General features: G+C 43.4%; 1 protein-coding gene and 1 pseudogene across 1 annotated transcript; both read left to right on the top strand.

Moving 5' to 3' along the window:
* The first annotated feature begins 46,676 nt into the window (after window positions 1–46,676).
* Window positions 46,677–98,127, top strand: CHIC2 (cysteine rich hydrophobic domain 2). Its single transcript, XM_073608440.1, has 6 exons — window positions 46,677–46,968; window positions 79,684–79,738; window positions 79,821–79,976; window positions 94,919–94,975; window positions 95,142–95,201; window positions 96,639–98,127. The coding sequence occupies exons 1-6, from the start codon at window positions 46,847–46,849 to the stop codon at window positions 96,687–96,689; spliced, it is 501 nt and encodes a 166-aa protein (XP_073464541.1). The 5' UTR covers window positions 46,677–46,846; the 3' UTR covers window positions 96,690–98,127.
* A 15,607-nt stretch (window positions 98,128–113,734) lies between these two features.
* Window positions 113,735–113,852, top strand: LOC141124894 (5S ribosomal RNA; annotated as a pseudogene).
* The last annotated feature ends 30,327 nt before the right edge of the window (window positions 113,853–144,179 follow it).

Genomic DNA, 144,179 nt, shown 5'->3' on the forward strand with positions numbered 1-144,179 from the left:
AGCTCACTGTTGCATACAAAAAGCTTAGCAAGCTGAAAAAAATTATGAGAAAAACAAATACCGAAATGCTAGCAAACTGCAGGCTTAGAGCAAATGACTCTGGAATCACGTTTATTTCATTAGAGAGTTGCAGTTTTAAGAGCATTAGCCTCTGGAGTAAAGGTCTTTTCTTACAAGTGAAAGAGGCACAATTACCCTCATTGAGAAGTCGGTTTGTTCTCTGGCTGGTATTTTATTCTTTATGTAAGCCTTTGCATTTCAGAATGAATAAAAGCACATGCCAAGTATTTCAGGTCAGTTTCAGCTTAGAATCATGTGCAGGTGGCGGTGAAGCCCTCTTAGTTGCCTATTGTTGGTATAAAGACAGTTCATTTCTGAAAAGTAATTTACTCTGAATTATTTATCAATGAACAGAATAGAAAGAAGCTAAGGCTGTAAAAATGTTATTCCTTTTATTATTACAATTCAGTCTTGATTGTCTTATATACATATACAATCCTTTTAATGTAATGAGTACATAGTGTAAATCAATTACATGGTCCCGATGGTCCCATACACTTTCCCACTGACCATCCAGTCTTTAAAAAGAAATCTACCTGTGGCAGTCCATTGTAGAGTGTAATTTGCTTCTCAGGTTGTACGTTGTTATTTAACCTTACACTTGAAGTATCTTGCCATTAAAGAATTCTCAAATACCCACTAAAGAAACATCAAACAAACCAATCAACAACTTGCTAGCCTATTTTCTAGGAAATGGTCTCTTACCAAGAATGCAAATTATATTGCAATTACAAATATAATCACGTTTGATTATCTCTAGAGCAGTTGCAGATAAAGGTAGCTTGGATCCACTTTTGATGCTCATCCATGTTATTCCACACATTTAGATGACTTCTAGTGCCCCCTTATCCCAGACTGGGATCTTACAAGTAGGCTGTACCACAATTTCTTTGAAGCTGCATACGGATAACATGCCTCTTACCAAATACTATCACTCACTTCTCCACTTGGTCCATTTACGGAATTGCTGGCAAAACCAGCTAGTTGCACCACTGACATTACATTCTATGTAGTTGCCAACACCAATAAATACATGGCAGAGGAAAAGCCTTTCAAGCTATTTAGAATACTGTCCGCATCATGGCCCCTGAAAAAAGCACCATGAAGACGAGTAGTAGAAAGGGGGACCTCTCATCTCTTGGTTCTTGTGTAGCGACAACCAATCTTCTAGGTTAAAGTGGTATTAAACCCAAAACCAAAAATTTAATACATTGCAGCTTACTGATCATTAGATGTGGTGATTGCACTGTTTTTCTTTTTTTAGGCTTTTCCCCCTCTGTTTTCACCTGGTGATTTGGCCAGTAACACACCTCCTGTTTTAGAGTGCCTCCACTCTGGATGAAGGAGCACGGGGGGCACCTTTTTAACAGTAGCATTGTTAATCTGGGGAGAGGGGAGTGTTAGGTGTATTAGCAGATGATTGTATTAAGATACACTAACAAATTGAAGTTGAACGCCCAGCTAACACTTATTAAGGAGTTACAGCAAACATTTTTTTTCCTTTTGGGATAAAGGATTTACATAAATAAAATAAAGCTGATCATTGTAAGTATCCATGTCAGTAGTACCCTGTAACTGCTACATCTGCAGAACAGCTTGTTCTGTTGGAAAACAACAGACTTACTAGCCAGATAACCAGGTGAAAATAAAGGAAAGAAAGCCTAAAAAAGAAAACAGTGCAGCCATAACATCAAAAAATTGGTAAGCTTCATTATTAAAATGTCTGCTTTTGGGTTTAAGACCGCTTTAACCATCATCCTATACTGTAACCAACCAACTAGCATTGTTATTCTACAGTGTAGGTATCTAATGATGTATTTGTATAATGTATGATGACCTAAATCCTGAAGTGGTATAGCATGCAAATTTCTACAATTTTTGGTAGCATCGAGAGCTCATCCACCCTATTCTACCTCCTGCATATTTCTATTGGCCCAGTAACTTTAATGGGCACCCTAACTAGAGGTCGACCGATATATCGGCCGGTCGATATATCGGCCGATATTTGGCGTTTTTTACTTAATCGGCATCGGCCGATTGTGCTGATAAAAAAGGCCGATTATAACTTCAGCCATGACTTGCAAATGACTTCTGTAATAGAAGTTAATGCAAGTTTCCCTAAGTTATCTGTGGAGAGGATTCTCCCCTCCTCTGGGCAGCCTGCCAAGTCTGATAAGAAGATACATTTGTATCTCTTTCAGGTTCTTTTTATCAATAGACTGAACTCCGTGTGTAGAAGTTTTCAGTTTAACCATTTAAAGACTAAATCTTTTCTGACACTTGTTGCTTACAAGTAAAAATCCTGTATTTTCTGCTAGAAAATCACTTAGAACCCCCAAACATTATATATATATTTTAGCAGAGACCCTAGGGAATAAAATGGTGATTGTTGCAATATTTTATGTCACACGGTATTTGCGCAGCGGTCTTTCAAACGCAATTTAAAAAAAAAAAATACAGTAATGAATTAAAAAAAAAAAATAAGCAGTAAAGTTAGCCCATTTTTTTTCGTCCAAAAGTTTTGATTACCTGTTTTTGTGTATTTATTATTTTAAGATAGTTTTTTTTTTTTTTTTTAGGTTTTTTTTCTAAATTATACATACAAGTGAACTGATTGAAGGTTTGTTTTGTTTAATGTTTAAATGAAAAAAAATTTCTGTATTACTTAAGGCTGCTTTCACACTGGAGCGGGCAGGCGTTGATGGTAAAACGCTGCTAGTTTTAGCGGCGCTTTACCGTCATTTTAGAGGCGCTATTCGGCTGCTAGCGGGGCGCTTATAACCCAGCTAGCGGCCGAGGAAGGGGTTAAATGCGCCCCTGAAGCGCCGCTGCCAAAACGCTTTGCAGGCGCTTCGGCAGCGGTGCGCATTCATTTCAATGGGCAGGAGTGGTGGAGGAGTGGTATACACCGCTCCAAAGATGCCGTTTGCAGGACTTTTTTTTACATCCTGCCAGCGCATCGCCTCAGTGTGAAAGCACTCGGGATCTCACACTGAGACTGCAGGGGAGCCGTTTTACAGGCACTTTACAGGTGCTATTTTTAGCCCAAAAGCGCCTGAAAAACGCCCCAGTGTGAAAGGGGTCTAACTGTTAGATTTTATGAGATGAAGGGAAAAAAGAAAGGAAAAAAAAAATCGGCCAAATATATCGGCCCAAAAAAATCGGCATCACATATCGGCCATCGGCCACCGCGATTTCTAAATATCGGCATCGGCATCGGCCAGAGAAAAACCCATATCGGTCGACCTCTAACCCTAACTGCACCAAATGATTCTGTGGGAGGCAGAAAGTAGTTGATTGGATATTTACACAAACAAAGTGTCAAAATGTACATGTAACATTGTCTTAGAATTTGAGGCTCCCAGGAAGTTGGAAAGAGCATTTAAATGCAAGCACCGCCAAGTATCTCCATTTTAGTACTACTGCCTATTCAATGCTTCTATGGTACTGAGAGATTTAACTTAAAGTGGATTTGTTTTGAAATGTATTCAAACTGCTTTGTGTTTTAATGATTGTGTCTTATTGATTTTGTAATTAACGTGTATAGTTGGCATGAAATTATTGTGCTTTCAGCTTTACCAAAAATGTAATTCCTGCTTTATATTAATAAATAAATAAATCACTCATTAAATAAAGAAATAATTTGTTGATTGCCTTATTTGGTTTATTTGTTTTTTTCGCTGTATAGGTTGCTTTCAATTAAATGGTTTAATTTCTGCTTTATTTCATTACATCTAGTTAATTTTATGTTATTATTCATGCTGTGATTATAATAAAATGGTTGTTTAATTGCAAATCTGTGTCTTGTCTGTGACTGTTGCATAATAGGACTGAAATTGTTAAGAAGTGTAATGAATTAACAATTCATTTTGCAGCACCTGCCCTCCTAAGCTCTGGATAGTCACGTAAGAGACTCTGGAAGGTCTCATGGCCACCAGTTGATTATCACACCACCATGAGGTTGAATAACAAAAGTTAATGTTACAAAATACATAAATGTATTTAGACAAAAAGCAAGCAAAATAGAATTTTATAGGCTGATTGAGAATGTTATAGTCAACTGTCTAAACCATTGATACTCTAACTGCACATGCAGTATACAATAATTAACAAAATTTAAAGAAACATAAATATAATCTTTTATTTACTTATTTATTTTTACGCTTTATGCTTTTCTGATAGTTTTCCATTCTTGGGCTGTTTCAATGTGTCCTGCTGCTCCAGTTAATAGCAAGTGTGCAGCTGAGGGAGGCCAATCTCAATGGATGAATTACTATGTGAATGAAGACAATAGAATGTCATTCTCCAATTGACTTGGCTTTGTAGTTCTGTATAGTTGTGAACTTGGATCAAAATCTCAGTAACACAAATGTATCCAACAGCATATCCTCCACTGTTCTCTAATCGGGGATTACTTAACTATTATCCTCAGTCTACCTATTTGCAGTTTTAAGAAGGAAACCAAAGGTTTAATGTTTTATGCAAATTGCTCAAATAACTAAATTGCAATAAAATAATTAAATGGTAAGGTCGTGGATCTGTATAAACTTAACAATATTTTAATTAAAATCTGTAGATAATTAACCTTAGACCTCCACATAGCTCATATATATTTATAGAATATTCTCTGAACTTATTTTATTGTGTACTATGTGTTCTCACGTGTTATAGTTTTTTAAAATCAGGTTAAATCTTCCCTTGAACAGGAGGTGAGATTTTGCATTAAGCTCAAGAATAAATGCTATACTGTATCTGACCCTCAGTATAACTAGCTGTGGGCATAGGCTACCCAAGGAGAGAGGTCTAAGCAGTGTTTGGGATTTGTAAGGGACCTCACAAGCAGGTTCAGGTTTCAATGCATGACAATATCAGGTCATGGACCTTGGATTTGGCACAGTAGTGACAGCTGATGAGCTGACCTGCAACCACTGTGATGTAGCAAATGCTCAAGCAAAAGTGAAGGCTGTTAATGGACAGAGATTAATGCATGAGGCACTTGGGAAGACTCCTAACACAGGAAGAAGGCTGAGGCAGGTGGTGCACAGATGAACAACTGGAATCAGAAATGGGATAACGTTGTAACCACAAAGTCAGGATTTACAGACCAGGATACCAAAACACTTACAAGTCCCAACTAGAACACTAGAGGTGTATCTCTATGTCTTTCGACGTCACAGAATTACTCAAATGTACCTGTGCTGCATTTCCATATTTCAGCAAGCAGGCGATAAGGAAGTGCACTAGTAACAGTGTACCTGAATCTAAGAAGAAGACACAAGTATGGGAGAAAGCCACATAGACTGTGGACAATGAGCTTCCCATATGGGCAATGAGTGGAGGCCACAGATTCCTTACAGTGTGGCTCTATAAAAAAACCTCTTACTGTCTTGTTTTACACACTCGAGGAAAGCAGGGAGGGACTGGGGGTCAAACACAACTGACTGGCCCTTTTTATGGCTGTAACAGTTTCCTGTGTCCTAAAAAAAGGGCACCACACAAAGTGTGCTGTGGCGATTGGTGGTTACGGTGAAAAGTGGTGTTGCCTTAAAGAGTTAGCTCACCTTTAAAACAAAAACTGCATATGCTGGTAAGAGGCGCCTGTAGATAAAAACAAAATGTGCAGGTCTGACTAAAGTTGGATAATCCCCTTGCTATAGGTGTAGGCCATTTATGTACCTCTTAACCTGAGAAAAATTCCAGAGAAGGCTTCCACCATCCTGTCTTGTTGCTAGGGCATTGCAAAGAAACTCCCAGTCATCACTGCCCACCTCCACCATCATAGTATCGAGCTCTCCCACATATGCATGGTTCACTATCTTCCCTGTTGGAGCATCAATGAGCTCAGAGCTACTGTGACAAAGGAGAGGACAGTATGCAAGGGGGTTTGAGCTGGAGAAAGAGTTAATTCCTGTGATGGTGGACATGAGCAGTAATGGCTGGGAACATCTTAGCAAAGTCCTAGCAACAAGGCAGGACAAGGATATCATCTCTGGGAGTTTTTTCCACAAGGTTTTGGGAGGTATGTTAATGGCCTACACCTACAGCAGGGGCAATATTTAACTTTGGTCAAAGCTGTAGTTTGTTTTTATCTACAGGCACCTCTTACCTGCATAGGCAGTTGTTTCTGTAAAGGTGAACTAACCCCTTAAAGCGGTGTTCCACCCGCAATTTTTTTTTTTTTTTTAAGTCAGCGGCTACAAACACTGTAGCTGCTGACTTTTAATAAAGACACTTACCTGTCCAGGGAGCCCGCGATGTCGGCCCCCTGAGGCCGATCCATCCATCGGATTGGGTACAGGCGCTGCCATTCTAAGGGAAACTGGCAGTGGAGCCTTGCGGCTTCACTGCACGTTTTCCTACTGCGCATGCATGAGTCGCGTGGTGCTTTGTGAATGGCCAGCTATCTTCTGGGACACACACAGGTCCCAGAAGACAGCAGGGGGGGGGTCGCCGCACAAAAAGGATATGACGTCCTGCGCCACGGACCGGATGGATCGGAAGTACACTATGTACTTCATAAAAAAAAAATATTTTTAATATCCAAAAACGATGGGTGGAGAGGTGGTCTTTCGTTTAAGACCTTCTCTCAAAAGTGGGTGGAACTTCGCTTTAACCACTTACGGACCGACCGCCGTCATTTTACGTCGCTACTTTGAAGAGGAGAATCGTTGTTATGGCAGCAGCTAGCTGCCATAACCCCGCTATCCTCTTCTTCAGCGGGCAGTTCGCTTTCAGATAAAAGTGGTCTCTGCAGCGGATTCGCTGATTCGCGGATTCCCTGCACCGCTGACCGGAGCCATCCTCTTGCTGGCTTGGTATGGAGACGAGTGAGGGGAAGATGGAACCCACCCGTCTCCATATCATTGCAGGACGGAAGCGACGTAAAAACGTCGCTTCCGCCCAATAGCTCTTAAAGGGACATTTTTTTTTTTTATTTATTGCATTTTAGTGTAAATATGAGATTTGAAGTCTTTTTGACCCCAGATCTCATATTTAAGAGGTCCTGTCATGCTTTTTTTCTATTACAAGGGATGTTTACATTCCTTGTAATAGGAATAAAAGTGACACAATTTTTTTTTAAAAGAACAGTATAAAAATAAAAGGTAAAATAAATAAGAAAAAATTTTTTTTTAAATGCGCCCCATCCCGCTGAGCTTGCATGCAGAAGCAAACGCATACATAAGTAATGCCACATATGAAACCGGTGTTCAAACTACACATGTGAGGTATCCCTGTAATCGGTAGAGCGAGAGCAATAATTCTAGCCCTAGACCTCCTCTGTGACTCAAAACATGCAAACCCGAAAAATTTTCTATCAAATACTTACCGTAATTTTACTTTCCTGATGGACTCCATAGCAGCATACGCATGGTTAACCCCACCTCCACTCCTCCCCTATAGGACCCCACCTCCATAAATCTTAGCTCTGAGCCAGAGGCCACGTTCCGTAACTAGCCTACTCAAGACACTGGGAGGGAACTCCTGCTGCCATGGAGTCCATCAGAAAAGGAAAACAATGGTAAGTGTTTGATAGAAATGTTTCCTTTTCCTGACAGACTCCATGGCAGCATACGTATGGGAACTAACTAGCCATACACCCTATGGGCAGGCAATGCTGAACCGAAGGCTTTAATTTGTACCGTCAACAGACAGGACCGGCAAAGCAAAATAAATAGAGAGAGGCAGGCTCTACACAATAATGAGCCATAAATGTATTGATTGAGGACCACAAGGCCACCCTACAGATTACATTGGGAACCACATGCTGCAAAGCTGCCCAAGATGTAGACCCACTCCTTGGTGAGTGAGCAGTCACTGCCTCCAAAGGAGCCAAGCCCTGTCGGATGGTCTAGACAATCCATGCCACAATCGTCCTAGATGAGGACCTTTCCTTTCCTTTCCGACAAAAAGAATGAACAGGTGTTCTGAAGACTGAAGGAAGCTGTAGCTTGTAGATATAACTTCACAATATCTGAGATTCCTAGAACTGAAGGAGAGTCAACTCAGGATTCCCTGTTTACTAGACAGGGATTGGCCAGTCCGCACAAGAGAGGTGGGGAGGGGAAGCTGCATGTGGAGGAGCCATCAGCAGTGGGTTTCCACCCCTCTCGTGCGTGGCTAAGGATGGAATAAAAAGGCCAATCAGGCATGATGTTAACGGGGCCCCTCCCCGGCAATGGGAGTATATAGTAGCCTTGAGGCAGCTGGTGGTTCATTTGCTTGATTCAATCACAAGGAAGAACATCTTGATCCCACACACAGGCTATCCTCTTTGCTGGGAGATCAGCCATCCTCCCTTGGTATGTTTTTTGTTTTGTTTTTTCTCCCCTTCTTTGTGTTTTATTTCACATACACCCCCTCATGTAGTCCCCTTGCGGGAACACATAGACATTTTTGCCCCATTACCTCTACACTTTTACACATTTAACTAATCCCCTTTTTGACACATTTTTTCTAGGAACACCATGCACTTTTGGTATACACTTAGTCTATTGGATCATGCTGTGACCACCATGTTGGGCTCCGGGCGCTGTTCCCCATCCTTGGAGGGTTCCCCCTTTTCAACCCCGGGGGAGACATCATGCCTCTTACCCCTGTCTTCCTTGGCTGATACCGGACTTGGCCTTGAGGCTGTTAGTAAGTATCCCAATCCATCTCCACCTCGTTGGGACATAATTCCCTTGTCCTCCCTTATTCTAAGGGCATTATCATTAACCCCTGTTCTTTCTTTCTCAGTATACTACTTCATAACACTCCTGATGAATGGCTGTAATGCCAGGAAACGCGTAGAGTGCCACTAGATGCCAAAAGTTAATTGTTTTTATTACATTTGTCTTTCAATCGATTTATTATACCATGTATATTTGCCATGTCTACTTTTTTGTATTGCATGCTATGAGCAGCATATTTAGTGTAAGTCTGGTGACTACCTATCTATTTGATACAAAATACCTGTTATGTATTCTAGACTGTAATAAATAAACCATATACTGTAATTTCATTTTTATGTTGTCATTTTCTCTCAACATGGCATACCCTTATTTAAAGGGGTTAACACTAGGGGCGATCAAGGGGTTAACTGTTTTCCCTGGGTGTGCTCTAACTGTGTGGGGGCTGGGCTGCCTGGGGCAGCAAAGAGATCGCTGTTCCTGATCACTAGGAACAGCAGATCTTAGAGTTGTCCCCTGACCGAATGTGGATTCGCCTTATTTACATCGAGTCCTGGCTCCTGACACGCTCCAATGGCTCCTGGTGCCCCAGCAAAGCCAGTGAGACCCAGAAGTGAGGGGAGAGAAGTACTGAAGACATGCATGGCGCTGGATCGAATGAGGGCTCAGGTAAGTAAAAGGGGGGGGTGAGGGAGGATGCTGACTTCTCTCGTTTAATGTCTTTAGCCAAAAGGAATTATGACATTGGGAATAAACAGTTGCTGGCAATTAAGGAAGTCTTTTCTGAATGGAGGAATCTGCTGGATGGGGTTAATCATCCTGTAACTGTTTTTGTAAGACATAAGTACTTTTGTCCCGTACTTTTCGGTTGCCTGGTTACAAGAAAGCTATGTAGCCTTGTGCCTGATCTGTGCACGCAATAAGATACCCCAAGCTTCTCCTTTGGGGCTGCTCCAGCCACTCCCTGTTCCATCAAGAACGTAGAGGTCAATTTCTATGGACTTTGTGGTCGAGTTACCTCCCTCAAAAGAAATGACCACTATCTCGGTAGTCATCGACCATCTCACTAAGATGGCTCATTTTATACCAGTTAGCAGGGTACCTTCTGTTGAACAAACTGAGGAGTTGATGGTTCGAGAAGTCTTTAAATTACATGGAATTCCTGATGATGTGGTATATGACATAGGAGTACAGTTTACTTCAAAATTTTGGAAAAGCTTTTGATCACCTTTAGATGTAACAATAAAAGTGTTACTAAAGCCAGGACCCTGCATTCATATCTGGTCTCTCACAGTACACAGAACATGGAAATGTAATTATTTTAGTAAATATAAACTGCTATTAAATATAACTTTTCTCATCATCAGTATATAGCAGTCTTGTGACTTCTATCAGTGCCTGGTTAAAGCTTGTAGGAGGAATTTTTATACTGCCCTGGCTGTCCTATCAGTATGCAGGACCCTGACTCTGTGTCTGGACAGTGCTGCATGACCCTGTGCTGATCACATGCACTCTCCCAAGAAAAAAAGCTCTCTAGCAATACACACCAAACTGAGCATGTGCAGCCTGACTCCAGTAACTCTGTCTTATCCGGACATGTTATGGGGACAATGCAAGAAGAGGAGGATCTGTGCATACAGGATCAAACAGCCTTTTTACACAATGCAGAGGATTAACACCTTAGGTTCCCACGGTGAGTATAACACGCATGCTTTACTGCATATACAAACGGATTTTACTGTTGTGGGTTTAGTAACACTTTATCTGTCCTCTGCTTTTCCTCCCCAGTCTAATAGTCAGACCGAGAGGACCAACCAAATTGGAGCAGTACATTTGATTTTTTTTCAGTTATCTTCAGGGTGACTGGGTGGATTATCTTCCTATGGCAGAGTTAGCTGGTAACAATTTTAAACATAGCTCCACTTATCAAAGTCCTTTTACTTAAACACCGGGTATTATCCAGTTTTTATTCCTGATCTCCTATCTTAACTCCAATTTCTGCTGTTACCATTAGACTAACATTGCAGGAGATTCAGGAAAAAAATATTGATACTCTGAAGGAGGCTCAGGACTGTTACAAGACATCACAGGTAACTTCCTACATTTCATGTGGGTGACAAAGTTTGGTTATCTACCAGAAATTTGACTGAACTAGCTAAACTGTGACAGTATGAAGATTCACACTGTTTTTCACTTTTTACTACTTATTTTACTTTTTCTGTAAGAATTCTTCCACCTTCTCCACCTTTTGAGGTTCAGGATGAAGAAGAATTTGTACCACTTGTTACTGACCCTTGGCTTGTTCCTCGACTACGGTTCATCCCAACCTTCAACTACTTGTTACTGACTATGCTTCTAATTGATCCTTACCTGTTACATTGGCTATTGGACCCCAGCTTGCTCACCTCCTGGTGAGGCGATCCTGAGGACCGCTACCTGTTACTAACACGCAGCTAAACTCATCTCCACCATCAGTAGCTCTGGTGAAATACGGTTAGTACTTAGACTCTGAACCTAAGGTGAGCCTGGGTTATTGCCAGGGTGACCTGCTTGTGTACCAGTCCTGCTAATCGGTGGGAGTCCCCCTACTGCTGTAGCTATTGGTCTCTGAGCCTGACCCCAGACTGTGACAGAATAATCTGGTCCAAACTGTAGCAAATGCTGTGGCCCCTTTTAGGCAGCAAATTGCAAAGCTTCAAGAGTTTGGTGTTACCTACCAAGAAAAATTTTCCAATCTGGAAAGTGTGTTAAAAGGGCAACAGAAGGAAATCCATGCTCTGCAGAGACAGTTGCTAGACTAAAGCGGAACTTCAGCCATTTTTTTCATCTTTACATCTATTAAATCCTCTGCCCTTGTTGTTTTAACTTTGGAAAGTAAAACATTTTTTTACTACCAGTATATACCTTATACAGCCCACTTCATGTTTCTTGCCTGGTAAAAAGCCTAGGCTTATAACATCATGTACAGCTACGGGGGGGGGGATGAGTCATAAGAGGGCCAATGAGTAGGGATGAGCCGAACACCCCCCGGTTCGGTTCGCACCAGAACCCGCGAACGGACCGAAAGTTCGCACGAACGTTAGAACCCCATTGACGTCTATGGGACTCGAACGTTCGAAATCAAAAGTGCTCATTTTAAAGGCTAATTTGCATGGTATTGTCCTAAAAAGGGTTTGGGGACCCGGGTCCTACCCCAGGGGACATGTATCAATGCAAAAAAAACTTTTAAAAACGGCCGTTTTTTCGGGAGCAGTGATTTTAATGATGCTTAAAGTAAAAAAAAAAAAGTGAAATATTCCTTTAAATATCGTACCTGGGGGGTGTCTATAGTATGCCTGTAAAGTGACGCGTGTTTCCCATGTTTAGAACAGTCCCTGCACCAAATGTCATTTTTAAAGGAAAAAATCTCATTTAAAACTGCTTGCGGGTTTAATGTCATGTCGGGTCATGGCAATATGGATGAAAATCAGTGAGACAAACGGCATGGGTACCCCCCAGTCCATTACCAGTCCCTTTGGGTCTTGTATGGATATTAAGGGGAACCCCGCACCCAAATTAAAATAAGGAAAGGTGTGGGGCCACCAGGCCCTATATACTCTGAACAGCAGTATACAGGTGGTGCAAACAAGACAGGGACTGTAGGTTTGTTGTTAAGTAGAATCTGTTTGTAATTTTGAACATTTTTAACGTGTTTAGCTCCAGCCAAAAAATCTTTTCTAAGCTTTTTGGAAAACATAGGGAAGGGTTATCACCCCTGTGACATTTGTTTTGCTGTCTTTCCTCCTCTTCAGAAGATTTCACCTCACTTTTTTGTCCCAATGAAAAATGTTTTTTGAAAATTTGGGTTTTTTTGTGGAACAAGGATTGGAAAGCATCAGTGGAAAGGAGAACTTGTTTTCCCATATTAACTCTTACAGGAGAGAATTTCCCTTCCTAGGGGTAGATTTCATCTCACTTCCTGTTGTCTCCTTCCGTTTGCAAGTAGGAGTCGTTTGTAAGTTAGATGTTTGAAAGTAGGGTCCTGCCCTATATACTCAGCAGAAATTTGGGCCTTAGGTGTTGCTGTGGCCACAACACTGTAAGCCCTCACAGGGCCCTGCTGTGAAATATTAGATCAAGAATTGTAATTACATGCCCCTGTTGAACAGGAGCTGAAAAATTAGGCCTTAGGCACTGGTGCTGGTGCCACAACACTGCAACCCCTCACAGACACTCTAGTTGGAACGCAGGAACGAGCCCTGCTGCAAAGTATTGCATCAAAAATTGTAATTACACGCCCCTGTTAGACAGGGGCAGAAAAATTGGGCCTTAGGCACTGGTGCTGGTGCCACAACACTGCAACCCCTCACAGACACTCTAGTTGGAACGCAGGAACGAGCCCTGCTGCAAAGTATTGCATCAAAAATTGTAATTACACGCCCCTGTTAGACAGGGGCAGAAAAATTGGGCCCTAGGCACTGGTGCTGGTGCCACAACACTGCAACCCCTCACAGACACTCTAGTTGGAATGCAGGAACGAGCCCTGCTGCAAAGTATTACATCAAAAATTGTAATTACACGCCCCTGTTAAACAGGGGCTGAAAAATTGTGCCTTAGGCACTGGTGGTGGCGCCCAGAACCAAAAATGTTCTTACAAGCTATCAGCGTGATGATTGAGGAGGAAGAGGATAATTACTCAGGGATAGTCACTCAGCATCAGCATAGGCAGTCTTTGAAGGGATCTGAGATTTCAAAAAAAATTATTCGGTTACATCAGCATCAGGTGCTTGGTAGCTGGTGGTGATCCAAGACTCATTCATTTTTATGAAGGTCAGCCGATCGACCGAGTCGGTGGACAGACGCACCCTGTGATCGGTTACCACGCCTCCAGCAGCACTGAATGTGCGTTCCGAAAGAACGCTGGATGCAGGACAGGCCAGTAGCTCAATTGCATACTGTGCAAGCTCTGGCCAGTGATCCATCCTCAAGACCCAGTAACCCAGAGGATTTTCGGTGGGAAAGGTGTCCAAGTCTGATCTTGCCCCTAGGTATTCCTGCACCATGTAAAACAGACGCTGGCGATGGTTGCTGGAACCGATCATACCTTGGGGCTGCGGACCAAAAAATTGTCTGAACGCATCGGTCAGACGGCCACCTTCTCCACCGCTCCTTCTTTGACTGACCGAAGCCTCAGCAACACGTTGTCCAGAAACAGGAGTTTGTAACCTCCCAGTCTCTGGGAACGCGTTGCACAGACCTTTCTGCAAGGCCTCCCGAAGATGTTTCATCCTCTGCTCCCTCTGCGATGGCAAGATAAGGTCCGCAACCTTACCCTTGTAACGTGGATCAAGGAGGGTTGCCAGCCAGTATTGGTCCTTCTCCTTGATACCACGAATACGAGGATCCTTACGCAGGCTTTGCAGGATCAGGGAGGCCATGCAGCGTAGGTTTGCTGAGGCATTCGGTCCGGAGTCCTCTGGGTCACTAAGAACGACATGGTCCGCAGCCACCTCCTCCCAGCCACGTACAAGTCCATGTGTTTCTTGGGACTGATCCCTTAAAGACTGCTGCTGATGCTGAGTGCCAGGCTCCACCTCCATACTGACACAATCTTCCTCCTCCTCCTCTTCCTCCTCGTCCTCTTCCTGTGTGATCGGCGGGCACGCAGGAACACTGTCTGGATAAAGGGGGCCTTGAGAGCTAAGGAAGTCCTCCTCTTCCTGCCTCTGTTCTGCCTCAAGTGCCCTGTCCATTATTCCACGCAGCGTGTGCTCCAACAGGTGGACAAGGGGGACAGTGTCACTGATGCATGCACTGTCACTGCTCACCATCCTCGTGGCCTCCTCGAATGGTGACAGGACAGTGCATGCATCCCTGATCATGGCCCACTGGCGTGGGGAAAAAAAACCAAGCTCCCCTGACCCTGTCCTGGTGCCATAGTCGCACAGGTACTCATTGATGGCCCTCTGCTGCGTGTGCAGCCGCTGCAGCATGGCCAACGTTGAGTTCCACCTGGTGGGCATGTCACAGATTAGGCGGTTCTTGGGCAGGTTAAACTCCTTTTGGAGGTCCGTCAGCCGAGCACTGGCATTATATGACCGGCGGAAATGCACACAGACTTTCCTGGCCTGCCTCAGGACATCCTGTAAGCCCGGGTACCTGCCCAAGAACCGCTGCACCACCAAGTTAAGGACGTGAGCCAAACAGGGCACATGGGTCATTTGTCCCTGTCGGAGGGCAGAGAGGAGGTTGGTGCCATTGTCGCAAACCACCATTCCTGCCTTAAGTTGGCGTGGCGTCAACCACCTCTGAACCTGCCCCTGCAGAGCTGACAGAACCTCTGCCCCAGTGTGGCTCCTGTCCCCCAAGCACACCAGCTCAAGCACCGCATGGCATCTTTTGGCCTGCGTACTTGCGTAGCCCCTTGAACGCCTACGGAGCACCGCTGGTTCCGAGGAAGAGGCCATGGAGGAAGAAGAAGAGGAGGGGGTGGAGGAGAGAGGTGTGTCACAATCAGCATTTTGGAGGCGTGGTGGCGGAACAACCTCCAACACTACTGCACCTTGTCCTGCATCCTTCCCAGCTGCCAGCAGAGTCACCCAATGCGCCGTGAAACTTAGGTAACGTCCCTGTCCATGCCTGCTGGACCATGAGTCAGCGGTAATATGCACCTTACCGCTGACCGCCCTGTCCAGCGAGGCATGGACATTGCCTTCCACATGCCGGTAGAGAGCCGGAATCGCCTTCCGTGAGAAAAAGTGGCGTTTGGGTACCTGCCACTGAGGAACCGCACATTCCACAAACTCACGGAAGGGGGCAGAGTCTACCAACTGAAAAGGCAGCAGTTGAAGTGCTAGCAATTTTGCCAAGCTAGCATTCAACCGCTGGGCATGTGGATGGCTGGGAGCAAACTTCTTTCGGCGGTGCAGCAGCTGGGGCAGGGAAATTTGCCTGGTACAATCTGACGTCGGTGTACCAAAAGCAGATTGCCCACAAGTACTTGGCTGTGACACACCTAATTCTACACCTTCATTCCTCTCACTGCAGGTCTCAGAGAGGACTGAAGGTCTAGTGGGGTTGGAAATCTCAGCTGATGAGGAGCAAGGAGAGATCCTCTTTGTTCTTTGGTGTGGGTCTTTTAGATACGCTTGCCAACGAACTGCATGGCAGGTCAACATATGTCTGGTCAAGCATGTGGTACCCAAGCGGGAGATATTTTGGCCACGCGAGATACGCTTGAGACATATGTTGCAAATAGCAGCGGTGCGATCTGATGCACTCGTCTCAAAAAAGGCCCACACCAAAGAACTTTTTGAATAACGCGCAGAGACTGCAGCGCCCTGCACATGTGGAGCTTTGGGGTGTGATGCAGTCAATGTGCTGCCCTTAGGCTGGCCCCTGGAGGGCATCCTGCCTCGTTGGTGATGTGCTGCCGCCTCCTCCTCCTCCTCCTCCTCCTCCTCCTCTCTCCTATCAGGCACCCACGTTGAGTCAGTGACCTCATCATCCCCTCCCTCCTCATCACTGGAGCAAACCTGGCAGTATGCTGCAGCAGGGGGAGCATGACTGCCAGATTGCTGTCCTTCTTGGGCACCCCCTCTGTCCGCGCTCATGTTACTGCCTTCATCGAGCTCAGTATCGTCATCAGAGCCTTCCAAACGCTGGGCATCCTCCTGGAGCATGTACCCAACACTGTGGTCAAACAGTTCGAGGGAATCCTCATGAGGACATGGTGGAGCTAGGGAAGGAGTCACTGATGACATTGAGCTGAGGGAAGAGGCCGCTGCTTTGCCAGACAAAGCACCCTGGGCATGGGTGAGAGAGGATGAGGAGGATGAGGACGGCTTGGTCATCCACTCGACCAAGTCTTCCGCATGTTGCGGCTCAACATGGCCAGCTGCCGAAAAAAAGGCCAAGCGTGTCCCATGGCCACGTGCTGATGAGGATGCACCGTCTCCACGACCAGCACTAGACACAGAGCCTGCTTGCCCTCTCTTATTGGCTTGTGACTGTCTGCCTCTCCTTCTTGGCCTTCCAGACATACTAATGGCCTGTAGCTGCACTAAGCTGGGATAGAACACCTGTAATTTTCTTCAAGTAGCTTTATATACTGTAACCAGACAAGCCTGCCTGTCAGTAGGAAGATAACAGGAACGGATCTAGCTGAACACTGTGAGCAGGACGCACTGTACTAAATGTAAATAGTCTAGCTGCCTGACCGTGGTACTAATAGGATCAAACAGAACACCTGTAATTTTCTTCAGGTAGCTTTATATACTGTAACCAGACAAGCCTGCCTGTCAGTAGGAAGATAACAGGAACGGATCTAGCTGAACACTGTGAGCAGGACGCACTGCACTAAATGTAAATAGTCTAGAAGATAACAGGAACGGATCTAGCTGAACACTGTGAGCAGGACGCACTGCACTAAATGTAAATAGTCTAGAAGATAACAGGAACGGATCTAGCTGAACACTGTGAGCAGGACGCACTGCACTAAATGTAAATAGTCTAGAAGATAACAGGAACGGATCTAGCTGAACACTGTGAGCAGGACGCACTGCACTAAATGTAAATAGTCTAGAAGATAACAGGAACGGATCTAGCTGAACACTGTGAGCAGGACGCACTGCACTAAATGTAAATAGTCTAGAAGATAACAGGAACGGATCTAGCTGAACACTGTGAGCAGGACGCACTGCACTAAATGTAAATAGCAGGAACGGATCTAGCTGAACACTGTGAGCAGGACGCACTGCACTAAATGTAAATAGTCTAGAAGATAACAGGAACGGATCTAGCTGAACACTGTGAGCAGGACGCACTGCACTAAATGTAAATAGCAGGAACGGCTCTAGCTGAACACTGTGCGCAGGACGCACTGCACTAAATGTAAATAGCAGGAATGGATCTAGCTGAACACTGTGAGCAGGACGCACTGCACTAAATGTAAATAGCAGGAACGGATCTAGCTGAACACTGTGAGCAGGACGCACTGCACTAAATGTAAATAGCAGGAACGGATCTAGCTGAACACTGTGAGCAGGACGCACTGCACTAAATGTAAATAGCAGGAACGGATCTAGCTGAACACTGTGAGCAGGACGCACTGCACTAAATGTAAATTGCAGGAACGGATCTAGCTGAACACTGTGAGCAGGACGCACTGCACTAAATGTAAATAGTCTAGAAGATAACAGGAACGGATCTAGCTGAACACTGTGAGCAAGACGCACTGCACTAAATGTAAATAGCAGGAACGGATCTAGCTGAACACTGTGAGCAGGACGCACTGCACTAAATGTAAATAGCAGGAACGGATCTAGCTGAACACTGTGAGCAGGACGCACTGCACTAAATGTAAATAGTCTAGAAGATAACAGGAACGGATCTAGCTGAACACTGTGAGCAGGACGCACTGCACTAAATGTAAATAGCAGGAACGGATCTAGCTGAACACTGTGAGCAGGACGCACTGCATTAAATGTAAATAGTCTAGATAGAAGATAACAGGAACGGATCTAGCTAAACTGAATACAGTGTATATATATATATGCAACACCTGGGATGCATATATATACACAATACACTGTAAGTGCAGCTAACTGACTGACTGTTCTGCCTAATCTATCTAACTCAAATCAAATGACACTGTCTCTCTCTCTCTCTATCTCTCAGCACACCGGAACACACACTACACAGGGCCGCCGTGCAGGCGGCCTTATATAGTGTGGGGTGTGTACTAAATCCCCTGAGCCATAATTGGCCAAAGCCACCCTGGCTTTGGCCAATTACAGCTCTCTCTACTGACAGCGCTGTGATTGGCCAAGCATGCGGGTCATAGTGCATGCTTGGCCAATCATCAGCCAGCAATGCACTGCGATGCCGCAGTGAATTATGGGCCGTGACGCGCCACACGAATTTAGCGCGAACGGCCCATAACGTTCGCAATTCGGCGAACGATCGAACAGCCGATGTTCGAGTCGAACATGGGTTCGACTCGAACACGAAGCTCATCCCTACCAATGAGAGCTGCAGAGCTGGAGGTGTGCCTTTGTGTGTCTGTGTAAATCCAGGAAGAGAACAGGCAGCAGCTTCAGCTGCCCACAGGTAAAATGGATGCAGCCAGACTCAGTGGAGGGAGATTTCTGCAGCATATTTGGCAAGTACAGAATAACAATATATAAAATAATATTCAAAGTGGTTGAAGGGAAGCTTTAGAATGGCAAATATGTTTTTATTACAAATTATGTGAGCAGACTGCAGTTCCTCTTTAAGTTCCTGAGATGATGCTAACGCACGTATGCCTCTACCATTCAATTTCAATGGAGAACACTGCCATTACAGAGGTTTCCTTAATCAATGTCGCATTTATTTCCAAATGCAACCTGCTGCATTTTCATCTAAGAAAAGGAAGGAAATGTTTGTTATCAAATTCCTGACTGAGGAAGCTCTAGCTTTGGCCTACCCGTATATAGAACAAGACAGTGCCACTCTGAAAAATTTTGAGACTTTTGTGACTGTAATGAACCAGGTTTTTGACAATCCCAACTGCTATACTACTGCTAAAGCAAAGTTTCATAGTTTGCGACAGGGTAGGCACTCTGTTGCTGAGTACACAGCAGTATTCAGACGTTGGATCGCAGATACCACCTGGAACCCAGCAGCACAAAAGAGTCAGTTCCGCTTCAGCTTGATCCCAACCTGCAACTACTTAACGTCTTTTGGCTTGTTTACTGACTATGTTTCTATTTTATCCCTGCTATATCCGCTATTGGACCCTAGCTTGCTCACCTCCTAGTTAGGCGATCCTGAGGACTGCCTGAGGAACCCATCTCCACCATCAGGTGCTCTGGTGAAAACCCATTAGTACTTAGATTCTGCACCTCAGGTGAGCCTGGGTTATTACCAGGGTGACCTGCTTATATACCAATCCTGCTGGTCGGTCTATATTGTATATAAATCTACTAGTACATCTAATAGGGCGTACACACGGTCGGACTTTGTTCGGACATTCCGACAACAAAATCCATGGATTTTTTCAGACGGATGTTGGCTCAAACTTGTCTTGCATACACACGGTCACACAAAGTTGTCGGAAAATCCGATCGTTCTGAACGCGGTGACGTAAAACACGTACGTCGGGACTATAAACAGGGCAGTAGCCAATAGCTTTCATCTCTTTATTTATTCTGAGCATGCGTGGCACTTTGCCCGTCGGATTTGTGTACACACGATCGGAAATTCCGACAACGGATTTTGTTGTCGGAAAACTTTATCTCCTGCTCTCCAACTTTGTGTGTCGGAAAATCCGATGGAAAATGTCCGATGGAGCCCACACACGGTCGGAATTTCCGACAACATGCTCCGATCGGACATTTTCCATCGGAAAATCCGACCGTGTGTACGGGGCATTAGTGTAAACGTTTGCTTCAGGCCAAAGTTAGCAAAGAAAGGTGACTGACCAGTAGCAGAATGAACAGAATTGTTATAGGCAAATTCTGCCAATGGAAAAAAGGGAGAATCAATTGTTTGCAGATAATATGCTTAGGATATGCTGAGGAAAAACTGGACCTCTTGATCTGAAATAATGTTGCTTGGAATTCCATGCAGTCTTATTACTTCTTTCACAAAGACTGTTTCGGCTGCTGATAGAGTCCCCTTCATAAGAAAAAAGTGTGCCATTTAGAAAGGCGATCTACAAACACAAAGATTGCTAAAAAACCTTTAGACAAAGCAAGACCAACAACAAAGTCCATTGAGTTCATGTCCCTAGGCCTCTCGGAGATGGGAAGTGACTTTAATAGCCCCAAAGCTTTATTCCTACCCTTGTTTTGTATGCAAGTAATACAGGCGTTAAAGCGGAGTTCCACCCTAAAGTGGAAGCTCCGCTTATCAGACTCTTCAACCCCTCCAATTTTAGCACCTGTCCCCACTTACAGTAGATCTCGCCATGATCACCCAGAAGTTCGGCCCCCCTCCTCCTTCCTCTGCCCCTGGGCCATTCAGAAAGCGCAGGGTTCACTGCTGGGTTCCCTTACTATGAATGGCGGGGGCAGCACCCGAAAGCCGATGAAAACATTGGCTGGGGTGCCGACATCACTGGATTCCAGGACAGGTAAGTGTTCTAATATTAAAAGTCAGCAGCTACAATATGTGTAGCTGATGACTTTTAATTTTTTTCTGGGGGGGGGGGGGCAGAACTCCTCTTTAACATACATCTTACAGTCCTCAGCCATTTTTGGCCACCAAAAGAGCAGTTGAACCAAGTACAAAAGTCTTATATCCCTCAAAGTGTCCATCTAGAGTAGGGATCTCCAAACTACAGCCCTCCAGCTGTTGCGGAACTACATGTCCCATGAGGCATTATAAAATATGAGGATATTCACGGCATACCTTCAAGATGGCTGTATGAAGGTCTGGTGGTATGAAGATTTTATCTTCATGGCAGTAAAGACCATCCCTCTCTTGCAGATTCGTGCTCTGTGGCAAAGGATCTTTCAGCGATGGTTGCAGAATCTTAGACATGAGGTCAGGTTACATCAACAGAAAGTATCCAGCTTGCAGAATGGAATCTAGCTGTGCTGGGTTTTCAGACTCAGAAAACATGCGGAAAAGAGCGTCAGGTTTACCATTCTTAGAACTGGGCCAGTATGTGATATAAAAATTAAAACGGGAGAAAAAGAGTGCCCATCTTGCCTTCAAGGCCTGAGATGTTTTGCAGCCCTGAGGTATTCTAAGTTCTTGTTGTGTGTAAAAATTTTAATTGGGTGTGCTGCTCCCTCCAGTAGGTAGCACCATTCTTCCGACGCTTATTTAATCACCAGCAGTTCTCGATCGCCAACATCATCGTTTTTCTCTGCTGTACTTAGCTTTCTACAAAAGAATGCCACTGGGTACATCAGAGATCCCTGACGTTGTGATAGGATAGCTTACAGCATTTTCTGATGCATCTACCTCCACAGTATATGGAAGGGTAGGGTCTGCGTGTTTCAGGATAAGTGCAGTTGTAAAAAGACCCTTTAACTTGTGAAATGCAGATTGCCCTTCTGCAGTCCATCAGAATCGGTCATGTTTCTTGGTCAGTTGGGTAATTGGTGCGATAATGTCCGAAAAACCCTGATGAACTCAGTTGAAGTTTGCAAAGCCAATGAAGCGTTGCACTCCTTTCTTATCAGATGGTGGTGGCCAATCCAAAATAGCTGAAAGTTTTTGAGGATCTATCACCGCCCCACTAGTGGAGATAATCAGACCCAGAAACTGGATGGTCTGGCACTGGAACATGGATTTCCTGGCATACAGACCATTTTGTCTTAGTCGGACAATCACTAATTTTACATGAATACGTAGTTGTTCCAAGGAGACTGAAAAGATTAAGATATCGTCTAAATAGACAATCATAAATACATCTAAAAACTCTGCGAAAATATAATTAACAAAATGTTAAAATGTGGCTGGGGCATTACAGAGTCCGACTGGCATGACAAGATATTCAAAGTGGTTAGTGCAGGTTTGAAAGACAGTTTTCCATTCATCACCTTCTGGGATCCTGACAAGATTGTACGCATCCCACAGATTATGTTTGGTAAAGATTTTTGCAGAGTGAAGTCGTTGAAGAAGTTTTGGAATCAGCGAAAGGGGATAACAGTTTTAAATGATAACTCTATTTAAATCCCTGTAATCCACACAGGGCCAAAGGGAGTGGTCTTTCTTTTCCATAATGAATATTCCAGCTCCGGATGACAAAGTGGGTGGACAAATTAACCTTTTTTGAGGTTCTACTCAATGTACTTTTTCAATGTGGTAAGTTCAGGCTCCAATAATGGAAAAATTCTGCCAAATGGGATTTGAGTAGTAGTTCAATGGGGCAGTCATAAGTCAGGTGGGGTTGCAGAATGTCCGCCTTCTGTTTGCCAAAGACATCTAGGAATTTGCGGTAAACTAGTGGAACCAGCTTTCGTACCTCTGATTCAAGGCTCATGCAGCAGCGATATGAAGAAGTAACTTGAAGAAGTGAGGCAATTCTGTAGGCAGTATTAAAAAAAAAGTGCAGTGCAACACCCCTAATAAAAATTATTAGATAGAAATATAAATGTCAATCATATAATATAAAACCGCACAGAAAAAAAATTCATAGATATGTGATCATAGCTCTCATAATACATAAACACAATTCATCATAATCAAAAAACAACACCGATAATAATAAAAAAAAGATATATACAGTAAACTCAATGAGTAAATAAATATGATGAAGTCCACACTAATTATAAATGAAATGTTCTGCGTGAGAAATGCATGCATGCTCCAAATTCTAACAGGCAGAAACAAAAAAAAACCTGCTCCAAAAACTTTTGAGCCAAAAAGACAACATAAACGTAGATGTGCTCCACCGCTATGCAACCACCGCCAGTTTCAGCTGCCTTTTCCATGGCCAACGTACACATTGGTAAGGTCAAATAAAGCTGTCCCAGACACCTGGGTATATAGTGCTGCAGCGAACCTCCAAATGGTGGGTAAACCTCTCACTCCAAACAATGCCTCAGGACATATCCCACGCAGCAGAAAAAATAAAACAGAACAAAAAGAGATGAAAAAGTACTCACAAGCAAGGTGCACTGTAAAGTCAAGTGCACAAGATGCTATTGCTATCAGGGCTGGGCTCAGCCCTTCCTTCTTAAAGCTCATCTCTGGTTCCCTGATGTTTGGGCTTGTCTGACTATACTCCGGCTATGTTTTGACTACGTTGACTCTGTTTACCTTTTTATTATTATTATTAAACAAGTGTGATTTAACTGTACTTCTGTTTCAGTCAGATCCATGGTTTCTCAAAATTGCCTACATGAAATAAATGTACATTGCCCCCGTAAGCATGGACATCTGCAGAGGATATGTCAAGATGGCCGCTCCACTACTTCCAGGCATAATGACATCACATGGCTGTGCCCTAAAGTGTTTTGTCACACGGTGATTTCCTCATAGGAAAAATATGCTGACTGGAAGATAACGTTACCTGTAGTACAGTTAATTTGTGGATTGTAGGCCAACAAACAGGGTATACCCAGAATGACCGGAAACAGATGAGAGGAAATTACATGAAGACACTGCAGCTCTTGGTGTCCGGGATAAAAAATGGCAGACAAAGATTGGGTCTGATGTGTAACTGGTCCACACTTAATATCAGACCCATCGGCTAATTGAACAGAAAGTCTGTGTGGTTGGCATTTCAAGGGGATATGGTGTTGCTGTGCGAAAGGTATGATCAACAAAGCAGCTGCAGGCTCAGGAATCAATTATGGCCTGAAACGAAAATAGCCCTTCTGTAAGCTGTAGGGAGACAAGAAGAGCAATATGAACTGACTTGGTTATGGTTAGAGGTGGAGGGTCATGCACAGATGAACACGTCTTAATGTTTTTGTTAGGGCATATTCGTGCATAATGGCCGAGCCCTCCACAATACAGGCAAAGGTAATTTTTGCGTTGATGCAGCGACTTTTCAGGCAAGAGAGGCAAAAGCAGACGTCCCAGTGGCATGGGTTCAGTAACTTCAGGTAAGGCAGAAGGAAGTGATGAAGAAGGAGCAGCTACTGCTGGAAGGCCGCAGGTAACATAAGACTGACTCATCCACTCAGAGCTGTGCTCTCACAGGTGGCAGTCAATTTGAATGGAGACCTTAATTAGCCCCTCCATTGAACTGGGTACTTCGATTCAGGCTAGTTCGTCCTTTAGCTCTTCAGAGTCCAAGATAATTCTGATACTGGAGAGCAGCATCATAGCATCATTCCACTCTGTGTCAGAGCTCCATTGTCTGAATTCTGCCACTTAATCCTCAACTGGCTTTAGACCTTGCTAAAGGGCATGAAGTATGGACTGAAGCAGGGCTTTTTTTCAGCAGGAACGCGGGGGAACTCCAGCACTGACTGTAATGGTAAGGGGTGCTGGGGTGTGCTGCATGGTCTATTGATGCTGGTTGCTGGGGGATCTATTCTAGATGAAGGGGATCTATTTTTGCAGGGGGGTCTATTTTCCTGGCGGGGACCTATTGTTTCGGGTGGTCCATTGTTTTTTTTTGGGGGGGGGGGTCTATTGTTGCTGGAGAGGTCTCTATTGTTATCTATTAGCTCTATTGTTACTGGCTACAGTGAATATATTTTATTGCTTTTTCTGTTATCATTAACACATTCCAGCACAAAATACTTGGTTCTCTATTCTCTAAAAGGGCAGTATGGGAGGTGGGTAGAGGGTGGAACCAAGAAACGTTGCTCGGAGGTGGGTAGGGGTGGAGTAAAGGAGGAGTTCCTGCACATTTTCTCTGAGAAAAAAAGCCCTGGACTGAAGTATGTGCTAAAGGAAGCTGTAGTGTCCAGAAGTGGGCTGTTCTGTTCCCATAATCAATTAGCCCAAGTCTGTGATAATCCCTGAAGCATGGAGATAATGAATCCCACCTTGTTGGTTTCTATTGCAAAAGTCCATGGTTGCAGTGTAAAGAAAAGCTGGCAGGTGTTCCGGAAAGCGAAGAACTTTCTGCAATCTCCAGTGAATCTTTCCAGTGTCAGAACTAGAGGCTCAGGTGATGGAACCACTACCATGGGTGCAGAGGCAGTAGTTTTTGAAGTGGAAGTCGCTGGAGGCGGAGGCAACTGAGGAGTGGATGAAACAGCAAGTCCTAGCCCGATGGCTTGTACCATGTTCCTGACATCCAGACTGACAATGCTGCTGTCCAATGTGCTCCCTGTGCTCCTTTTCTTCCTGCACATCTGTCTCACCTCTGTACCCTCCACAGTGGGAGGAACGACATCCATCCCTCTCACTGTGTCCCAGAAACCGAATGCTACTGCTTGCATCTTAAAGGTAGTGCGGGGACCCCCTTCCATTGCCAGTAAAAGTAATTCAGGGGCTTTTTGGGCACTAGGATTACTTTGACTTTGTGCAGAATCACTGGGGTTAAAAAATGATATCTCGGTCATTGCTACAGTGATGACAGAGTGATATCACCCTTCCAATCCGGCGATGTACTGGTACGTCGCTGGACAGAAAGTGGTTAAAGGGGTTTGTTTTGGGGGGGGGGTAAATGCTGCTCCACTGCACATGTTTACTGCTCCCCCAACTGAATTGTAAAGTAGCAGCTCATCAGCATTACAATCATCACAGACAGCACAGTGGGGATGAGCTTCGAGTCGAAGTCGAACCCATGTTCAACTCGAACATCGCATGTTCAACCGTTCATCGAATTACGAACGATATGGGCTGTTCGGGCCAAATTTGAGTGGCGCGTCATGGCCCATAATTCACTGCGGCAACGCAGTGCATTGCTGGCTGATGAATGGCCAAGCATGCACTATGACCCTCATGCTTGGCCAATCACAGTGCCGTCTGTACAGAGAGCCGTAATTGGCCAAAGCCAGGGTGGCTTTGGCCAATTATGGCTCAGGGAGTTTAGTACATGCCCCACGCCATATAAGGCCACCTGCACATCGGCCCTGTGTAGTGTGTTCCGGCGTTGAGAGAGAGATAGAGAGACAGTGTCATTTGATTTAAGTTAGATAGATTAGGCAGGCGAGTCAGATAGCTGCACTTACAGTGTATTGTGTATATATATGCATCCTAGGTGTTATATATATATATATATACTGTATTCAGTTTAGCTAGATCCGTTCCTGTTATTCTCTACCTCCTGACAGGCAGGCAGGTGTTTTTACAGTATTTACAGCTACCTGAAGAAAATTGCTGGTGTTCTTCTGATCCTATTAGTCCTATTAGCTACAGTATTTACAGTTAGTGTAGTGCGTCCTCTGCACAGTGTGCACCTAAAGCTACCTGAAGAAAATTGGTGGTGTTCTTCTGATCCTGTTAGTACCGCAGGCAGCTGCAGTATTTACAAGCTAGTGTAGTGCGTCCTCTGCACAGTGTGCACCTAAAGCTACCTGAAGACAATTGCTGTTGTTCTTCTGATTCTATTAGTACCGCAGGCAGCTGCAGCATTTACAAGTTAGTGTAGTGCGTCCTCTGCATAGTGTGCACCTAAAGCTACCTGAAGAAAATTGGTGGTGTTCTTCTGATCCTATTAGTACCACAGGCAGCTGAAATATTTACAAGTTAGTGTAGTGCGTTCTCTGCACAATGTGCACCTAAAGCTACCTGAAGAAAATTGGTGGTGTTCTTCTGATCCTATTAGTACCGCAGGCAGCTGCAGTATTTACAAGCTAGTGTAGTGCGTCCTCTGCACAGTGTGCACCTAAAGCTACCTGAAGACAATTGCTGTTGTTCTTCTGATCCTAATAGTACCGCAGGCAGCTGCAGCATTTACAAGTTAGTGTAGTGCGTCCTCTGCACAGTGTGCACCTAAAGCTACCTGAAGAAAATTGGTGGTGTTCTTCTGATCCTATTAGTATCACAGGCAGCTGCAGTATTTACAAGTTAGTGTACTGCATCCTCTGCACAGTGTGCACCTAAAGCTACCTGAAGAAAATTGGTGGTGTTCTTCTGATCCTATTAGTACCACAGGCAGCTGCAATATTTACAAGTTAGTGTAGTGCGTCCTCTGCACAGTGTGCACCTAAAGCTACCTGAAGAAAATTGGTGGTGTTCTTCTGATCCTATTAATACCACAGGCAGGCAGCTACAGAATTTACAGTTAGTGTACTGTGTCCTCTGCACAGTGTGCACCTAAAGCTACCTGAATAAAATTGGTGGTGTTCTTCTGATCCTATTAATACCAGAGGCAAGCAGCTACAGTATTTACAGTTATTGTACTGCACCCTCTGCACAGTGTGCACCTAAAGCTACCTGAAGACAATTTCTGTTGTTCTGCTCCTATTAATACCACAGGCAGGCAGCTACAGTATTTACAGTTAGTGTACTGCATCCTCTGCACAGTTGATTCTGCTAGCTGCAGTTTCAGTATATGTATACATCCCAGCTTTGTGCAGCTACATCTCACTGCAGGCCATTAGTATGTCTGGAAGGCCCACAAGGAGAAGCAAACAGTCACAAGCCAATAAAAGAGGGCAAGCAGGCTCTGAGTCTAGAAGCAACAGTGCTGGTCGTGGAGACGGTGCATCCTCATCAGCACGTGGCCGTGGGACACGCTTGTCCTTTTTTTCGGCAGCTGGCCGCGTTGAGCCATAACATGCGGAAGACTTGGTAGAGTGGATGACCAAGCCGTCCTCATCCTCCTCATCCTCTCTCACCCAGGTTCAGGGTACTTTGTCTGTCAAAGCAGCTGCCAACGTGGCCTCTTCCCTCGGCTCAATGGCATCAGTTACTCCTTCCCTAGCCCCACCATGTCCTCCTGAGGAGTCCCCTGAACTGTTTGACCACAGTGTTGGGTACATGCTCTAGGAGGATGCCCAGCATTTTGAAGGCTCCGATGATGGTACCCAGCTAGAGGAAGGCAGTAACGTGAGCCCAGAGAGAGGGAGTGCCCAAGAAGAACAGCAATCTGGCAGTCATGTTCCCCCAGCTGCAGCATACTGCCAGTTTTGCTCCAGTGATGAGGAGGGAGGGGATGATGAGGTCACTGACTCCACGTGGGTGCCTGATAGGAGAGAGGAGGAGGAGGCACATCACCAACAAGGCAGGATGCCCTCCAGGGGCAAGGGTAGCACACCGACTGGATCACACCACAGAGCTCCGCATGTGCAGTGCGCTGCTGTCTCTGCGCGTTATTCCAAAAGTTCTTTGGCGTGGGCCTTTTTTGAGACGAGTGCATCAGATCCCACCGCTGCTATTTGCAACATATATCTCAAGCGTATCTCGCGTGGCCAAAACATCCCCTGCTTGGGCACCACATGACCAGACATATGTCGACCTGCCATGCAGTTCGTTGGCAAGCGTACCTAAAAGACCCACACCAAAGAACAAAGAGGACCTCTCCTTGCTCCTCATCAGCTGAGATCTCCAAACCCACTATACCTTCAGTCCTCTCTGAGACCTGCACTGAGAGGAATGAAGGTGTAGAATTAGGTATGTCACAGCCAAGTACTTGGGGGCAATCTGCTATCGGTACACCAATGTCAGATTGTACCAGGCAAATTTCCCTGCCCCAGCTGCTGCACCGCCGAAAGAAGTTCGCTCCCAGCCATCCACATGCCCAGCGGTTGAATGCTAGCTTGGCTAAATTGCTAGCACTACAACTGCTGCCTTTCAGTTGGTAGACTCGGCCCCCTTCCGTGAGTTTGTGGAATGTGCGGTTCCTCGGTGGCAGGTTCCCACTTTTTCTCACGGAAAGCGATTCCAGCTCTCTACAGGCATGTGGAAGGCAATGTCCTGGCCTTGCTGGACAGGACGGTCAGCGGTAATGTGCATATTACCACTGACTCACGGTACAGCAGCCATGGACAGGGACGTTACCTATCTTTCACCGCGTACTGGGTGACTCTTCTGGCAGGATGCAAGACAGGGTGCAGTAGTGTTGGAGGTTGTTCCGCCACCATGCCTCCAAAATTCTACTAGTGGTGATTCTGCCACATCTCTCTCCTCCACACCCTCCTCTTCTTCTTCCTCCATGGCCTCTTCCTGTGCTGATTTATCCTCGGAACCAGCGGTGCTCCGTAGGCGTTCAAGGGGCTACGCAAGCATGCAGGCAAAAAGATGTCATGCGGTGCTTGAGCTGGTGCGCTTGGGGGACAGGAGCCACACTGGGGCAGAGATGCTGTCAGCTCTGCAGGGGCATGTTCAGAGGTGGTTGACGCCACGCCAACTTAAGGCAGGTATGGTGGTTTGCGACAATGGCACCAACCTCCTCTCTGCCCGACAGGCAGATCTTCAAAGGATCATTTACAGTCCCAAGAAACCCATGTACGTGGCTGGGAGGAGGTGGCTGTGGATCATGTCGTCCTTAGTGACCCAGAGGACTCCAGACCGAATGCCTCAGCAAACCTACGCTGCATAGCCTCCTTGATCATGCAAAGCCTGCTGAAGGATCCTCATATTCGTGGTATCAAGGAGAGGGATCAATACTGGCTAGCAACCCTCCTTGATCCACGTTACAAGGGTAAGGTTGCGGACCTTATCTTGCCATCGCAGAGGGAACAGAGGATGAAACATCTTCGGGAGGCCTTGCAGAAAGGTCTGTGCAATGCGTTCCCAGAGACTGGAAGGTTACAAACTCCTGTTCCTGGACAACGTGTTGCTGAGGCTTCGGTCAAAGAAGAAACGATGGAGAAGGTGGCCGTCTGACCGATGTGTTCAGACAATTTTTTAGTCCGTAGCCCCAAGGTATGATCGGTTCCAGCAAAAATAGCCAGCGTCTGTTTTACATGGTGCGGGAATACCTAGGGGCAAGATCTGACTTGGACACCTTTCCCACCGAAAATCCTCTGGGTTACTGGGTTTTGAGGATGGATCACTGGCCAGAGCTTCCACAGTATGCAATTGAACTACTGGCCTGTCCTGCATTCAGCGTTCTTTCGGAACACGCATTCAGTGCTGCTGGAGGCTTTGTAACCGATCACAGGGTGCGCCTGTCCACCGACTCGGTTGATCGACTGACCTTCATAAAAATGAATCAGTCTTGGATCACCACCAGCTACCAGGCACTTGATGCTGATGTAACCGAATTTTTTTTTTTAGATGTCTGATCCCTTCAAGACTGCCTATGCTGATGCTGAGTGACTATCCTATTATGCTGAGTGATTATCCCCTTCTCCTCAATGATCATGCTGATAGCTTGTAAGAACATTTTTGGTTCTGGGAGCCGCCACCAGTGGCTAAGGCCCAATTTTTCAGCCCCTGTTTAACAGGGGCCTGTAATTACAATTTTTGATGCAATATTTTGCAGGAGGGTTCGTTGCTGCGCTCAACTAGAGTATCTGTGAGGGGTTGCAGTGTTGTAGCACCAGCACCAGTGCCTAACACCCAATTTTTCAGCCCCTGTTTAACAGGGGTGTGTAATTACAATTTTTGATGCAATACTTTGCAGCAGGGCTCATTCCTGCACTCCAACTAGAGTATCTGTGAGGGGTTGCAGTGTCGTGGCACCAGCACCAGTGCCCAAGGCCCAATTTTTCTGCCCCTTTTCAACAGGGACATGTCATTACAATTCTTGATCTAATATTTCACAGCAGGGCCCATTCCTGCGCCCACCAAGAGTACCTGTGAGGGCTTACAGTGTTGTGGCAACACCACCACCACCACCACCACCAAAGGCCCAATTTTTGAAATTAAATTGGCATGTAATTACAATTCTTGATATAAAAATCCCTGGACGTGTCTGTTCCATGATACGGAGAGAGAGATTTCCCAATACACCAAGTCAGTAATCCCATCCCTTCTAAACGCGGCTAAAGCATTGATCCCGTGTCATTGGAAGGGGGTGGAAGTCCCAAGGATGAAGGAATGGATAATAAGGGTAGAATGGGTTAGAGGAATGGAAGAAGCAAGACACTCGATGGAAGGCCGGCGAGATAAATACACTATGACTTGGGCTAGATGGCATGAGTATAGGAACACAGAGAGGTACATGACAATTATGGATGCTTGAGGACCGTAGAGGGGGGAGAGAGAGGGAGGATGGTGGGGATCTTTTTTTTTTTTTTTTTTTTTCGTTCCCGTGGGGGTGGGGGGAAGGGGGGAGAAAAATAGATAAGTAAATATTTGTACCTTCAGTTGATAAAAGGGAAAAGGAAAACCTATTAAAAGTTTTGTATTAAAGAGATTACAATTTTTCTTATGCCACAATGATGCGAAAAAGAGAGGGGGCGCAGCGTAAATGACGCAGCTGACTCAAAATCTCTCTAAAAGCTTGCTGATGTGGAAGAAAAAGAAAAGAAAGGGAAAGAAGGAAAAGGAAAAAAAAAGGAAGGGAGAAGAAAGAAAAAAAAAAAAGTAATTACAATTCTTGATCTAATATTTCACAGCAGGGCCCGTTCCGGCGCCCAAGAGTAACTGTGAAGGCTTACAGTGTTGTGGCAGTGTTGTGGCAACACCAACACCTAAGGCCCCAATTTCTGCAGAGTATATAGGGCAGGCCCCTACTTTCAAACATCCAACTTACAAACGACTCCTACTTGCAAACGGAAGGAGACAACAGGAAGTGAGATGAAATCTACCCCTAGGAAGGGAAATTCTCTCCTGTAAGAGTTAATATGGGAAAAACGTGTCTTCTCTCCACTGATGCTTTATCACCAATCCTTGTTTCACTAAAAACCCTACATTTTCAAAAAACATTTGTCATTGGGACAGAAAGTGAGGTGAAATCTTCTGAAGAGGTGCACAGACAGCAAAACAAATGTTACAGGGGTGATGTTTTCCAAAAAGCTTAAAAATAGATTTTTTGGCTGGAGCTACACTTTAAAAATGTACCAGTTCAAAATTACAAAACAGATTCTACTTAACAACAAACCTACAGTCCCTGTCTTGTTTGCACCGCCTGTATACTGCTGTTCAGAGTATATAGGGCCTGGGCCTTTCCTTTTTTGTAATTTGGGTGTGGGGTTCCCCTTAATATCCATACAAGACCCAAAGGGCCTGGTAATGGACTGGGGGGTGGGAGGTACCCATGCCGTTTGTCTGACTGATTTTCATCCATATTGCCAGGACCCAACATTACATTAAAGCCGCAAGCAGTTTTAAATTACTTTTATTCCTTTAAAAATGTCATTTTGTGCAGGGACTGTTCTAAGCATGGGAAACACGCGCCACTTTACAGGTATACTATAGACACCCCCCATGTACGATATTTAAAGGAATATTTCACTTTTTTTTCACTTTAAGCATCATTAAAATCACTGCTCCCGAAAAAACGTCAGTTTTTAAAACTTTTTTTTGCATTGATACATGTCTCCTGGGGCAGGACCTGGGTCCCCAAACCCTTTTTAGGACAATACCATGCATATTAACCTTTAAAATTAGCACTTTTGATTTCAACCGTTCGACTCCCATAGACTTTAATGGGGTTCTAAAGTTTGCGCAAATTTCGGTCCGTTCGCAGGTTCTGGTGCGAATCGAACCGGGGGGTGTTCGGCTCATCCCTACAGCACAGTAAACAGGGGCTCTATCATGGCTGTATCTCACATGGCTGTTTGCTGACTTTGTTAACTTATGGCTGCACTGTATAAAACAGACTGTAACACAGCACTGCCATAAAAAAGTCAGCAACTGTGAGGTACCTGGTAGTGAGCCTGACTGGTAGAAGGAGACCTCTCTTAAGCGCTGGTTCAGGAGCCGCTGGAAGTGGGAACAGTGGTCTCCTGAGCACAGTGGGTAGGAGGGCCTGATGCAGGTTCCAGCAGAAGCAGACACCGGAGCTGGGAGGATGTTCCGCAGGGATGGCTGAGCTGTGGATGTAGGTAACTGGTGCAGGCTGGTAGGTTGGCTGGCAGCCGGATATGAAGACTGTAGCTGGAAGCAAACAGGCAGGCTGGAAGCAGCGTTAAAGGCACAGGCAAGCAAGGTCAGACAGTCCGTATTTGGCAGGAGATCAGGCAGGGTATAAACAGGAGGGATGATCCAAGAATGGTCAGACAGGCAGGAGTTCGGCAACAGGTATCAGAGTAAACAAGGTCAGACAAGCCGGGTCGGATGGGAGACAGGAGAGTAGTCAAACGTAGCCGGGTCAAAAGTAGTAACAAGCAGGCAGATACTGGAACTTTCAGGTGCAGAGCTGCAGACGAACAGCAGCTAACATGAGCACCTGTCACCTTCTTAAAGGCCCCTTGGCGCCAAACGGCGCTAGCGCGAACGGGCGCGCGCACGGGCGCGCGCGCGCACCCGCGAACGCGCGAACAGGCATCCGCGGGAGCGCACCGGCGCCCCCTGGTGGGGATTTTGGCTGAATTCGCTGGAAAGCACTCCTTGTGGACCTACGTGCACGCAGGTTCACCCGACGACTGCTGACATGCCCCTGACATTGCCCCCCCCCAACGGGCAGCCTCCGGATGCCCAGATACACCTTTTTTTCAGGATGGGTAGAAAAGTATGCATGAATTAAACGTTTGGCATGAATATTACAGTCAGGTTCCCACGAGTTATTTTCCGGACCATACCCTTTCCACTTAATTAAAAACTGTACCTGCCCAGACCTCTTTCTGCAGTCGAGGATGGATTCCACTTCATACTCTTCATTGCCGTCCACCAGAACTGGTTCGGGGATCCTGGTACCCCTATCAGGAAAGGGATCATCTACAGCCGGCTTTAAGAGTGAAACGTGAAATACAGGGTGTATCTTAAGTGAATCAGGTAAGCATAATTCATACGATACTTCATTAATTTTCCTTTTCACAGGGAAAGGTCCAATAAATTTTGGAGCAAGCTTCTTGGAAGGACATGACAATCTGATATTATTAGTAGACAGCCATACCTTGTCGCCAAGCTGAAGGTTTAAATCTCCCCTTCTTTTCTCATCAAAGAACCGCTTATTATCCGCCTGCGCTTTGGATATCGCTTCCTGCAAGATCCGGTTATTATGACTGAAGAACTGTACAGTGTCCTGGACTGCTGGAACCGAAGATTCTGAAAGAAAATCTGGTAAAAAAGATGCATGAAACCCATAATTAGCAAAGAAAGGGGATTGACCTGTGGCAGAATGACTGGCATTATTGTACGCAAACTCTGCAAGTGGCAGCAAGGATACCCAATCATCTTGTACAAAAGATGTAAAACATCTAATGTACTGCTCCAAAGTTTGATTTGTCCGTTCAGTTTGCCCATTAGTTTGGGGATGGTATGCTGAGGACAGAGCTAGTTCAATCTTCAAATTTTCACAAAGGGCTCTCCAGAAGCGTGAGGTAAACTGCACCCCCCTATCAGACACAATATTTGCGGGAATCCCATGTAACCTAACGATTTCCTTAATAAACACACGGGCCGTCTCAACAGCAGAGGGTGTTCCTTTTAGGGGCACAAAGTGGGCCATTTTGGATAGCCGGTCGACGACCACAAAGATCGCCGAACACCCCTCAGAATATGGCAGTTCGACTATAAAGTCCATAGCTATCATCCTCCAGGGCCTATCTGGTATGGGCAATGGTCTTAGTAGTCCCCACGCTCTGTTCCTGGGGGTTTTGTTCTGGATGCAGACAGAGCAGGAGTTGACATATTTCTTGCAAAATTCCTTTAAGTTAGGCCACCAAAACGTGCGCTGCACCAGCTCAAGGGTCTTACGGACCCCGAAATGTCCTGCAAGTGGATGGTCATGCAAAAGTGTCAGCACCTTGACTCTGACGTTTTCTGGTACGAAGATTTGACTTCCCCTCCATAATAGTCCATCTCGAGATGTTAAGGAAGACTCCTGGAGACTTGAAGGTTCTGGGGATGCTTCTCTAATCATGGATAGCAAATCTGTCTGAAGGAGAAGAAAACTGTTTGCCGGCAAAATAGTGTCAGGGACGGAAGAGTCCTTGGGATTATCAAACATGCGTGACAGTGCGTCTGGTTTTATATTCTTGGAACCCGGCCGGTAGGTGATGTGGAAGCAAAACCGTGTAAAGAATAGAGCCCAACGGGCTTGTCTGGGTCTCAGTCTTCTAGCAGATCTTAGATACTCCAGATTTTTGTGGTCTGTATAAATCAGTACTGGGTGGACTGCACCTTCAAGCAAGTATCTCCATTCTTCCAAGGCCGTCTTGATGGCAAGTAACTCCCGATCCCCCACATCGTAGTTCCGCTCAGCCGGCGAAAGTTTCCTAGAGAAGAACCCAACAGGATGCATCAGGTCTTTGTTGCCCTGACGTTGGGAAATGATAGCACCCACAGCTACTTCGGAAGCATCAACCTCTAGAATAAATGGCAAAGATGGGTCTGGATGGCTGAGAATCGGAGCTGACGTGAAACGCCTCTTTAATTCCTCAAAGGCCTCCTGGGCTTCCTGGTTCCAGTGGAAACGGATATTCTGCTTGGTTAGCTGTGTAATGGGGGAGATGATGGCAGAGAACCCCCTGATAAACTTTCTGTAAAAGTTCGCAAATCCAACGAAGCGTTGAATGCCTTTCTTGTCCATGGGTGCTGGCCATTCTAACACAGCAGACACTTTCCGAGGATCCATTTTAATACCGGTCGGGGAGATGACTAGCCCCAGAAACTGAATCTCTTCTTGTTCAAATTCGCACTTCTCCGCTTTGGCGTACAATCTGTGCAAGCGGAGTCGGGCTAAAACTTTACGGACATGTTCCCTGTGTTGTTCAAGGGAACTGGAGAAGATAAGGATATCGTCCAAGTAGACAATTAAAAAGATGTCCAGGAAATCTTTAAACACATCGTTGACCAGATGTTGAAATGTGGCAGGAGCATTGCAAAGGCCAAAGGGCATGACCAAATATTCGTAGTGCCCGAAACGGGTCCGGAAAGCCGTCTTCCACTCATCCCCGGCCCGAATGCGGACCAGATTGTAGGCCCCTCTCAGATCCAATTTGGTAAAGATAATGGCGGTCCGTAATTTTTGAAACAGTTCTGGTATTAGGGGCAACGGATAGCGGTTCTTGACCGTAATCTTGTTCAATTCCCGGTAGTCCACACAAGGGCGGAGCGTAAGGTCTTTCTTAGAGACAAAAAATATTCCCGCCCCAGCTGGTGAAGTGGACTGTCGAATGAAGCCTTTTTCAAGATTTTCATTGATGTAAACCTTAAGCGCCTCTTGTTCCTTCTCGGATAGTGGAAAGATGCGCCCAAAAGGGATCTCAGCTCCAGGAAGCAATTCAATTGGACAGTCATAGGGGCGATGGGGTGGCAGAGAATCTGCTCCCTTCTTGCTGAATACATCTGCAAAGTCTTGGTAGACCTCTGGTACGTTTTGAAGCAGATCTGGGTCAGAGTCCATACATAGTAGGGTGGTAGCAGGATTAACAGGTTCAGGTAGGCAATGTCTTTGACAATAGGGTGACTGGAACTTGATCTCGCCCGTGGTCCAATTGACAAGAGGATTGTGGGCCTGTAGCCAGGGCATACCCAAAATGATTGGGAAAAGAGGTGATGAGATAACGTCCAAGATTAAGATCTCTCGATGCTGGGATGAACAGATAGCAGACAGAGGAAGGGTCTCTTGAGAAACTAGCCCGGATTTTATATGGGACCCATCGGCCAGAAAGATTGAAAGTCTATGTGTTTTATCTTTTAAAGGAAGATCTTGCTGGGTAGCAAAAGTGGAGTCAACGAAACAGCTACATGCCCCGGAATCAACAATGGCGTTGACTTGAATTGTTCTTCCCTGAAGCTGTAATGAGAGAGGGAGAACAAGTTGAGTGGCATTGGCTGTTAAAGCAGACAAACTGGTTGGAGCTGAAGAAAAACACTTACGGATCTTCACTGGGCAGTTGTTCACGTAGTGGCCCGTTCCGCCACAATAGAGGCAAAGGTTCAGTTGGCGCCTGCGTGCCCGTTCTTCAGGGGTCAGAGTAGTACGCATAAGTCCAAGCTGCATGGGTTCAGAGGCGTCAGTTGCTTGATTGGCTGGGTTTGGCCCGGCAGAAGGTGGATACCGGGAGGCAGGCAGCGGGGCTCTGGCAGTCATCCACATAGGCCGATTTTGTTGGGCAGATCGTTCAGACCGGCGCTCACGAAGGCGTCGGTCAATTTGGATAGTGATGGCAATGAGCTCTTCTAAGGTGTCAGGCATTCCTACTCGGGCAAGCTCGTCCTTAAGACCCTCCGATAACCCCATGCGGAACTGGTGGCGTAGGGCTGCGTTATTCCACTGAGTATCCGCGCTCCAGCGTCGAAAGTCCATGACATAGTCCTCGGCCGGTCTACGGCCTTGCTGGAGCGCGATCAAGGCTGCCTCAGCGGTGGCAGCCCGCTGAGGATCCTCATAGAGCTGGGCCATGGCTTCAAAAAAGGCAGGTAGGGTCTGGACCTGTATGGCGTTGGATTCAAGTAAGCGATGAGCCCAGGTCTGGGGTTCCCCCTGTAGAAGGGATACCACAAACCCCACTTTGGTGGCTTCCAAAGAAAAAGTCCGTGGCTGTAATCCAAAGTAAAGTTGACAAGCGCTGCGGAAGGCCACAAACTTAGTTCGGTCACCGGAAAACTTGTCAGGAACAGGTACTCTTGGTTCTGGTGGAAGCATGACCACTGAGGGTGGTGCTGCGGCCTGTACTGGAACAGCTGCGGGTGCAGAGGCCACACCACCGGAACCACTGAGGTTTAACACTTGCCCTTCCAGTCTGTTATAACTGTCTTGTAGAGTCTTTACTGCTTGGGTGAGGGCCGCCAAGTGTGTACAGATCTCCTGAATAGGAGAGGTCTCTCCTGCAGGCTCAGTCATGGCTGTTCGTACTGTGAGGTACCTGGTAGTGAGCCTGACTGGTAGAAGGAGACCTCTCTTAAGCGCTGGTTCAGGAGCCGCTGGAAGTGGGAACAGTGGTCTCCTGAGCACAGTGGGTAGGAGGGCCTGATGCAGGTTCCAGCAGAAGCAGACACCGGAGCTGGGAGGATGTTCCGCAGGGATGGCTGAGCTGTGGATGTAGGTAACTGGTGCAGGCTGGTAGGTTGGCTGGCAGCCGGATATGAAGACTGTAGCTGGAAGCAAACAGGCAGGCTGGAAGCAGCGTTAAAGGCACAGGCAAGCAAGGTCAGACAGTCCGTATTTGGCAGGAGATCAGGCAGGGTATAAACAGGAGGGATGATCCAAGAATGGTCAGACAGGCAGGAGTTCGGCAACAGGTATCAGAGTAAACAAGGTCAGACAAGCCGGGTCGGATGGGAGACAGGAGAGTAGTCAAACGTAGCCGGGTCAAAAGTAGTAACAAGCAGGCAGATACTGGAACTTTCAGGTGCAGAGCTGCAGACGAACAGCAGCTAACATGAGCACCTGTCACCTTCTTAAAGGCCCCTTGGCGCCAAACGGCGCTAGCGCGAACGGGCGCGCGCACGGGCGCGCGCGCGCACCCGCGAACGCGCGAACGCGCGTACAGGCATCCGCGGGAGCGCACCGGCGCCCCCTGGTGGGGATTTTGGCTGAATTCGCTGGAAAGCACTCCTTGTGGACCTACGTGCACGCAGGTTCACCCGACGACTGCTGACATGCCCCTGACAGCAACCATGAGACACAGAGCCATGCTGCCTGTGAAGACTATTGTAATGCTAATGATAACCTGCTGTGTTGGGAGTTATATTATAAAAAAAGACACAGTGAGGATTCTATGCTTTATTCTTCACTCACTGTGTCCATTGCAGCACGCTCTCCTTCCTGTCCGGTAGGCTCCTCGCATCTCAGCACCTGAGAATGCCGGGCGGAAAATCAAAGTATCTCTCCGCCGGCCGGGACTAATTGAGTAGCGGTCAGAATGATATACATCTGCTCCCGAAAATGAAGAAATACTCCTTCCTCTGTGCACACCTGGGCCCCTCTGTTGACCTGATGGGGCCCAGGAAAAATGGTATAACCCTGCTCCATAAAACAAGTAGGAGTGGGGGAGAAGTTTACCAAGCTCGATTTAAAAAAAAAAATTGAATGCAGCAATGAGCTGTAATGCTGGCCAGGCCCCTCTATGCAGCCTATAGGGCCGGGCCCGGTACAACAGGGCCGGTTGTACTGCCCTATCAGCGGCCCTGCTTCCCACACAACAAGAAATGCCACTTTATGTGTAAGGTCAGAAAAGGGAATACCCCTGAGTTGTTCAAAGAGTGACTGCAGAGTGGAGAAAACCAGACTGAGAAGGCCTGCAGGTCCTTGGACCTGGCAACAAACCTGTTCCATTTATTGAATCTGGAAGCCAAAAGATCCATGTATGGCGTCCCCTATGTGCGGTAAAGGGGCTGGAAAAACTTCTGAATAGAGGACCAATTCCCTGATAAATGAGAAGGTCCACCTTCCAATTTTCAATGTGAAAGATGTCAAGGGTGGACAGGGCCAGCACATGAAGTTCTGCCTAAGAGAGGTTCAAGGTTACTTCTTTTAGAGCCACTCAACTCTTGGTGCCTCCTTGATGATTGATGTTGGTTATGGCTATGGGATTGTCTGACTGGATACTCGTCCCTGGGATTCAGAATTTTTTTTATCGGGAAGGCCAATTTAATTCAATGCCCATGCCCCCTGCAACTAGACAGTGTCCAAGACTGCACCCCAGCCCGAGAGGCTGGCATCCATTGTGAGAACCTTCAACGATTGGGGTTAATAAGGGCTACCCTAACTCCAGCGCTGGGTTAAAAAACAGTCCCACAACAAAGTCTGTTTGTCTTTGATTGCCAGAAAGTTGAGTTGCAATGGTCTTGAGTAAAAATTGAGTGTACTCTACGGTCGGATTGCTTATCTACTGGGCTTTTAAACACAGGATTATCATAGACGGGGTCTATGAGGATCTTGTTAAAGCAGTAGTAAACTTGTACCTACAAGTAAGCTTACAATATGTAGGTTGCGCTGTTGGTTCCAGACAATGACGTCACTGCATGTACAGTACACTCTGTATTCGAATGTTAATTTTAATGTCAAATTTCGATTTCGTTTTAGTCATAGTTTTTTTACTAAAATGCCATTTTAGTTTTAGTCGTATTTTAGTCATCTGAATTGTTTTAGTCTTATTTTAGTCAACTACAATCTCCAATACATTTTAGTTGACTAAAATTTAGCGAGCTTAGTTAAATTGTACTGCATTATTTAATAATTTCCCTAGAATTGCCAAACTCATTATATACTCCTGGAGTAAAAACCTAATAACATGTTATTATTTATGGTATTAAGGTATGAACATGCACTACAGACACAGATGTAGCTGCTGTGATATATACAGGTGATACTCGAAAAATTAGAATATCGTGCAAAAGTTAATTTATTTCACTAATGCAACTTAAAAGGTAATATATGAGATAGACTCATTACATGCAAAGCAAGATAGTTCAAGCCGTGATTTGTCATAATTGTGATGATTATGGCTTACAGCTCATGAAAACCCCAAATCCACAATATCAGAAAATGTGAATATTACATGCAATCAATAAAACAAGGATTGTACATAGAACAATATCGGACCTCTGAAAAGTATAAGCATGCATATGTACTCAGTACTTGGTTTGGGCCCCTTTTGCAGCAATTACTGCCTCAATGGGGCGTGGCATGGAAGCTATCAGCCTGTGGCACTGCTGAGGTGTTATGGAAGACCAGGATGCTTCAATAGCAGCCTTCAGCTCTTCTGCATTGTTCGGTCCCATGTCTCTTTCTCTAAGCAATGCCCCATAGATTCTCTATGGGGTTCAGGTCAGGCGAGTTTGCTGGCCAATCAAGCACAGTAATCCCATGGTCATTGAACCAGGTTTTGGTGCTTTTGGCAGTGTGCGCAGGTACCAAGTCCTGCTGGAAAATTAAGTCAGCATCCCCATAGAACTCTTCTGCGGAAGGAAGCATGAAGTGCTCCAAAATCTCCTGGTAGACGGCTACGTTGACCCTGGACTTAATGAAGCACAGTGGACCATCACCAGCAGACGATATGGCTCCCCAAATCAACACAGACTGTGGAAACTTCACAGTGGACTTCAAGCATCTTGCAGTGTGTGCCTCTTCATTCTTCCTCCATACTCTGGATCCTTCGTTTTCAACTGTGCAACAGACCAGGTCTGGTTTTCTTTAGCCCAGGTAAGACGCTTCTGACGTTATTTGTTGTTTAGGAGTGGCTTGACAAGAGGAATACGAAATTTGAAGCCCATGACCAGGATCTGTCTGTGTGTGGTGGCTCTTGATGCACTGACTCCAGCTTCAGTCTACTCCTTGTGAAAGTCCCCAACACTTTTGAATGGCCTTTTCCTGACAATCCTCTCTAGGCTGCGGTCATCCCTGCTGCTTGTGCACCTTTTTCTTCCACACTTTTCCCTTCCACATAACTTTCTATTAATGTGCTTTGATACAGCACTTTGGGAACATCCAACTTCTTTTGCAATTACCTTTTGAGGCTTTCCCTCCTTATGGAGGGTGTCAATGATGGTTTTCTGCACTGTCAGGTCAGCAGTCTTTCCCATGATTGTGATTCCTACTGAACCAGACTGAGAGACCATTTAAAGGCTCAGGAACCCTTTGCAGGTGTTATGGCTTAATTAGCTAATTAGAGTGGGACACTTTGAGCCTAAGACCCCATTCACACAGGGGCAACACGACTTGCAGGTCGCCTCAGCGAGGCGACCTGCAAACGAATGCCCGGGCGACTTGCAAAACGACTTCTGCATAGAAGTCTATGCAAGTCGCCCCAAGTCGCCCCCGAAGTCGTACAGGAACCTTTTTCTAAGTCGGAGCGACTTGCGTCGCTCCCCTTAGAACGGCTCCATAGTACAGAACGGGAGGCGACTTGTCAGGCGACTAGGTCGCCTGACAAGTCGTCCCTGTGTGAATGGGGTCTAAATATTGCACCTTTTCACAAAATTCTAATTTTCTGAGATTGTGGACTAGTTTTTTCATGAGCTGTAAGCCATAATCATCACAATTATGAAAAATCACGGCTTGAACTATCTTGCTTTGCATGTAATGAGTCTATCTCATATATTAGTTTCACCTTTTAAGTTGCATTAGTGCAATAAATGAACTTTTGCACGATATTCTAATTTTTCGAGTATCACCTGTATAACGTCTTTAGATATAAAGCCAAGTTTCATAAACAAACAAAAATATTGCTTTTTGACAAACAAAAGTGCAACTTTAACCACTTCCCGCCTGCCATATAGCAATATGATGTGTGCAAAGTGGTTGCATTATCCTGACTGAACGTCATATGATGTCCAGCAGGATAAGCCACTAGTGTACGCCCGTACGCAGCGCGGTGATCAGTGGTGTGGTGTGTCAGTCTGACACACCGTATCTCTGATCCCGGTAAAGAGCCTCTGACAAAGGCTCTTTACCATGTGATCAACTGTGTCCAATCACACCGCATCACAGTGTAAACAGGAAGAGCCGTATATCGGCTTTTCCTCCACTCGCGCTGACAGGTGCGAGTAGAGGAGAGCTGATTGGCTGTTCTCCTGACAGGGGGGTCTGCACTGATTGATTATCAGTGCAGCCCCCCCCCCCCGAGGATGTCCAGCCAGGACCACCAGGGATGCCCACCCATGACCACCAGGTATGCCAATCAATGCCCAATAGGGATGGCACTGTTCCCATCAGTGATGCCTGCCAGTGCCCCCTTATCAGTGCTGCTTACCAGTGCCACCCCTCAGTGCCCATCAGTGCTGCATATCAGTGCCTGTCAGTGCTGCTTATCAGTGCCGCCTATCAGTGCCCATCAGTGCTGCATATTAGTGCCTCATCATCAGTGCCACCTCATTAGTGCCAATCAATACTGCCTTTGTCAGTGCCCGTCAGTGCAGCCTCATCAGTAACCATCGATGAAGGAGAAAACGAACTTATTTACAAAGTTTTATAACAGAAACAAAGCGCAAAAAATAAAAACCTCAGTGGTGATAAAATACCACCAAAAGAATGATCTATTTGTGGGGAAAAAAATGATAAAAATTGTTTGGGTACAGCGTCGCATGACCATGTAATTGTCATTCAAAATGTGATAGCACTGAAAGCTGAAAATTGGTCTGGGCAGGAAGGTGTACAAGTGCCCTGTATTGAAGTGGTTAAAATATAAAAAAACAAAAAACTGTAAACTTGTTTGGCTGTAATGCCATTGCACATATTACCTAAAAACACTATATTACCAAAAGTATTGGGACACCTGCTTTTACACGCACATGAAATTTAATGCCATCCCAGTCTTAGTCCATGGGGTTCAATACTGATTTGGCCCATCCTTTGCAGCTATAACAGATTCAACTCTTCTGGGAAGGCTGTCCACAAGGTTTAGGAGTGTGTCTATGGGAATGCTTGACCATTCTTCCACATGCACATTTGTGAGGTCAGGCATCGATGTGGACAAGAAGGCCTGGCTCGCAGCCTCCGATTTAATTCATCCCAATGGTGCTCTATCGGGTTGAGGTCAGGACTCTGTGCAGGCCAGTCAAGTTCCTCTACGCCAAACTCACTCATCCACTCGGTTCTGAAAACACAGCAAAAACAGGTGCGGGAAATCGCATGTTGCAAAAGTAACATGCAATTTCCCTGTGGCTGCAATTTGAAAAAGGTGTAGGGTCCTTTTTCCTGCATTTCCGACAGGTATGGCAGCCCAGTCAAATGAATGGGCCACTGTGCTGTGCAAACGTGGCATGTAGAAACTGAACATATGTGAACCTAGCTTCCACTTTAACCACTTCCTGTCTTTAGGTCATTTATAAACAGCTTAAAGAGCAGTTCCACCCCCCCCCCCCCCCCGCCATTTTTTTTTTAAATCAGCAGCTACAAATAGTGTACTGTAGCTGCTGACTTTTTCTATTAGGGTACTTACCAGGCATCCAGTGGTGTCCTGAATTGGCTCTCAGGGTCTGCCATCTCCATCTTGGCTAAGGGAAACCGTCAGTGAAACCTTGTGGCTTCACTGCCGGTTTCCTACAGTGCATACGAGAATTGCACTGTGCTTTCTCAATGGGCCGGCTATGGGGGTGAAGGAGGAGGGGGTGAACTTCTGACTCAATTTGTCATGGAAAACTGACCCAGAAGTGGGAGCGGTAACATGTCAAAACCAGGTACCCCCCCCCCCCAAAAGGTTCCAAATGTGGTAGCGGAGGGGTATCATTTTTTGCAGCTTGCAATTCTCTTTCTATACAGCCACTGGCTTACTTTTAATGAGGGCGGAAGCCCCCCTCCCCCCTGCTGCCTTTACTGGGCTCTCCTTTCCAATCGGGGACTAGCGACTAGCTGCATCCATTTCCAGGCACATAGTGAGAGGAACTGATGTTGTTCCCCCCACTGGGTGACATCAGAAGCTGGAAGCGACAAGGATTTTATCACTGTCAGCCTCATGTCCCATTAATGGCTCCAACAGCATAGAAAGCCAAAAATGCAGGTTATCCTATGGGCATAGTTCACACCATTGCAGTGCAATGCAGTGCTATAAAAAAAGTACAGCCAGCTGCATTTTTCCACACTGCAAATGCACAGCAATGCACTGCAGTGCACATAAAAGCCCAAAGAAAGAAAGAGGGAATGACCTCACAGGACAAACGTGGACGGAAAAAAGCACATCAACTGCATGTATACACCTCCCAACCTTCCCGGATTCGGCGGGACTGTCCTGGGATTTGATATAAGTCCCGGCGAGTCAAGGCTAAGTTCCGGAGTGGAGGCCAGTGCTGGAACAAGTTCCAGCACTTGGTTCCTGGGACTTGTCCAGCGGGGGCGGGCTCGCATGTGCACTGGTTGCCTCTGCCCAGCAGCTTGTGCATGGTGTATGGGGTACTACACACTGTGACCCAGGCTCTGTATTGCAGCTGACATCTCCCCACCAGCTGCCTGTCACAGTAAGTTACTCTGACAGACAGCTGGTGGGGAGATGTCGGCTGCAATACAGAGACTGTACCGTGGTGTCTGCTATCACCAGGGCTGGAACTAGGCGGTGTGGGAGTGTCGGTTATCACTAGCACGGAGCATTTGCCCAGGTCTCCTGCAAGGTGTCCCTGGGGTCTCCAGCACAGTGATCGCCGACACTGCAGCAGCCGGTATCTCTCCCAGCTGGCTGCATGTTTACAGCAGCAATAGTGGCAGAGCACCAAGGGACGTTTCCCATAGGTTCCTCCTCAGCTCTGAAGGAGCTCTCCCGGCGCTGAGGAATTGTGAGGAACGGAAATCTGTGCTTGGGGCAGGAAGAAAAGGAATTGAGGGATTGAGGATTTTTGTGCTGCAAGGGAAAATTTGGAGGTGAGTGCATTTTATTGGGGGGGGGGGGGGGGGGTTGTGCTTGTAGGGGAGGTTTTGTGGGGAGGGGTTAAATAAGAGATTTTTGCTAAGGAGGAATTGGGGGGCAGGGGCTAAGAATGTGTGTAAGAAGAGAGGTTTGGAGGGGATTTATACTGGAAGGGATATATGGGAGGTAAGGCTTTGTACTCAGAGGTGAGATTTGGGGGGGGGGGGTAAGATAATTTGTGTAAGAAGGAGGGGTTTGGGGAAGATATGGGGGGATCTGTGCTGAGAGTGGGGAGGGTGTGGGGGATGATTTGTGCCGAGAGGGAGGTATCTGTGCTGAGAGGGGGGAGGGTGAGGGGGATGATTTGTGCCGAGAGGGAGGTATCGGTGCGAGGAGGGGGGAGATGTGGGGGATGATTTGTGCTGAGAGGGGGATTTGGGGGGGGGGTAAGAGAATTTGGATAAGAATAAGGGATTTGGGGAATGTATGCTGTAAGGAGGGATATGGGGGGCATTTTGTGCTGAGAGGGGGGATTCGAGCTATAAGGGGATATAGGAGGGTGACGATTTAGGCTGAGAGGAGGATTTTTGCAGGGAGGGGAGATTGGGGGAAGGTTTGTGCTGAGAGGGGGTTTGTGTTGGAAGGGGGTATGTGGAGCTGAGGATTATTGCTGAGAGGGGGAGGGATTTGTGCTGTGAGGGGGCTAAGATGATTTGTTCTAGAAGGAGGATTTTGAGGGGGAAGAGAATTTATACTGGAAGGGGAGATTGGGGGAGGGATTTGTGCTGGGAGGGGGGATTTAGGAGGGGGATAGAAGAAGTTTTGACAGGAGTGATTGGGAGGTATTTGTGCTGTAGCCTGTAGGGATGATTTTGGGGGGAGAGAGGAATTTATACCAGAAGCTGTATTTGTGTGTGGTGGGGGGTGAGTAAAAGAATTTATGCTGGGGGGATTGGGATGGAGAAGATGATGAGAAGGGGGATTTGTGAGGATGACTGAGCAGATTAGTGCTGGATTTCGCATATTTTTGCTGGAAAGGTAAACTGGGGAAGAGTATTGCTTGCACTATCACAGGTCCTCTCCCCTCCCAAAGCACCATTCACCCACTATATATCTGTCCCCAACTCTACCCCACATTCTACAGACATGCTTGTAAAATAAAAACATGCTGCTTTTTCTCTCTACACACTGTTTGGTGAGAATGTATTGAGGTAAAGACAATGGTTTCTCTGTCCACAAACATTCCCTACGTCCTGAAATCAACCGCATGCAGAAATACAAGCTCGGTGTAAGTGGAACAATAAAGTTTAGAAAGCAAACAAAAAATAGCCTATTGCGGCACCAGTAGCGCCCGGATTTGTGACGTACGGTACGTCGTGACGTCAGGGCGCAGCGGCCGGGTATGGCGGCCTCAGCTTCCTGGTGATTGCAGCAGCCGGGAAGAGGAGGGGGGGAAAGTGGCTGCAACGCTTCCTGGTGTGCGCCCGGCGGAGGAGAGGAGCGAGAATGGCGGACTTTGATGAGATTTATGAAGAGGAGGAAGAGGATGAAGAGCGGGCCCTGGAGGAGCAGCTTCTCAAGTATTCTCCTGACCCGGTGGTGGTCCGAGGATGCGGGCACGTCACAGTGTAAGGCGGCCGGGAAGAAAAGAGGGGGTGTCTGATAACAGGAGGGGGGTATAGTCTGGCTGTGTTTGTGTGTACATTGTATAGAAAGGGGGGGGGGGGGGGGCAGCTGTGCCTGGCAACCAATCGGCTTTTACCTTCAGCTTATTCAGCTAACCTTTGAAAATGAAAGAGAGAAGCTGATTGGTTGCCGTGCAGCAGATTCAGAGTAAGTTGCCCCTCTGAGTTGTCTGATACTTCCTAGTGACTCTTGGCAGCAATGTGATCGAAGAGCTTTCATCGCACATTTCTAAATATTAAAGTGGAACTTTGGTTCTTCCCCGTGCCGCTGTTATTGTGAGTGTGCCCATGGGCCAAGCTCAGCCTGCGAGTCCTGGCAGAGCCCATTGGTGCATCCGCACATGTGCAGTGGGGGTTTCTGTGCATGCCCCAAGCCAGGGAGGGTTTTGTAATCGATTGATGCCAGTCTGCACATATGTGGGGAACCTCATGCATGCACAGGTGGCCAGGAAGCCATCGCATGCACAGATGTGGCACAGGGCTCTCTGCTCTCTCAGGACCTGAGCCGTGCAGCACATCTTCACACATGCAGGGGGTGAGGGAAACGTCTGGCCTAGGTGAGAAAAGTGGAAGGGCTGCATATATAACTTTTTTTTTTATAACATACTTTGGCCATGGAGGGAGGCAGAGCAGCACAAGATGTCATTTAGGCCCCATTCACAATTTTGCATACTAGGAACAAGTGTTCCCACTAGGGATGCACCAATACCTGTTTTTTTAACAGCGAGTACTGAAACTTGTGCTTCACGACTCGCTGGCACCGGTTACCAATGCCGTGCGATTTGTGGCCATACAAAATGAATGGACCTGAATCGCATGTGATTTGAACAGTTAGCTGGTGGGGTTCCAGTCCAAATAACTTGCGGTTTCCTGCACTGCATCCATGTGAACCCAGGCTGAAGTAACTATGACAAGCCTGGGTTCACACAGGATAATGGGAGTTATTATCACACAAGGAGAGCAGCCCCTGAAACAGTCCTAAAAAGTCTAATAAAAATAACAGTAGTCCATAAAGTTCATCCCCCGGGGGCTGCTATGCCCATAGGGTGAAGCCAGCTTTATAATGAAGCAGTATAGAAAGACGGGGAAGCGCCATCCAAGTTCGGCAATGGGCAAACCGTTTATTAAAAAAAACAACTTGCATGTTAAAAGTACATATCAAATCCAAATCTGCTCTGTCATAGTGTCCCCATCCTGTGGGACCCACCATGATGGAAAATGGCAGCCGATTGTCATGCTCACAGGGCTGGAGGAGATGTATAGATCTGTAGAAGGAGCTTGCAAGCTCTGAGCGCGTAGCCTCTTACTGCAGCGGTCCGCCCGCAAGCTGATGTCACTTCTGCCCTATACCCACGTGTGCGCTGCAAGCTGGTTTACAGGGGTCCTGGAACTTCCTACAGCTCTGTGAGCAATGCAAGCAGTTGTGGTTTACCCGCCATTGGCGGGTCCTGCTGGATGGGCACTATGATTCGGATTTGACATGCAAGATATGTACTTATGAAATGTGAGTTCTTATAACCATTTTTAAAATGGTTTGCTTATTGCTGCACTTAGATGGAACTTCCCTGTCTTTCTATACTGGGTTCACACAGGAACGGTGTGGGAAACCACATGAGATTTGGATAGGGAAAGCACTGCATTCATCGGTTCATAGTAGGTGAGGTTGAAAAAAGACACAAGTGCAACCTGTGTGTGTGATTATATGTCAGTATTACATTGTAAATCCCTGTATGTTGCGGTCGTTCAGGTGCTTATCTAATAGTTTTTTTAAACTATTGATGCCCCCCGCTGAGACCACCACCTTTGGAAGGGAATTCTACATCCTTGTCGCTCTTACAATAAAGAACCCTCTACACAGTTTAAGGTTAAACTTCTTTTCTTCTAATTTTAATGGCCACGAGTCTTATTAAACTCCCTTCCACAGAAAAGTTTTATCCCTATTGTGCGGTCACCAGTACGATATTTTGTAAATTAAAATCATATCCCCTCTCAAGCGTCTCTTCTCCAGAGAATAAGTTCTGTGCTCACAACCTTTCCTCATAACTAAGATCCTCCAGACCCTTTATTAGCTTTGTTGCCCTTCTCTGTACTCACTCCATTTCCAGTGCATCCTTCCTGAGGACTGGTGCCCAGAACTGGACAGCATACTCTAGGTGCGGCCGGACCAGAGTCTTGTAGAGCGGGAGAATTCTAGTTTATAGATTGCATTCATATTTTTGCCACCCAAATGCATTATTTTACATTTCCTACATTAAACCTCATTTGCCATCTAGTTGCCCACCCCATTAATTTGTTCAGATCTACTTGCAAGGTTTTCACATCCTGCGGAGAAGTTATTGCCCTGCTTAGCTTAGTATCGTCAGCAAATACAGAGATTGAACTGTTTACTCCATCCTCCAGGTCCACAAATTAAATTCGATTGGTCCCAGCACAGAACCCTGGGGGGCCCCACTTTCCACCCCACCCATTCCGAGTGCTCCCCATTTATCATCACCCTTTGAACTCGCCCTTGTAGCCAGTTTTCAATTCATGTACTCACCCCATGGTCCATGTCAACTGACCTTACTTTGTACAGTAAACGTTTATGGGGAACTATGTCAAATGCTTTTACAAAATCCTGATACACCACATCTAGGGGCCTTCCTTTAGCTAGATGGCAACTCGCCTCCTCATAGAAGGTTAATAGATTGGTTTGGCAAGAACGATTCTTCATAAATCCATGCTGATTACTGCTAATGATACCGTTTTCATGACTAAAATCTTGTCTATAGTCCCTTATCATCCCCTCCAAGAGCTTACATACTATTGATGTTAGGCTAATTGGTCTGTAAATCCCAGGGATGTATTTTGGGCCCTTTTTAAATATTGGTGCTACATTGGCTTTTCTCCAATCAGCTGGTACCCTTCCAGTCAGTAGACTATCCGTAAAAATTAGGAACAATGGTCTGGCAATTACTTTGACTGAGTTCCCTAAGTACCCTCGGGTGCAAGCCATCTGGTCCCAGTGATTTATTAATGCTAAGTTTTTCAAGTCTATTTCTAATTCTATCCTCTGTTAGCCATGAGGGTGCTTCCTGTGATGTGTCAGGTGGACAAACACTGCAGTTTTGGTTACTGAAGCCCCCCCGATTCCCTCGTGAAGACTGAGAAGAAGAATAAATTCAATACCTTCGCCATCTTCCCATTCTTTGTAACCAGGTTTCCTTACTCATTCTTTATGGGGCCAATATGGTCTGTCCTCCCTAATTGCACCCTTACATTTCTTGTTGCATTTATTGTAAAGTCTGAATGCTGATGATGATCCCTCTGCCTTGTATTTTTTGAAGGCCTTCTCCTTTGCTTTTATATGCATTTTTACATTGGAGTTAAGCCATCCAGTACTTTTTGTTTGCGCTTTTAAAGTTATTTCCCAATGGGATGCATTGGCTAATGCCCTTATTTAATTTGCTCTTAAAGCAAACCCATTTCTCCTCTGTGTTCTTTGTTCATAATATTTTATCCCAATTTATATCTTTTAACAAGGTTTGTAGTTTAGGGAAGTTTGCTCTTTTGAAATTCAATGTCTTTGTATTCCTTTTAGAATTGCATGCGATTCTTTGCAGTGCAATTTGAGCCGTTCATTTTGCATGGGCTCAAATCACACCGCACAGGTATTCGTTTTAGGTATCAGAGCATTTACACGAGTACAAGTAGCAAATGCCTAATGTCGGCACTGATAACTGTGCAGCTCTAGTTCCCACTCGCAATTTTTTTAGCCATTTGCATGTGATTTTGTGTGTCGCTTGATTGGGCCGCTCTAGGCAGGTTTGTCACCTGAAAAGAAGCTCCTGCTCCTTTTCGGGCGATAAGCTTCACAGAATTTTGAAAAACGCATTTGCCGTACAACAATTGCAGTGGAATTGCATCTTTGGGGTACTGTTAAGGGATTATGGTATCTACATGCACATTGTGCAGCAGTCGCAGCGTTTCTGCTCACAATCCCAATTCGTGAGATGTGAACAGGGCCATTAGGGTGAAGGTTCAAATAAAGTGGATCCAGGCACTTGTTCACGTTTGCAGTATACCCCTTATCGTGTTTAGCAGGCAGTAGCACCGCCGAACACGACCGTTTCAAGAGAATGGGGCTGCATGGCAACTGCATGTAATGCAAGCAGTTTTGGTGTGGGCTTTTCAGGGGCAATGACGAGGTGAGGTATCACTTCCTAGCTGCCTGTCAACTGCACTCTGAAACATAATCCACTGCTGGTTGGTTTTCAGAGGGGAGGCATAGGCTGCTACAAGTGTCAGTGAAATCTGTAATGTGCACAAGCATGTCTTCTCACGATTACCGTACTCCTGACGCTGCCTTCGGCTTACTTTATCCCCAGAAGGATGGATTCATCTGTGTTTTGGTGTCATTCATAGCTGGCGTCTTCTTCCTGGACTGAAATGACAGCCCTAAAAATTCTGGCGGATTTGCTCACAAATGTCTGACGTGGATCAACCCCCTGCTGCAGCCTCTTGGGCTCCGTTCAGATCTGTGTTCTTCATGTAAGCAGCACATTAATTACAATCCCTACCTACAGAAATGCAGGGAAAGAAGTCCGTGACCTTTTTTTTTTTTTTTTTTTTTTTTTTTTTTTTTTGCAGTTTGGTGCGCATGAAAATGTGCCGCACTTGCTGATGCAAAGAGTTAATGGCACCCCCCGTACGTCTGTTAAATAGCTGCTTATTTACCTGCAGATCGGTAGCAAGTTCCCAACCTGCAATAATGTGAACCTAGCCTTATGTTGTGACTAGAGGTCGACCGATATGGGTTTTTCTCTGGCCGATGCCGATATTTACAAATCGCGGTGGCCGATGGCCGATATGTGATGCCGATATATTAGGCCGATTTTTTTTTTTTTTTTTTTTTTTTTCTTTTTTTTTTACCTTCTTCTCATAAAATCTAACAGTTAGACCCCTTTCACAATGGGGCGTTTTCAGGTGCTTTTGGGCTAAAAATAGCACCTGTAAAGTGCCTGTCAAACGGCTCCCCTGCAGTCTCAGTGTGATATCCTGAGTGCTTTCACACTGAGGTGATGCGCTGGCAGGATGTTAAAAAAAAAAAAAGTCCTGCAAGCAGCATCTTTGGAGCGGTGTATACCACCACTCCTGCCCATTGAAATGAATGCGCACCGCTGCTGAAGTGCCTGCAAAGCGATTCGGCAGCGGCGCTTCAGGGGCGCATTTAACCCCTTCCTCGGCCGCTAGCTGGGTTATAAGCGCCCTGCTAGCAGCCGAATAGCGCTGCTAAAATGATGGTAAAGAGCCGCTAAAACTAGCAGCGTTTTACCGTCAACGTATGCCCGCTCCAGTGTGTAAGCAACCTTTCGTGATACGGAAATTTTTTTACATTTAAACATTTATTAAACAAAACAAACCTCCAATCAGTTCACTTGTATGTAGAATTTAGATAAAAAAAAATATAAAAAACCTCTCTTAAATATTAAATACACAAAAACAGGTAATCAAAACTTCTGGATGAAAAAAAATGGGCTAACTTTACTGCTTAGTTTTTTTTTTAATTTATTAGTGTATTTTCTTTTAAAAAATTGCATTTGAAAGACCGCTGCGCAAATACCGTGTGACATAAAATATTGCAACAACCGCTATTTTATTCCCTAGGGTCTCTGCTAAAAAAAATATATATAATGTTTGGGGGTTCTAAGTGATTTTCTAGCAGAAAATACAGGATTTTTACTTGTAAGAAACAAGTGTCAGAAAAGATTTAGTCTTTAAATGGTTAAACTGAGAACTTCTACACACGGAATTTAGTTCATTCATAAGTGTAAACATTGTATCCTTCAGGTTCTTTTTATCAGATTTGGCAGGCTGCCCAGAGAGGGGAAGAAGTCGCTTCACACAGGCAACTTGCACTGACTTCTATTACAGAAGTCTTTTGCAAGTCGCGCTGAAGCTATATCGGCTTTTTTTATCAGCACAATCGGCCGATGCCGATTAAGTAAAAAACACCAAATATCGGCCGATATATCGGTCGACCTCTAGTTGTGACTTCCTAAAAGAAAGTTACAATGTAGCAGTGTGATTACTGAGAGAGAGTAAACGAATGGTTCATACACACTATAAGAAAATCCGGCAAGCATTTTCGTCCAAAGAACTTGCGTACAATTTTTTCGTATAGTGTATACACAACTTTTGTGAGCCGATCCCAACTTTTTGTATGAAAATTCCCAAAGGGACAGACTCCAAAATTTTTCCTCGTACGGGAACAGAACGAACGATTTTCGTTTTAATGTGTACAATTTTCGTATAAGAAAAATCAGAAAAAAAGAGACTGCGCTTGATCAGAAACGATAAACAACAAAAAACAAGCCTTTGTCGTATGAGAATTTTCGTTCATTGGTTCTGGTTTGCGGTGAAAGGAGGAAAATCGGATAATCGTTCGCCCGATTTTCTTATAGTGTGTAACAACCCACATTAGGCGCCACCATGTATGTTAGCAGCTCCCAAACTTGAGTTTAGAAGCTTTTGGTGTTTTTTTGCCTAAACTCAACTTCATGTACACATGCTTTTAGGATCGTTTAGGTGCTGCTGCGATTAGGGGAGGTTCCCTCTCTTCATGAACGCGGAAGAATCGCGTTCAGGATAGGAACCTTTTGACCGCAAAATGCAGTAAAATTGCTGTGCGATTTTTGTTTTGTGTTTTTCCTGCAGCCATTGGTCAAAGTGTTTCAAGTGTACATGAAGCTTTAATGAGAAGAACTCGTTCACACCATAAAGGTCCATCCGAACGTGTGCGTTTTTGCGTGTTTTGAACAGCCTGGTAATTTCAAAGGATTGCCACAAGTACAGGAACACGCAAAGAGTGCTGCAGGTGGGATTTTTTAAATTGCGCCGCACCAGACTGCATTATACTGCGTTTGGTGTCTGCGAATGTACCCACGTTTGCTAGATGGACGAGGTTGCCTTTAAGAATTGATGGCACCCGTACACATCGGCAGATGGCAGATTTGTGTTTGTATGGTACAGGAAAATGCGTGCACACGCACCACAAGTGATGTGAACCACAGCCCTAAGGGCCATTGACACAATGTAGTGACTGCTTTTATTTATTTATTTTTTTCTGCGCCTGGTCAATGCAAGGGCATAGTGAAATCAGTTGTGCTCATCTCACCCCAACACTGGTGTGATGTAAAGTGTGGAAAAATGCAGACATGCTGCATCGAATGGCACTGCAGTGCGGAATTTTGAATGGAGTGTAACATTGTACACTTCAATAAATGGGAAAAAAAATACACACTATGAAGTGCTACTGCCTGTTAAAGCTGGCTCTGGCTTGCATGATAAAATGGTGTGTTAACGTGGCTAGTGTGAACAGGCTCTGAGGAAACGCCTTCTCCTGCCTGCAGCAGACTAATGACCTTACCTTAGCCCAGGCAAAGTCAACTGATTGGAAGTCTGTCAGATGTTGCCACTCTAACTTGGATATTAGTTTAAAAAAAAGTTCTAATGCAATGCTGGCAGACTCTGGGCTTTCTACCTGCAGTATAAGTTGTCAGAATTTCTGGCACCTGAGTATAAGTTGGAGAGCATGGTAGGCAAGTAGGAGTGTCCATTATGGTACATACATTGTCGGGATGAAAAAAGATACTAGTTCGTCTAGTTCAACCAAAAAAACAGGCAAAAAAACAGAATGAACCATGATCCAGTTTGCATCAGTGGGGGAAAAAATTCTTCCTGATTCCCCCAGGAGGCAATTAGATATTCTCTGGATAAACTACCCCTGTCATTATTACCTCCTAAATATTGAGAGGTGTGTGGGTTTTTTTTTTTTACCTTGGTGGATGCAGCATCGGTCCCACGCCGGCTCAAAGACTGCTGATCACTCGGTTCTCAGAGCACCATGAGCAGAGAGCTGATGACTGTCACTGTTGTGACATGCCAAGTGGCCCATTGAATCGCCCTTATTTGGGGGGGGGGGGGTTTCCTGAGTGTATAGGGCTCCTAAGGCGAGTACCACTGGATATCATTTTAGCATCATCCAGCCACAGTGTATCAGTAAACCATAAACTTTGACAGGCTGCGTAGCAGGATACTGTACCTGTGCCGCCCGACCCACTGTTTACTCTTGTGCTTGGGGACAGTAAAATGCATGGTTACGTCCTTGTTTTTACCACCTCCAACTGTTCTCTCTTAAGCTGCACAGGCAGCATCTTATCTACGAACTAGTAAATCTCAATAGAGTTGATATCGGATGGAGCTGCTGGTGCCAGAATAGCTGGCAGTGGAGATTCCTCCAATCACACTGCTCAGTATAGATGGAGCGGTTTATGGCTAGCTTAACCACTTCAGTACCCGCCTATAGTAAAATTACGTCCTCTACTTTTAGGGGGCATATCTGAATGATGCCTGTAGCTAGATGCATCATTCAGATATCATTCTTTTCAGCTGGCGATTCTGTGCACGATAAGAAGGATCATAGCGGCAGTTCCGCCGCTTGATCGTTCTTATAGGCGATGGGAGGAGATGTACCCCCCGCCGCCATCCGGTGCTTCTCCGTGCTCTCCCGTGCCATTGGGAGCCCGGAGAACGAATCGGCCAGCGCCGGATGTTGACGATAGAAATGACTGGTGACCAGATGGTCACCAGTCATCTCTATGACCGTCGGAGGCCCGGGCGCGACGTTATGACGTCACGCCCGGGATCCCGGAAATAAAGGAAGCCACGATCGCGGCTGTCAGCATGAGATCGGTGAATTTTTTTTTTTACGATCTCATGCTTTCCAGCCTAGAGGAGAGATGTGGGGTCTTATTGATCCCACATCTCTCCATAAAGAGGACCTGTCACATAGATTCCTATTACAAGGGATGTTTAGATTCCTTGTAATAGGAATAAAAAAAAAAAAAATGTTAAAAAAAGTGTAAAAATAAAAAAATTAAGTAAAAAATAAAATAATAATAAAAAAAAAATCTAAAACGCCCCTGTAGCTCGCGCTCACAAGTGAACGCTCACGTAAGTCCCGCCCACATATGTAAACGCTGCTCAAACCACACATGAGGTATCGACGCGTGCGTTAGGGCGTGTGCAACAGTTCTAGCACTAGACCTCCTCTGTAACTCTAAACTGGTAACCTGTAAATAATTTTAAAGCGTTGCCTATGGAGATTTTTAAGTAATGAAGTTTGGCGCCATTCCATGATTGTGCGCAATTATAAAGCGTGACATGTTTGGTATCTATTTACTCGGCGTAACATCATCTTTCACATTATACAAAAAAATTGGGCTAACTTTACTGTTTTGTTATTTTTTAATTCATGAAACCGTTCTTTCTACAAAAAAAGGCGTTTGAAAAATTATTGCGCAAATACAGTGTGAGATAAAAAGTTGCAATGACTGCCATTTTATTCCCTAGGGTGTCTGCTAAAAAACATATATAATGTTTGGGGGTTCTGAGTAGAGCTGCACAATTAATCGTTAAAAAATCGTGATCTCGATTCACCTCCCCTGACGATCTCTCCTGCTGAGTTTGACGATTCTTTCATATAAACAAGTGGAGAGATTATCTGCTCACTCAGCTGTCAAAAGAAAACATCCAGGCATTCTGCCAAGTTTAGAACTTGAAACCTTGTATCTAACTTCCTTCTTAGATCAAAGGGATAGAACTTCTCTGTGTAAACAAATAACCTGGGCAATCTGCCAAGCTTTAAACAACTGTAAATGCAGGAAGTTTAACCACTTAAAGTCTAAATCTTTTTCTGACACTTCTTAAGTTAAAATCAATATTTTTTGCTAAAAAAATTACTTGGAACCCCCAAACATTAGAGATAATAAATATATATATATTTATTTATTATAATATTTTATAATATGGAATAAAATGGCAATTGCTGCAATATTTTATGTCGCACTGTATTTGCCCAGCAGTCTTTCAAATGCAATTTTTTGGGAAAAAATACACTTCAATAAATTAAAAAAAAAGAAACAGTAAAGTTAGCGCAATTTTTTTTTTTGTTTTAATGTGAAAGATGATGTTACGCCGCGAGAATCGTGAGAGAATCGTGATCTATCCTCTAAGCAAAAAAATCGTGATTCTCATTTTAGCCAGAATCGTGCAGCTCTAGTTCTGAGTAATTTTCTAGCAAAAAAAGATGATTTTTACATGTAGGAGAGAAGTGCCAGAATAGGCCCTGTATTGAAGTGGTTAAACCGCACATATATTGCATGCCCTTTTGTGAAAAACATTTTAAAAAGCTTATGTTTAGTGTAAATGTTACTTCCCTCTTGGCATATTGTGCAGAATCAGATGTACATTGGCCATCTTATTGGTAAAAGCAGGCCCGGAATTACCAAAGTAGTTTAACTTTCCTGAAAACGAAGCCTTCCAGTGACGTGCTGTCACCGCTGAAGGTGCTTCCATCTTCACCCAGCCTTCCTTCCAGGTTCGTAGACAACGGCTGTGTGAGTGACCAGAGCTGCAATGGCTTCACTCCCGTGCATGCACACAGGAGCCGCCATTTATGCACAGGGCTTGGAAGGAATGGCACGGATAGGCAGTTCCTTCAGAGTGCATGCGCCAGTGACGTTACCGGCTGCATGTACCGTAAATATCTCCTAAACAGTGCACACTTAGGTCATATTTACATTACCTATAGGTAAGCTTTATCATAGGCTTACCTCCCACTTTAAAGCCCAACTCCAGGAAACCTAAAAACCCTCCCCTGCAGTGGGACTGCACCTGCTTGGAAAAGGGCTTCACCAAGCCCCCTAGACATAAACTAGCAGTTGCCTCTTGCAGTGTGTGTGCGCAGATCCACTGCAAAGAAGGGATTTTAGGCTTCCTGGATTTAAAATGGAAGGCAAGTCAAAACCTAACCAAGCGTAAATCTTTTCCAACCCCCATTCTAAGTCTATTGTATCTACCACATAAAAGAAAAGATGCCCATAGTTACCAATCAAGTACAAAGTAATGCCCTTTTCCATCCCCTCCTCCTTGCTATCCTGTATCTCAAATGGTCACTTATCCTGCTGGTGGCTGAACCAGACTCTGAAGTCTGTGACCAGGCAAAGTGAGGTCTGCACTGGTTGCTCAGCTTGCATTCTAAAGGTTTATACCAGTGGGTTTATAAAAAGAATTATTACCAAAATGTCAGCAAAGACAAATAACAATGACTTATTGGCCACTTACACACATAGTGGGCTCCGTTGGAGTTCGTCTGCTGAGTAGGGAATCTCCCCACTGAGCAGGCGGATGGCTAGTCCTTGTCTGCTTATGCAGAATGGACACAGACACAGTCCTCTATGGGCGAATGGATGTAAACGGGCCGCCTGTCCTTTTACATCTGACTGCCATCTGATCTGCTAATGGAATGGGGAATGGATCCCCATCCGTCTGTTTTTAGTGGACAGGATCGGTTGTTGGTGGGTGTCAATGAACACGTCCTTTGACACCCGCCACTCCATAGAGAAGACTGGAGAGTCCCATCAGGTCCATCTGCAAAACTGACAGGCGGACCCGATCAGTCTGCCCATGTGTAAGGGCCCTTAGATGCACACTGCAGACACTTTTCTGTAAGCTTTAGTAAATAGATTTGGTATTCAATTTTCTTTTTACATCTTGAACTAGTGCCAGAGTCACTTCAGCTCCCAACCTTGTCTAATTCCATCTTCCCCCACCTTGCATGTGTTCTGGTTCACCATACATGTCTGTGCTGTCAATCATTGGTTTGTTTCACATTATTTGAGAGGGGTGGTAGTAGTCTCGGCAGGAATATTGATTGTTTTCATCCCGACATTATTTATAGGCTATGTCTCTGATCTGATAGTATGCATATTTTGACACATAAAATGTGTTATTTGCTATTGATTTTTCTCTTGGAGAAATTGACCTAAATTTACTTCAGACACATGACAACCTGTTATGAAGATGTCCGCCACCTAGGTTGGCTCACAATCCTTTGTTTAAAACGGAGTTCCAGGCTTTTTTCAGTTTATTAAAAGTCAGCAGCTACAAAAAGTGTAGCTGCTGACTTTTAATAAACACACACTCATCTGTCCCATGGTCCAGCGATGCAGCCGCCCGAAGCCTCGCTCCTCTCCGTGGCGCCGCCATAGAAAATGTGGGCACCCAGCTGTAACAGCTTGCGTGACGTGTCCCAGAAGGTTGCCAAGAGGGAGGGACTGCTTAGGGGGAGAGGAAGAGTTGGCTAGGTGGCCTGAAATCAGAAACAGGAAGTGGGACAGGAAGTCCCTCTCGAAACTAGTCACCCCCCCCCCCCCCCCAAAAAAAAAAAGTGGCATGTAAGGGGGCAAGGAGTGCTTAAAGCGGAAGCTCCACTTTTGGGTGGAACTCTGCTTTAAAAAAACATTGATAAAACTATTTGAAAATGAATGGATGAGTATCTGTAGTGCTTGCTCATCAAATTGTGATTATGATTCATCACAAGGGCATCCAAAAAGCAGACAGGAGCTTGCTTGTTTTATTATTTGTTACCAGAGATTTGCTGGCTGATAGGAGCTCCCAGGTGGAATGTGCATTGCTGGAAGTTGCTATCTCTGTAGTACTTAAATTAAGCGAGTCACTGCAAATAGATTGAAATTACTGCAGTTTTCATTGATGAGGGAATGTTGCATGAAAATGTTGATGCTGGTGTTCAGACACAGCCATTAAAAACTCAGCTAAGCACTACTTTCATCTGAACTGCTATATAACATAATCCCGATGAAGTTTCAGAAAAAAAATGGTGTGTGTTCCAATAAAATCTTTTTACAGAAACTGGGTCCCCACACAAGGACCCTGTGTAATTATTCCTTCTCTTCAGGATGTTCTCGCAGAGGGGAACTGAATTGGGGGCTACATTAACCACTTGACTTCCAGAGGATTTGTTTTATCCCCTTCACGACCAGGGCATTTTTTTGCTATTCAGCACTGTGCTCCTTTAACTGCCATTTGCTCGGTCCTGCAACACTGTCCCCAAATTAAATTAATATCATTTGTTTTATTTTTTGCTACTAAACCACTTGACCTCTAGAAGATTTACCCCCCCCCCTTTTTTTTTTTTTTTTCATGAACAGGACATTTTTTGCAATATGGCACTGCATTATTATAACTGACAATTGTGCGGTAATGCAAAGCTGTACCCAAATGAAATTTGTGAATTTTTTTTCCCCACAAATAGAGCTTTTTGTGGTATATTGATTGGTCTGGGCAAAAGTTATAGCTTTTTACAAACTATGGGATATATACTGGAACTTTTTTTTATTTTTTTATTCTGGTAACTGTTATCAGCGGCTCGAACACTAACTGACACTGTGGGAACCAGTGACCCTAATACAGTGATCAGTGTTAAAGATATGCACGGTCACTGTACTGACAACACTGGGAAAGATTTAACATTTAGGGCGATCAAAGGGTTAAATGTGTGCCTAATCAATGTTTCTGCGTACTATGTGTGGTGTTTTTACCAAGGGATGTGATGGATTTTCTTTCCCTGCTTTGCATAGGCAGAGCTCTGTCCTATGTCTTTCCTCGCCAATCAGAGGGTGATGGCGGACATCCATTGGCTGGCATCTGCTGCGACTAGTCACAGCAGAAGCAGCAAGTGCCCACGCCCCCTAGGCGGAAGAATGGCCACTCTTGCAGTAAATCTCCTATGGGGTGGCCGGGAAGTGGATAAACGAAAAAAGACAAAGTTTTGAAATTTAATCTGTGTGAAAGTTAGTCTACAAGCTATGGTGTTTTTATATTTGAAAAGTGATCAATCCAGGCGGCGCACCAGTGCACATGTGCTCAGCGACATACAAGTATGTTGCTGAGCCTGCAGCCACCACTCTCTAGCAGTAAATCGACTGTTAGCGGGTGGCAAGTGGTAAAGTGATTGTAAGGCTATGGTATGTTATTTTAATAATTAAAAAAAAAACATATTATACTTGCCTGCTCTGTGCAATGGTTTTGCACAGAGCAGCCCTGATCCACCTCTTCTTGGGTACCCTGTCGGCGCTCCTGGCTCTACCCTACCGCCCCCATAGCAAGCCACTTGTCCTGGGTAGTTTACTAAAACTGAAGTGTGCAAATTCTGGCTCAGCCCTTAAGGCCCCTTTCACACTGGGGCGGTGGGGGCGTCCGCGGTACAACAGCGTTTTTTTTTAGCGCTGCTGTACCGTCGTTCTTGCAGCTGTATTCGGCCGTTAGCGGTGCGGTTTTAACCCCCGCTGGCAGCCGAAAAAGGGTTAAAATCCCTCGTACAGCGCGGCTATAGCCGCGGTATAGCCGCGCTGTCCCATTGATTTCAATGGGCAGGAGCGGTGAATACACCGCTCCAAAGAAGCAGTTTGCAGGACTTTTTTCACCGTCCTGCCAGCGCACCGCTTCAGTGTGAAAGCCCTCGGGCTTTCACACTGAACAAACAGCGGAGGCTGTTTAGGGGCGGTTTGCAGGCGGTATTTTTAGCGCAATACTGCCTGCAAACCGCCTCAGTGTGAAAGGGGCCTAAGAGAAACAAATCTGTTTCCGGGTTTTAACCATCGTTCACATTGGGCTGATTTGGCATGCCAAATCGTTGGCTATTGCTGGCAAATGGCACCATCCGAATCGGTGCCGGGCCGACTTTACGGTGCTGCACTGATTCCCAAAAGTAGTTCCTGTATTTTTGTGACTTCGGGGACGACTTGAATAGACATCTATGCATGAACCCACACAGATGTCTGTCAAATCGCCTCCGAAGTCGGACTGCATTGCCTGTTTGAAATTGCGCGACTAAAGCTGAACCCGCACAATTTCTAACCCACATCAGTGTGAACCGGGGCTTATTGTCAAAGGTTAATTCAACAAGCTGAAGTTAGAAACTGGCTACTTTTCACAGCTGCACCAGATTCTAAGTGTCCCAGTTTTAGCAACTCTCTCCCAAAGAGTCCAGATTGATTCAGGGGATCTGAGAGAGTGGAAACTGTCAACTGTGTTATGAATGATTGCAACTGGGGAAAGGGGCTTTCATTCACATAAACACAAGCTGACAACAGCACACACCACCTACTACACTTGTCTGAAACAGCCTAATGTAGTATCTGGCCTGTGCTGTTGTCAGCTTGTATTTTTGTAAATAAATGCGCTCTTCTACAGCTGCAATCATTCACAACAATACAGTCATTTTCCACTCTCGCTGTTCCCTGAATAGCAAGCTGCAGTATACACTAAAACGGAAAGATGAGCAGACAGCATTGCACAACACAACAATGTTCAGTCTTAGTTTAGGAGGGAGCAGGTTTGTGGACTACCTGTTATGCCACATCTCTCCCTGAACTGTCATTCAGAACTCAGTTTCTATTGATCAGTGTTTTCAGCTAGATAGGCAGTAGGGGTGGGGCTTTGGTGGGGGATACCACAGTTTAGCAACCTCTGCACAAATTAAGATGGGGACAAGTGCTATGTGCACAGCATCATCTTTTGTGGTTTAACAAGCTGTCTTTTTCTTTCCTGGTGATCTTCTTTAACTTCCCTAATGCCCATGCTCAGGCTTTAATTGGCTGTCTTAGGCACTGAGTGATGAATTGTGACATGCGGGAAGGAGTGTTATGTGCTCCCCTATACCTGAATGCATGGAGGGCTATAGGCAAGTACTGCCTGCCCGTGCTGTCTCCTGTCCCAATGAGCCTGGTACTTTGCTTAGCATGATTAGCATAATTATTGTACTTCATAATTCGTCTTGGCTAGAAGTTTTTTAAGTTTTCTTTTTGCTTTGGCTTTTTTTTTTTTTTCTTTTATCACATCTAAGAACATAGATCATTAGGACTTTTGACGATTGTCTTGTCATTCCTGTTTCTTTAGTTTGAGAAGTGTTTTGAAAGGACCAGTCTGCTAATTTGGAAGTGTCCTTTGCTACATTCCAGATCATGTTTCAGCTGCTGTCCCTGCATTAACAACTTCTCACCATGCACTCTGCTAAAGCCAGACCGTTTTTCTCAAAATATTTCTCGTCTCTAAGTGGAAAAGAGTAATAAAAACAAAACCTAGTGTTTCATACAAGCTAATGATTTCTACATATTTTTACATAAACTAATAGTCACGATTTTTTTGCTTAGAATAAAAAGATCACGATTCTCTCACGACGTAAAATCTTTCACATTATACAAAAAAAAAAAAAAAAAAAAATGGGCTAACTTTACTGGTTAGATTTTTTTTTTTTAATTTATTTAAAAAATTGCATTTGAAAGACCCCAGCAGTGGGACACAAAATATTGCAACAACCACCATTTTATTCTCTAGGGTGTCTACTAAAAAAATATTAATGTTTGGGGTTTCTAAGTAATTTTCTAGCAAAAAAAAAAAAAAAAAATGATTTTAACTTGAAACCAACAAATGTCAGAAAAAGGTTTAGTGTTTAAGTGGTTAAACTTTTTTCACTTACACAGGAAGTCTATTCCATTGACAAATTGTTACAATGTTTATACTTAAAGCGGGGTTCCACCCAAATTTTGAACAATATCTGTATGTATTCTCTTCCTTGCCTAGATGCTGACATGCCGTTTCAAAAAATGTAAATCGCCGTAATTACCTTTTATTTTTCTATTCTTCTTTGCACTTCCTGGTTCTCCTCCCGTGGGAGTAGGCGTGTTTCTAGCCTCTCCCAGACTCCTGGGAGCTAGTCTCAGGCTTCCCAGGATGCCACTGAGCATGTGCGGGAACGAGCGGTGAATGCTGGGAGCACAGCATTCACCACATCCAGGAAATAAATGCTTGTGGGCTTCAAATGCCCACAATGAAGATGGAAACCGCCTGCAGTGAATAATATAAGTTATTCTTTCCGACGAAATCTGACACAGGTGGACATATTACACACAATATGTGAGTATGTAATGCTGAGAAGAAAAGTTTGTGAATGAACTCAAAAAAAAAAAAAAACGATAGATAGGTGGACCCCCGCTTTAAGTTCAACTGATAAAGAATGTTTTGTTTCTTGGCAGACTGCCCGGTTTTTCTCTTCCTTTCTTTTGAGGGCTGTGGCTTCAGAAGAGCAGAGAGAATTCTTTGCATAGAAAGAATTGTGAAACACTTTAGTCAAGATTGTGATAACAATTTTTGACGATTAATCAAGATAATGATTCTTGATGATTAATTGTGCAGCATATATATATATATATATATATATATATTTATATATATTTATATATATTTATATATTTATATTAGGGCTGGGAAAAAAATCGATTTAAATCTTGAATCGAGTTGAGAGGTCAAATCGATTCAAAATTTAAGCAAATCGATTTTTTTAGATTTTTTTTTTTTTTTTTCACCGCGCCGGTCCGGAGGCGCTGCGGGCATGAGTTTTTAGGCGAGGCCGCGGCTTCGGCCTAGTCCGCGGCTACGCCTAAAAACTCATGCCCGCAGCGCCTCCGGAACGGCGCGGACACCGCGCCGGGCCTGAAGAACTGCGGGCAAGGAGTTTTTAGGTGAGGCCGCGGCTTCGGCCTAGTCCGCGAGGCCGGACGCCGCGGACTAGGCCGAAGCCGCGGCCTCGCCTAAAAGCTCATGCCCGCAGCGCCTCGGGACCGGCGTGATTTCCAAAAAAAAAAAAAAACTCGATTCGAATTGTGAATCAAGTTTTTTTTTAAGAGAATCTCCCAGCCCTAATATATATATATATATATATATATATATATATATATATATATATATATATATATATATATATATATATATATATATATACACACACTACCGTTCAAAAGTTTGGGGTCACCCAAACAATTTTGTGTTTTCCATGAAAAGTCACACTTAGTCACCACCATACGTTGTGAAATGAATAGAAAATAGAGTCAAGACATTGACAAGGTTAGAAATGATGATTTGTATTTGAAATAACATTGTTTTTACATCAAACTTTGCTTTCATCAAAGAATCCTCCTTTTGCAGCAATTACAGCATTGCACACCTTTGGCATTCTAGCTGTTAATTTATTGAGGTAAGCTGGAGAAATTGCACCCCACGCTTCTAGAAGCAGCTCCCACAAGTTGGATTGGTTGGATGGGCACTTCTGGCGTACCATACGGTCAAGCTGCTCCCACAACAGCTCAATGGGGTTCAGATCTGGTGACTGTGCTGGCCACTCCATTACCGATAGAATACCAGCTGCCTGCTTCTGCTGTAAATAGTTCTTGCACAATTTGGAGGTGTGTTTAGGGTCATTGTCCTGTTGTAGGATGAAATTGGCTCCAATCAAGCGCTGTCCACTGGGTATGGCATGGCGTTGCAAAATGGAGTAATAGCCTTCCTTATTCAGAATCCCTTTTACCCTGTACAAAGCTCCCACCTTACCAGCACCAAAGCAACCCCAGACCATCACATTACCTCCACCATGCTTAACAGATGGCGTCAGGCATTCTTCCAGCATCTTTTCATTTGTTCTGCGTCTCACAAACGTTCTTCTTTGTGATCCAAACACCTCAAACTTGGATTCATCCGTCCACAACACTTTTTTCCAGTCTTCCTCTGTCCAGTGTCTGTGTTCTTTTGCCCATCTTAATCTTTTTCTTTTATTGGCCAGTCTCAGATATGGCTTTTTCTTTGCCACTCTGCCCTGAAGCCCAAAATCCCGCAGCCGCCTCTTCACTGTAGATGTTGACACTGGTGTTTTGCGGGTACTATTTAATGAAGATGCCAGTTGGGGACCTGTGAGGCGTCTGTTTCTCAAACTAGAGACTCTAATGTGCTTATCTTCTTGCTTAGTTGTGCAACGCGGCCTCCCACTTCTTTTTCTACTCTGGTTAGAGCCTGTTTGTGCTGTCCTCTGAAGGGAGTAGTACACACCGTTGTAGGAAATCTTCAATTTCTTTGCAATTTCTCGCATGGAATAGCCTTCATTTCTAAGAACAAGAATAGACTGTCGAGTTTCAGATGAAAGTTCTCTTCTTCTGGCCATTTTGAGCGTTTAATTGACCCCACAAATGTGATGCTCCAGAAACTCAATCTGCTCACAGGAAGGTCAGTTTTGTAGCTTCTGGAAGGAGCTAGACTGTTTTTAGATGTGTGAACATGATTGCACAAGGGTTTGCTAATCATCAATTAGCCTTCTGAGCCAATGAGCAAACACATTGTACCATTAGAACACTGGAGTGATAGTTGCTGGAAATGGGCCTCTATACACCTATGTAGATATTGCACCAAAAACTAGACATTTGCAGTTAGAATAGTCATTTACCACATTAGCAATGTATAGAGTATATTTGTTTAAAGTTAGGACTAGTTTAAAGTTAGCTTCATTTAAAAGTACAGTGCTTTTCCTTCAAAAATAAGGACATTTCAATGTGACCCCAAACTTTTGAACGGTAGTGTGTATATGTATATATATATATATATATATATATATATATATATATATATATATATATATATATATATATATATATATATATATATAATATTGCGGTCCCCTAGTTACAAACATCCTACTTACAAACGGAGGGAGACAACAGGAAGTGAGAGGATAATTCACTCCTGTATGAGTTATTATGGGGAAAAGGTGTTTCCACTGATACTTTATTACCAGACAATGTTTTCCTAACAACCCAAAATTTTCAAAATCCAATTGTCATAGGGACAGAAAGTGAGGTGAAATCTTCTGAACAGGTGCACATACAGCAAAACAAATGTTACAAAGGTGTTAACCCTTCCCTATGCTATCCAAAAGGCTTAAAAATTGATTTTTTTTTGGCTGGAGCTACACTTAAAAATCTACCCGTTCTAACTTACAAACAGATTCAACTTAAGAACAAACCTACAGTCCCTGTCTTGTTTGTTCCTGAGTTGTCACATAGATTTGCAATAGAATGCTCAACTAATGTTCCCTTTCAGTCTTTCTGAATGTAGCATGGAATATAGAGTGAAAATTGTTGGTTGTTTTGTGTATTTGCTTATTATGTACAAAATATAGTGTTGCTCTACTCAATACACAAAACAAATATGTGGTAATACCAAATTTGTCAAAAATAAACAAATCAGAAATAAAGTAGTCCCGCTTGATTTGTAATCCAACTGATGATAAATTAATATACAGAAGAACCTTGGTTTGAGAGCATTTTGCAAGACAAGCAAAATTTTTAAATAAATTTTGAATTGATCTACAAGCGATGTCTTGATATACAAGTAGCATCATGTCACAACTGAGTAATAAACAGCAGAGATGCTTCTAAGTGTAGCAAATACGGTTACATTTAATGAAGGTACAACGTTTAGCAAATCACATGATTGATGATTAAAAGAGGCACATCTATGTATGCAGGCATCCGGGGTGAAGCTGTCCACATAGACTGTTCTTTGCAGCACCATCAACGTCATCCCTTCCACGCTGCGCTCTACAAGCAGTTCAAGCCTCGCTTTCAGATCGCTCTACTGCAGGGTAGTCTTCCTGTTCACGATTGCAGACTGACAGCGGTGAGAGTCGACGGTGTGAAGGCTGGTCTGTGGACAGCTTTACCCCGGATGCCTGCATACTTAGATGTGCCTATTTTAACCATGTGAGTTGCTAAATGTAACCATATTGCTACACTTAGAGGCACCTCTCTTCTTTTATACTCTGTAGCTCCTGCTGTATTTTGCTTCTAATCCCCTTGTGGAGGCTGGCTTTTGTGGATGGGCATTTTATGTTTACACAACCTATCACATTACCATAATCTTTTTATATGGACTATAAACTGAAGGACTTATGAATAAATGGTTGTGGAATGAATCATCTGTTTTCATTATTTCTTATGGGTTAATTCGCTTTGATATACAAGTGCTTTGGATTACAAGCATGTTTCCGTAATGAATTATGCTCGCAATCCTTGCGCCACCTTAAACGGAACTCAACAGCATTATCTTAAAGAGTTTGTTACACATAAAAAATAAAAAATCCTGCTCCTTTTTTAAAGCATGTTATACAGCACCGTGCTTGTGCTGTGTCATCTGCCCCTCTGTATCACCTGAAAAACCTGGATGATCCTGCAAGTTTCTACCCTCCCCTCTGTAAACTGACCACGGTATATCATGGCTGCTGAGCCCTGACACTGTAATTAGTTTATGTGCCTCTCTCAGCCACTGCTGTCTGCAGCTCTGTCTCCCTCTGTTCTCCTTCCCCCTCCCCTCCCTGCCTGTCTGCTCCTGTGTCAGTGCCCACCCTCTCCCCTCGTGCTGCTGAAATAACTTTTAATGCCTCATATAAACCTGTTTCCTAATATTTGCTCCTGTCTCTGTTTTATTAATTGGTGCTCATGTGGCCAGCTCTCTCTCCTCCTCCCGTCCCGACTGACATCCGCAGAGGAATCTCTGCCCCTCCCGCTGCAGCTGTCAGGCAGGGAGAGGAGAGAGCCGGCTGGTCACGTGAGCACAGAGCGGCACTCTGAAAACAGTTATAAACGGCATATTTTCTTTTATAAAACAGACAGGAGCAAATATTATTGGGAAACTAAGAGGATTATGTGAAGTTATCAGTGTGGGTTAACAACCACTTTAAATATCTCTCTATCCATCACATTCCCGCAAGGCAATAATAAGGTTGCAGGGTCCCTTAAATCCTCCTGTAGTAGTAACGACAGGTTCCCTTCACATCCACAGAAATTAACTCCACAGCTTACTGGCTCCACGAAATTTTCTAATACATCACCAGCATTAGAGTAAACACAACTTTCCGGTTTATGGCTCCAGAGTGGAAGCGACTTGGCTCTGCACTACGCGTTACACCACTAACCCATGTGGCTTCTTCAGGATCAGAAGAATCAAATTTGGTATTTATTATCACTTACAGTGTTTGTTTTGTGTATTGTGTAGCGCAAAACTATATTTTGTTATAGTTATATATTTTGATGTGGGAACATTAAAGTTTTTCGCAGCAACTCAGTTACTTACTGTTTAATATAGGCACTGATTTGTGGCACACAGAATTCTATATTCCTTTATTTGCTTTTTTAATACCTTCCCTTTTTCTGGAGTGATGTGGAGCTTCTAAACACAGATATTTTAAAGCTGAGCTCCAGCCTAATCTTCAGGCTCGCACAATTGTGCAGGTTCATCTTATGTACTGAAATTGCTTACTTGGATTTCACTGAACACTGTGGGTTTCTCACCTTGTGCATTAGAAGCTGCAGCAAGTTGGAACCTACTGTATTCTCTGGCTGGTGGATTTCCAGAATCACCTAGACCTTTCCTCCCCAACCTACCATCTATGGCCTGCCTATTTCATTAATTGGATCATAGCTCTTTTAAACATAGAGGCTTAGTTGGGCTATACATGCGATTTTTCTTTTCTTCAACCATGGGTTGATCGACTTCAGTACAGCCAGCCTGCCCATAGATGGATCGAAAACAGATGGTTCCTACTAAACAGCCAAATTTCAATCCATCTATGGCTAGCCCTAGAATCATATGTGGTCATTAGAGTGTTTTGCATGCAAACACAGCAGTCTGTTTTTCAAGATGGGCTGGGTTACTCTTAAAACTTTCTTTGACAAGGTGACCATCAGATAAAAGGAACAGCTGCCTGATCGCTTCCACAGACCCCCGGGGACATTAATTGCCCCCCCCCCCCCCCCATATGTCTCCTGAGCTGCAGACCTGCTAGCAGCTGGTATGGCAGGTACTGCCAGATAGAGGCGAGGGAAGTTAGTGAATGTCCATTCGCTGATCTCCGCTACCCAGTAAGAATGTCACATCACACACACACGCGCACGTAAACATACATATTGGGGCACCTATGTACAAAAAGGTCAGTTGTGCTGCACATGCTAGAGTGAGAGCAGCAATTCTAGGGCCATTGTTCATGGGGTACTTTAGACTGATGATCTGTAGGTGTTATATATAGAAAATTTAGGTTACCGAAGTTTGTTGCTGCTTCACGGTAGAACTGCACAATTAATTGTTAAAAAATCGTGATCTCGACTCACCCCCTCTGACATCTCTCCTGCTGAGTTTGCCGATTCTTTCATATAAACAAGTGCAGAGATTATATACTCACTCAGCTGTCAAAAGAAAACATCTGGGCAGACTGACAACTTTATAACTTGAAACATTGTAACTAAGCTTCCTTCTTAGATCAAAGGGATAGAACTTCTGTGTAAATAAATAATCTGGGTAGTCTGCCAAGTTTTCAACAACCTGTAAATGTAGGAAGTGTAACCACTTAAAGTCTAAATCTTTTTCTGACACTCCTTTCTTAAGTTAAAATCAATATTTTTTGCTAGAAAATTACTTGGAACCCCCAAACATATATTTATTTTAGCAGAGACCCTAGGGAATAAAATGGCAATTGCTGCAATATTTTATGTTACACTCTATTTACCCAGCGGTCTTTCAAATGCAATTTTTTTTTTGGGGTGGGAGGAATACACTTCAATGAATAAAAAAAAAAAAACGAAACAGTAAAGTTAGCCCAATTTTTTTTTTTTTTGTTTTAATGTGAAAGATGATGTTGCGCCACAAGAATCGTGAGAGAATCGTGATCTATCTTCTAAGCAAAAAAATCGTGATTCTCGGGCACACGCAATTTTAGGGCTGAAAAAACTAATCGATTATGAAAATAGTTGTAATCGGACAGCCAATTAGTTGGCCTGCATACAGAATGCATTATTTGTTTACATATCAGGAAATACAGCGCAGCACACATACAGCTCAATACACCATCTGTACATGTCAGTAAGTGCCTGAGAACTTGTGAATGTGTGAGGAGCAATGCCTCATGGAACATGTAGTCCTGGGCAGGAAGTGAGTGGGTCTAAAGGCAGAAGTTTTTTTTTTTTACCTTGCTATAGGGGCACACTATACTATAATTTGCAGCTTGCTATTGGGGCACTCTGAAGGCAGGAGGAGCCAGAAGCATCAGTGGGGGACCCCAGAAGAGAATAATCGGGGCTGCTCTGTGCAAAACCATGACACAGAGCAGGTAAGTATAACATGTTTGTTGTTTTTTAAAAAAAATTACTTTAAAGACTGTGCAGGGAAGATCAGCATCTGAACCCAGAGAAGGTGGAGGCTGAAAGACTGGAGGTAATGGAAGGCATTACACTTACATTTCAAGTAAACTTTTACATGGAGGCAAGCCACAATATGTGGGAGCAGGGCACATTACAGGAGGGTAGGGTACATTATGTGGGAGCAGGGCACATTTCAAGGAGGCAGGGCATATTACATGAGGGCAGAGCACATGGGAACAGGGTACATTACAAGGAGGCAGGACACATTATGTGGGAGCAGGGCACATTACATGCGCCCCAGTGTGAAAGGGGTCTAAATAATCTGCAGTGATCTGAGTCTGATGATATTTACCAGATTCAACCCCTAATAGTATATACAGTATATCTCTTCTGTCTGTCATTCTCAGAGTGGATTAGAGATTTTGCTCCCTAACCATATAGTTGCTTATTTATATTTACCACTGCATATAGATTTTTAAGAATGAATTGCCTTTTTTTAAACTTTACATATTAAAATTATACACACCACACAATTATGAAAATAGTCATTAGTTGCAGCCCTACATAATTTTAAGACTTGACGGGTACCTATTTACTTAGTGCAACCTCAACAAAAATCAACCACAGTTGGGTAATATAACTTTAGTATATTTGTTACTGAAATGTTGCACTTCATAAAACCTTGCACTTGATATTGTGTGACTTAAAACTTAGCACCCAGGGTCTCTGCTTTTGGAAAATGTGTATTTAAGTACCCTTCAGGCCTAAAGTGTGTGTTTTTTAATTTTTTTTTCTGCTTACATTAAAAAAACAAAAAAGACCAAGGCAAAACCAGCCTCGGGAGTGAAAGGGTTAAAGTTTATCTATATCCAAAACTATTGTTTTCTGTTTTGGATAGAATAGGGAAGGGTTGAAACCCCTGTCAGGTTTTACTGCTACCTAGGCCTCTTTTAGGGTCCTTTCACACTGGGGCGGTTTGCAGGCGTTATTGCGCTAATAATAGCGCCTGCAAACCGACCCGAAAGTGCCGCTGCTTTGATTCCAGTGTGAAAGCTCTGAGGGCTTTCACACTGGAGCGGTGCAGGACGGTAAAAAAAGTCCTGCTAGCAGCATCTTCGGAGTGGTGAAGGCGCAGAGTGTATAGCACTCCTTTACCGCTCCTGCCCATTGAAATCAATGGGACGGCACGGCTATACCGCCGGCAACGGGCCTCTGCAGAGGCGCTTTATGGTGGTTTTTAACCCTTTCTCGGCCGCTAGCGGGGGGTACAATAGCGGCGCTTTACCGCCGACGCCGCCCCGCCTCAGTGTGAAAGGGCCCCTAGGCTTAATGTACATGGGACATTATACAGCCTCCCCTGAATGCTTTTTTCTGCTTTCCAAATATTGCTTCTAAACCCAACTGCCTATAAACGACCCTGTTCCAGGGCAGCTGAAAAAAAAATGCCCAACTGCTCCAAAACGTCCGTTTACCAGCAGCAGTATACATAAAGCTTTAGGCTTCATGTAAACAGGACTTTTTTACAAGCTCTCCCGAATGATTTAACTTGACAGATAGTAACCCACGTTTAAAACGTCCATTTTGGCACATTTGCATGCTGTGTTTTGCCGCATTTGCGTTTAGAAGCATTAAAAAAAGGGAAAAAAAAAAAGTTTTTTTTTCTTTTTCTTTTTTTTTTTTTTCCAAAATAGCCAAAAATGAAAAAACGCCTGTAAACGAAACACGGCTAAATGTTTAGCTGCATTTATAAGCATTTGGCGCTTCAAATGCCTCTAAACTCGGCTTCTGAACCCTTTTTTTTTTTTTTTTCGTTGCAAAAGAAGCCTCTAAACTCAGCTGCCTAGAAAGGACTATAAACAACTCTGTGTACATGTACTGATAAGATAACATAGAGGAGAGTTCAGGAGCAGTTGAAAAAAATGCCCAACTGCTCCTAAATGTCCGTTTACCAGCAGTAGTGTACATGAGGCCTTAGAGAGATTTTCCCCTGGCTTTTTTTTCTGTTTTCAATTTTTCTTTTTATAATTGTTTTAGAAAATTAATAATCAGAGGCGTCGCTAGGGGGTGGCTATTGGGGCTATAGCCCCGAGTCTCTTGCCACAAGGTCCCTGTCTAACCAGCGGGCTGCCGCCGTGGCTACGGTGGGCAGGCTGGCTGCATGAGAGAGGCAGAGGAGAGGAGAGAAGCGAGCGGGCAGACGAGCAGAGATGACATCATCTCTCTCCAACCTCTCCACATTAGTGCTCTTCACAGCCGGGCCTCTTCAATGTGGGAGCGAGGTGCAGAGAGATGACATCTCTCACTGCCCGCCACACATCAGTGCTCTTCCGCCCTCACAGCGCAGTGGAGTAGAGGTCACGTGCTTCCTGTCATTGGTGGAGCTCCACTCTGCAGCCAGACCCCCTTGCTTCAATGTCGGAGGTGCGGCGGGGAGCAGCGAGATGATATCATCTCTCACTGCCCGCCCCACATCACCGCTCTCCTGCCCTCACTAAATGGACCAGTGCTGCCAGCCTGTCACCAATGCAGCGACAATGCACATTTGGTGGCGCTGGCATGGCTACTTACAATCCACATCTGGTGCCAGGTGATGTGGCAAGTGACAACCCACATCTTGTGGCAAGTGACAATCTGCAAATGGCAGGTGACGTGGCAAGTGACGATCCACATCTGGTGGCAGGTGACAGTGCCAAGTGACAATCCACTACTGGTGGCAGTTGACATGGCAAGTGACAATCCACATCTAGTGGCAGGTGACGGTGGCAAGTAAGCTGCATCTGGTGACAGGCGACGGTGGCAAGTGACACGCTGCATCTGGTGGCAGGAGATGTGGCAAGTGACACGCCCAGGGCTCCCACTGATTCTGCATTATGGTGAATTGAACCACTTGTGCCCCCCGTGCCCCCCCCCCGCGGGAATGCAAAAAGGTTGATGAACGCTGCTATGGGCTCTAGCCCCAGATCTTTTGCAGACCTAGCAACGCCCCTGTATACAATTACATACATATTTATTATTCATATTATAAAATCAGGTATAGTCTTATTTCTTTAATCCAGGTTTACCATATCCCATAGGATTTTCTGGCTTTTATATTAATCCAATTATCTGGTAATAATTACATATATCAACTTACACTCTCTTAGCTACATTCGTCCTAAAACATTTAAACTATAACCGGGGGGGAAGAAAAAGGTGTACGGTAATCCTTATAGATACTGTAGTAAACTTTTCGAGGTCCGAAACTCTTCCCATTGTTGCCATATTTTTTGAGTTTGATTAATTAAGTTCTCCTCAAACCCAATCCCTTCCTCCATAGATTGTATTTCGCTCATCTCGCATGCCCGTTCTTCTATTGTATAGCCTTTTGCTTTTTGCCAATTTCGGGCTGTTATTGTCCTAGCAGCTGTTATCATATGGCGAAGGATATCTGCCCCAATGGATTTCATGGATCCTGGGATAATAGATAATAGTGCACTACCACTATTTGGTTGCAACTCCAGTCCTGCTACCAACTGATAAATTCCAAATATTTTGAGCCAGAAATCCTTCGCCATTGGACATTTTTATACCATATGTGTATCATTTGTTCCTTTTTCTTTAACCACTTCAATACCGGGCACTTTTGCCCCTTTCCTTCCCAGGCCAATTTCCAGCTTTCAGCGCTCTTGCTCATTCATTGAGAATAGCGCGGTCATGCAACTTTGTACCCAAATGAAATTTTTATCATTTTGTTCACACACGTAGAGCTTTCTTTTGGTGGTATTTATTCACAAATCTTTTTATTTTTTTATTTTTTTTTTTTTTTTTTAGCAAAAAAAGAGCGGGGAAAAAAAAAAAATTCTGCTTTAAAAGAAATCAAATAAAATCTAATTTTGTCATAAATTTAAGCCAAAATGTATTCTGCTACATGTCTTTGATAAAAAAAACCATCCCGTTAAGTGTAGAATAATTGGTTTGTGTGATCACGGACATGTGTGCAGATGATCATTGGGACATATGATTTTACTGTTACATATGTGGAGGACAGGTGTTTTTCTGTGTAGGGACATGTGTGTAGGGACAGTGTTTTGGGGACATTGTGTGTTTACATTGTGTGGGGACACTGGGCCGGTGATCAGTGTGTAAACAGCTCATACTCACTGATCACTGGCTGGCTTCAGCAATCCGCTCTCCTCTTCCCACTGACCTCTTCCATGAGACGAGAGCTGATCTCCTAGCAATCAGTTCTCTATTTACACCACATGACAGCTGTGATTGGACACAGTTGTCATGTGATCAGGAGGGCCAATCACAGAGCCCTCCTGCCGATTGGAGATGCGCCGTGTCCGGATGACACGAGTGCATCGGGATTACGCTGCTGCACAGGCGCGTGCAGCAGCATAATCCCGATGCACTCGTGTCATCTGATCCCCCTTTGTCTGAGGGACGTTCCTGAACGTCCGTTTAGAAAGAGGAAGCGCCCACCCGACCGTAAATGTGCAGTGGCCCGGGTGGGAGGTGGTTAAGACATCTATTTTTTTTTTTTTTTTTTTTTTCTGGGCACATCGTTTACTAGACAGGAAGTGAGGGGAAGTATGCAGCAGGGAAACGGACAACGATAAAAAGCTTACAGAGCTTCTAGCATTCGCTTACCCAACGTAGACTTTTTTTTTTCTTTCTATTTTTCTTCTAGTTATGTGTAGAGCAGGGAAGAATTAGACCTCCTGTCAGCCTCTTCTTTGGAGAGATTTCTTCAAATCTTAAGGCCTGATTCACACCTATATATTTTTAGTGCTTTTTGCAGATTTGCATTGCAGTCCATTTTAACATGGTTTCCTATGGAACACATTCTGTAGTGCAAATTTGCAACAATCACTAAAAATGCATAGGTGTGAATCGGGCCTTAAATGGTTGCCCAAGTACAGGAAGTGTTAGAGGAATTTCCCCAACAGCAACACAGACAGAAAAAAGGCTTTGGCTGTCGATGCACTTTAGGCAAGCATGTTGTGCAAATTAACCACTTCCCGACCGCCGCACGACTATATACGTCCTAAGTTTGAACGGGGATATCGTTGTTATGGCAGCAGCTAGCTGCCATAACCCCGGTATCCCCGTTTTCGTGCGGCGGCCGGCTTTCAGATAAAAGTGGTCCCTGCGGCGGATTCGCCGCGAGATCACTTTTATCGGTGGCGGGAGAGGGGCCCCCCCCTCCCGCCGCGATCCGGTGCCCTCCGCCGCTTACCGGAGCCGTCGGTAGCGGCGGAGGCGATCGCGTCCTCTGCCGTTGTGTGTCAGGAGATGAGTGAGGCCAAGATGGCGCTCACTCGTCTCCAAGATACTGCTGGGCGGAAGCGACGTCAAAACGTCACTTCCGTCCACGCCTCTTAAAGGCATATTTTTTCAAATGTCATTTTTCTAAATTACTTTTTTTTTTTTTTTTTTTATTGCATTTTAGTGTAAATATGAGATCTGAGGTCTTTTTGACCCCAGATCTCATATTTAAGAGGTCCTGCCATGCTTTTTTCTATTACAAGGGATGTTTACATTCCTTGTAATAGGAATAAAAGTGACACAGTTTTTTTTTTTTTTTTTTTTTTTTAAACAGTGTAAAAATAAATAAAATATTTTAAAATAAATAATAAAAATAAAAAAAAAAATTTTTAAAACCCCCCTGTCCCGACGAGCTCGCGCGCAGAAGCGAACGCATACGCGAGTAGCACCCGCATATGAAAACGGTGGTCAAACCACACATGTGAGGTATCGCAGCGACCGGTAGAGTGAGAGCAATAATTCTAGCCCTAGACCTCCTCTGTAGCGCAAAATATGCAACCTGTAGAATTTTTTAAATGTCGCCTATGGAGATTTTTGAGGGTAAAAGTTTGACGCCATTCCACGAGCGGGCGCAATTTTCAAGCATGACATGTTGGGTATCAATTTACTTGGCGTAACATTATATTTCACAATATTAAAAAAAATTGGGATAACTTTACTGTTGTTTTATTTTTTTTATTCAAAAAAGTGAATTTTTTCCAAAAAAAGTGCGCTTATAAGACCGCTGCGCAAATACGGTGCAAAAAAAAGTATTGCAATGACCGCCATTGTATTCTCTAGGGCAGTGTTTCTCAACTCCAGTCCTCAAGGCGCCCCAACAGGTCATGTTTTCAGGCTCTCCATTATTTTGCACAGGTGATTTGATCAGTTTCACTGCTTTGGTAATTACCCCAGCCGTTTCATCTGAGGGAAATCCTGAAAACATGACCTGTTGGGGCGCCTTGAGGACTGGAGTTGAGAAACACTGCTCTAGGGTGTTAGAAGAAAAACCATATATAATGTTTGGGGGTTCTAAGTAATTTTCTAGCAGAAAAACCTGTTTTAAACATGTAAACACCTAAAATCCAAAACGAGGCTGGTCCTTAAGTGGTTAAAGCCTGGAAATGTCAAAATATTTAAAAAACTTACTTATGTAATGCATGGAACAAAATGCACTAAATGTGTGTTGTGCTATGCGAGATGGCAACATTTCCCAAGCTAGTAATAACTACATCTAGCCATTTATAGCACAACAATATGGTTCTATACTTTATGTTCTGATTAAAGTGGATGTAAAACCTCTTACATGCCCAGTGAAGTGAATAGCCTCAGATGATACACAGATGAAACAAATCCTCCTACATTAGTTTTGCTTGTTTATCTGCAGTCTTTTTTTCAGCCATTCAAAAGTGCAGAATTGTGATAAAATCCTTCATCTGTTAGTATCACAGAGGAGGGGGTGGGGAGCTGAAGTTAGAGCCGGTTCACACTAGGACGACTTGTCAGGCGACTTAGCCGCCTGACAAGTAGTGTCCCGTTCTGTACAATGGAACCGTTCTAACTGGAGCGATGCAAGTCGCTCCGACTTAGAAAAAGGTTCCTGTACTACTTTGGGGGCGACTTGCATTGACTTCTATATAGAAGTCGTTTTGCAAGTCGCCGCTGCAGTCACGCTGCAAGTCGTGCTGCCTCAGTGTGAACCGACTCTTAGTGTGTGAGAGCTGATTGGAGGAAAGACACAAACCCCCTTTCAGACACGGCACAGGACTGAAGGAAGGATACAGAGCTGTGTGCTTATCTGTCACAAGTTTTATCTTGTGTGGGGAAATCCTCTTAGAAGTGACACGTGCTGATAACAGAGGAATGAAGCACCAGAGAGAAACAACACAGTTCACGCCTGAGCGATTTTCTGCTTGTAGCTCTAAAACGCTTAAGCCAAATACCATTAATTTCAATGGCCCTTGTTCACATCTAAGCATTCTGTCACTGAAGTAAAATGCCTGTCGCTCAAAAAAGTACATGAGCTTTTTATTGGCAGATTACAAAAGTTTTTGGCCCCACAGACTTCAATAGAAACACCTGACTTGAGCATTTGATATATAGTGTATATATTTTATATATATATTTTTTCTTCATAGGCCCTTTAGAATAAAATGGTGGGTGTTGCAATTTTTTATGTCTCTTGGTATTTTCATGAATTAAAAAAAAAAAAATTAGCACAATTTTTTTGTATAATGTGAAAGATGTTACACCAAGTAAATAGATACCAAACATGTAATGCTTTAAAATTGCGTCTGCCTCTGGAATGGTTGCAAACTACGGTTCTTAAAATTATCCATAGGTGACGCTTTAAACGTCCTAGCATGTTACCAGTTTAGAGTTGCACAAGAGGTCTGGTGCTAGAATTATTGTTCTCACTCTAACGTTTGCGACAATACTTCATGTGTGGTGTGATCACCGTTTACATATATGTGTAGAGCCGCCATGTGTTCGCATTTTGCATGTAGGAGCTAATGTATGCATTTGCGCGTAAGCATGATGGGATGGGGGCGCTTTAAATCATTTATTTTATACACAATTGTTTTTACTTTTTTTTTTTTTGTACTAACTTTATTGCTATCGCAAGGGATGAATAACGTCCCTTGTGACAGCATGGGCTGTGACAGGTCCTCTTTATGGAGAGATTTGGACAGAGATCAGATCGATCCGATCGGCTGGTTCCCTGGTCACTGGTGGCCAGGTAAACAAAGGGGAGGAACCGGAAGTGACAAACTACTCGTCGCTCCCAGTTTCCAGGGTTACAGAGAGAGGGAAATGACATCTGTTCCTCTCGCTCTGTACAGGGCAGCCATCGCCACATCGCTCCCAGCCTCCGCGGTGGGATCGATGAGCCCGGGAGGGGGGGTGGTACCCCATTCCGCCACCCGCAGAAGTGATCAAGTGACTAATTAGCCACTCAGATCACTTCTTCAAGAAAAAGAATCGGTGCCTGAAAATGATACCGGAACGCTACCTGTAAGTGCAGGCATCATCCCGTTAAAACCACTGAAACCTGAGGACATACAGGTACGTACCTTGGAAGTAAGTGGTTTTAAAGAGGTTGTCTTTATCTGGAATATTTTTTTTACCTGTGTAAGTTGAAGTTGCTTGTTTAATTAGATACTGTTTTCCACAGACAGCAATGTTTGAGGGTATGCTTTACAGCCTTATTTATTTTTTTCTTTACCCTTTGGGCATATTTCCACCTCTTTCTTATACGACTGTCACAAGTAACAAAAGATGAGGGGATACCCTTCTAATGGAGTCATAGACAGCAGGTTTTAAAAATAATTTGTTCTGGCTGGAGCTGCGTTGTGAGGAAAATTGGTATTAAACATATTTCCATATGCGCTGGCCTTGTTGCGCGACTTCAACTTTATTAACACGAATAACACTACCTTATTTTCTCTTATAGATTTGGTCTTAGCAACAAATTTGAAGCAGAGTTTCCATCCTCTTTAACTGGCAAGGTATGGATGCAGTGAATACATTTTCTTGATGTTGATTAATTCAGGTATAATGCTCTAATGACAATTTGTTTTATACACCTAGGTAGCCCCAGAGGAATTTAAATCCAGCATTAACAGAGTCAACAGTTGTCTTAAGAAGAACCTTCCAATTAATGTTCGCTGGCTGCTGTGTGGATGTCTTTGTTGTTGTTGCACATTAGGATGCAGCATGTGGCCAGTTGTGTGTCTTAGTAAAAGAGTAAGTTGACAATAGTTTTTTTTTTTTTTCTTTTTGTGTGTCATACCAAGTACTCTTTTTTTAAAAATGAGTTCACACTGGCTTAAGAACAGGCGTTTGAGAGGAGTTTGGCAGGCTTTAAAAATGCCCCTCAAACTCCTATGCACGCGATTTAATAGCCCCCACATTGTGCTGTTCACATTACAAAAGCATGAAGCGTTAGCGTCGCTTCGCTTCAAAATTAAAGCTTCATGTCGAGAAGCTTTTCAATGCCTCCCATTCGAGTCTATATGGTAACGCTCCGCAAATGCTTGGCAGGCAGTTTTGGTGCGGTTGCAGAGCATTAAAATCTGTCACTTTCCTTTTGTGGAGCAGTTTTAATGCTTCTCAAACTCTACGAAACTGCGTTTAGGGAGCGTTTTATTGATTGTAAAACACCAAATTCTAAAGCTCATTGATGCCTGTCTGACGCCCATCCATACAAAAAAGTAGACTTGCTAGGTTAGTAACAGCAGATAGTTCAATCAAGCCACTTCTGCTCAGGATGCAGAAAATGGCTGAGGAGCACTTAGCAGTCTGTAAGTCAGATCTCAACTTTAAAGTGTTACTAAACCCAGAACCCTGAATTCACTATATCTAGTCTCCCACAGTACACAGAGCATGGAAATGCAATCCTTTTAGTAAATCTAAACTGCTAAATAACTTTTCTCATTAGCAGTATATAGACTCCTATCAGTTCCTGGTAAAGCTTGTAGGAGGAGTTTTCATACTGCACTGAGCTGTCCTATCAGGATCCCTGATCCTCTGTCTGGACAGTGCTGATTGGCCCTGTGCTGATCACATGCACTCTCCCAAGAAAAAAAATTCACTAGCAATACACACCAAACTGAGCATGTGCAGCCAGACTCCAAAGGCTCTGTCTTATCCAGACATGTTCTGGAGTCAGTGGAAGAAGAGGAGGATCTGCACATACAAGTTCAAGCAGCCTTTTTACACAACACAGAGGATTGACCCCTTAGGTTCCACAGTGAGTATAACAATCATGCTTTACTGCATATACAACCTGATTTTACTGTTTGGTGACACTTTAAATAGGCCATTTAGCTCTTAACTTGTATTGCAGAGCCCCTTCTATAATGTCATTCCCTCCAACGTTTTGGCTGACTTTTTTTTTTTTTAGTTGTCTGCATTCAAATGAAGCACAATACTACATTGTTAGGGGTTCTCTGGTTCCTAGACTAGGTTGTCTAGATACATTAATCTTCATCTTTCTCATGGATGAAGGAGTGTGGCTGTTGTTAATTGGAGCACTGTGCTGTGGTTTATTGTATTGGACTGCTTCAGACCCAGGCCACTGCGTTGTGTGTGAGCAGCAGTTCGACTTTCCAGCCTGCTGGTTGTTTAAGCCTTTGCTGCAGCACATGGCTTGTAAAAAGCAAAAACTAAGAATCCTCTTTTTTTAATATGTATGCTGCCTGACCTGCATTGAATGTTTTACTGTAAATGGTTTATTTGGCTTTTTAGTTACCTGACAAACTTTTTAAAATTTAAAACCAACCATATTACAAATTGCATGCATTTAGTACTTGCCTTTCCTTTCCTCTACTGATTCTTGCTCTGCTGCTACAGGAGAAATACCCAAAAATTATGGGTACGCACGACACTTTGGGGTTTATTTACTAAAGCTGGAGAGTGCAAAATCAGGCTCACTTCTGCATAGAAAACAATCAGCTTCTGGGTTTTATTGCCATAGCATAGCTTAAGCCGAGGTTAGAAGCTGATTGGCTACCATGCACAGCTGCACCAGACTGAGTGCACCAGTTTTAATCATCCCTTTTGCCTCCTTACAATTCTGTGTCCAGTGACTAGACAGCCAGTTACCAGGCCTGAGTACTGTTGAAAGTGCAGGAAACTTGCAAAGCCCTATGTAACTTGACTTCCTCATAAAGTTAATACTTTAAAGGATTTCTGAGGGCTGTGGCAGTCATTTGGGTGATGGATAATGTAATCACTGACTGCTTATTGTCTGCAGTAAAGCAGACTTGGTACTTTGCTTAGAATGGGCTGATAGGTTTGCTTTAAAGTGGATGTAAACCCTCATATACCCAGTGAAGTGCCTCAGAGGTTTCATCTCTGTATCATATCTCCCTACATAAGTTTTATTTGTATATCTGCTGTCTTTAGCTTTCTACACTGTTTAGAAAGCGGCAGTGCACATGGTGTTAGAATTTTCTCTTCCTGTTCCAGCACTGGGTGTGGAGTCTTGGCATACACTGTGTCACCTGATTGGAGGAAAGGCACCCCCCCTCCACAGAGGAAGGAAGAGACTTGCAGAGCTGTGCTGTAAATAGACCAGCTCTCTGCTAATCTATCTCTGTACACCTACCCCGACACAAATTTCCAGCTGCTTTTACAGAAATTATCATAACAGGAATGGAGCAGCAGAAAGACATGGGACTTAGGGCTTTGTGGAGAGATAAGTAAACGCTACAGATATGTGCCCAGGTCAGATTTCATGAATGGCGTTTACATCCACTTTAAACACATTTGTCCATCACTAGTAAAAGCATAGGGTCACCAATTTGGCTTTCAATTTAATTTGGAAAAGCAATTGTATAATGCTAGCTATTTTTTCCCCAATGATTTTGATAGGAAAGGTTAAAACTACAGTCACATTTGTCAACCGAAATAGATTGGTAATGTGGATCATCTGCACTGGTGACAGCTGTCTGAGGGAATTTCCTCCACTTTGGGAAGATTCCACTTCACTTCCTAGAAGTTAAAGTAGAAATATGTGGTGCAGGCTTTCATTTTAAGTGCATCTGTACAGTGCAGTCTTCTCAAAGTGCCCCTGTAAAGTCCCACAAATACCAGTTGATCCTGTCACTGAAGTCCATGTCATGCAGCTTCCTGTGATGGGTTGCAAATTACGCTGAACTGCTGAATTCAGAGCAGAATTGCCACTTACATGTAGGCCGTGTCTGCACTACAGTGGGATTGGAAGATGTTGCAGGAGACATTGCTATTAGTATTGTTACTGTTAATTGATGAGCCTGTAGCTTGCCAGTCAGTACTTAGCCACACTTAGTTCTGCCCACTGCTTTCTAAATTGATAGCACTTCCTCTGTTGCTGAAACCCTCCCACTGGGAGCTGCAGTGTTTGGGAAGGGAAGCAAGTGAGACAAATGAAGGAAGATTTGGCTCTATTGAAGGGAGGTAAAGGAGGTTTTTGTTTTTACTTTTGAGGCTTATGCATCACACGTTAACTGGATTTGGGACTTGTTTAGAATTTACAACAGGGGGCCTGTACTTTAGGCTACATTCACACCTAAGCAGAGTGTATTTTTAAGTGATTTGCCATTTTTTTTTAATAGTGCAATTTTGTCAAGTGTGTGTACCCATTTGGAGTGTCTTTCATGTGTATAAGTGTTTTGTAAGCTTCAAGCGTTTTTCTCTTGCCCAGTGAAAGTTTTTAGAATCCTTTATGATGTCAGCTGTTGGCATCTCCCTTGTATCTGCTAGCTTTTTGTGTGTGTTGTAGCAGAGAAACGATTGGAAAAACACTTGTGAAATGTGCATAAGCGTTTGTGTCGCACTTCTTCCTGCAACTGGGGACACACTACAAGCAACAGAGCTGAACTGAAGAAGAACTGAGTGTAATATTGGATCTGAGTGAAGTAAAGGGACTCGCTCCCCTCTACACAGTAATCTCATAGGGAAACATGCACGGCTAAGGATGGTAATCACAGGCTGTGTGCTGAAGTTCCCCTCGGTCCCTTGGAGTCAGCCTGTCAGAAATTGCTCATGCAGATAGTGCGATTTCTGTTTGCAGTTCCTCTACTAAGTGCTTTGTATTTAGGCAAGTACACTTCATCGAGGGATATGCTTTGTTCATTATGGGTTCACAGTAGATGCAAATTGGATGCTGGTTTCCCCCATATGACAGGAGATTGTGACCGGCTCTATGGAGCCGGTTCACATATCTCCGTTGCGCCTTGCACAGGAGTCATGTACATCTTTTGTCTCTGTTTCAGGGCCAAATTCAGGCAAAAATTTGGCTCCGATTCATCCCTGAAAGGGAGAACAGGAACACACCGGACCCCTGCTGCATCTTGCAGCAATGTGTACCCAGCCTAAAGGAAAGCTGCCCAGTAGGACAAAGAAGGCAAAAAAAAGTTGGGCTTTAACCATTCTGAACAAACCCACATTGGGCTCTAGATCTACTTTAAATAGTGGATACAACAGGATAATGAACTGTCGGAGGGCTTTGAGTTTGTGCCAGTGGCAATCATATGAAACTCTTCTGAGGTCTTTCAAAATTTATTGACCAGTGCATCTGACCTGCCGTTGACACAACTACTAAGATTCGATTCGCTGATCCCCGCTGAGCAGGCGGATGACAGGTCCGTCTCCGCTCGATGTGCAGGGCCAGATCTGTCAGAGCCCCGCTCTCCTCTGAGGGATCGGATGAAAATGGACTGCCTGTCCGTTTTTCTCATCTGATCCGCCAGACAGATGGAAAATAGGATTTCTATCTGTCTGGATTTGGCGGATCGGATGTCAGCGGACATGTCACCGCTGACATCCATCGCTCACAGGTGGACCTGAACGTTCCGCATGTGTGAAAGAGCCCTAACAGTTTAGCATTTTTCCTAGATTTCATGTGAGACTAAAAAACATTTCTGCTGCCTTGAATTATGTTTGGTTCAATCAAGCTGCATTATATAATGAAACCACCTTCATGACACTTGTGTTGACAACTTGACATTGAGGCCTTTTTTTGTTCTGTTTGTAAATAATTAACTCAACACTATCCACTTATGTCATATAGTGTGAATCCCCTACAGGCAAAATGCTATGCCTGGCTTATCTGTGTGATCAAACTGGATTTAGGCAGGTTATTGGTTAACAAATAATGTAGCTAATCAGAGTCGCCGTACTTGTGAGTTATTTATCCATTTCCTGTATATGTCATTCTATTGTTTACATATGGCATGTTTCACATTTACTGGCTCTACAATTAAGCCCCAATAGGGATGCATTGCATTAGTGGGAGGATGTGGGTTAAGTGTCTGTCAATGCTGACAGAAAAAAAAGTTTCAGTATGCAAGGGGGATCGGTGGGGTGTGTGTGTGTGTGTGTGTGTGTGTGTGTGTGTCTGCTACTTTCATATATATCAATCAGCCATAACTTTAGGACCACCAACCTAATATTAATTACGTCCCCCTTTTGCCGCCAAAACGGCTGTGATCTGGTGAAGCTTGGTCGCGTGTCCTGTTCCTTACACCTAGTATGGATGCCAAACTGTCACTGACAGCTCCTGGTCTCGAACGGGCTCATGATCACTGTGATGGCCAATCACAATGGTCAATAGGTTTAAAAACCCTTACCTGTATTTTCTTCTGTGTAAGGAAAAAAAATATGTTGTATGTAAAAAATATATAAAGAAAGTTAGTTAGAACAGCCAGTTGGAAAGACGTCTCTATTGGCGTAGATGGGAAAATCTGTGTATGGCCAGCTTTTAGTACCCCTGTGCTTAGGATAAAAAAAGCAACATGTGCATTGTTGTTTCAAAACTCCACTATGTGTCCAAACCGCAAATAAATGTACATACATGTGGTATCCCATTGCATGTCAGGAGTAGAAAAATATATTTTGGAATGTATTTTGGTGGTGGGCCATGGTACTAGCAAGAAAAAAATTTATTTTTCTACTATTTTAGGCAAAAAAAGGTCATATTTTTTAACATTTACCACCAAATGAAGACTCATTTTGTCTTGTTCAGTTTTACTACCACACTAATTTACTAAAACTAGAGAGTGTAAAACCTGGTGCAGCTCTGCATAGAAACTTATCAGTTTCCAGGGTTGTTTTTTATTTTATTTTATTTTTTTTTTTTCAAAGCCTAGTGGTTGTTAACCCACTTTGACTACTTCATATAATCCTCTGTGCTAATGACAAAAAAAATGCAGCCTTTACCATATTCCACAGTGCCTCCCGGCAATCACGTGACCAGCTGACTCTCTCCGTCTGACAGCTGTAGCGGGCGGGGCCGAGATTGCCCCACTGACGCCAGTCAGGATGAGAAGAGGAAAGGAGAGAAAGCTGGCCAGTCACGTGGTCCTCGGGAGACTCTGTGAAATATGGTAAAGAAGGCATTTTTTTAAAATAAAACAGACAGGAGCACCTCTCACTAGGAAACAAGGAGGATTATATAGGACAATAAAAGTAATTTTAGCAAGAGGAGGACAGGAAACTGACCACGGTGTCCAGGCTCAGCAACTATGACATACCGTGGTCAGCTTACAGAGGAGAAGGCATAGCCAGACAGGATCAGCCAGGTTTTTTAGGTGATGCAGGGGGGCAAATTACACAGCACAGGTACTGTGCTGCATATCATGCTTTTAAAGGAACAGGATCCTTTTTTGGATTAAACGCTTTAAGGCTTCTTTCAGACTGAGTGGAATTCGTCAAAGCGGGTCCGCATTCTTAACGGGGGTCTCTCTGCTAATCCCCGCTGAGCAGCGGATGACAGGTCTCCTAAGCAGGCACAGCCTGCTGTTCTCTATGGGGTGGTCAAATGGAAACAGACTGCCTGTCCATTTCCAACAGACTGTCATCCGATCAGCCAGTCTCTTTTTAGAGGCAAGGATCAGATCAGATGCCAGCGAGGACACATGTCTACTGACATCTGCCGCTCCATAGAAAACAATGGATGGTCTGATCGAATCTGCCTAAAAAGCAGACCCGATTGGTCCGCAGAAGTGAAAGGGACCTTACTGAACAAGCTGAAGTTAGAAGCTGATTGGCTACCATGCAACAGCTACACCAGAATTTGCACTCTCCAGTCTTAGTAAATCAACCCCTCAGAGTTCCAAGACTAGGTTCAGACGTTATTTGTTTTTACCTTTTGTCATAAATAGGGTAATAGTGTTCGCTTCTGCACGCGAGCGCGGCAGGACCGGGCGCGTTTAAAAATGTATTAATTTTTTTCCTTATTTATTTTACCTTTTTTTATTTTTTAATTTTACACAGTTCTTTTAAAAAAAATTGTGTCAATTTTATTCCTATTACAAGGAATGTAACTATCCATTGTAATAGAAAAAAAAAGCATGACAGGACCTCTTAAATATGAGATCGGGGTCAAAAAGACCTCAATCTCATATTTACACTAAAATGAAATAAAAAAATGTTGCTTTTAAGAGCTTTGGGCGGAAGTGACATTTTGACGTCACTTCCGCCCTGCAATGGTATGGAGAAGGTTGGGGGCCATCTTCCCCTCACTCATCTCCATACCTAATGGGAGACAGGACGTGATCGCCTCTGCCGGTGGCTCCGGTAAGCGGCGGAGGGCACCGGAGCGTAGTGGGACGGGGCCCTCTCCCACCGCTGATAAGTGATCTTGCAGCGAATCCGCCGCAGAGACCACTTTTATCTGAAAGCGGACTGCCCGCTGAAGAAGAGGTTACCGGTGTTATGGCAGCTAGCTGCTGCCATAACAACGATGTCCCTCTTCAAACAGCCAACGTATAACGACGACGGGCGGTCCGTAAGTGGTTAAAAATCTATACAATAAGCAAAATGTAAACAAAAAATCTATTAAGTGCTGGAGGGTGTAGTTCATTTCCGAATGACCACAGTGTGATAATTATGCTGGATCTTTTGGGCCAAGTAGTCAATGTAGCCTGCCAGACAAGCCACAGAAGGTTTTTTTTTTTTTTCCCTTCGTTTTTGTTTTGTTTTTTTTTTGCATTACTTTTAATATTATAATGTTTAGAAATTGATTCAAGCTTGGGGTGCAAACCAAATTTTATTTTCCAGCCTATTCATTTTTTTTCACCCTTTTCACCCTTTTCGATTTTTCAATTGGTTGGGCTAATTGATAAATTCTTTAGTATAACTAGTTTTTCCCATGTTTTTTCACCCTTCAGTTTTTTGGAGCATGTTGCTGGTCTATATTGACATCATTCATTTCACATTATAGCAGCATAAATTAAAGTCTTCTAAAACCGATCCATGCAGTTACGCTAGAGGACCCAGCTTTACTTTTGTAGTTGTGACAGTTAATGTGCCATTGTTGTGAGCTAAAAATATTACTCTCCAATCAAGTGTCCCATTCTGGTTTTGTGCTCTGTCACCTGCCTTTCGCTGGGAACCCGTAATATGTCAAGTGCGCTGATTAATTGGGCTGCACGTGCAGGAGCTTTCTACTTTCACCTGTCACAGCTGAGAAAAATGAAATGCATAATAATGCCACTTGATCCCAAGCTCTTACCATAGAAGTATACATTCATGATGTAAAAAGAAAATAGATGGGCATAGTTTTACACAATTGAATCAGCATATGTCTGTTTTTGTTTTTTTGCTTTTTATAAATTAAGTGTTTCATTTTGTGTGTAAAGGGGGAAAAAAAAAAGTATTTTGAGGCTATAAAGGTTTAATATATTATGGTTTTCGTGAATGCAAATATTGACAATGACTATAGACATTTGCGTTGGTACCATTTAGATATCCTAAGCTTTGCCTTCATTTTGATGTATTACAATAGAGTGCCTTGTGTGTTCCCAAGGTATTTAATTGTAATTGCTCATCTCAAAATCGTGACATTTTATGGAAAAAAATAGACAAAAAAAAAAAGAAACTCTGGAAAATGTTGAGGCAAATGTGGTATATCCTTATAATGCTGTAAGCAGGTATAGCTAAAAGTAGCATTTTTAGATTTAGATATCTTAATCCCTTGCCATTGATTTAGCAGCGGGTGGGCAGGCAGATGCCTGTTCAGTGCAGAACCTATTGCTGTCTTACACCATTGATAGAGTAGCCTTTCAGAGTCAATGAGCTTCTGTCAATATAAGCTTGTCAACGCTACAACTTCATAGACTCGAGAGGCGGTTTAAGGGGTCAGCCCTTTTCAGGTTTGCTGTGATGCAAATGAACTGCAATGCTTAAACAACTATTGGAATTTTTATGTCTGCCCCTTGTTCGTTTTTTTTTTTTTTTTTTTTTTTTTCTCACCCCTTTTTTTTTTTTTTTTTTTTGTTTCCTCCCTTCACAAAGTCATTGACGAGACTTTCGGTGCTTTCTAAATTGGAAGTTGCATTGTGCTAAAGACCCAGTACAGATTTACGGAGGGCTGAAAGCAGTTAGATCATGTTCTTTTCATGGTGCGATTAGAATCAAATCGATTTCCCTACAGCCTTCAGCATTCAGATGGCAATTTGAACAAAGCTTGGGGCTAGACAAGGGACAAAACGACTGAACTGAATGTTAATTACACTCCACAGCCTTATTTTCTTTTGATTTGGAGCTGACTGGCAACTAAATTAACACAAAGTGTGACCATAACTGCAGCCCCATTTTCATTTAAAAGGAACGCAGCCTCTAAAAAGGCGATCTTTACAAAAAAACAAGCAGGGTCCGCTGATCTTTGTCAGCTCAGGGCACTGTTTCACATTGCAGAAACGCACAGATAATGAATGTAATAAATTTAAAAAGTGACACTTGCGTCTAAAGTAAACTATTAGGTTCCCACTCAAACAGAATGTCTCCCGAGAGCCCATGAGTCCTGTTTGGTTATTCGTTTCAATTGAACACTAATTGGTAATCAAGATGATTATGTTTTTAGTACATGCTAGTAGTAATTATCTGATGGACTTAATTGCATTTTTAAGTCTGCCAGTGGAATATAAAAATTAACTTGTTGATTTGGAGATCTTGCAAATTTTTCTGGCTCTGATAGCTGTAAGACTTAACATAAGAATGGTTTGTTGGAGCTGCTGTGGTGCACTACACTGTCGTTTCTCATCCCTAACTGCAGCTGCGCTTTGCTGCTTGATAAACAGGGGACTGAGCTGTCAATTTGCACCTGCAGTTGTCTTCCGCTTCTAACACCTGGCATCATGATTTATCTGCTCTGGTCTCAGAATTATCTGCTAGATCAGAGACTTTGATTTTCTTGTATTGCAGCTGAACAGTTTTTTTTATGCTTTAAAAGGTGCAGTTTCACTCCTAAAACACTCAATCTAAATTATTTTATTATGAGCTCAAGTCATATTAGGGCAATTGGCTGCAAATTGAATAGAGTATAACCGTGTAATGCAATATACTTTATTTAACATCAAAATGTTTTCATAAAGCTAGTGATTTTCAACACATATCAGCAAAGGCGATCTTCCCTTGGAAACAAAGCATTTAGATAAGGGAGTTGAACAAGACTCGTGGCCACACATTAAAATTAGAAAAGAGGTTTAACCTTAAACTACTTGGAGGGTTCTTTACTGTAAGAGCGTCAAGGATGTGGAATTCCCTTCCACATGCGGTGGTCTCAGCAGGGGGCATTGAAAGTTTCAAGAAACTATTAGATAAGCACCTGAACGACCGCAACATACAGGGATATACACTAATACTAACATATAATCACACACACAGGTTGGACTTGATGGACTTGTGTCTTTTTTCAACCTCGCCTACTATGTAACTATGTAAGATACTGTATTCATTGGTATAAAATGTTAGTATTAAAAGTGTAGTACTCAATGATGGTAATATTTTGAATTGTCCTGTGAGTAAAGAGTAACGCTGAAGGATCTGGATTGCATGCAGATTCTAACCTGGGTTTCAATATAATGAAAAGAAGAATCGCTTAACTTAACTGTACTGGTAAGCATCACATATTTGAAAATGAGTTTCTTGGCTATTCCACTCATGCTGTGATGCTTTCTAGTTTTGATCCAGTTAGTATGCCTTGATCATATGTTTCATACAATAAAGCTATGCACAGCATGGAGACTTTTTTTCATTCAATGGAATCTGATCATTTAACAAATAAAAAAAATAGTTAAATTGTCCCATGCACTCGTGATTCAAAGTGTTCTCCAGAGTCAGGGAAAGCAATATAGCTGTTTGACGCTATAATTTGACCTTGAGGTGTTAGCAAGGTGTCGTCTTTGCTTAAAACCACTATCTTCAACCTTTTCAACACAGCGGAACCCTTGAAATAAACTTTCAGTCTTAAGGAACCCCCGCTAAAAATTACTATATCTACAACTCATTCATTAGTGTGATGGTCAGTGGGAAAAATTACCCCCTTATACATAGCTTAAAAGAGTGATGGTGTCAGTGGGAACCTTTTTTGGGAAGCAAAAATTAATTGTTCAAGGAACCCCTAGCAACCTTTAGCGGAACCCTAGTTGAGAAACCCTGGTTTTAATGTATGTAGGTATATATGAGTCTGAAAGAGGGGTGTCACGTAGAATGTGTATTTAATGGGATTCATATGCCCAGCGAGCAGCTGCAAGTGAAGCCTGCTCCTTCTGTTAAACATTTTTTTTATTTATTTTTTTTTTTATTTTTTTTTAGTACGGTGTTTACATGCTTTCTGTATGTGAAGGATGGCAAGGAGATGTTTCTAGCAGGTTCTGGAACCGAGTGGTTTGGTGCACTAGCGCAGTGCACCAAGCCACTCAGTTCCAAAACCTGCTAGAAACATTCTTTCATGCAGGTGCTTGATGAATCAGATTAACGTCCATTTTTTTTTTTTTTTTAACATTGTTTTCATAACATTTCCAGTAGTTCATCACTGAATTCTGTGTTCATAATTAAAATGCCCTGGCTGTATATAACATTCTCTACAGTATTTAGTTACACTTTTTCTTGATGTCAAGTGTCTCTCTATCCATCAGTGGTGGCTGCCATTTAAAAGCTGCCCGAGAAAATAAGCTTGGATGACAGTAATGGTGAATAGCTGTACTGTTCTCTTTAAATAAAAAGGTTGGGTGAGATGGTTTTCAGCTTGGTAGGTCAGTCATATAAGGTAATTATAATTTGTTAAAAAATGCATTTGAGATTAATACATTTTGAATATGGTAATTGATAATGAAGTGGGCACTTATTTAGGATTTTTGGGTGTACAGTTTGAGTTGCCAAAAAAACGCCAAGCAACATTGTCAATAAAATGTAGGCACAGTGGCTGCAGGGATGCAGCCATGAGTCAAAATTTGACAGACGTGCAAACGTGGGTGCACAGACCTAAACACACACCTTCAGCATTAAGATCTGTACATCTGTTGCCTGTGCCACTGATCGTCATTGTAGAGAAAAGAAAATCCCAGCTGAAGCATTTTCATAAACCAACATTTCCAGAGTGTATGACCTGTGGTCATTCGCTGTGCTCAGATTACATGCCCCTAAGTCACTCCTGTGTCCTGTAATTATGTAGTATACTGACAGGAGGAACCACAGTGTGGGGCTTGTGAAATGACACTCCCAAAGGTTGTTTTTGAAGATTCTTCAGATGGCTATTTCTCTTTGCTCTAGATCAGGGGTCTCCAAATTATGACCCTCCAGTTGTTAAGTAACTACAATTCCCATCATGCCTAGTCATGTCTGTGAATGTCAGCTTTACAATGCCTCATGGTACGTGTAGTTCCGCAACAGCTAGAGGGCCGTAGTTTGGAGATCCCAGCTCTAGATGAGCAGCACAGGCATCTGATGAGGTGAGCATTAAATGTCTTATTGGAGAGAGAAAGCTGCCTTAACACAGGCTATTTCACATGCCCCCACAGGGCCAAATTATTTGGGCATTAATGTGGTGGTTGCCCTTTCTTTTTTTTTTTTTTTTTCCTTTTAAGATTTGAAGGGGACAGCCCATGGCCAGTCTTGATATAAAAAGAACAGTGAAGGATGAAAACTAGGAGAAGGAAAAAATAAAATAAAGTAGCCCTCTCCAGTGGGAGTTTCAGGTCAGGGAAGCGTCCGCTCTTCCCATTTGAGCTACAGTGGATTACTCCATCAAGGGCGTGTCCTGAGAGGTTACCCATATTGGGAAGCGCTAGCCCTAGTTTGGGATAGCAATATTCAGCTGGGAAAGTAAAATCCACCAATAGAACCAGGTTTTACAAAAATATCTGTCTGTGGTGTTCTCAGTTGCCATAAATTCCTCCATGGATTTAATTTCATTGACCTTTTTCAACCAAAGACTAATAGAGGGTGGGTCAGTTTTTCCATGAAAGCAGTATATAGGTTTTTGCGGATGTTTCAAAAGGGAGTGCTTGTAGTACTTCAGTAGCAAAAGGGTCAGTTGGAGGAGAAAGGCAACTGAGTCATAACTCAAACCTAACAAATGTGAGTGGAGTAGAAATATATTTAACCTGATCCTAAAATCTACTGCTTAACCAGACCGGACCAAAAAAATGTCTAACATAGAACCACATTCATATTGACATCTCCAGCAGAGGGGGATTTTAAAGCCTATTTCCAGAATCCTATTCGAGATGGAAGCGCTGTGTGTCCCCTGTAGTGTCCTATTCTTTTTGTGGTTTGTAAAAGAGATTCATAAATCCTTTTCCCATTTGCCAAAATATGGAATGTTGGGCTCCATGTACACTAGCAGCTCCTAAACTTGTTTAGGAGCTATCGGGTTTTTTTTTTTTTTTTTTTTTTGCAATAGGTCCTAAACTCACCTCCATAAAAGCCTATGTGTCCATGTACACATAGGCTTTTAGGATCATTGAGGAGATTTAACCTCCCCTAACCTCCCTCTCCTGAACGCGGAGGAATCTCGGCGTGATTTTGCCGCAGTTTCCTGTGGCCGGTGGTCAAAATAGTTCAAGTGTTCATGAAGCCTATAGGCTCTAAACTATAGGGATGCACCGAAATTTCAGCCACCGAAGTGGGCGAAAATGGGTCCGGGCCTGGGCGGGGCTCTGCCCCGCGCCCCTGGTGCCGCCCATCACGGGGGTGTTCTAGAGCGCAGAAGAGAGGAGAGCCACCGCCTGGATGTTTTAGAGCCCCGGGAACATAACAGCTTTCATTTCAATAGCTGTGTGTTCCCCGCCAGGATTGGACGGGTGATCTGTCTATCAAAGTGCCTGGACAAGGGGGAGGGGCTGTATGTGACAGCGCGCGGTGGGGAACACACAGCTATTGAAATGAAAGCTGTGATGTTCCCGGCGCTCTAATCATCCAGGCGGCGGCTCTCCTCTCTCTTCCCTCTCTTCCCCTGCACAGGCTGGCTGCACTACCGGGGACACAGGCTGGCTGCACTACTGGGGACACAGGCCACTACTGGGGGCACAGGCTCACTGCATCTGATGGGCACTGGTGAGGCTGCAGTCTCTGACCATCTCCTTTACCATGTCGTGTACCCTTTCCGCAGTCTCTGACCATGTGCTGTAGCACGTCCCCAGTCTCTGACCATGTGCTGTAGCACGTCCCCAGTCTCTGACCATGTGCTGTAGCACGTCCCCAGTCTCTGACCATGTCCTGTATAAAAATATTTTTTTTTAAATAAGTTTCGGTATCGGTTTTGGTCTAGTGTATTTTTCATTTTCGGTATCTGCACCAAAAAACCCATTCGGTGAACCCCTACTAAACTATTTACATATAGTGAAAATATCCAAACAGAAATTTCTAATTTATGGTAAGACTTTTGCTGTTCATAAATGGGTATAATGGTCTGTTGGCCAATGTGTGGTGTGTTTTTGTTTTTTTTTTTTTTTTTTGTTTTTTTTTCTCTTGCTTACGTGATATTATTATATTTTGAGATGTATACGGAAATACAAATTAACTTTGTTTCAAGGAGGAAAGTTAAATATACAGTAATGGTAATTCATGTTGTCGAGCTGATGTTTTTAGAAGTTCAGTAAAAGTTTTTTAGGTTGCGTATGTTTGTGCATGTTTTGTTGTCTAAACTCCCATTGGAAATCTGTACACAATTAGCGGGGATTTGGGGCCATTTAGTTACATTTATTATACAAGTGAACCTTCTATTTTCCTGCGGGTAAATCCATTGCAGTTACTATTTACCAAGAAGCCCTCTTTGATGATGTTGCAGACCACCCCAGTCTCGGTCACTGTCCTGAAGCTTGAACCTTCTCATCCAAAATTTAAAAAAAACAAAACAGCTGCAGTGTTTTCTCTTAAGTTACTTAAGGGTAAAATTCCTCACCCTATTTGTCTTGCAGACACGAAGATCGATTGAGAAGTTATTGGAATGGGAAAACAATAGGTTATACCACAAGGTGAGTACCGCAGGGAGTAACTTCGCAGTGTTGAAGTTTGAATTGCACAGTATGGAAACAGATGCTTTTGTTAGGCAAAAAATATGAAAGGTGGATAAATGAGCTAATGTGTGCGCCGCAGTAAAATGGAGCTCATTTTTCTTCTTTTACTATCCCTCTTTTCCAGCTGTGCTTGCACTGGAGACTAAGCAAAAGGAAATGTGAAACCAATAACATGATGGAATATGTAAGTTAAAGGGCTGTTTTGTGAGTCTCTCTATTAAATGATCATTTATTTTGCCTCTGATCCTATTCTTTGCCTGATTATTAATCAGTAAAGGTGTCAAGAGCTTAATCACCCGAGCGGAAGGATTTTCTACGGTTCACAGATGCATGGGCTCATGGGTAGGGCTGATTTATAAAGTTATGAAGGACTGAAGACAAGTCTTCTCTGTGCCATGAAAAAAAAAATAATAAATTGCTTAAATAAAATAGCCCAGGCGTACATTGATGGGGTGTGAAATTTTTGATTCTATATGAAAGATTAACACATAGTTGACTGCCCCTCTAGTCTGAAACTTGATTAGCATTATTCTAAATACCCATATCTAACTTGACTTTCTTTAGTTCATCTGGAACATGCAGACCAATTTATAAAATCTGAAATTTTAAAATAATTAAAATGTGGAGTTGCACTACATCTAGCTAAAACATTTAATTCCAGGAGTTAAAAATCCTATAAACGTTTTCATTTTCTGGATTATTGTCACTAAATTAGAGTGGTTTTTAAATTAAAATGACAATTTCTGGGGTACATTTGAAGGTTTTATGGTTCTGAATTTGTTTTAAATACCCCCCTTATTAGTCTGTTTTTACTAATATATAAAAAACAAAAGGGAAGCCTTCACAGGCTGTTTTTTGTATTGTTTTTTTTTACCTCTTTCCTACAGTGGAAACAATGGTGACATTTTCAAGATTGTAGAGGAATTTTGTACCAGTTTTTGTATGTAATTTGAAAGTTATACTTTAGTTTGTGTACAAGTTAAAGATGCAGGTTTTTTTATTTATTTTTTAACCGCATTAGGATGGGTTCAACCTATTTAACTGTAGCCACATTCTCAATATTCCAACACTGCAGATCACATTATAATTGACCTCCGAAGAGCGTCAATATTCCTAAAGAGCATTATACAATAGGCCCTTGACACAGTCATTAATTGGTTCCTAAAAGGCAATCATTAGCAGTAAGGCATCATTTTTATTGTATTGTTGGAACTCTTTTTTTTTTTTTTTTTTCTGTTTTGTGAGACAAACATCCTGAACTGTATCACTTAAATTGTCAGTTAATAATTAGCTGGTGCTTATTTTAACAGATTTAGTGACCTCTCAACCATATGTTTGTATGCCTCTTTTCATACCTTTTATGGGTGTTTTTGTTTATTGCTCTAAACCACCTGCTGTGTAGTATCATTTAATGAACTCTGGGTTTAAAAGAGTTTGCTTTGTATTTGTTTCATTTGACCTTTTTTCTAGCTTTTTCTTTATAATTAAGTGTTCCGTTGCTTCTCCTAAGTAGACAATAAATGTCCTGTTTTTTTTTTTTTTTTTTCCCTTCTAATGCTTATATGATTGATAGGCAGAAAACCAAAAATGCTGATCTTATAAATCTGTCTTCTTTTCACAGGTCATCTTAATAGAATTTTTACCAAAGACACCAATTTTTCGACCAGATTAGCAGTTTTTTTTTCCCCCTTTTTATCCTAGTGTTATGGTTTTTTTTTTTTTTTTTTTTTTTTTTTTTTGTTCTAAGGACTTACTCGAAAATCCCATATTTCCAATGGTGCCTTTCTTGGTTCTTCCCCATTGGTGACATAGCAGTGACTCGTGTGTGCGTGTGTTTGGTTTTTTCTTTTTTCTTTTTTTTTTTATTTTTATTTTTTTTTTTATGGAAGGAGCTCAAATGATTCTCACAAAATATACATTTTTGTCTGTGACTTGAAATTATTTACTTTTGCTTTGTGATATTTATGTTGCCTGTTTCGTTATCCCCAATATATCACTGTTTTGGAACCAAGATATAACTGCACCATTAGGAATTTTTCTTTGCCTGGGAAGATCATCCTGTCAGCTGGTTCTGAAAAGGATGTGCTGAAAACATTGGAGCCGGTGGACATTCTTCATGATTATAGAAAATACCTGTGCAAAATGTGTGCTGCATTTTGCTGGAGCTCAGGACCATATGGTTGTGCTACCATAACATTTTAGTGCTAGTTTCGATTTGGGTAACTTTCCAAACGACAGATTTGTTTACTTGCGAAAAGTTTGTATCTTCTAGCTGCTTTCTTGTCCTCACCATCACCCACTAGTTGGCTGCATCTCTTTACATGGCATACAGACATTGAATGCGTCATCACTTAAATTTATTTTTGGATCACGTTGCTTGACAGCAGAACCAGAACCCGCTGAATCCTCAAACTGTTCCTTGTGGCACAATAAACCAAATACACAATCCCTAATAATCAAATCTTTTAAAATGATAAAATATCACAATGAATTTACTGTGGTGTCATCTTAAGTATGCTGTATTCTTAGACTGGATGTTAAACTGTGGTATTTTATATGTAACATTTTAAACAGATGCTCTATTTAAAACTATACTTACAAAATGTTTGTTACCACTATAAGCTTTAATTTTGCTCCTAGGGTATGATAGGTTGCGATTCCTAATTCACCTTGCAGATATATACATGCATCTGCCTATTATAGTGATAATTTTGCTTTTATTTCCCCCTTCTGTTTTTACATATATAGTTACATTTTTGGTTATTGGTTTATTCTTTAAATTTTAAGTAAGTCAAATTTATTTTCACTATTAAAGGATGTATAGCCAGTACTCACCCAATGTGGGTATAATTTAATTGTGTAGAGAGAAAAAATGATTTAACATATCTGGTATAGCTTTTTTTCCTCCGTTACATCTTCCTTTTTTTTTTTTTTTTTTTCCTTTCTAATATGTGCATAACTGATGCTGGCAAAAGGAGTGCACCTGAGTTTTAATTAAGAAAAATCAGTTGTATAAACACTCACATGTCCATATGTTTTTCTGTAAGATGCTTGGCCTAGTTATGTTTTGTCATCCTATTTGTACATTATTAAAATGGGAGAATTATGAATGAGTGAAATGTTTCCTTTTGTTAGAATGTGTGTTTGTTTTTTTGTTTTTTTCACCTGGACTACCTAAAATTCACCACACACCCATTACAGCCTTATCATATTATAATGTTAACGTCTCCAACAAACATGTACTGTGAAGGGTCTACTTGGTTAGATAAAAATTGAATGCGATTTTAGTTAAGCCCTCACACTGTAAAGTTGCTGGAGGGCCCCACTGCAAGGGTTTATTTTGTACTGGAGTCTAGCTTTAAGAGAAAAAAAAAAACACTCTGATGAACCTATAGAAGTGGGTAAACCTAAAATCTCTATTTGCCTACAGCCACCATTAATATTCTTTATTTGTCCAGTATAGTTCACAAAATTGGGTAATTTTTGTGTGGAGTTGTTTTTAGTGTGTACTTTTTTTGCGCAAGGAGTAACATTTATACTATTGGTCAGATATTTTATAAAATTTTAAGCAGCGCAAATCCAGTGAATAGCCTGAAATCATAACGATAAGTGGAACAAATAGTTGGTTAATAACTTGCAGCTTTCTGTAGCAATAGGCGTTATAAGCCTTGAAGTTGGTGCATACAATTACTAAGCGTCTTCCAAAAGTTAAAGAGGTGTTCCACCCAAAAGTGGAACTTCTGCTTTAAGGCCCCCTCCCTGGCTCCTGTTTGGGAAACCTGAGCTTTTAGGGAGGAAGGGGGGAAGCGGGCACCTGATGTTGACAGGTACCCCCTTCCATTTCGGCTGCCTTACTGGGTTATACTTCATCTCCAGGTGAATGGACACTGGTAGACCAAAGGTCTTTAGACAGGAAGTGATCCCCTATAACCCCTCCCATAGAGGAATACTTCAGTTTTTTACCAGTGTCTGCAAGGTGGATGGGCACATTTGTTTGAGCTCTCAAGCTCAAACAAACGTGCTGTACAGGTCCAAGGGAGTGGACCCTAAAAAATGAAAAGGGTACCCAGTCCTTGAAGGTCCTCAAGTGACAGAAACCCGCTGTGATGGGTGAAGATTGGGCTCTTAGTTTCTAAGGTTGCCCTGCGCCTGCACGAGTAAGTGAAATCCCACCTTATTTACTTATTGTGGGGTGCCCCATGTGTGTACCAATCTGTCAATCTAGCTAAGGCTGGACACCTGTGTAGCGGTGACCGCAGGGGGGAGTTTTGGGCTGACTGTTAGAGTAAGCTGTCTTGTCTTTTGTGGATGGTCCGCACACTGAAATTAGTTGGCACATGAAAATTTGTTGCATGTGCGAACACGAGACCATGACCACGCAGGCGCAGAGCGTCTCGGCACACAGCCATCTTATTATTTAAGCTGAGTGGCTGGCATGCAACGCTTCCAGGGGCCAGCTGTGGGACTTCCAGGGGACAGTAGTTTCTTCCTCCTTACCTGGGTTGTGAGAGTCACTAGGTGTTGGTTGGCAAGCTAAAGAGCTTAGCAGGATTGTTGCATACGGGCTTGGTGAGCCCTATTAAAGGGTCTCCCTTCCGGGGTAAAAAGGGTACTCCCTTTTTGTGGTTGCAATGTTTTCAAAGAGGAGCGGTGCTAACACTACAGGAAAGGGCACACCTATGTCGTCGGTAGCTCCTGAGGAGCCTAGTCGAAAGAGACCAGAGGCTTCTGGGCAATCTGAGCCGCTGCACCTGTCTGGTATTGTGCCTACAGTCAACGCTGCTGCTTCAGACTTTATCACCAGGGATGGAACTGTCCTTAGCCCTAGCCAGGGTAGAACACAGGATTGCTGGCATGATTGCCTCCATCCCGCAGGGTGGCAAGAAGTGTGACAGATCCCTCTTCCCTGAGCCTCCTAATTTGGAGCAGGAATAGGTTGAGGATGGGAAAGAGCTAGATGCCAAAGATTCTGTGAAGGGCCTGGCAGATGAGTCTACTTCTGAGGAATCTGGCTAGAAGATGTCCAGTTGGTATCTGCCTCTCGGTCACAGAGGCTTTTTGATCCAGACTCTTGCCGAGATGGTTCGTTCTGCCTTTTAAGTTACCCCCTGCAGAGGTTTCTGAGTCTCCCTTGTCCTCTTTGGGGTCCCTGAAGCCTCCTCAGGCTGCACAGGCTTTTCCCTTGCACCTGCTTTTAGAACAGGCGGTGTATGCTGATTTGGGAACATCCTGACAGGTTTTTTGTTCCTCCTAAGAGGTTTTCCCTTTTATATCCCATTGAGGAAAAGTTTAAGAAATCGAGATCCGCCAGTCTCTTCCTTTAACAAGAACTTAACTTGTCCATTGGATAATGCACAGGGCTTGAAAGACCCTGTTGACAAACTGGAGTCATTAAACAAGATTGATACAATCCGTGATGAAATCTCCACTCTACAGGTATTTCCCCCAGCTAAGACTCCATGTCAACAGGTACAACCGACACTCCCCTTTTTCAAATCTGCTACTACAGACGAAGTTGCTAAACTCCTTTCTGTCGCCCACCTAACCACCTGTCCCCTGGACCCTATTCCCTCTCAAATGCTCCGGTCGCCCTCTGACTCCATCCTTCACTCTCTAACCCACATCTTCAATCTCTCCCTCACCTCTGGCATCTTCCCCAATGCTCTAAAACATGCACTGGTCACCCCCATACTTAAAAAGCCGTCCTTGGACCCTACCAATCTTAACAACCTACGCCCTATCTCCTTGCTCCCCTTTTCCTCTAAACTCCTTGAACGCCTGGTTTTCAACCAACTGAGTGACCACCTCATTAAGAACAACCTTCTTGATCCCCTTCAATCTGGATTTCACCCTCAACACTCCACAGAAACTGCTCTTCTAAAACTCGCAAACGACCTACTAACTGCAAAAACCAACGGACACTATTCTGTACTCCTACTTCTGGACTTTTCAGCTGCCTTTGACACGGTTGACCACCCCCTCCTCCTCAAAAAACTTTACTCCCTCGGTCTTCAGTGACTCTCATCCTACCTATCCCAATGCACCTTCAGTGTCACTTACAATTCTACTTCCTCCACTCCTCTTCCCTTTTCCGTCGGGGTCCCCCAAGGTTCTGTTCTTGGACCTCTTTTATTTTCAATCTACACCTCTTCCCTGGGTCAGCTGATAGCCTCTCACGGCTTTCAATATCATTTCTACGCTGACGACACACAAATCTATCTCTCCACCCCTCAACTCACCCCATCAGTCTCCTCTCGCATCACTAACTTACTAACCGATATATCTGTATGGATGTCACACCACTTCCTCAAACTCAACTTGTCCAAAACCGAGCTTATAATATTTCCTCCCCCACATGCCTCTTCCCCTGACTTGTCTGTCAAGAGCAATGGCACAACCATCCACCCCTCCCCACATGTCAGGGTGCTAGGTGTTATCCTGGACTTTGAACTCTCCTTTCGGCCCCACATCCAATCACTTCCCAAAGCTTGCCGCCTCAACCTCCGCAACATCTCTAAACTACGTCCCTTTCTAACCAGTGAAACCACAAAGCTCCTGATTCACTCCCTGGTAATCTCTTGCCTCGACTACTGCAACTCCCTTCTCATTGGCTTACCTTTAAATAGATAGATCTCCCCTTCAGTCCATCATGAATGCTGCTGCCAGACTCATCCACCTTACAAACCACTCAGTGTTTGCTACCCCCTCTCTGCCAATCCCTCCATTGGCTGCCACTCGCCCAACAAATTAAATTCAAAATACTAACAATAAGTTACAAAGCCATCCACAACTCTGCGCCCAGTTACATCACTAGCCTAGTCTCAAAATACCAACCTAATCGCTGTCTCCATGCCTCCCAAGACCTCCTGCTCTCTAGCTCCCTCATCACCTCCTCCCATATCCGCCTCCAGGACTTCTCCCGAGCCTTGCCCATACTCTGGAATTCCCTACCCCAATCTGTCAGACTGTCTCCAAATTTATCCACCTTTTAGGCGATCCCTGAAAACTTTCCTCTTCAGAGAAGCATATCCTACCTCCATCTAACAACTGCACTGTTTTCTCCATTAGCTCATCCCCCACAGCTGTTACCCTCTTGTATAACTTGACTCTCCCTCCCAGTTTGTAAGCTCCAACGAGCCGGGCCCTCTGATTCCTCCTGTATTGAATTGTATTGTAATTGTACTGTCTGCCCTCATGTTGTAAAGCGCTGTGTAAACTGTCGGCGCTATATAAATCCTGTATAATAATTATTAAATGCTTCTTTTTCTTTGGCCAGTTCAGCTATTCAGCCAGCTGTCGCAGCAATTGGAGTATGCCAGTCCTTAAAGGATCGGGTCAGATGGCCTGACCAGGAGGATGATCTTGCTGAAAATAGGGCAGATAATCCTTGAGCACTGTGTTTTTTGCTTTAGATGCCTTTAAAGTATTCTATACAGCAAGTCTCGTCTGGCACTTTTGTCTGTACACATTCGCATACTTGTGTGGTCTAAGAACTGGCCAGCCAAGCTTCCCTGTAAGAAGTTATTGGTAGGGTTCCCTTTCCATGGGGAATGTTTATTTGGTGGTGATCCGGACAAGTACATCCAAAAGATTTCCAGAGGAAAGAGTTCTTTCCTAACTGTAAAGAGAAGGACCAGGTGTCCCTCGTTTAAAACCTCGGGGACTTCTTCGGATATTTCAGCATCAAGGTGGTTCCGCTGCCAACAGGGCAATAGAGCCAGGGGCAAGCCACAGGGCCAGAAAAAACCCTGGGTCCAGAACTCTTCTAAACCGGGCACCAAGCCCTCCTTTTGAGGGGACGCCCCCTCTCTGTCTGGTGGGGAGAAGGCTGCTCCAATTTGTGGACATTTGGAGAACAGTGGTGCAGCACGAGTGGGTCACCTCAACAGTGTACTGCGGTTACAAGAAACTTGTTTCAAGCACTAGTGCAGTTAGTGCATCAGGGAGTGATCATACAGGTTCCAGTGTCCAAAAGAGGCACAGGGTTCTATTCAGACCTGTTCACAGTTCTAAAACCAAGCGTGGACATAAGGCCAATCTTGGACCTAAAGATCCCTGAACCAACATCTGTTAATCCACTCCTTCAGGGTAAAGTCATTCCGGTCAGTAGTAGCCTCGCTCCAGATGGGAGACTTCTTAGCCTCCATCGATCTCAAGGACGCGTATTTACACATACATCTTTCAGCCTCATCAGAGGTTCCTACGATTTGCAGTAGAGGAATGTCCTTTCCAGTTTGTGGCACTGCCCTTCGGGCTTTCCCACAGCACCTTGGGCGTTTACAAAGATTGTAGCACCTGTACTGGGTCTTTTAAGGGCCCAGGGGATCTTGGTGCTGGGATACTTGGACAACCTCCTGCTCAGAGATCACTACTACAGGCCCCGAAACAGTGTAGCCTGCACATTGCAATATTTAGAAAACCTGGGCTGGGTCAAAAAAAAATTAAGTAAGCCTTGAGACCAGCTCAGATACTCAGTCTCAAGTATCTAGGTCTGATCCTGAATACAGTCTAGGCAAAGGTATTTCTGACACCCGTAAAGATCTGTGCCCTGAAGGATCAGGTAAGGGGCACCAGGCAACCCTCCATTCGGATATGTATGAGTCTTCTTGGAAGGATGGTGTCCTCCGAGGCAGTTCCCTACGCTCAATTCCATTGCAGACCTATACAACATGACATCTTGGCTTGGAACAGGAGAGCACAACCCTGGATTACACCACATTCTTATCTCCCTGGGCACGCTTAAGCCTAAGCTGTTGGTTGCAGAATCGGAACCTGCAAAAGGGAAGATCCTTCCTCTCTGTGTCTTGGAGAGTACTGACTACAGACGCCAGTCTCTCGGGCTGGGTAGCGACCCTAGAGGGGCTCACAGCTCAGGGGAGATGGTCAAGGGTAGAGCCTGCCCAACAACATCCTGGAGTTATGGGTGGTAGGTCTTGGCCTACCATCTTGAACGGTGGAGCTTCAGGACTGCCCCATCAGGGTTTAGTCTGACAATGCCACTGCAGTAGCTTATATCAACCACCAGGGTGGTACCAGGAGCCATTCAACTCAGGAGGAGGTAAACCACATATTAACCTGGGTAGAGGGACATGTGCTGGTTCTATCAGCGGTCCATATCCTGGGAGTAGAGAACTGGAAGGCAGATTATCTCAGCTGCCAGCAGATCTGCCCAGGGGAATGGTCCCTACACCTGAACGTGTTTTGGGAAATCTGCCAGTGTTTGGGATGGCCAAAGGTCGATCTATTGGTATCCAGGTTCAATAACAAGCTACAGCAGTTTGTATCATCATCCCTCTCCTTCCACAGTTGTTGTGCAGGATTTGGAGAGAGGGTTCCAGTTATACTGGTGACATCAGCCTGGCCCAGAAGGCCCTGGTTCCCAGAGATATATCTCACTAAGGTCTGGAAGCCTTGTATTGCTTGGTGTGAAGCCAGAAAATGGCATCCTCGGAAATATGTGATTGGGAGAATTCTCTCTTTTCTACAGTCAACTGTGGAAATCAAATTGTCTTTGAGTACAATCAGAGGTCAAATTATATTATATCGGCATTATATCGGTATTCTTCCAAAGGCCTTTAGACTCCTATTCACTGATCCGAACCTTTATGGAAGGGGCAACTCGCTTGTTTCCCCCCCTCCCCCCATTAGGTCACCTATGTATCCTTGGTGCTGTCTGTGTTACATAAACAACCATTTTAATCTATTAAGGAATTTCCTTTAGAGTTGCTGTCACGCAAACTAGCCTTCCTGATGGCTGTCACCTCGGGTAGAAGGGCGTCGGAGTTGGCAGTCCTTTCATGCAGGGAACCGTACTTGCTCCTTCACCATGACAGAGTCGTGTTACGGTAACCTGTTCCATCCTTTTTGCCAAAAGTGGTGTCGCTCTTTCATTTAAATCAGGACATTATTTTGCCTTCTTTTTTTTTCTCTGTCTCGTTCGGCGGAAGAGAGACTGCATTCTTTGGACGTTGCCTGGGCAGTCAAGGTTTGTTTGTCTAGATCTGCGGAGATCGGAGGATCAGAGTTTTTTTTTTGTTTTACCAAAAGGACCAAAGAAGGGGCAGGCAGCTTCCATTGCCAATTGGGTCCGTCAATTGATCATTCAGACTTATGGTCTGAAACATAAAGCTCATTCTACCACGCGTATAGGAACCTCCCTGGGCTTTTTGCCATCAGGTATCTGTGGCTCAGATTTGTAAGGCTGCCACCTGGTCTTCAGTGCATACGTTCACAAAATTTTATCAAGTGGATGTTCGGGCAGCCGTGGATTCGGCAGTGTACTGCGGGCTGCTGTACAAGTTCTGATGGCTATTGTTTGGCAGGGTGTCTCCCTCCCCTCAAGGCTATTGCTCTAGGATGTTCCAGCAGATGCCTGACTGTGTCCTATGATGTATGAAAAAGCAAATAGGATTTTTATGTCATACTTACCTGTAAAATCCTTTTCTTTGAGTACATCATGGGACACAGAGATCCCTACCCTCTTTTTTGAAGATTCAGTGCTTGCTACAAAACTGCAGTGCTTCCTGTATGGGAGGGGTTATGTAGGGAATCACTTCCTGTCTGAAGACCTTTGGTCTACCAGTGTCCATTCCACTAATGATGAAGTATAACCCAGCAGGTAATATTAGCCTGACTCTGTGTCCCATGATGTACTCAAAGGATTTTACAGGTAAGTGTGATGTAAAAATCCTACAAACAATACCCCATAATGACACCATGAAAGAGGTTTGTTTGAAATCTTTGTAAATTTATTAAAAATAAAAAAAATCCCATGTACATAAGTATTCACAGCCTTTGCCGTGACACTCAGAATTGAGCTCAGTTGCATCCTGTTTCCACTGATCATCTTTGAGATGTTTCTACAACTTGATTTGATTCCTCCTGTCAGAGGCATAACTAGAATCTTCAGGGCCCCCACCAGGGGCGTTGCTAGGTCTACCAAAGATCTGAGGCCAGTGCCCGTAGCAGCGAAATAAAGAAAGTCATATGCTTGGGTGGGCATACACATGTATATAATACATGTGTGTATATGTATGTAAGACATATATATTACATATCTGAGCGGGCCACCTGACCCAACTGAGCAATCATGGAAGAAGGGCCTTTGTCATCTCCCCGACTAACAACTCGATGGTCAATCTGACGTAGCTCCAGTGTTTCTCTGTGGAGAGAGGAGAACCTTCCAGAAGAATACCCATCTATGCAGTACTCCACCAATTAGGCCTGTATGGTAGAGTGGCCAGACGGAAGCCACTCCTCAGTAAAAGGCACATGACAGCCTGCTTGGAGTTTGCCAAAAGGCACCTGAAATACTCTCGGACCATGAGAAACAAAATTCTCTGGTCTGATGAAATAAAGATTGAACTCTTTGGCCTGAATGGCAAGCGCTATGTCTGGAGGAAACCAGCACCGCTTGTTATCTGGCCAATACCATGCCTACAGTGAAGCATGGTGGTGGCAGCATCATGCTGTGGGGATGTTTTCGTGGCAGGAACTGGGAGACTGGGAGTCAGGATCAAGGGAAAACTGAATGCAGCAATGTACAGAGACATCCTTAGTGTACCCTCAAAAGGATATACAATTGCATTAATCTTTGCAAAACATTCAGGGAGCAGGTTGGCACCAACTGGAGGTCCTTCTCCCATTGATCCCCTGTAAGCTTACCAACATCCCCCTCCCATTCATCTAGCATTCGTAAAGGGTGTTTTTTTTTTTTTTTTTTTTTTTAATTCTGCACTTGTATGATATAACATTGGGATATAAACCCCTTGCAAGTAGTAGCCCCCTTGACCAAGTTAAACAGTGGCGTCGGAGACTGAAACCACTCGCATCTTCTGAGCTATTATGGCATGCCGTAATTGTAGGTAATAGAAGCGCATGGAGAGCAGTAAGCCAATCTTCTCCAGCTTTGAATGACGGCAAAACATCATTTTGAAATATTTGTCTTATAAAGAACACCCCGTACCTCTTCCATAATGCCCCGTGTTGCACCTTGACAAGTTCCATTTGACCAGATTGGGCTGAATTCTGTGTATCTCGTCGCTCCCTAAAGAAATCCAGTTTTTGTTCAATATTTTCTGAATAAGATTATAAATCGGGTATATCTTATGTGGTTTACCAAAGTCCTGAGCCTCAAGATCCACTGGAATGGACTCGCCCTTTACTGTATGTATCATTACAGCTTCAGAAGAGCTGCTATTGGCCGCTTCCTGTTCTGTACCCTCGTGCTTTGTGTCTAACAAATGTTGCAATTGATTGGCTAGATAATATAGCCAGTGATTCGGTAAGGCTAGACCCCTATCATCCTTAGGGGTTGCAGGTGTTCAAGTTTTACTCGAGAAGAGCGATTTTTTTTTTTTTTTTTTTCCCCCAAATTAGAGTGCGGAATAAGTAGTTCACTATTCTTTTTTTTTTATCACTTTTTCTTTATTAAGAAACATACAACATAGAACTACACATTACACAATATATCTATATGAATCTTTTCATTAACATACACCACACTACCCCCTACCCTGAGAAAACACACCGGGTCCTTGATCATGTCCTCCTTTAAAAGAGAGAAAGAAAGAGGGAAAAAAAAGAAAAACTCTACTATTTTCATTTTTTTACCTCTCCACCTTTCATTTTAATCTACCCTTCTTTGTGTGATTCCATTACATGTTGCCCATCCCGTGCCTCATTTACTATTATAACCTATCCTCTTCCTTTAATGACATCAATCATCTTCCAGAGGGGGAAAAAAGAAATGCAAAAAAAAAAACCCCACCTCCTCTCAATTTCCCCCACCAGATGAATCTCACAGACTATTCGATCCATAACACAGCATTACCCCCAAAAGGGTTTAATCCACCCCTATTTCTGAGTAGTAATATAGCCACCCTGCCCATGTATCTTTAAATGTATTCTGTTGGTCTTTAGCCATATGTATCCATCTCTCTGCTTCCATTATTTTTTCTACCTCCCTTTTCCAATCCATTATAGTGGGACATCCAGACTGTTTCCAAAATTTAGGTATCAATATTTTGGTTGCATTTAGCAAATGGGGAGTAATGCTTCTCTTTTAAAACCTAGCAGATGATGGCATCCCATGAAAAAGAAAATGTACTGGAGAGAATTCTTTAGGTCTAAGTGTCATTTTCTTAATCCAAGGGGCTATCTCCTCCAAGATAACATTAATCTATGGGCAGTGCCACCATAAATGCAGAAACGAACCCCTTTGGTTACATCCCCTCCCGCAGTTACCATCCGCCAATGGATATATCTGAGGCACTCAAGCCGGTGTAAGATACCATCTTGTCAGGAACTTATAAGCCATCTCCTGTGTATGGGAACTTATTGAAGTATGGTGTGTCACTCCCTTCAACCTTTTTTTTGTCACTCCCGTCAGCCTTTAATTTGCTCTGATGTAAAATTATAGCCCAGTTCTTTTTCCCATTCGCGAATGAAATAGGGAGTTGTCATATTTTGGGCGCTCAGAACCAGCCTATACATTCGAGACAACATATGATCCGGCTCTGATAAGTTAACACACCATTCCTCAAAAGTAGTAAGTGGGTTCGCTGGCCTAATCTGGTGCTTCCACTTATTGAACAAGTCTGTCAGTTGATGGTATTTACATACAGCCATTGGTACTTTCTCCAGTATTCGAACCAAATCCACCAATGGAAGCAATTTACCCTGTGGGGCCACCCCAGGGCAATTACCCTTCCCGTCCATTCCCCAGCGATCTAAACTCCCTTTTTCTTCCCCCGGGGAAAACCAGAGAAATCCTTCCAATGGTGTTATAGGGGATATTGGGAGGGAAAACTTTCCTGTACTGTTCATTCTATCCCAAATGGATAGTGTTGTCTTTGTCAATGGTGATGCATATTCCGACAACCCCCTATAAGAAACTGGAATCCAGGGGGCTCTGGCCAAGTTCCTACCTGCTAATGTTTTCACCCAAATTTTACTAGCAAAGTCATGGCACCAGTTCATTATACGAACCAGGGCCATGGCTCGGTAATAAAACGCTATACCCGGGAGTCCCACCCCACCCTCGCATTTTTGTCTCCTCAAAATCTCGTGTGACAACCTAGGATGTTTATCTCCCCACACAAAGGTCATAAAAGCCCTTCATATTTGTTTGAAGAATATCTGTGGGAGTGTTATGGGTACGGTATGTAAAACGTAAATAACATAAAGATTAGTTAAACGTGGCTACTCAAGAATGTGGGTACAAAATTCTCACAAGATGGTACAGAACACCCGTTTTGCTAAACAAATTCTCATCCCAGACATCAAATAGATGCTGGAGGTGTGAAAAAGAGGGATCGATGATACACATATGGTGGTCGTGCCCCATGATCTAGGAATGCTGGAGGATGGTTCACGACAACATCACTTCAATCAAATCTGAAAATCTGAACTTTAATGCAGCGCAATACCTCATACATCATACCACTATTCCCAAGAAACAATACCTCAAATCATTACCCATGTTCATGATCAATGCAGTGAGACATTGTATACCTTGCCACTGGCGCTCAAATATCATTCCTTCCAAAAAGGAATGGTTCCGCAGAATCAATAACATAGAGAAAATAGAAGAGCTTATTAGTATATCACAGGAAAAAATATCTAAATTCACCTCCACACGGTATAACTGGATACAATTCAAATCCTCTTCAGCCTACGAAGCAACTATTGTATAATCACAGAAAACAATACCCAGCAATAGAATACATTAGACATGAGGAAGAGAGCCAGGAATAAAGAAAAGGAAAAACTCTGATACAAAATGAACCCCTTACCCTACCCCCCCCCTTTTTTTTTAATTATTATTATTATTCCAAACTAGGCACAAACTGCCATTTTATAAGTTCACTTTACTAATGTAAGAAAAACTTGAATTTCACATCTACAAACTAGAATACAAAATCAATATATAAATGACTAATACAGTATGCATATCTCTGTAAAGTATTAATTGACTCTTAACTATTACTATCCTATTTTGCAAAAACAGAATGTTTTTCTTTCTCATTCTACCTTAATGCTTTCAAATGTTACATTGAAATGTACGATTTTCGTATGTTCACTCAATAAAAATGTATGAAACAAAAAAAAACCCAAAAACGTAAATAAGCCTGAGAATTATACTCATTTTAAGTGCGTTTACCCTGCCAAACCATGTCAGAGTATGACTTCTCCACTTTTACAAGACTTTTATTATGGATACCATCAAGGGTCCATAGTTTAGATCATATAGGCGCTTTATATCCAATATATAGATATATATATATAGATATAGATCCCTAAATAGAATCAAGGCGCCAAACACAAGGAAAAGATAGTTGCAAGGTGGTCCTCATCCTCAAAGGCACATGGCTCGGCATCAACACGGTTTTCTCAATATTTATTTAAAAAATAGATATAAGGCCAAACCTGTCTTTCTTTAATCGTACATCATGGGACACAGAGACATAGTAATTACTATGTGGGTTATAGTCCACCTTCAGGTGCTGGACACTGGCACACCCTTAACAGGAAGTTGCCTCCCTATATAACCCCTCCCACTACTGGGAGTGTCTCAGTTATTTTGCCAGTGTCTAAGGTGTTGGTCACGAGTGAAGATGTGCTGTGCTGAGCTCCTCTGGAGCAATCCTTGCTGGGGCTAGCTATGCAGCCGGATCCATTCAAAGTGTCTTTTAGGCCGAATTAAATGGTACCCGGGCCTCGTATCCGAAGAAACAGGGTTTGGCCTGTAACGCTTCTCTTTTAGAGAGCTAGACCCTGGGATCCAGTACTTTTGGTATTAAGGCCATAAAGTTTTTTACTGGTGCGGTGCTTTTTACAGGTCCAGGATTGTGGGTTCCCCGAGGGTCCCCGGTTCCTGAAGGAACACACCGTGAAGGGTGAAGATTGGATCTGTTGGTTTTACAGCAGAAAACCCTGCGGTGGGAAAGGTAAGTGGAGTTTTTCTAAGGATTTTTTACATTTTCTTATGAAATGTCTCCTTTAAAGTAAATGTTGTCATGCCTAAGTGTCACCACTGGGGGCTGTATGGAGCACATACCTTCTCATGCTTTGCTCAGAGTCACACTGTGTCACAGAAGCAGCAGACTTTTTTCCTCCGGCTAGCAGGCAGACCTCCGGTAAGTTTGGGGGGTTTTGCTTCTTCCAGACACCCCCACCTGAGCTGAACTCTTCCCCTCTTCAAGAGGCTGAGTACAAGGGAGAACTAAAAACGATCGGCAATGCGGTTTTCTTTCACCGCCCCTACATGGTGGTGGCTTCCAGGTCTCCTCCACGCCATCCCTCCCTCACTCAGCCGATCCCGTCGGATCGGAGGCCTGTGCTTGTGTGGGAAAACTTTTTTTTTTTAAAAAGAAAGGAGGGGGGCGCGATGCGACGGTGGGGGCGGGGCTTAGCGCAGTGTTTGCGTCCAACACGGGAGTGTGTTTAAAAAAAAAAAACTCCATTTATGCTGGCTGCAAAATTGTCGGAAAGACATAAGAGCAAAGAAGAGCATGAAAGAGATTTTGGTGATACAGGCATTTCCTTGTTGACACATTTACTATTTGCATCAGGCTGATCATTAATAACAGCGGCTGTGGCTGAACTAATTGCTCAAGCAGTGGACGCGATTTCTTCTGGTAGTACCTCTGCTTTGTACATCGAGCTATGGTCAGAAGGGGGGGTTGAAACACCCCCAAAAAAGAGCTAAAAGGGTCTCCCTCAAGCTCTGGAAAGCCTACTCATCTCTACAAATGGCATCCTCCCCTGAGAGAGGGTGGCTGGTCAGAGTGAACATCAGGGCCATAAAATGTCTGCAACTGTTTTTAACACTGCAGCCCCTGTTTATCTTATGATATTTAAAAAAAAAAAAATTAGTTCCCATTGTGGGTAAAAATGCAACAGATTCTCTTACATTACCCAGGACCCTCAAACTGAGGAACTAGGGGCAGGAGAAGACGAATTCCCTCAGGGGACCGCGGTGAGGCAGATGACTCCTCTTCTGAGGTGTCAAATGCGGGAGTATTAGCTGTTCCAATCTTAAGATTGATGGTGCAGTTTCTTGCTGAATGATCGCTCCACATTTATGTACCCTTAACTTAGTGTTTGGGTTCACTAAAGCCTCCTCAAGCTGTGCAGGCCTTTTCCTGTTCATTCATTGCTGGAAAAGCTTTTTTGTATATGAGAGGATCACCCAGATAAGCATTATTTTCCCTCCTAAAAAGTTTTCACACTTTATCCTATGGTGAAGGAAATTCATTAAGTATGGTATTCCAGCAATTAACGCTGCTATATCCTCTGTGGGTAAGTTTGACTTGTCCGGCAGACAATGCTCAAATGCTTAGGGATCCAACGGATAAAAAGGTGGAATTCTTATTGAAAAAAAAAACAAAAACACTTTTTTTCTCTGGCAGATTGAGTGTCTCAGCCTGCGCTGTCAGTAATTGCTTAATCATTGAGAGACCAGTTTAAACAGGTGTTCAGGCCCAGGAGGCAGCTTTATGTTTGCAATAGTTGCTATAAGAGATTCTATCCTAAGCGCCTTGTAAGAAGCTCCTGGCTAGTCTTCCTTTTTGCGGTGAAACAGCTATTTGGGGATGTTTTGGATAATATATCCAAAGAAATTCTAGTGGAAAGCACCCCTTTTGCCATTTAAGAAAAGGAGTAAATGTATTTTCGTTTTAAAGCTCCTTCTTCTGTGCCAGAGGCATCAGCCTCCAGGCGGTCACGTCGGCTTCCATCGCCAGGTTCAATCGAATAGGGGGAATTCTGCAGTTCTCAAGGATCTGGCAGGAAGAGTGTCGAGACGAATGGGGGACTTCTTCAATAGCTCCAGGGTACAAACTGGAGTTCCAAGAGTTCCCGTCTCCTCGTTTTCTCAGATCAAACGTTTCTAAGGATCCAGAGAAAAAGAAAAAGGTGATCATGCAGGTCCCCATGTAAGAACAGAGGTTGGGGTTTGATTCAAATCTCTTTTTTTTCACGGTGCCAAATCTGAATGGACATTCTGGATCTCAAAAATCTAAATTCAATTCCTGAATATAACCACTCTTTTTTTCGTATGGAGTCAATCCAAATCAGTTATCTCCATCCTACAAGGAGGAGAACTTCTGGCGTCAATCGACATCAAAGATGCATACCTCCATATGTCTATTTCCTCGCTCACTAATAATATCTACTTTTCAAGGTGGAAAATCTTAATTTTCAGTTTGTAGCTCTGCTTTCCGGTCCAGCTACTGCACCTTGAGTGTTTACAAAGGTTCTGGCCCCTCTTCTAGCCAGATTAAGGGCCTAAGGCATAACGATTATGGTTTACCTAGTCGATCTGTTCTTGATAGACCAGGCGGTAGCCGTCTTAAACCAAAGTATGGTCACCACATTCAACTACCTGGAATATCGAGGTCGGATTCTCAACCTAGGAGAAACTTCTTTAAAACCATGAAGAAGGCTAAAATACTTGGGTCCGATCATAGGTACACCCAGAAAAGGGTATTCTTTCCCCAGGCAAAGATCAGCACCATAAAGGAACTGATTTAGGTGGTCGAAGCAAGATGAATTTCTTCTATTCAACTTTGCATGAGGTTGTTGGGAAAGATGGTGGCTTCATTCAAGGCCGTTCCTTATGCTCAGTTTCATTTGAGACTGCTGCAAAATAGTATCCTATCAGCTTGGAACAAAGGGTTCAAGCTCTACATTCCCAATGTGTCTGACTCCAAAGCCTACAGCCACATCACCCTGATAGCGCCGATCTTGTCTGATCTTGGAGGCTAAGCAAGGTCGGGCCTGGTTAGTACCCGGATGAGAGACCACCTGGAAATACCAGGTGCTGTAGGCTGGGTGCACCGGAGCCTCAGTTTATGGTTAATATCCAAAAATCTACTAAGGGGAAAGTCCTTCCTTTAGTTACCTGAGAAGTGGTAACAACATATGCCAACCTTTTTTGTTTAGGTTGGGGAACAGTCCTGGATGAGGAACTGTCCAAGAGAAGTGGCCCAGATCAGAAATGGCCTTGCCCATTAACATTTTAGAAATTCAGGCAGAGCTCTTGGTCCTGAGGGCCTGAACGTTCAGTTTACAGTATTGTCTTGCCAGGATTCAATCCGACAATGCCACAGCAATGGCCTAAATGAATCACCAAGGGGGGCACAAGAAGTTGTGCGGCCCAGAGAAAGGTGAATAATATCCTATCTTGGGCAGAAAACAATGTACTTTGTCTATCGGCAGTCTTCATTCTAGGAATAGAAAATTGGCAGGCGGACTACTTGAGTCGCCAGCAGTTGTTCCCGGGAGAATGGTTTCTTCACCCCGATATCTTCCTGTCAATATGTCAAAAATGGGGGATCTCAGACATAGATCTGTTTGCGTCCAGGTTCAACAAAGAATTCAACAACCTTGCGTCAAGTACAAAGGATCCGCTAGCATGCGGAACAGATGCCTTGCTATTCCTGTCGAATCGGTTCTCACTGATTTATGCATTCCCTCCTATTCTGCCTGCATCCACAACTTCTTCGCAGGATCAAGCAGGAAGGGAAGTTGTTGATTCTTGTGGCCCCCAGCAGGGCCCAGGAAATCTTGGTATGCAGAGATCATAAAGATGGCAGTAGGGGACCCATGGACCCTACCATCACGGCCAGACCTTCTCTTGCAAGGTCCGGTGTTCCATCCTACTTTACAAACGCAAAATTTAACGGTCTGGCTATTGAGACCCACACTCTGAAGAAGCATGGGCTGTCAGGTTCAGTAGTTTCTACCTTGGTTAATGCAAGGGAGCCGGCCTCCATAATTATATATTATGGAGTCTGGGAAACATATGGCTCCTGGTGTGAAACCAGGTGTTGCACCCCAGGAAATAGGTCAAAGGTAGAATCTTTGACTTTCTGCACATGGGGTGAGAAATGAGGCTGGCCTTGGGTGCTTTCTAAGGACAGGTCTCTGCCTTATTGGTATTATTTCAACGACCACTTGCTTTGCATTCTTTGGTTCATAACTTTATTCAGAGGGTAACACAGCTTAATCTCCGGTTAGGTAACCCCTGAACCCTTGGGACTTAAATTTAGTTTTGTCAGCATTACAAAACAGCGTTTTTTTAGGCCGATACGACATATTCCCCCGGTCCTTTTTTGACAAGGAAGCTATTTTTTCTGGTAACCATATCTGCAGCAAGAAGGGTATCAGAATTGGCTGCTCTTTCTTGTAAAGAGCCATATTTTTATTATTCAAGGATGAGATAGTATTGCGTCCTCATCCTAACCTTTTACCGAAGGTAATATCAGGTTTTTATCTAAACCAGGATATTGTTCTACCTTCATTTTTCCAGAACTCTGTTCTATGAAAGAAAAATCACTACATTCTCTTGATGTGGTAAGAGCAGTCAAAGTCTACTTAAAGGCGACTGCTCAGATTTGGAAGACGGATGTTTTGTCCGTGTTGCCTGAAGGTCCTAAAAGAGGACAGGCAGCATCAAAATCTACTATTTCTAAATGGATTCGACAAGTAAACGTTCAAGCTTATGGTTTAAAGTGGAAGTTCTACCCTCTCAAATCAAAGCGCACTCCTCTAGGGCTCTTAGTGCTTCGTGAGCAGTACATCATCAAGCCTCCATGGCTCAATTCTGCAAGGCCGCAACTTGGTTTTCAATTCATACATTTACCAGATTCTATCTGGTGGATGTAAAAAGACATGAGGATGTCGCCTTTGGGTGCAGTGTACTGCAGGCAGCAGTATAAATCCTCTGATTTCATGGTGCCCTACTTTGGTTGTGTCTCCCTCCCCTCAGTTGGCATTGCTCTGGGACATCCCACATAGTAATTACTATGGCTCTGTGTCCCGTGATGTACAATTAAAGAAAATAGGATTTTTATAACAGCTTACCTGTAAAATCCTTTTACAGGTAAGCTGTTTTACAAGGACATCACGGGACATAGAGGTCCCACCCCTCTTTCTAATATACACATGTATTGCTTTGCTACAAAACTGAGATACCCCGAGTAGTGGTTATATAGGGAGGCAACTACCTGTTTAGGGTGTGCCAGTGTCCAGCACCTGAAGATGGACTATAACCCACATAGTAATTACTATGTCTCTGTGGCCTGTGATGTACTTCAAAAGAAAAGGCTTTTACAGGTAAGCTGTTATAAAAATCCTATTATTTCCAACATCAGTTCCATCAAAGACTCGAGAGGAGAGGTACAACAGTAGATCATCTGCGTAAGCTCAGATCTTATGTTCCGTTGATCCGATACAAATCCCCTTGATCTTCCTATTTCCTCTAAGCGTACGCAGAAAGGGTTCCAGCACCATAGCAAATATGGGACTAGCCATCTCTGCCTAGTCCCATTCCATGTCTCAAAATAATCTGATAGTCTACTATTAACTTTAACCCTTGCTCTAGGATCTGCATACAGTGCCGTCACTCATCCCATCATCCGCTCTCTCAGATCTCCCTCAAAACTCCAACCATAAACTCCCACCCCACCCTATCGAATGCTTTTTCAGCATCCATTGAAATTACTACACTCGGGGTCTGGTTCGGTCCATTATGCATCCAATGCAATACATACAGGGTCCGAATAGTATTATCTCTAGCCTCTCGGCCCTTCATAAACCCTGTCATCTGGGTGAATCAATTAACTATATGTTCTTGTAACCTTAGGGCCAGAATTTTAGCCAGGAGCTTAGTGTCAGAGTTAAGGGGGGAGATGGGTCTGTAGCTGGTACAGCACTGAGGGTCTTTCCCTACCTTCGGGAGAACCATCACATAAGCCAACAGTGCCTCTGAAGGAAATGGGTTAGAGACCAAAATAGAGTTAAGGTATCTGCAAAGAGGAACCAACAGGATTGAGGAAAACTTTTTATAGGACATATTTGTAAAACCATCAGGTCCTGGGCTTTTACCTAATGGCAAAGCCACAATCGCTCCGCCCAACTCTTCAATGGAGATTGCATTTTCCATTTCTTCCAAGGCCGCAGATGGAATGGCCTGTAGCCCTGAAGCCTCAAGATATTCCCGAATTCTATCCAAACGTCCACCCTCCTCCGTCCCCACAGGAACTGAGTCTGTTATATAGAGAAGCATAAAAGTGATGAAACTCAGCTGCTATTGCTTGGGAGTCCACTATCTGCTTATCGCCTGTCTTTATAGTGTGAACATGGCGTGAATCCTGTTGTTTCTTTAGTTGTCTAGCCAATAGTCTCCCACCCTTATTCCCCTGTTCATAGAATCGGTGGGCAAAGTATCTGTTTATTTTGAACTTTTCGTTTGAGAAGCTGTTTTAAGCCTGCCCGCAGTTTCTCCGGTCTCTGCATGTCCCCAGGTTTTAATTGGGCCTTATGTTTATTTTCAAATTTTTGTATTTCCTCTAAGAGCACGACCATTTCCTTCTGTCTCTCTTTTTTAATACTCGAACCCATTGAAATTAACTCCCCTCTGATAACCGCCTTGTGGGCTTCCCATACCACTTGGTCAGACACCTCCTCTGATATTAAAAATAAATAGAGAACTGCGCTACGTGCATAAATAGTGAAAACATAAAATAAATATATCATAAATGACAGAATTTTGAAAAGTCCTGCTGCTAAACACTAAAACCTCGATATAAGGCAAAGACCAAGTAAACAATAATCAGTGTAGCGCTGGACAGAAAGAAAAATTAATAGATGATGATGTGAAAAATAACTAAGAAAATATTATGCACAATCCCCAACGCTACCGGATAACCATTGAGTGAGATATCTTCAGCGAAGAGAAAATATAATAAATAAATCCAAAACAAACAGTGTAGCATTAAACTAATGATGCAATACAAAAATATATGATATAAACACACGTGGATTACTCATCTAAGGCTTATGCCATCATAGAATAAATAGTGAAGATCATCTAAGTGGTATTCCTCATGAGTCAATACCCAGAGTGGTATATACAAAAGAAAATATTATGTGAAAAAAATAAATTATGAAAAAAAATAAAAAATTGTGAAATAAAAGTTCAAAATTGTCCCAAAAGGCAAGATATTGATTCCAAAGAAATCCAGAATAAGCTTATTGCGTGGTTCAGGTTTACTTGATCCACCTCTCGTGCAGCCCACCACCGGATGGTAAAATTAAAGGCTTACCGGAAAGCCTGTGACCGCCCTTACTCAGGGGGGTCAAAACAGGCTTAGTAGTGGAAAAAGAATCGAATCTCTGTAGTCCCTCTCTCTTCTCCAGATGAGTAGTCCGCAGCAACGGGGACCCCAATATGGAAGAAGGCTCCCGTAGGGTCACAACGCTGATACGCATCGCGCATGCGCGAACTGATTTTAAACCGCTAAGAGTCTCTTCTCATTGTCACTTTGCTGTAAGTGCTTCCATTGTATTTTAGTTTAATAAATTGAGCCCCCTTTTATCAATCTGCACTATTGGATTTCCTTTTGTCTTTTTTTCCCTTGGGAGCTGTGGCTCATTGGTACCTGGCCCTTTTGGGAAGGAGTAGCGAACGTATCCCAGGGAGCCTTCTTCCATATTGGGGTCCCCGTTGCTGCAGACTACTCATCTGGAGAAGAGAGAGGGACTACAGAGATTCCATCCTTTTTCCACTACTAAGCCTGTTTTGACCCCCCTGAGTAAGGGCGGTCGCAGGCTTCCCGTATCGAACGTATCCCAGGGAGCCTTCTTCCATATTGGGGTCCCCGTTGCTGTGGACCACTCATCTGGAGAAGAGAGAGGGACTACAGAGATTCCATCCTTTTTCCACTACTAAGCCTGTTTTGACCCCCCTGAGTAAGGGCGGTCGCAGGCTTTCCGGTAAGCCTTTAATTTTACCATCCGGTGGTGGGCTGCACGAGAGGTGGATCAAGCAAACCTGAACCACGCAATAAGCTTATTCTGGATTTCTTTGGAATCAATATCTTGCCATTTGGGACAATTTTGAACTTTTATTTCACAATTTTTTATTTTTTTTCATATTTTTTTATTTTTTTCACATAATATTTTCTCTTGTATATACCACTCTGGGTATGGACTCACATTAATGAGGAATACCACTTAGATGATCTTCACTATTTATTCTATGATGGCATAAGCCTTAGATGAGTAATCCACGTGTGTTTATATCATATATTTTTGTATTACATCATTAGTTTAATGCTACACTGTTTGTTTTGGAATTATTTTTTATATTTTCTCTTCGCTGAAGATATCTCACTCAATGGTTATCCGGTAGCGTTGGGGATTGTGCATAATATTTTCTTAGTTATTTTTCACATCATCATCTATTAATTTTTCTTTTGTGTCCAGCGCTACACTGATTATTGTTTACCTCCTCTGATATATTGGTCTCAAAGTATAGTGCTAGTGTGCGGGACAAAGATTCCACATTCTGTTTATCATCCAAAATAGATTAATTCAATCGCCATGTTCTTTCCAGGCTCCCAATCGATGCCGGACATATCGTTAAACTTATTGGAGCATAGTCTGACATGGTGATTGACTCAATAGTTGATGAATTTACATAATTCAGATAATATTGATCGATCAACAACATATCGATCCTTGAATATGCATGGTGTATTTTGGAGTAATAACTGAAATCCCTGTCCCGCTCATGCAGCACCCTCCAACTGTCCACCAAATGCAGAGAGCGAAATCGCTGTTTAACATATCTTAACGCCTTATAATACACAAAGAGAGGAGGAGGAGAATAACCAAGGGCTACTCCAAGGATGCCCTAATTCACCAAAGGGAATTGGACTATTGCAGTACCCAGATAAAGAGTAAGACAGATAAAACAATGCAGTTTATTACAAAAATATACAAATTCCAATAGAAACAATTTTGGAGTTGTTACAAGGTAAACAAACATTTAAAATAACAATAGATAAAACCCCCAAAGATAGGATAGGAGGCGTCCAATCATAACATCTAGAAGACATATAATCCAAATTTACAGTAGAGCATTCATAAAGTAAAATGATAATACATGGTAATCTTGGAGTGTTTACACATTATGTAACAAAACTCACCAATAACTGCCTACTGGGCAGAGAACGGCAATTCTGAGACACCCAAGGAGGGTGTTCCCCCTGGGGGCGGACACAGGGGGCTGTTAGTAGATAGAATATTAATTTGTGTTAGTAACATATGGCTGGGAATGGCGGTCGGGCAGAAAGAGGGACATGGGAAAGAAGTAGGTTTGTCCCGATATCGAGCATTTGCCCAAGTATTTGTACTCGGGCAAATGCAACCGATGCTTCCCCCGATACCTGGACAGTCAGCAGTGATCGGTGCGTGGGGGAGTTACAAGCTTCTCCCCCAGCGGCTTTCAGCTGCTTTAGTGAAATCTATACAGCGGTGATCTGTGCTTGTAACTCTCCCACACACGATCACCGCTGACTGTCCCCGCATCCTCCTCCATGCGTTCTGCTGTCCCCCTCTGTTCTTTCTCCACGCCCCCTCCGTTCTGCTGTCCCCCTCTGTTCTGTTTCTGTCCCCCTCTGTTCTTCCTCCGTGTCCCCCTCCGTTCTGCTTTTGTCCCTCTCCGTTCCTCCTCCATGCCCCCCTCCGTTCTGCTTCTTACCCACTCCATTCTGCTTCTGTCCCCCTCTGTTCTGCTTCTGTCCCCCTCCGTTTTGCTGCTGTCCCCCCTCCGTTCTGCTGCTGTCCCCCCTCCATTCTGCTGCTGTCCCTCTACTTTTCCTTTTCTGTATGGATAGCTGACTCTGTCCATTCACATAACTGAAACATTGTAACCTCCTGTGATTACGATGTCTTAGTTTATGAATGGAGAGGAGCCGCTGTCTTCTCTCCATTCATTTTCAGTGCAGCTGAGGCTGCAGAGAAAGGGACTAGGAAATCTCTATCCTTGGTCTCTGTCTCAAGGGGGAGATGTCAGGGGTGTTAAGACCCCTGATATCTCACCAAAGCCCCCCAACAAGACTGATTAAAAAAAAAAACACAAAGTATTGCAATAAATAATAAAAAAAAATTATTGTAAAAAATAAACACACAGACACCGTCCACCCCTCCCCCCCAAAAAAAAGAAAGCATTGTAAAAAAAAAACACTGTCATGTGGCATTAAAAAAAAAAGTATCGGTAATCGGTATTGGCGAGTACTTGAAAAAAAGTATCGGTACTTGTACTCAGTCCTAAAAAAGTGGTATCGGGACAACCCTAGAAAGAAGCAGACAATGGAGTGGGAGAGACATTGGGAGGGGAACAAAGAAAAGAGAAAAAAAGGGGGAAGGAGGAAAGAAGGGGTGGGGGGGGAGAAGGAAGGAGGAACAAGAAGGGGAATAGGGAAGGGGAAAGGAAGGGAGGGGATGGACATGGGGGAGGGGATGGACATGGGGAAGGGGGAAGGGAAAAAAAGGGGGGGTGAGGAGTATGGTGTGGGGGGGATGGGAAGCGCAGGAAGTTGGAAAGGGGGATGTGAAGGGAAGAGAACCAAGAGGTGCTGACCAACAGATCTTATAGGACACCTAGGGTAAAGTGCAAGTAATAATTAATAAGTATAAATGGTATAAAACCCACCCAGCAATCGAAAAAATTGATATTCTGACACCCGGGATGAGGCAAAAATGCTCAGCACTTACTGGATTAATATGAAGGGTTCTGAAATTCAATAAAAATAGCAAAAATAAATAAACTGATCAAAGAATTAAACCCATTGAGGTAAAATGCCTACTGTTGCCATGGCCAGCGAAGGGTGTAAGGGCAAAACGGGGCTCATTAGTATATAGAGCACCGCTGCAGACTGAACACCACAAGGCTGGAGGGGGAAGGAAGTAGGTCCTGAAATGGCTTTATATTGCAAGTCCATAAATATGCAGCAGATCTTACCTAGATAGATCTGAGCAGTCCCCGGTGTCCGCTGTCGAAATGAAAGCGGCCGAATGGTCGCCTTTCATTACCCCCAACCCGGATGTACGTGCGGCCCTGTTCCCTGTTCTGCCTAGTGACAAGACAGAGATCTACTTGTACCTGTCATGGGGAGAAGTGATCACTGTCATGTCCTAGGTAGCCCATCCCCCCCCACAATTAGAATCACTCCCTAGGACACACTTAACCCCTTGATTGCCCCTAGTGTTTAACCCTTTCCCTGCCAGTGTCATTTATACAGTAATCAGTGCATTTTATAGCACTGATCGCTGTATAAATGACAGTGGTCCCAAAATAGTGTCAAAAGTGTCCGCCATAATAAAAATCACAGAGCGCCGCCATTACTAATAAAAAAAAATGAATAATAAAAATGCCATAAATCTATCCCCTATTTTGTAGACGCTATAACTTTTGCGCAAATCAATCAATATATGCTTATTGCAATTTTTTTTTTTTTTTTTACCAAAAATATGTAGAATACATATCGGCCTAAACTGAGGAAAAACATTTTTTTATATTTATTTTTTGGGGATATTATAGCAAAAAAGTAAAAAATATTGCTTTTTTTTCAAAACTGTCACTCTTTTTTTTGTTTATAGCAAAAAATAAAAACTGCAGAGGTGATCAAATACCATCAAAAGAAAGCTCTATTTGTGGGAAAAAAAGGACGTCAATTTTGTTTGGGTGCAACGTCGCACGGCCGCGCAATTGTCAGTTAAAGCGACGCAGTGCCGTATCGCAAAAAGTGCTCAGGAAGGGGGTAAATTCTTCCGAGGCTGAAGTGGTTAAACTGTGCAGAATTCTCTTCCACAAGCAGTGGTTTCAGTGGGGAGCATCGATAATTTCAAAAAGCACCTAAACGACCACAACAAACATGGTTATACAATGTAATACTGACATAAAATGGGTAGTAAAACGTGCTTGAGTCTATGCACTGACCATAGCCATAAAACAAGAAAAAAGTACAACATCCCTTAAAAGTTACCCTGCCCTTGCACCAGAGACACAAAAAAACTGCATTGTGCAGGGCCTCGACCCAAAACTAGAACTATGACGCAAGCTCCAACTACAAAGAGTCAACAGTCTGCTTCGGGGGACTCCAGAGGACAGGAACCATGCCCCAGACACACGAAGTCTACATAAAAAATAAAATGTGATCCAAAAGAAGGGGGAAAAAATGGGGAGTATGAAAAGTAACATAAGAGTCAGTAGCGTAACAGGTAGGGCATCCGTTCCTGTTCAGACGATAGCGATGGAGAGGATGAAGCACAGACTTATGCCCCGTACACACGGTCGGATTTTCCGATGGACAATGTCCGATCGGAGCGTGTTGTCGGAAATTCCGACCGTGTGTGGGCGCCATCGGACATTTTCCATCGGATTTTCCGACACACAAAGTTGGACAGCAGGAGATAAAATTTTCCGACAACAAAATCCGATCACGTCAATTCCGACCGTGTGTGGCCTGTTCCGACGCACAAAGTGCCACGCATGCTCAGAAGAAATTCCGACACGGGACAGCTCGTTCTGGTAAACTTAGCGTTCGTAATGGATACAGCACTTTCGTCACGCTGCAATGTTAAAAATGGTTTAATACAGCGCACTCTCTTCTTCTTTATAATGTGACAAGAATTAAGTCGTTTTGCTGCTCATATTCACACACACTTCTCACAAAGTTTGATTTGTGTTTTTTTAGTGGGATTCCCTCAATATATTGTTATTAGTTGTCACATCTGACAGTTTTATATTTTTTTTTTTTTTTTTTTTGGATTTTCAGCCTTTTTTTTTTCTTTAATGTTTGTATTTTTTCCAAGGCTGATCTTTGTTCAATGTTATTTTTATTTTTACTCCAGAATATTTTTGTGTGTGTTTTGTGTGTCAAGTTACCCCAACACCATTGATATCTTTTATTATTTAATCTCAAGGAGATTGTTTGTTGTTGGTGTCCCTTGTTCATTTCACATTGTATATTTGAAATGTACCTGAATCCTCACAAACCAACTGTCCTTTTTGAAGTAAAACACATAGGAGAGTATAATTCAAAACAAAAATCCTTTAATAAGGGCTCAGAACCAAACAAAGAGGAAGGCAACACTGGATCAACATGAGAAATTAGTGAAGCCTGGGACCCCCACGGCAGACATCAATTCTTCGACATCAAAATTGGTGGCCTGAGGAGTCCATATCTAAGGGAGGGCAGTCTGGTCCGGGATTCACAGAGACTCGGATAGCAGCAGATGACATCTGTGTCCCCAGGCTGTGGTACCACAAGAGGCTGCATCTTTTGGCCAACCAGACTGGATCCAGGGCAATCACTGTCTAGTCTTCCTTCCGGGCTGTGGCTGTGCAGTTGGAGATGTGGCAGGAGGAGGAGTAGGACCTGGAGGAGGAGGAGGACTGGGGGGGCCTGGAGGAGGACTGGGAGGACCTGGAGGAGAGGGAGGAGGAGGGGGAGGACCTGCAGGAGGAGGAGGAGGACCATCCCAAAGCTGTGTGTGAGGTGTAATTTGGCCCCTCATACCTTTCTCCAGAGCCTCTGATATGAGGGCCTCACACAAGGCTTTTTGGCCCTCCTCCATCCTCTGCATTTTATATGCTATGAATGCAGCAATGTTCTCCTGCATGGTGTGTGGTGCTCCCAGGACCTCTGTAGCCCTCCAAAAGAATCTGATAACCGCCTCCTCTAGGGTACTCGTCCTACTGCCACTTTCTGTTTTCAGGTGTGGTGGAGGGACCTTGATATCAGCCAGCCGGCTCGGCCCGGCCACCTCCTGGCTGAGACTTCCCTGTGTATGAAAAAAGGGACATGGTTGTAATGTTTTGCATCATCAATCACAATCCTAAATTAGTACTCCAAACTAACATCTAGTTAACATCATTGATTGGACAAGCAGAAATATTTAGAGGAATGCTATACCTGGCTCAATCTGGGCTCCTCCACATGTTGCTGCCTGGAAGGCCCAGGTTGGGCGTCAGAAGCCTCAGCCGGGGGGGGAAGGAAGCGTGGAAGGAAGACTGGAGAGGGATGACCTGGGTTCAGTCTGGCCTGCCAGAAAATGCAGCCTGTCGTAGTACAACATCCTGGGGACATAGATGTCATCTGCTGCTCCGGATCTCTGTGAATCCAGGACTTTCTTGCGCTCCCTCAGATATGTGCTCCTCAGGCCACCAATGAAAATCTTTAAATAAGTGATGTCTGCCGTGGGGATCACCTGCTTCACAATTTCACACAATTGCTCCAGTGCTGCCTTCCTCTTTGCTTGGTTCTTGAAATGGGGGTGGGTAATCTCCCACAGACAGGGCAGCTCACTTAGCATATCAATGAATAGTGACATGAAGTCAGTATCTCTCATTAAGATATCCATGTTCACTGCAAGACACAACACAAGACAAAGCCTAATGTCAGACAAAACTCTCCTAATCTTGTTACAATATAGGCCTCAATCTAGAAGCAGTATAGGCACAAGTTTGTCTCTTACCTTCGTTCTTACGATCGGCGCGTCCAATGCTCCTTCCTCCGCTCACAGATTGTACGTAATACGCACGCGTGTTACGCTTTATACACACTGCGCATGCGTGTAACTCCTTTCTAGTCTATTTCCCGCCCCTTTTCGTTCGGCGCAGTGGGGGAAGAGCATGATGGCGGAGTTACAGCAGGTGCGTGATAATTATATCAACGAGGAGGAGGAGGAGGAAAGCCCGGATCCAGGCACGTCCCGATTCAGAAGGAGACGTTTTAAGGCCACAAATATGTCGTTTGGGGAGATGTTGGAGATGGTCGACATCATGAAGAAGTCCGACTATGACGGAAAATATGGGCCTTACCCCCACCCCAACATCAGAAAGGCCAAGATCATGGCGAAAGTGGTCAGGAGTCTTGAGAGGAATTTCGGGGTACGAAGATCAAAAGATCAGCTCAGGAAGCGGTGGTCGGACCTGAAGTTGAGAGAGCCAGAGCAGTACCGAAAGATCCGGAGAGTGCTGCAAAAAAGTAAGTAGTTGTGCTGTGTTCCTATTCTTTCTGTCTTTATTCCGTTCGTTCTGCTCCATATGCTTTTAGTAATTGTAACGTTTAAAAAGGTCAACTTTAATGTTCATGGGCCCATTATTCGTTTGTATCAAACATTTTTCTTTCGGCCTCTAGAACACCATTGCATTTTAACACATTTTTGGGGGCCTACTTGGATGCCAAATATTTGTTTGTGTAGATGGGTTTGTTACTAGAATGAAATGCCAACTAGATTGTGTGTAAGGAGAGGACACTGAGCAGCTGTTTTCACATCTGGACACTGGAGCACTAGTGTGGGACACAAGAACACCATTTTTATTAGGGGGGGCACACAGGTGCTCCAGTGTATACTATAGGGGGGCTACATCTGTGAAGCTTGTACTAAACAGGTAAAGTATTGCAGCTTGACAAAGGGCAATAAAAAATATACATCTTGGAACTCGGCTAAAATAGACAATTGTACCCCACTTCCAAGCAATGTTTCCTATTTCTAGTTCTGCCATCAAATATCTGTGTGCTAATTATACCATTTTTGTTTTACATAGGGGAGAAAAGACTCGGAGGACACCCCTCATCCGAGGAGACCAGAGACCCCCCACCTCTGGAAGAAGGGGAAATACCAACACAAGAAGCTGAGCAGGAGGAAGAAGAAGATGTGGTGGAGATTGGCACCACAACAGGTGAGTGTCTGCGACCACAGGCTCAGGTAAACGAGATGGATGGTGGCAGATTTTTGAGACCTTTTTTTTTGTTCTTTATCTCTTTTTAGGTGATCGTGATCCAGAACGCTTTACATCTGAAAGTGCCCAGATACTGATCGGGGAGATCATGGGGTGTAATCTCCAATTGCAAAACATCCAGCAACAAATCAGTGATGTTATTAAAAAAAATAATAACATCATTGATGTTTTGGGGCGAATTTAAACCCCACAAAATCACCTGTTTTATCTTACTAAAATTTTTACGATGTTTAGAAAAGCCAAATTTGGAGGATGCACACAGTGTGCCAACATGTGCTATCTGCCATCACAGGAGATCAATGGACGCGTTTTGGGGGTGCAACCCCTTCCTCAATTATAAAGTCGCATTGAGGAAGGGCTTGCTCCCCCAAAACACGTCCCTTGAGCCCCCCTGATGGCAGATAGCACATGTTGACATTCGTAAATTGGTGTGCATCTTCCAAATTTGGCTTTTCCAGGGGTGATTTCCCCCCATCTGAACGCTATATCAAACCCAGTTCCTAAATACTGATGTCTGATATAGCCTTCAGGTTTTACCATATGTGAACTTTGTAAGTTCAAGTTTTTCTTGTTGGTTTTACACATGCCTGTTTTATCTGAAATGGACATTTCGATTTTTGATAATGCTACTGCAAACATTGTTATACAACAAACATGTTGGTTTGTTTTAAAAACCTTTCGTAAATGCACATGTGATTGTGCAGGTATAAAAAAGTGCCTTACTCAAGAATGTGTGGATTATTGTCTCAACACTACAACACTTTTGGGGTGATGTAATTGCTGTTTTATGAAAAATGGGGGTTATTTCCTAAGGGCAATTACTCTTTGCACTACGAGTGCAGGTTCAATGCAGTTGCAAGTGCACTTGTAGTGAAATGTGTTTTGGCATTTAGGAAGTACCAGCCAACACTATTTTTTATAAGGTTACCCAATCACGACATTTTCTGCACTCAACACATTTCTGTCAGGGTCAGCTAAAACAAACACAAGCAGTAAATGTCCACCAAGAATTTCTTTTGTTTGTTTTTTATTTGAAAAAGGTGTCACAGATTGTCTGGCATATTGATAGCCCCCCTACCCGCAAAGAACTCCAGGTAGCGTAACCGGACATCACGGGCATTCAGGGAGGGCAAGCCAGGACGGCCACTTTCAAGCGCCGTCAGTGTTGATGGATTTGGGATTCCGGCCTCAGGCCCAACTGAGCCAGCATAGTTGGCTGAATGTTTTCTTAAAAAATTATGGAGAACACAGCAGGCAAGTATTATATGGTTCAGTTTATACTCCGCCTTATGGATGGGTGTCAGAAATAATCGGAACCGGCTGGCCAGGATTCCAAATGTGTTCTCCACCACTCTTCGGGCTCTGGCCAGCCGGTAATTAAAAACCCTCTGTTCCGGGGTGAGGGTCCTCATCGGGAATGGCCGCATCAGGTGGTCCCCCAGCGCAAATGCTTCATCAGCAACGAACACAAATGGGAGACCTTCAACATTGTCCTCTGGAGGTGGCAAGTCCAAGCTGCCATTCTGGAGACGCCTGTAGAACTCCGTCTGGGCGATAACTCCACCATCGGACATCCAGCCATTCTTCCCCACGTCCACATACAAGAACTCATAATTAGCCGACACCACCGCCAACATCACTATACTATTAAACCCCTTGTAATTATAATAGTACGACCACGAGTTGGGTGGTGGGACGATGTGGATGTGTTTCCCATCAATTGCCCCTCCGCAGTTAGGAAAGTCCCACCGCTGGGCAAAGTGGGAGGCCACAGTCTGCCATTCCTGTGGCGTTGAAGGAAACTGTTGAGGAAAAAACAATAAACATTACTATTTTTTCACAGAAACATGGCAAGCAGCTTATACACAAACATTATGGGGCAACCTCCAGATAGCATTTATTAAGGGGAATTTAACAACAACAAAGTATAAGGTACACCTATCATATTCCCCCTCCCCCCTCTCATGGGTCATTTCTAACATTATAGGGGGGGGAACTCTTGGACAGATAACCCTCTTCACTTCATTGAGAGATGAATGCCTAAATACAGGGTATTACTTGGAACAGCCCCTCCTTAGTTACACTATTGGCAGACCACTGGACAGGTAAGAAGTGTCTGAATACAAAGATATAAATACACACTGTACACATTTGAGGACATTTGGACATTCTGCTATTACCTATCAAGATAATAATAGGATACAAAAACTTTAAACATTTCCTTTGGAAAGTATACAGGCAGGCCCTTGCACTACATGCTTTGGGGAATTCATCCATAAATCTGAGCACAAAAGAGATGGGTATAGTGTGTATGGGTTTGGCAAAGTCAGCAGATAGATGATTGAGGATAGATAGAGAATTGGGATCAGCTGACTTAGCAGTTGGGGGAGGGAGGGTTACCAGAAATTTGGGGACACCACAAAAAAAGCCTCTGGCACTCTGCCTGAATTTAAAGCTAAAATAACATTAACAAACATTTTAGGGGGTGTTTGGGGTAAAGCACTACTATGGAGCTGATAAAATACATTGTTAAGTGACTACATGAGGTGAATATAGGGCAGGAGACACCATGCTGGAGAGGTTATTGAAGGGCAAATATGTATGAAGGACATAAAATAATATTTACATAAAAATCCAGCATGCATGAGGACAAAGGGGACATTCACAGCATATTCCAATCATGGTAATTAGGGAATGAGGAAAGAAATACAAGATATTAGCAAACATTCAATACAATAAATTGTGATATAAAAGGATAAAAATCTTACCTTCATATACTCCTGCAGGACCTGTATGATGGCAGAACAGGTCTCTGGGATAATGATCCCCAGAGCCTGGGGGGAGATGCCTGTCGAGAACTTGAGGTTTCTGCAGGCTTCTCCCTGTGGCCAAATACCGCAAGGTAGCGACCAACCTCTGCTCCGGAGTGATGGCTTGCCTCATGCAGGTATCCTGCCTGCTAATATAGGGGGTCAGCAAAGCCAGCAAATGGTGAAACACGGGGTCCGTCATCCTGAGAAAGTTCCTGAAATCATCAGGATTATTCTCACGGATCTCACGGAGCAAAGGCATATGACAGAACTGGTCACGCTGAAGTAACCAATTCTTGGTCCATGAACTCCTCCCCACCCTGTTCATGGACTGGACTTGTGTCAAGGTCAGGACCCCAACACCAAGCCCCCGCACAGCACGAACTCTACGAGGAGTACGCATACGAAACATGGCTAGAAAACGGTCGGCTGCTCAGAACGAAGTAACAGAACGCACTGAAGAACAGCAAGGCCTGTGAGGAGCGACCTGAAAACCAGTAACGAACGAACAAGAATACAATGACTCCTTAAACTCACGTGGAACTTGCTTGCACGCACTGAAGAGCAGATACAAACCCACAAGCACAAACTGAACGTCAGAAAACGATCTGAAAGCCACGAGTCTGAAAAAGCGCGAATCGTCTCTCACCAAACTTTTACTAACACGAGATTAGCAAAAGGAGCCCAAAGGGTTGCCGCGCTTGGTTCTGAACCGGCCTTTTCTAGTCTCGTCGTACGTGGTGTACGTGACCGCGTGGTTGTCGATCGGAAATTCCGACAACTTTGTGCGACCGTGTGTAGGCAAAACAAGTTTGAGCCAACATCCGTCGGAAAAAATCCTAGGATTTTGTTGTCGGAATGTCCGAACAAAGTCCGACCGTGTGTACGGGGCATAAGAGGTAAACTCACAGCCTGATTGCAGAGAAGGGGAAATGACAGAATATCGTCAATGTGAAGGCAACAGAGGCATATCATTGTCAGGAGAACAAACAAGGAAGAGTAGCCAGATGGAGAGTGATGGCCATCACTTACTGGCATCTACCGATTTTCCAGCCACCTCTCGAATGCATCCGGTTTATCAAAGAAATGGGCAGTGCCTCTGATATCCAGATAGGGTACAGAAGGCTATATTTCAATCCACAATCACATAGGCGCTTGCGGATGTCAATGAAGGATCTTCGACGTTGCATCTTGGGCGAGTAGTCTGGAAACAAGGAGATTTTCACGTTCTCATAGACCAGTTCCTGGGAATTCCTCACAGCCGCCAAGAGCATGTCTCTATCCCGGTATTTAAGGAGCGTAATAAGAAAAGGCTGTGGTGGGGCACCCAGGATCAGTGGAGTAGGGGGAACCCAATGTGGTCGTTCGACCACAAACATGGGTGGGAGATCACAAAGGCCCAGAAATTTAGTGAGAACACATCTTGGCAAATTCAGAGGGCTTAGAGCCTTCAGCCTGCTCAGGAATGCCCACCACCTGTATATTGTTGTGGTGCAGTCAATTCTCTATGTCTACAGTTTTCTCATACAAAGCCTTCACTTGACTCTGTAATGCATGGAGATCCCTGCAGTCTGTCTGAACCACATCCTTAACTTGGGCGATGGTGGATTTAGCCTCTTTAAGTTGGATGCGGTATTTGTCCATAACATGTCGAGTGAGACTGATATCAGTAGTGGTCAGGGTCTCCTTGCAGGAGGTAATGGCAGCTAAGAGATCCACTGTGGATGGCCCAGCTTCTTCCATGGCTGACTGAGATGTCTGTGTGCCTGGGGATACCCCCACAGTAGCAAACCTCGTGGCCAAGATGGTGGCCACTGTAGAGAGCGGGAGGGACCCACTGATGACCGGATTGGTTTCTGCTTAGTCGGCGACATGGAGAAGGGTCTCTGCAGGCTCACCAATGGCGGCAGTGAAAGCAAGTGCTGGAAAACCAAGCGGAGAGAACCGCAGCTGTAGGATGATTAAAAGGATGTCGTAGAAGCCACATGCTACAGTTTTTAAAGCTCACACAGACACTGCATTTGTTAGGGAAGTAAATAGTTTGAACCAGCATTGTCCAAACATTTTTTTAAAACTGAAATAAAACTTGGTGATCAGCTTTAATAATGTCTTGACCTGGGGGGCATTGCCTCTTCATGCGTGGATATTTCAAGACATATGTTTGCTTTGAGGAATTTTGGACATAAATTTCCAATCATCTTGGTTCAACAGGTTTGTTTCCGGAATGCGGCACATGATTATTCATCTGTGGCCTCTGTAAGATTTTATCTCAAGGTCTGATCTTCCACCCTGATTCTCATTCTGTGGCTTTAATTGCTTGGCTGTTGAAACCCAGTTTCTGGAAGATAGGACTTTTCAGATTCAGTAGTCTTCCCATGCTTATATTCATAATTCGACTTCCCATAAGGTTTTTTCAGTGAACATGAAAGACTTTTACTGATCTGAGTCTTGGAGAAGAAAGGAGGGGGGTTTCCGCATGTGCATTTTTTCAGTGGCCATGTTCTTTCCTTTCTCCAGTTTAGGGTAGAACAACATCTGGGCCTTTGGCACCATCAAGGGTTAGGTGTCAGAATTGTCTGTTCTTTCCAACATCTTCTTACTAATCATTCGCTGATTCACTTCCTATTAAGCCTTCACTCTGACCATGATATTTAAATCTAATATTGTAGGTGTTAATGACCTTCTTTTGAATTTGTGACTTCTCCTTGATGTTACTATCTTGTAATTATACATAATTTTGTGTGTTGAATTGCCTCCCAAAAGTCCCATAGGCACTAAGATTTGACGCCCTATTTTTCAGCAACGTCAGCCAATGAGAGCTGAAAATAATGATTATTTAGGACAAATGACACATGCAATGTACAGTGGGGTGAACAAGTATTTGATAAACTGACGATTTTGCAGGTTTTCCTACTTACAAAGCATGTAGAGGTCTGTAATTTTTATCATAGGTACTCTTCAACTGTGAGAGGCGGAATCTAAAACAAAAATCCAGAAAATTACATTGTATGATTTTTAAATAATTAATTAGCATTTTTTTGCATGGCATAAGTATTTGATACATCAGAAAAGCAGAACCTAATATTTTGGTACAGAAACCAAGTAACATAAAATGTAGAACATTGGAAAAGAAACTGAAAAGATCTGATTGGAAAAGAAAGTTAGCGTGTGAAAACATGCCAAAATATAACTAATTTCACCCTTTAGTAAACTGGGCTGATTACTTTCTATGTAACTATCCTTATACTACAGTATAAACCTCATTATGTCATACTTTTATGCACAGAAGACATATTCTCAACATGATAAAACCAAGAAAGGCAAGAAAAATTCCTAGTATGTTGTTTTGTATACGAACATTTAGAGATTGCTTCGCTTATCCACTACACACTATTAGATATACAGTATCACTGACAAGATCATTTATAGAAATGTTAGATGCTAACAGACAACGCAGAAATATGTAACCAGTACATCTATAGAATATTCAGCCCTCTATGCTAAATGAGAAAAATCTTTTGATTTCTTACTGCTGCCTTTTGTATTCTGACAGCTGGTGCCTGCAGAATACCAATACAGAAGCCATTTCTGATTGGATGTAGCCCCTGTTCAGCCGAAAATGTTCCATCCGGCTCCTTTGGTTTCCATTTTGAAGGATGTCAGACAGGAGGGTGACAACAGGGCCATCCTTGACACAACTTTTGGCTGGTTCATCAGGAACCTGCCCCAATTTGTTCCGTGTATGGCCAGCTTTAGTCTTATAATCTAGTAGATTTATGAAAGGTGTCTTATGAAAGATATATATTTGATCCCATATATTACTTACACAGTCTGAGGCTTCTGTCAGAGAAGTTGAGAAACTCCTTTTGCATTCTGAAATGTTATGTTGCTGAGGTTCCACCACCATTTTCGGCAGTCTGGTGGTTCATCTTGGTATTTGTCAGCTTCACAAGCTATACATTTTTATATGCAAAATTGTTCCTAGCCACAAACTATTGAAGCACGAGGGTCAGTTTAATAGCTGTCAACTAGCAGTTTTATATGCTGCCAGGTATGGCAGCCTCCACACATCTATCATGACAGGTTCTCTTAAAAGCCAGCACCCTATAATCCTTGCTCAGTTTTATGTACATATGTCAGTAATTAATACAGATGTATTCATACATTTTTTGTGAAACCTTAGGATTAATCAAATTTCTGTATAAATGGTTTGCTAATATTTTGCCCATTCTTCTTATAAGTTGTAATAGTAATAAGACCTGGGCCTCCACCAATCTACTCTCAGGAAGATAGTGTACAAAGTTAATACTGCTGTTACTTTCCGAAGGAGTAAATATTAGTGCAGGGTCCCACTGTTCAATCAATGCTCAGACCCCCTACCCACCTCAAGGTGCTATTGAAGTTCATTGCTTTACCATAGTGTTAAGGTTGAAAGTCCATTCTTAACCCTTTAGTCTATATATACTGTACTGTGTAAAGGTACAACACAATTATCAACCTCTCGGACTTTGACCTTCAGGAAAGACATATTAAGCTTCTGGAAAAGGGGCTTATCATTCTCTCCAACTAACTCAATGAATAATTTTGAGGTCTATAAAGATATAGTCCTATTCCTAAGGAAAGTATATCTGAAACAAATACATCAGAGACCGAATACCTATGAAATGTCAACTGAACTAAACGACACTCAGGATCAAGTTGCTTTAGATACCTTGACCTCCCTATTGTGCGGTAAAGAGAATGAACTGGATGATCCACCCCTGTCTCTCCCCAATGAACCATGGAGGAGAAATGCTTAAATACAGATTAAAATGAAAAAAAAAATGCCTCCCTTTAAGAAAGATAAATGGTTGAAGGTCTTCCTGGACCTCGTGCAAGATGACCTATTTCATCGAGACTGGACAAGTAGAGCCAATGATAACCTGGACAGAGATGAAAGACAGGCACTTTGGGAACTAAAAGAAGCATCGAAAGTCATCATCAAAAAAAGTGACAAGGGTGGAAATGTTGTACTCCTCTCCGAAACAAAGTATGAAAGTGAAATCAAAAGACAACTTAATGATAACTCTACATACGAAAAATTGGACTATAATCCATTCCCCAACCTCGTACAAGAACTCAACTATATGTTGAACCTGGCCCTGGAGGTAAACTTACTATCTAAGAGAGTGTGAACACCTCACAGTGAGTGAGTACAACATACCAACCATCTACATTATTCCGAAGAGTCACCGCAGGGCCCACCAGGAAGACCGATAATTTCCGCCATTAAAGGATAAATGGAAAAAAATGGAAATTTCCTATACGCGTTATTAAAAGAAATGGTAACTGAACTACCTTCATATGTACAAATGCACATTGATAATCTATCCATACCACCTAACGCCAGGCAGGTTGTGCTGTGGATTTAAACTGATGAACCTTGTGCTCCCAGGCATAAGTGCTAACCACTGTACCACTCTGCTGCCCACTAGCTTTCCTTCAATTCCTACCTGATTAAACTATGGTGACCATGATAATAAGTGGGGGAAAACATTTATAGTGGAACTCAGGATAGTAGTAATAATCTCACATGGGTCCTTTTCTTACCATACTCTACTCAAAACTTTAAAAAATGTGTTGGCTGGCTGCTTTAAATATTACCCAACCTTGAAAACTAACCTTGGAAAATAAAGCTGAACCCCAAAATGTAACATAACATCACCTAACCCCTTAAACATAAATCATGTACCCTACCTTACTTATCCCCTAACACTAAATTGACTCATAAAGCACCATATTTATCAGGTGCCCATTGGTTCCAAAAGCTCTCTTCAGAGCTAAGGAAATACCAGAAGAATTGGAAAAAGATTCTTCAATAGTAGAAATAAAACAAGCTATATCGGCGTTGGTCCTGGGCAAAAGTCTGGGCCCGGATGGATATACTCCGATTATATAAGCTATTTCAGGAGATACTTACTCCTATTCTTAGTAGAACGTATAACTCTATATCCACCTCTCAATCCTTTACTTTACAGAGTATGGAAGCACACGTTGTACTTATCCCTAAACCTGATAAGGATCATACGATATACGGTAACTACCAACCAATTTCCCTTACAAATATGAATCTGCGTGTGTATTCTAAAATACATTGCAAATAGGCTGACATCCATTTTACCCACACATATTAGTCTAGATCAGCTACGTAAACTGTTGGCGCTATATAAATCCTGTATAATAATAATCAGGTGGGCTTTATTGTGGGCCGGGAGGCAAGGGACAACACAATAAAAACATGTACATTAATGGAATATGCCCAGAGAAATGCCATTCCATCATGCCTTTTATCGGTTGATGCTGGGAAGGCATTTGATAGGGTGGACTGGTGTTTCCTGGGAGAAGCCCTGAATCGGCTCGGGGTTGGACCTCTACATAGGATCATACTACATAGGATCGTGGCTTTATATTCCAATCCCAGAGTGAAAATACACGTGAATGGTATACTTTCGGAATACGTACAAATATCAAATGGTACCCGACAATGTTGTCCCCTGTCCCCCTTGTTATATGTGATAGTAATGGAACACCTTACTACAGCTATACACAATAATAGTGATTTTCAAGGTATTAAAGTTAAAGGAAAAGAATATAAAATGTCAGTATATGCGGACGATTTATTAATATATGTCGCCAATCCGATAACGACACTACCTAATCTCATACAAAAATTTAAAAGGTTTGGAGAGGTAAGCAATTTTAACCACTTCAATATCAGGCACTTAGACACCGTCCTGCCCAGACCAATTTTCAGCTTTCAGCACTGTCACACTTTGAATGACAATTGCGCGGTCATGCTACACTGTACCCAAACAATTTTTTTTCATCATTTTGTTCCCACAAGCAGAGCTTTCTTTTGGTGGTATTTGATCACCTTTGCGTTTTTTATTTTTTGCGCAACAAATAAAAAAAGACCGAAAATTTTGAAAAAAAAACAAGTTTTTCTTTGTTTCTGTTAAAAATTTTTGTAAATAAGTACGTTTTCTTCTTCAATGACGGGCACTGATATGGCTGCACTGATGGGCACAGATGAGGTGGCTACAATGAGGTGGCACTGATGGGCACTGATAGGTGGCACTGGTATGCGGCACTGATGGGCACTCATAGGTGCCACTGATGGGCACTCATAGGCGGCACTGATGGGCACTCGTAGGTGGCATTGGGTACTTATGGGTGGCACTGATAGGTGGCACGGATGGGTACTGATAGGTGGGCACTGATGGGCACGGATGGGCACTGACAGGTGGCACTGATGGACACTGATGGGTAGCACTGATGACACTGGTGGCACTGATGCCCCTAAGGGTGGCATTGCTAGGCAACACTGCAATATACTGGTGCCAATCAGTGCCCATTTGTGGGCACTGATTGGCACAGATTGGGCACTGATTGGCACAGATTGGGCACTGACTGGGCACATTGGGCACATGTGGATGGCCATGGGGTACATACCTGGCCATCCACATGTTGCCCCTCTCCCTGGTGGTCCTAGTGGCGATCCCTGGTGGTCCAGTATGGTCATCTGAGGGGGGGCTGCGCTGATAAACAATCAACGCAGACCCCCCTGTCAGGAGAGCCGCCGATCGGCTCTCCTCTACTCGAGTCTGTCAGATGCGAGTGAGGAAAAGCCGATCAACGGCTCTTCCCATTGACATCGTGATCAGCTGTAATTGGACACGGCTGATCACGTGGTAAAGAGCCTCTGCCGGAGGCTCTTTACCAAAATCGGTGGAGCGGTGTGTCAGACTGACACACCGCTCCACCGATCGGCGCAATGCACGTCCCCGCGGGTGCGGCGGCGGCATGTTATCCTGCTGGACGTCATATGACGCCCAGTCAGGATAACTGAACCACCGCCCGGCCGCCATCTGCTATGGGCCGGGCGGGAAGTGGTTAAAGTTAACTATGATAAGTCAGAGATGTTAAATATATCATTACCAAATGAAGTTCAGGAACTCCTTAAAAAAACTTTTCCTTTAAATGGCAAGAAATAGCAATCAAATATCTAGGGATCTATATCCCAGGAGATATGACTAAACTACAGGAGTTAAACTACTCGCCAATAATCCAAAAAGTTATAAAAGCACTCCAAAGATATGATACAATGATTTATTCATGGATGGGGAGAATTAATGTAGTGAAAATGGATATACTACCAAAATTACTATATGTATTTCAGGCAATACCTATGGTTCCTTCAATTAACTTAATGGCCCAACTACGCAAAGCCATAGAAAGTTTCATTGTAAAAGGAAAGACACTGTATGAGAAAATAAGGATGCTGCACACCCCGATAAATGTCAAAAGAAGGGAATTGTCCCCCGTGTGGGGTTTTTTAGCAGCAAAGGGGTAGAAAAAATACTACATATAATTTAGAAGTATTAGGATTTTTTATTGATGGCCTAATAACAAAAAATTTACACTAATGGTTAAAATATGAGCTGTGGTACAGGAGATGTAGTAGCAACAACACAGAGACTGAACACAATCTACATAATTTTCAAGCGTTGAAAAAGTTGGTAATAAAGAGCGAATTCTGGCACGTTTCGACCCCGCCGGGTCTTCATCAGAGGATTAATACGCTGCAAAAACATTTATGCAAATATTGAAATTCATAAACATAACCACAGAATAAAAATGCCATAATGATGAACATTTATCTGTGTAGTTACCAATCACACTGTATTGAGCAATATCTCCTGAAACGGGGGTCCTCTAAGCACCCCCCTCCACTCGATCCCACTAGGAGTCCCCGGCCAGCCGTAACAACATAGATGAGAGCCTACCATTCATGCGTGGCTTACGAGGAATCACAATACAGGATAATTCCAAATGCCAGAGAGGGGCGTGGAGGCGAAAAAGCAGCACTTGCAGTCAAAGCATCAAATAGCAGTGCTATAAGTACATTTATGTATAACACATGTAAAAGGAGTTTCATAATTTCAATGCTAGAGTAATGGAAATACTGAAAGAGTAGTTAGATCTTTTTTAGTATTTATTTTTTCTAAGTGTAACAAAAATCATTTTATGTACTTTTTAGTTTTTTGTATTGGGTTACAGCCAGCAACATATAGATGTTGTGGTAATCAATAAAGTAACTACAAAATCAGTATCAGTATATGAGTACTAAATGTAAGGAATGAGATGAATTGTGAATTATAAAAAAAAGGGGGGGGATGGGGTGGGTAGTGAAGGGTAAAGGATAAAGGGGAAGGGAGAAGAAGAGAGGGGGTGAAAAGGGAAGAAGGGGGGGAGGGGAAGGAGAAGGGAGAAGGGGGATAAAAAAAAGGTGGTCCAATGACAAAACGCGTAAGGTGTGGCTACGCTACTAGGTCATTTCCGGTACGGAAGTAAGGGGCTGGAACGCAGGTGGAGCGCAAGCTGTGAACCAGTGCCCTTACAGATTGCCTGATTCATTGTGCTTATAGGTCTCCTTGTACTGGGACACCTTTTGTTTTTGATTATAACTTTTAATAAATACTTTTTTAAAATACTACACAATGGAAGCTCTATCTCTTTCTATGAGGATCTAACTATGAACAGCTGACGAATCAACTTTTGGAATAGTGACCAGGAAGACTCCCTTGGATACCCTTACTGGGTGGAGTGAGCTGTTGAGGCCCTACAGACCACAGATACCACGTGTGGACCACTAGGAGGGGTACCAGGAACCATCCCAGGCTATCTTTACATGCCCATTACCCCTGCAGGGAGCTGGTGAGTGGGGACCCATCAGGGGGAGCACAGAAGTCACTCGATTCTCTGAACACAAGAGTCGCTTGAGCAATTTGGACTTTTTTTGTTTTTCGCTGGTCATTTTGGAGCTTCACAAATAATTTTTTATATATATTTTATATCTTCATGCTGATTTTTTTATTATGGTTTATGACTACACATATGTGTCACTGGACTTTGCTGGTTTTGGGTTTTATACATTTTTTGCACATAATGTATATATATTTTTTATCTTTTGGACATTAAGGTTTTTTTGATGGTACATGGATCCCATGAGTTTTATCTCTCAAGGTTATTCTTATGCACACATATATATATGTGAGGTTTATTGGGATTCACTTAATATTTATTTTTATCTGTGTATTGCACATTTTTTAATTTTTTCTTTTTTGCACATCGGTATGGATGCATGGAGCCTGCATTATCGGGGTAACTAATCCTTCCGTACACGCATTCACCACTGGCATGCACATTGCCACTATATTCATCCTTATAAGTTAGCCAGTAGGTAGCGCCACCAACCCCACACCTGCACATCATTATTATGGGATACAGGTACTCCCAGCCATATGTATAGAATGATATCCAATTTTATATTATGATCAAAGATTATATATATATATATATATATATATATATATATATATATATATATATATATGTATTTGTATAAGTGTTTTAAAAATAATAACGAGAGATTCCCTGAGTTGCATCGTTTAAGCATATTGATTGTTGAAATACCTTAGTAGTTATTTTCCCTACTAATTATTAGTTTAAATCTGCTTTTGCTAAAGGTAGCACTGATTGAGTAGTGTAGTTGATTTCTTGTGCTTCTTGGTCCTTTAATAAGGTACTATACAATGCAGGATAATGTGTAGGCAGCTTTGTCATTTCACTTTGCTAAGCTACATTGTATCACAGTTCTTTGCAAAGAAGCGCACGAGAGATTTCGTGTAGGCAATTGTTCACTTTTGTAGAAAAAAAGTAACTGTTCATTGTGTGTTCGTTTTACTTTTTTCTTCCCTTTCAAATATCTCCTCTTAGTATTGTGTTAAATTCTTCCAGGCAAATGCTTGTGCCATGCTGGCTACTGTTCTCCTAAATGCTCTCAGTTCTTCCTTTGCAATCAAGATTATGTTACTAAGGAGATTTTGCTTTTATTGGTGCCATTGATTTGTGTTAATAGGTTTTGAATACCTCTCTGTATTCTTCCGCAGACAAGGCCAAAAGAAAAACTTCCCTGAGTTTGGGCATTTACATTACAAATGGAGCATTGGTGTAATGAAGCCGATATTAAGTGGACAGTTGAAAGAGAACTAAAGAAGGGCACTCAAGTGAAGTAATGAAGACTGGGCTAGTACAGACCTCTAGCCTCCTCCCCCATCTGCAGCAAGGAACTCTGAGTAGCAAGAGGGCGCCCCCCTGAGTACAGACCACCCACCACATGCAGCCCAAAACTGCCCTAACTAACATCTCCTCCACCTCTTCACTCCATTATCCTGTGAGTTCTAAAACATCCATTTTGTTGTACAGCTTACCAAAAGTTTATATATTTTTCTACAACATGTAGAACTGTAGCAAGGAGTGTGAAGTATCTGGTAAGTTAAAGATTCATGTAATGGCATCAGTGTCAGAGGATTGATTGACCATAATCCTGGGGATTGAAAGTAATGCATACACCTTGCCTAGTTCCAAACAGAGCTCATTCAGCTTGTGTTGTATTAATGTATATGTGTTAATGCACACTGTATTAAGGCAGCCTCTTTTTTAAAGAACTGGCATTGCACCTCAATGCACTAAAATGGACCAGACCTATTTTAAAGACAGCATACCCTACACATGCCAGGTGCACTGCAGTGTGGCTGTGTTGGCCACCATGGTAATGATGCATTGGGATACTGTTTAAAATGAATGGCAACACACCGAACAGAGGTTTAAATCACAGTAAATAATGTGTTTATACTGCATGTTTATACTCAATTTGAAAATGTGCATCTTTGTGTGCTTCAAACATCCAACCAAGTCCAACTAAAAATATAGTTGTTCGTCACATGATCGGATTTCTTTATTTTTTATCCTGGCTTGTTTTCTATGGAACTATAATTTATTGGACTGAAACCTCCACCTATGTCCATATTTTTTGTTTATATAAAATTAGCAAGCCTTCTGGTTTTCTAAATATAGAGTGCCCTTCATGTGGAAGCACACGGCTGATCAAGCAACATTTTTTTTTTACAATTTCTTTTTTTTTTTTTACTACTGACTTTTTGGGGTTTTTACATTGAGCTAAAAGTGGAACTTTATGTGCAAAACAAAGAAAGGGGGAACAGGCAGGATTTTTAATGCAGAAGAGACATTGTTTGTCTCTTCGGCATTAAACTTGCTTACCTGGATGTCCTCCCCTGTACGCACATACAGCTCACTATAGAAATTCGGTAATGCTGAATCTGACTGCACTCCCATGCATGCATAAGAGTAACATCATATTGGCCCAGCCAGTAAAAGTGGCCGGTGTTTGATGCTCAGAAGCTAGAAGATGTCGGCAGCCAATGGGGAACTCCAGGATGTCACGCCGCTGGAGCCAAGGTGAGTATAGTTCCGCATACATTTTCTGATAATTTCACTTCTTTTACCTATTCAGGATTTTTTTTTTTATATTTTAGTTAGGTAAATATGAACTTGCATATGAATATTTAATATTTACAAATCTCAGCCAGTAGTTGGGACTTTTGGCTCGTTTTCAAATATTTTCCAGGCTGAGCTGCTATGCTAATAATGTTACAGAGATCGACAGCTCAAGCTCAAAATAACACTCCACTTACTGATTAGTCAGATTGTCTCATTTCCCCCCTCTTTCTGCTTGCCTGTTCAAATGTGTAGAATTTTTTTTTTTTTTTTATACTTTTATTTTTTAGCTGTAAAGAATTCCAATTAAACAGAGAAAGTCTGCTCATGTTAGAATGTGTCAGAGAGAGACAGTGATTCGTTTGTGAAATTTCAAGTCGTTTTTTGATGACCCCTGTTTTTATGGATTGCCAATATTTGCATTAGTTTATCTTTCTTGCAAAATTAAACAAGGAAAGTTTCTACTGACAGACAGGTGTCCTCCCTCATCAATTCAGAAATAAATGTGATAATGCAGGTCACTCCTTAAATACAAATGATCCCTAAATCATTGCCTGATCTTTTACAGGGAGTGTGATGATTTGAATGTTCTTGTAAGGATGCAACACAAGCGTGAAAATGATCTTCATATTGTTTTCTTCATGCTCTGGTGCATTTTCTTTTAGTGAATCAGGACCAATACTGAACAGAGATGGATTAAGACATAATGAGGCCCTAGGCAAAATTGAAACTTTGGCCCCTATCCCTTTGATTAACACCAATGAGGATTGTAGTAGGAACAGATACTCCATCCCTTTTGTATTGTCTGTACATAAAGGGCACACCTCATCAGACACCAAATCCCTACAAATGCATCTCTGCCTTGGAAAGTGATAAACACGTGTGCAGCTTTGCCTGATAGCGCTATACCCTGGTAGGAGAAAGAAGGTTGTAGCTAGGGCCTCTGGACATCCACTGAGCCCTAAGCTTCTGCCTGGGTTGCCTTGTGAATAATATGGTTTCAATGCTGTAGACTTCATTCATAGTGTACATCACAAAACACTTCCTTTTTCACTAATGCTAGACACACATATATTAACCTGTTTTTTATAATGATCAGTTAAATGATTCTTCAAATCTATTCAAATTGATGAGTTTATGCTGTCATTTAGATCAAATTTCTGTAACTGAATACATGAAAAATTAAGCAGGCTGGTCTTTTTTTGTTTTCTAGTTCAATATGTATTACCTCCAACTAACAATGAAACGGTTGAGAAAAAATTAAAATACCCAACTATATGTTGTTTCCATAATTTTTTGTGTGTTTGATGAAGTGGAGACAGTTAAATTGCAAAGAAAACTAGGACTCTGAAAGATATTCTTGAAAATCTATGAACTAATGCCTACATGTATTAAAATCACTTACTGTGTATACTTATACACTAAAAATCGTATTTCTTAATTGTGAGTAATTCAGGTACGTAGGGTTATGCTGCTACATTCAAGAGATTGTACACTGGCAAACAAAACTGTAAGGACAGCCTAGAGTAATCCCCCCACTTCCATCATGCTCCAGTTTTCTGCTAGTGTCCTAGAACGGATATCGTCTCCCTTCAGAGATAAGCAAATCCATTTTTCCCTTTTCTGCTTTTCGTTAAGATTCTTTTTTTTCTTTTAGCTAGCTTCTCAGGTTGCTGCAGAGCCTGTGGGGCTCATTTTGCAGCTTTATGGATTGGCTGATCCTCTGTATAGCCTTGGAAGCTGTACCTGGCCATTACTGAAAGTAAAACACCCACTTCTCAGAGCCCTGCCAGATGATATTGTTATTAGTTCTGGGGGTATTTACAATTTACTTCCAAGAGGACCAGACACTGATACCTGGAGTTGCAACACTCTTCATTAATTTCTTCCGGAGTGACTCACTCCTCTGAAACATTTCTGAGTTTATGAGAAAAATGTCATCCATGTTAACAGACTCAGGACGAAGACACCCAGCATGCACCCATGCCCCCTCCTCCAATTTCCCTGCAGCTGCAGTTGCTTCTACACAGTCAGCTGGGGATGAAGAGGAATGTACCCTATCTTTGTTTGTTTAATTGGAACATGAAAATATCAGTCTGCTGATGTAAATTTAGAATGTAAGGTTACTATTTAGGTTCTTATTGCCACAGTACGCATGTGCATAGACCTGGAACACCCTGTGTCAGCTATACCCAAGGTTACCATCCGGGGTTTCCTTTAAAGCCCATGGCCTGATACAATAATTTCTGTATGCTCACTATTGCAGCTTGTTTTATATAGTGACTGGCCTAATCCAGGGAAAATCTTCACTCGTCCCAAGTGCTTTGCCTGGTAATATCTTATTGAG

Source organism: Aquarana catesbeiana, linkage group LG01 (assembly GCF_042186555.1).
Source record: "Aquarana catesbeiana isolate 2022-GZ linkage group LG01, ASM4218655v1, whole genome shotgun sequence".
Lineage (NCBI taxonomy): Eukaryota > Metazoa > Chordata > Amphibia > Anura > Ranidae > Aquarana > Aquarana catesbeiana.

Bases quoted from the DNA above. Each gene is read 5' to 3' on its own strand.
- CHIC2 (XM_073608440.1), top strand. From the start codon at position 46,847: ATGGCGGACTTTGATGAGATTTATGAAGAGGAGGAAGAGGATGAAGAG. The intron at 46,969-79,683 runs GTAAGGCGGCCG...TTTCTCTTATAG, and splicing joins GGATGCGGGCACGTCACAGT to ATTTGGTCTTAGCAACAAAT. The intron at 95,202-96,638 runs GTAAGTTAAAGG...TTCTTTTCACAG, and splicing joins CCAATAACATGATGGAATAT to GTCATCTTAATAGAATTTTT.